The sequence below is a fragment of the Electrona antarctica genome (assembly GCF_951216825.1).
Source record: "Electrona antarctica genome assembly, chromosome: 10".
Taxonomy (NCBI): domain Eukaryota; kingdom Metazoa; phylum Chordata; class Actinopteri; order Myctophiformes; family Myctophidae; genus Electrona; species Electrona antarctica.
This window is the reverse complement of record NC_136791.1, coordinates 54,352,628-54,467,627: the sequence shown is the minus strand read 5'-3', so window position 1 is coordinate 54,467,627 and position 115,000 is coordinate 54,352,628. Positions and strand designations below refer to the sequence as shown.

The window sequence follows — 115,000 nt, the reverse complement described above, 5'->3', positions numbered from 1 at the left end:
TGTGTGGCCGCGCACAGCTCAGATTCCATTATAAGGTTTTATGGACAACACCACCATCACAGACCTAATTACAGATAATGATAAGGCAGCCTACAGAGAGGAAGTGACAGTGTGGTCAGGATAACAACCTCCATCTTAACTCATTGACTGCCAGATTTATTTAACCCATTTAGGCCTGACGTCGAAATTTAAAAAATGTCTTCAAAAATCCTGACAGTTTCCTGAAAAACCTTATGTTTCTGTATCAGTGGTGCTCAGTATTTCATGTCAAAAATGATATGTAATTGGCCTCTGCCCCCCATCTGAAAATATGTTGTTCCAGGGACCTCCCCAGAAGCAAAGATTTGAGTTAAAATGTTCACTCTGTAATAATATATATTCAAAGATTTGAGGCACATTTTCACGATTTTTCAAAAATAGCGGACCTACAAGTTGTGCCGCACTATGAGCTTGTAGATCTGCTATTTTTCAATAGCTAAAGTATAACATAATGCTTTAAAACACCAAAAGGGGTTCCCGCCAAAATGGGTTAACCAAAATAGCCCAGACTGACAGCATTGACAGAGAGAGAGAGAGAGAGAGAGAGAGAGAGAGAGAGAGAGAGGAAGAGAGAAAGAAAGAGAGAGAGAGAGAGTTTGTTCTTTACCCTGTTGACTCCTGTGTAAAGAACCAGACTTCCATTGGCCTCCAGAACCAACATGGCATCTATGTCCTGCAGAGCAGAAACATTGTTTTAATATCACACATACAAGAATCAAGAGACTAGCAAGCAGTGAAGTGTAACATTACATTTCATATTGTAAGGAATATAACAATAGGTGATATTGTACCCTCCAAATGATCCAGAATTAGAGTACAGAGTACAAAACACTGATGCTGGCCAACAAAACAAACAATGGCATGGCCCACGCATACAGTACCTTCAAAGCCTGATACAACCCTAGCTATAATAACCCATCCCACTCACTCAGATCAGCTAACACAGGGAAGCTCTCTGAACCTTGCCTAAAACATCTGGGACAGCGCTCCACACATCCCAGAGACCCAGACTCTTCTCCCTCTTGGCTTCCAAACTGTGGAACAAACTCCCCATTGCAGTTAGAACTGCATATTTACCCCTAATTTTCCGCCATAATCTGTAGCCGGTGGACCTATTCTTGACAACGACTTATTCAAAAGTTAAAATGTAATTTAGATGTTTAGATGTTATTTAGACCAGGGGTTCTCAACGTTTTTGGCCGGGGACCCCCGGAAATGCTTTGGCAATGTCTCGGGACCCCCGCCCCGCCCCCTCCCGACCCCCAATATAAATTGACTGCTACAATAACCTTAAACCATTTTGGGCGGGAACCCCTTTTGGTGTTTTAAGCATTGTTATAATTTAGCTATTGAAAAATAGCAGATCTACAAGCTCATAGCGCGCCACCGAGTGGCGCGCTACGAGCTTGTAGGTCTGCTATTTTTGAAAAATCGTGAAAATATATATATATTTTTTTTTTTGAAAATAATTTGGGGACCCTCTAAAATAATTTGGCGACCCCCCGAGGGGTCGCGACCCACGGGTTGAGAACCCCTGATTTAGACAGATGCTAGGTTCGTTGTTAACCCATTTAGACCGTACGACGTGTAGAAACGGCATAACTAATCCGACCAACAGATTGCTAGGACGTGTGTACACGCATTTTCATTGATATCAAACGAGAGAAAAATATTCAGATTTTCTTTCTTTTTTTTTGGAGTTGGCCTCTCCTTCTGCACCATACTCCTTGCTCTTCGCGCATGCACGTTGTTGTTCACTTCCCTGTATACGGCAAGGACTGTCTAAAGAGGATGAGACGCGAAGACCGTACGGGCGGCGCCATGTTGCTTATGGTGCTCCATGGAAGGAAAGAAACATGCGCAATGGGCTCATGCAGCCAACACTTCCGCGTTCAGCTTCCTTGGTCTCAACTGCGCATGTTTCTTTCCTTCCATAAGCAACATGGCGTCGCCCGTACGGTCTTCGCGTCTCGTCCTCTTTAGACAGTCCTTGGTATACGGCTCAGAAAGAATGCCTCGTATCTCCTAATCTAGGGAGCTCTCCGTGGTTTTGACCAGATGGATATACTAAGCTCTTCATTTCTGACTTCAACATGCCTCTCGTTCAAATATGAATTACTTTATCGTAATGATAGCGAGGTAAGCAAGCAAAAATAGTTCTCCCGGTTTTTGTCCGGAACGGAAGGGGGGGGGCTTACAGAGTAAAAGCGGCCATATCTGCGCGGCACCCCGAGCTGTTATTTTGAAAGAAGTCTGTGTTAACTGGTTTCTAAATTTCATGTACAGATTCTTATTTTTGATATTATATTGTTCCTGGGGTTTAGACTGGTGCTACAGTAGGTACTGAGCACTACAATGTCTGTCTGCATTTGATGTATGTGTCTGTGCTTACCCTGCTTATTGTAACTCGCTCTGGATAAAGAGCGTCTACTAAATAAGTACATTGTAATTGTAAATTACAGAATTCTACGCTGCTGGATTAAAGTGGATTATAGCACTATTTGGTACATATGTAACATGCATCCCAGTGACAACGGCACAACCCTGCTCTGGTGTCCGTGCAAGTAAATATTCTACCTTTGTGGCTTTCTTTTTTTCTCTTTTACATTTCTGTAATATACTTTGTAAACTTTTTAAATAACTGTCATATTACTCTTAATATTATAACATTCTTTTCTTCTTTCACTGTGATACAGCTGAAATAGAAATATCGTACTTTTCTAAATGTACTTTGTAATTTGTACTTTAGAACAGAGGTGGGCAACTTTGACAATGGAGGGCCACTATTTCCACACTCACTCCAGAGGGCCACATTGTATATTACTGTCGTAGCAAAAATATTTTTGCTATTTAAATTGAAATCCTGAATATTTTTTAATTGGAATCTTGAAAAGTAACCTTTTATTTAATTTCAAATGCATTTAGTTATAGATATGTTAGCCTGGAACTCACCTATGCTTTCTATGGCATAGGCAGCTCCTGGCGGCAGAAACTGAGCGCAGCTGCTGGACATGAGACTAATTAATTAGAGCGACAGAGAGAGAGAGAGGAGTGTGAGTGTGTGTGTGTACGGGTGTGCGTGTGTGTGTCAATTTAACAAAGGTGCAGGCCATCAGAAATCAGCAGAGAGTGATCGACGTTTGCGCTACTCTATGCCGAATTGAAGTGAACTCGGACCCAGACTTTTTTTTTCTCCCTGGAAATAAAAACGTCTGGGTTTCCGAGGCTATAGATATGTTGACTTTATAAAATAAATACAAATACATTGAACATAGAGTATTCTGATATTAACCGATGGTGGGGGCCCCGGGCCGCCAGTTGCCCATGTATGCTTTTAGAATACTTGAGTATTTACTTGAGTATATACTCTGTCCACCAGTGATTCTGGTGCATCAGAAGAAGCGTCATGTACCTGCAGAGGTGCTGCGTCCTTGGCAGGGATGGACGTCACATAGACGAATATGAGCTGTGATGTGTCGTTGCTCTCAATAAACTTCACACATCTGAGGAAACATCCAAAACCAGAAGTCAACATGTTATTAAAACATTCACGGCCAGTAGTAATTCATTCTTCCAAAACCGCTAGTGTTTCTCAGTGAAAGCCAAAACAACCAAGTACCAAAACAACCCAACAAACGTTTTGTAACCGCGATCATTTGTTTCCGTAGTCATGGGCCGTTGAATAAAGCTTGTTTTGACCGAAAACGCAATCTGGGAAAAGAATCCGAGATAAATGTATATATTATGTCTGATAAGGTGGAGGCGGACGGCAGGCGAAATTTTCACTTCTGGTTCATTTCTGGTTATATTACACTGTATATGTTTCTTTTCCCTTTTTACCTCCTTTATGATGAATTCCTGTTCTGTCTATAGAAGTGTCTATTTGTACGTCTCTAAATGTTTTGATGATTTGAACATGGTGGACCCTATTGGAAACAAGTGTAATGCTTAATTGGGTCGTCCACTCACAGTTAACAGCCTTTGTATTGAGTTTGTGCTTGAAATGTACTGTAATTCTGCAAACTGTTAATAAATTCTTCAATCAATCAATCAATCAATCAATATCCGTTGAATAAAAAATAAAAAGGCCACATGAAGGAGATTTCCGTCATGATCTCTCAGTGACCTGAAACCCCCTCATCTCTGTGTGTAGTGTGTGTGTGTGTGTGTGTGTGTGTGTGTGTGTGTGTGTGTGTGTGTGTGTGTGTGTGTGTGTTGACCTGAGTTGTTGGTGTGACTCCACCAGGAAGCAGAGGTAGTGGTTCTCACAGAGGTCAGAGGTCAGGAAAACCTTAGACGCCTGGCTGCTCATCTCCCTTATTAAACATACAAGGCACAGATACGTTACTGTCAAATAACTGTTGAAACGCCGTTTAAAATGTCCATACCAAAAATCACACTCGTGGGAAGTGAGGCGTGCCCACTGTGGGTGCCACTTGACTAATTACTTGACGACAAGGCAGACATGCAGACAGACCGCAGCCTTTAGAGCGAGCCACTAGGACAGTGAGCGCTCAAAGAGAGCTGACTATGACATGTCGTCGAGCGGTCATAGGCTTTGGCAAGCCGGTGCGCCCGCAGGCCAAGTGGTCCAGGCGCATGCCACATAGAGGCTTTGGCCTAACAGCGTGTTGCGTGTTCGAGTCCCGTTCATGACGACCTTTGTTCCATGTATCTCCCCTTCTCTATCTATCTTCACTTGATACTATCAATAAAGGCAGAAAAGCCAAAAAAAAAAGCCATGGTGGACAGAATTGTCCACGTGATTGTTTATCACGTGAACCAAAATTAGCTCTCCCAACAAGCCAAGCCTGAGGAAAACAATACAGACCATTGGAGGGCACCAGGCTGAGTTCAGGTTGCAGCCAGATCTCCACCAGTCCACACACACCTGATTCATCCATCTCCCTGATTCTAATCTTTTCTGCACACATTTCCCCCACTGTTGCTTATTGTAGTGCTTACATGATTTTAGGGCATGAACCTGTCCCAATGTCCCATACCAACCATACCCCTGGAACTCCCTCAAGGACCCCTGGGGGTGTATTACCCCACTATGGGAACCACTGCTCTTGTTTACCTGATTGAACCAGCAGCCGCGGTCTCGCTCCACAGCTGCTCCATGCAGAGGTCTGGCATGATGGGCTCCATCTCTGGCATCTCAGGCTCGTTGGTGGTGCTGTTGGGAGAGGGCAACAGACTGCAGTGCTGCCCCCTTGAGGACGGGCTGTGGAACGACGTGTTGAAACGAGCTGCACCAGAGAAGGATGGAGTCGCCATGCCTGGGGAGTGAGAGCGGCTAAAAGGGACGCAAGAGAAGGGGAAAAGAGTGAGAGAACTGATTACCAGGAACTATAGTTGCTAAAATGTTTTCCTAGTTTGATAGTATGAATGTATCAAACTAAAACTCACCTGAGGGCAGCCATGTTGGATATACTCGGAGAGTGCACCCGTGAGTGGTACCCCGGCGATGACGGGACAATCCTGGTCTGGTGTCCGTGCAGAGTGCTGAAGTGGAGAGGAGAACTGGTAGCCATGCCAGAAGGCAAGGAAGGTCCACTAAGGTCAGAGAACAGGGAAGGTACGTTGAAATGGAACAGACGTCATGCTGTAGTGAATCAGGCAGTAATGCTACTGCCCATGTGACCTTGAGCAAGGTACTCCAATATATCCTATTTCCACCAACATTTAGCATTTCCATGTAGGGTTTTCAAATGTGCAAAATCAGGCAAATTAGTCATTTGACATTTGACGAAGTAGATGAGTATACCGTTTTGTTCAATAACACGAATGTACCGGTGAAGTGTCTGCAAATACTGTAGCACACTCTGTCTCTCTCTCTCTCGCGCTCTCACCACACACACACACACACACACACACACACACACACACACACACACACACACACACACACACACACACACACACACACACACACACACACACACACACACACACACACACACACACACACACACACACACACACACACACACACACACACACACACACACACACACACACACACAATGTCTTTCTCTATCTTCGTCTTAGGCGATCCAGAGAAATACCCAATTACTACCAAACTATCCAAACCGATGATAGTAGTTGTTTTGGGATTGACTGGCATGGGCAGGGCCATATTAATTAAGACTTTGTAGTGCCCTGGGCTACAACCAAGCATCTGTATGCAGTCACGACATACACACATGGCACAGGATTGAAAAAGAAAAGAACAAAACTGTGTTGTTGATTTGCACTGATGGGAGGGATTGTGACCCAGGCTGAAGCCCAATGAGCCTGTAATAATCCAGCCCTGCATAGGCCCGGCATGTATGGCTGCACAATCCTATTCACCTTGCAGCGGGACCACTGTAGCCCCCGGGGGAGTCCAATCGGGAGACGTTGCGGAGGTGGGAGGTCAGGAAACCCGGGGCCATCAGACCCATTGGGGTGCCGAGTTGCTCCACTGGACGCCTCAGCACTGCCGACTGCTCCTGGTGGAGGAGAGAAAGGAGGCAAGGGGACGGTTAGACCACTGCGAGACTGCAATTGAGAAACTACTTATTTGATTTGATTTTTTGATTTGATTATCTTTATTTTGAACCTTCAGGTAAAACAGTAAAATAAAATAATAATAAAAAAGAACCACAATGCATGTATATTTCTTTTTTGAATGAAATAAGAAAATTATGACAACAATGTGATCATTGATCTTCCACCTGAAGTTCAAAAAGGAGTAGGAAGAAGTAAAGACTTATTTACTCCTACCCCCTACTTAAATATTCACCATCTCTATAAGTAATTACAATAATCATATAATCCAAGTGTTACTGCATCCATATACTTATTCATTATGTGTGCCTGTGCGTAAGTGCATGTGTATATAGAGCTTACATCAGCCGTGACTTTTCGGAGCGCCCAGACAGAGTGGGTTCCCTGTATGGTGTCGTAGGACACAACTAAGGAGGGTTGACAGCAGCTGAATATGATCTTCATGGTGCTGTCTGACACGTACTGAACACGACTGCCTTCATTAACAACTGAAACACAGAGATGTACCGCCATCAACACCTCCCAGGCAGACACATGAACAGTATTAAACACATAATGTATGTCCACACATACAGCCTAAAAGATGTACAAACAAAGCCTAGACACATAGATTATAATACATTGGGGTGTCTCACCTGCTGGCTTACACACCACTGGTTTGATTTCATCCAGAGGATGCAACATACTGAACACTGTAGGTAGAGGTTCCCTACAGACAGAAAGATAGTTTAGTTTTAGATTATTCTATTTACATTTTTTCTTCTGGTATGATTGCAAAACCATAGAAAAATTGTCATCATCATAATAATAATACTAATAATATGTTGGAAGTGAAGTATTTATTTCTGTAATGTAAAAACACTAGCATTTGTGTCTGTCTATTTGGTCACTTTTTACAGTGCTTCACTATGTGAGTTTAGCATACCATGCATGACTGTCCATATTACTGTGTAGATGTGTGTTTGAGTATATGTGTGTAAGAGAAAGAGTGTGTGTATCAACCCCGGAAGGCTAAGTGATGCAGGTGCATCAGTCGCAGTAATTTTGCGTTCGAGCAGCAGTCCATATTTGGTCGACCACAGATTGGAGACCTGAGAGACAGAGAGAGAACAGAAGATGATGTTTGTTTCATTAATTTAGTTCATCTTAATTTATTTTAACCCATTTTGACCTGAGATCAGATTCTAAAAATGTCTTCTACATCCTGACAGTTTTCTGAAAAAGCTATGTCGTTCTTCGATTTTTCAAAAATAGCAGACCTACAAGCTCGTAGCGCGCCACTCGGTGGCGCGCTATGAGCTTGTAGATCTGCTATTTTTCAATAGCTAAAGCATAACATAATGCTAACACCAAAAGGGGTTCCCGCCCAAAATTAAAGACAGGTATGCAAGATATATATAGTATGTCAAAAACAGTTTGACATATATCGATTGCCAAGATAGTATAAATATTAGATACAGACTTTGTGGCCATCTGAAAATGTGGACCAGATGTGAAGCCAGTTATGCACAGAGTTGACAGAACCCACCAAAAACAAATCACCCAAACACACGCTTTATGTCGCACTCAGGTTTGTGCGAGACTATTCATTCCACCAGTCATTTATCCTGACAACATGCCACACCTGGGGAATATCGTCAGTATGGCTGACTCACACTGCACATGTCATGTAAAATAAAAATACACATACAACACAAGGGCTGCAAGTTGCAACTATCGTTTTTTTACTTATCGATTAACGATTTTCTTTGTTTTTATTTTATACATACTGTATAATTGTGCAGAAATGTAGATTGGTTCTTTTTTGTATTTGGGGAAATTGATAATTTTATTCTAAGCTAAGGTGTCTAAGGTGCAGCAGTTATCAAGCGCAAATTGCTGAGGCTCTGATCCTGTGACCATCATCAAAATGTTCACCGATGCAGCAACGTTCCAACAGTTCACTTAAACTATGAATGACAACTATGGGATGGAATTTGAGCTTAAGGGTTGTTGAAAAATGTGGATTTTTATGGTGTAGCAGGTTATTTACTGTGTCTCACCTGGAAAGGTAGTGGTGAGGTGAAATCTTTCCCGGTGACACTGTGAACGTTGACACAGTTGGTTTGAACAATACACACCGTCTGCTCGATGTCCTCATCCACTGCAACACATCACAAATCAGTCAGAGACTGGAAACAACCAACTACACGTAAAACTCTGGAATCAATGCTTTGACAGTTTACAGATATTTGTTTTAATGTAACAAACTCTAGTACAAGAAATGTATGTATTACACATTTTTGACAATAGAAATAGTAGAACTAATCCATCTTTTACTTTTAGTAACTTTATTTTTGTTTGTCGTTTTGAGCATTGGAATTTGGAACAGTGCTTGCTTATGATGAAATCTCTCATCCACAATGTACTCATTGAACTAAGAAACCACTTACCATCTTTCTTCGACTGTGGAACTGCAAAGTTACACCAAAGAGCCTGCAGAGAGAAGTGGAGAGATAATGTTGGAGCCATTCTCTTTAACTTTATAAGATGTTTACCCATTCCTATACTATAAAATAAACATATTTCACATTTTTATTTTAGGCAGCAGGTGCGGAGATGCCAGCATGAGTTTTTTCCAAAAGGGCCATCATCGTCTCTGAGAAGTCCATCTTCCCGTCCATTTTACTGAGTCAATGGTCCATTTTACTCAGTACAACTATCACATTGCTCTAATAATAGTATTAAACTCCCCTACAGCTACAAACCACTGCACAATGCAGCAGCAACCAGCCATCCTAAATACAATCAAATCTCTCACTACTGCAGACATGACGGTATTCCATGATTGTCAATTATAAAATCGGGATACATGATGATATACAGCACTTGTTCCCAAACCTCTTAGCTCGAGAAAGAGAAATTTGTTGTCTTCCCGGCACCAAAACTAGTGAAAATTCTACAAGCTCTCAACACGTCACTCTGGTAGATCTGCTATTTTCACTAATTGTTACGTTTTTACATTCACATAATTTCTTTAATTTTTGGGGGAGATTTAATTTAATTAAAAAGAAATCAGAATCATAATTTAACCCATTTTGGGCGGGAACCCCTTTTGGTGTTAGCATTATGTTATGCTTTAGCTATTGAAAAATAGCAGATCTACAAGCTCATAGCGCGCCACCGAGTGGCGCGCTACGAGCTTGTAGGTCTGCTATTTTTGAAAAATCGAAGAACCACTGACATAGAAACATAGCTTTTTCAGAAAACTGTCAGGATGTAGAAGACATTTTTAGAATCTGATCTCAGGTCAAAATGGGTTAATTAATGTATTATTTATCTTTAGAAATGTACTCCCACTGTTTGGGAACCGTCACATACAGAATAATTGCACGGCCCCGCTGCCTACCTGTTGCACTGGGCTGTCCACAGTGAATGCCTTATAGACACTGGATGCCTACCTGTTGCACTGGGCTGTCCACAGTGAATGCCTTATAGACACTGGATGCCTACCTGTTGCAATGGGCTGTCCACAGTGAATGCCTTATAGACACTGGATGCCTACCTGTTGCACTGGGCTGTCCACAGTGAATGCCTTATAGACACTGGATGCCTACCTGTTGCAATGGGCTGTCCACAGTGAATGCCTTATAGACACTGGATGCCTACCTGTTGCACTGGGCTGTCCACAGTGAATGCCTTATAGACACTGGATGCCTGGGCGCGGCTGCCTTGGCTCCAGATCACCATGTTTCCTGCCGTGTAAAGCTCCTCCTCAAACCCAGCATTCTCCTGTCCAGATCCCACGCAGCCCTTCCTCAGCTGCCAGCTTTCCTTTAAATAGACAGAGAACGCTCCCGTATTACAGCGTTCCATGTTTGGAAATTGACACAGACGCCGAAGAGTGGCTCTTCCACTTTTTGGTTTCTGCAAAACGCCCACCCAGCGATTGGTGGGCCAGACCGCTCTGCAGAAGACCGGGATGGTTTACCATCTATGCACTGGACATAAAGATCTAATGGTGTGATAGAAAATGATGAAGCACACAGTGCTGGAATTGTGTTGAAACTAAATTTGAAAAAGGGATCAAATACCATTGATCCTGATTGCAGTAAGGTTGAATATGTTTATATGGTAGCTAATTGCCTGCTTTTGGCTTAAATCGAGTGTTTCAGGAAGAGAGAGAGAGAAATGGCTCTTTTTTGCGCATGTCTAGTGCACACACAATACCAGCCTGGTAAACCATTACAATCACAGTCTTCTGCAGACCGGTCTGGTTCCAACCACTGGTTGGGCGAGTGTGCGTTTAGCAGAAAGAAACCAACCAAAACGTGTTGGAGCCAATCACAGGGCCCTGAGCGCTGACTGGCTCTTCCACTTTTTCTTTCTGCAAAATTCCCACCAAGCGCTACAGCCAGAGCCAGTAGTAACACTACAGACAGTATACATATACACACTTTCCTCAGTGTGAACTATGAACTCACTCACCTACTATACAGCTCCAATTTTACCATCAACTTAAACTGAGTTCTAAAGGTCCCTGCACACATTTTTCGGATTTTTAGCGGCGTTTCTCCCATCGGTTTTCCGTCCAGTGTGGAACCACGCGAACCACGCGTCCAGTGTGCAACCACCTTAACTGTCTGTAGCACGGCTACAACCTGATTCTATTAACCTTGTTTCTAGGAAGTAAGAGCTTTAACAGAGTTTAAATCAGTGTTTAATCGGCCCTCTGTGAGCAGCAAACAGCTTTTTCCGACCACCTTTAACATAATACAAGATAATACTTAAGAGGTGAAATTATCTTTGCCACAGCTGCCAGCAGCAGACCCCCCCCCTACCCCCTTTTACCCTCTCTATCTCCTGCAAGGTAACTTCCTGGAGGGACCCCACTAGGCCAGCGGCTCCGTCCGAGGCCCAGAGCTCAGAGGCGGGTTGCAGCTGGCGGAGCTGCAGGTTGATGGCGTTGGGATGGTTCCTGCAGTGCTCACGTCCAAACGGGACAAACGACTGCAATTCCCCTGCGGCGATCATCGTGGCTCTCTCTTCACACAGGACGTCCGACATGAGTTCCAGATATCAGCATTATTTCTGGAGGGGAGGCAGGGAGAGAGAGAGAGAGAGTAATCAATAAATAGGCTAATAACAGTATAAAAGGATGCAAAATATGTGGGCATTAGGGACAACTGGACACCTCAATGTAAATTTTGCTATTTTGTCCAAGAAATGTAATTATGCATTTTATTTGGTAGTCTTAACCCATTCAGACCTGACGTCGAAATTTAAAAAAAAAAAGTTTTCTAAATCATGACAATTTTCGGAAAGATTTGAGGCACATTTTAACGATTTTTCAAAAATAGCAGACCTACAAGTTCATAGCGCGCCACTCGGTGGCGCGCAATGAGCTTGTAGATCTGCTATTTTTCAATAGCTAAATTATAACAATGTTTAAAACACCAAAACGGGTTCCCGCCCCAAAATGGGTTAATGGTTAATGTGGTTAAACGCTAACGTGACATGGATGCGTTCCAGGTCTCAATGGATTAAGTAATGTCAAGTTTACATGGTGTGAACATGCAAGGTACATCATTATCAGACTTAATGTTATCCTTCAACTGGTTTATGCCCCAAAATGACTGGATATACAGGTTTTGTAGCATTTTGTATTAGTAAGAGAAATCTATGAAAATCTGGGAACTAAATCGTTACCAAGAAATGTCTTCATCAATGTGTTTCTAAAGGTGTCTAATAAAATATACTAAAAGTTTGAAATTCAACTCCTGTGGGAAATTGAGTTATTAGCATAATGTGTGACCATACCCTTAACATCCTATATAAGGCAAAAAAGTCCAAATTTCATCATTCTTTAAGTAGCATGTGACATATGAAACTAGGGGTTTTTCATGATTCTGAATCCATTCCAAGCATTAGTTTTGCACAAAAAACACTCCTTGGGAGGAAAACAGCCTCACAAACGTGATGAGGTCAGCACATTTGGTCAAGTGGATATGGCCTAATTTAGCCACACAACCTTTAGAAACACATTGGTGAAGACATTTCTTGGTAACGATTTAGTTCCCAGATTGGTCAAATACCTGATAAAATGCCCTTACTATATTATACCTTTTAATTGTCAAATGTTTAAGCATGTTTTAATCACATATACTAACATTTTCTAAATAATGTGTTTTTTTACATTTTGGGAAAAATAGCCAATTTAACAGAGGTGCCTACTGCCCACTCTTCCTTGGCACCCACAAATCCTGTTACCATAAGTTAACAATTCTCTAAAAATTAGAGGTGCATCTTTAAGAGTATTAAGAGTAACCGATTTATAAAGTGAGGGATTGGGTAGAGAGCAAGAATCCTGTCCACTGTCAAAGAGGACAGCTCATTCCAAAAGCTCCCTGATATGAAATCTGACTGTCTAATATAGAAACACATGACAAAGAACACAGTGATAATAAACAACCGTTGAACATAAAAGCAAATTTCGTTGTACAATTTAGTTTGTTATATTAATTTACCGTACATGTGTGCACATTATGCGATCACTTGACTGAATGTTGCACATTATATGCAGTAGCCGTTTTTGCTCAGTAAGATACCAAGCGTCTATTTACATTTTAGGGGGTATCGGTATTGCTAGTATTACCGGTAGTTAACTAGTCCTGAAACATGACTGTCATGATCATGACAGCGTCATGTGAACCATGGCTAGTAGTTAACTTAACTAACCTGTCATGCAGTTATGTTAGCAGCACTAACAGCTCCCTTATATGGCATGCTAGCTGTCTAGTGTTAGCATATCAGCTAATGCTAGCCGAGTGTTGCATTTTATGCAGGGACTGGGAGACACCTAACCTGATCATAAGGAATAGTCAGGCTCTTGTCGCGGACTATAGTTGTCTCTTTGTGTCAATCTTGCTTGAGCGCCGCGTAGTCAACAACAACAGCATAAAAACAACTCGTATCAAGTGAAGTTCAGAATTGTGAAATGTAGTAGCATCAGGATTTCAAATGTGCGCGGACATCTTTGCTGTCCCGAGAGTCTCTTCCTCTTTGTGTCAACCAATCACGAGACAGGACGAAGGGCTAGAACGGTGGCTCTCAACCAGTGGTCCGGGGACCACCAGTGGTCCTTGAGGCGAGGGACCGAGGGTAACTTCCAGGTGGTCCCCAACTGAATGATGGAGAGTTGGTATTAATCAAACAAAATGGACACATATCTTTAACTCTTGAGGGTGTAAAATTATATTTTACGCTCTCAAGAGTTGGATTATTGTTAAACATCTGCATTACTTAATTTACAAGAAGTCTACACAGTTAGAGAATGTAGAAGAATTGTTATTTTGATCAACGTTTGGAGGAGTAATATAAAAAAAATGTTTTTCAAAAGTCGGCCTCCTGGTGGTGCCGTTCTGGAAAATCTGGGGCAGAGGTTCATCGTTGGCATCCAGGGAGTGTGTGTGCAAAATTTGGGTTAACGGTGCCGGAGATTAGCTGTACACAGACGGACGGACGGACACAAGCACACAGACACGGACGGAGTGTGAAACACTCTCTCCCCATGTCTTCGGCCTGGTGGAGACAATAATTGGCCTTAAAAGGGTTGAAAACCACTGAGCTAGAAGAAGCATATAGGCTACCAGTATAGTATAGTCTTGTTCACAGCCTTTACTCCAGCTTTACTCACATAACTCTATATGCTTCTACGTCGGTGGTTCTCAAGGGTTAAGGAGCCCCAAAATAATATGCATTTGGCTGGGGACTTGTCTTGTTACTTAAAATGTTTTCTTTTTTGCGTTTGTTTGCTTTTTCCCAAGATCTTTTGAAAACAGCAGATCTACATTCACAGCACGTTGCTCACAACACTGTTGTGTGGGCTTGTAGATTGGCTATTTTCAAATAGCTGATGTATAAAATAGGTTTAAAGTAGTTAAACTGATTTTGATGCTATATATTATCCAATTTGGCTGGGGACTCGAAGTGGAAGCCTCTCTCACCCCCTCAAGGATCCACTTTGAGAAGAGAACCACTGTACTATATGTCAGTGATTCAACAGTATCAGATCTCTTAACAGCAATTAGGACTAAATTAGATGATATTTACGTGAGGAAGTGGTGACTATTAAGCTATTTAATATTCTCAAATGAACAGCATATTCAAGGTCACATCTCCTGCCAGGAGTGAGTGTAACAAGGATCTTTCCTTTGTATTGTCGAGATAATTAGTAGGAAAGCTGAAAGGGAGCTTAAAACCATATCAGTAAAAACCATATCATATAACATTGCACAAAATATATTTTAAATATATTTTGAAAAATTTGGTTAGAAAACCGAACCTAATAGGTTAGATTTTTGTTTTGTGGCATTCACAAGGTTTCACTCTGAGTCCAAAGTTTAGAGAAGCAGACATGACCCCAGCTAATAATCTGGGAACATAAAGGTAGTGGTTAATGATGTTATGAGCTGCCTTTGAGCAAGGTTGTCTGTGCCTCAAATGCAGAATAAACTAGAAAAGGTGCCCCTCGGGGTGTATACAGGTTTAATGGAGTTGAAACAACAGATGTTCAGGAGGAGGAGAAACGCACATTGGCCCTGCCCTTCATGCCACTCTCTGCCCTCCACGTCAATCTACCTGTCCCCATTTATACCTGCCCAGTACCACCCAGAATCCTCCATGTTTTCGCCCGCATCGCTGCGTCGCACACTAGCCGCCTTCCCACAGGCTTCTCGCAACCCACCCCCACCCCATTCACCTCCACAGCAGCTTCTCTCCCCGCTCCCCCCAAAGGAGCTTTTTCGGCACTAGAACCACTACATTCACCTTGCCAAAAGTGGATCAAACGATTAAAACAAAACTCTCTCTTCTCCTTCTCAGGTTCCTGCTGGGGGATATCGTCCATGCACACCGTAAGACGAATGCCTCACGACGAACGCCACACGACTAATGCCATACGACCTCCTCCCCAAAGACTCCAGGGTCGGCGACCCCCCCCCCCCCCCGGAACCTACACATCTGCATTCATTCATCCTTCCTCCATCCCTCCATTTCCTCACTGTCAATAAATCCCTTAAACCTCCCAATGGTGTGTTTATTCCGACTAGTGAATGCCTTATATTCTGCAATCTGCATACACATACACAGACATATACAATTACGCACACTCACACACCCACACTTTCAACCGCACACACATGTAGGCCCTATTCGTTGTTTGTCATACCTTAATGTTTGATTACTTTGTTTAACTTGCTCTTTGTTTATTATTTTAGGTGAGAACCATGTATAAGCCCTTTATATGGGTTCCCTTTCGCACCTGTTACCTTTTTCTGTTTTTTATTGTAATTTGTGCGAATAAATAAAACTAAACTAAACAGGAATCTGTACTGACGGCTGGACTGCAGTTAGATGACCCATGTTTTCAAATGCATCAATAAACAGAATAATGCTAATAATGCTAAGTGTAACCATATAGACCGCACGCACGCACGCACACAGTTCATGCGTGCGTGAGAGAGTGGGTGAGTGTGATGATTGCAAAGGGATGTCACACTGGCATTTCTTCACATCTGCTATTAAACTTTATTATTAAGCAAAATATACCTAACAAAACCCTGATGAATTAAACAAGTGATCTCTTCTATTGAGGCAATTATTGGTGCAATTTCCCCCTTTTCTAAAATCTAAGTCACAACACGGATGGCCAATGAAGACGCGGCGTACCACATAGGATTGTGTGCCTGACAGCGTGTCTCGGGTTCCATTCCTGAGCCCTGACTCTCTCCCGGTTTCACGATTCTATCCACTGTGCTGAAAGGATAACACAAAAAAGTCCTGGGGACTTGTTTCCATTGTGGTCCTATGTAAGCTATTCAATTAATCTACATAGCATAAAAATGTACACAATAATACATCAATAAATACAAAACACTATATACAAAGGAGAAAAGGGAAAAGTGGCAGCAGTGAATGAACCTGGCTTACTGCAAGCCACCTAGTCCGATAGAGAGTTGGGCTGATGTCTATGATGGATGAGTTAGAGAAATATGCTGTGATTTGAGTGAGTTAGAGACGGTGTCCCCTTCCTCAATGTCTGACCCCTATACAGCAGACAATATCATGTGTGTTCTCCAGGGGGAAAGGTGTGTGTGTGTGTGTGTGTGTGTGTGTGTGTGTGTGTGTGTGCGTGCGTGCGTGCGTGCGTGCGTGCGTGCGTGCGTGCGTGCGTGCGTGCGTGCGTGCGTGCGTGCGTGCGTGCGTGCGTGCGTGCGTGCGTGCCTGAGAGAGTGGGTGAGTGAGTGTGATGAGTGCAAAGGGATGTCACACTGGCATTTCTTCACATCTGCTATTAAACTTTATTATTGTTCATATCAACACCACATTCCCCATGACTCAGACTCATTCCTCTGCTCTGCCATCTGCCAGGCCTTTCGGCATCAAATTGTGTTTGTATGATGTACCTTCAAGGTTCATAACTGGAGAAAAGCAGTACATGATTATAGTATTATTATTATTACATTGAAAAAAGTCTTATCTGACAATAAAGTCAACATTCCCTGCTGACAGGTGCCACCCCAGCCCGTAGGAGTATATGCAGTGACAACAATCGCCCTTCTGAACTACTATACACTTGGCAAGATGTATTTACGTGGAGGATTTATGTATAAATGTACTTGGCACACACTTATTGCACATAGCGCTCTCTAATCCCACTGCTTGCCAAATTGTTCATGGTGCTTATACTTAAAAGTCACTCTAGAGTTGACCCTGGGATAGGCTAAATGCCTTAATTATAATTGGAGATCATGGAAGTGATCTGAAACACAGATTTTAGAGCACATTATATATATAGGCTATATTAGGAATACACCAAAAACACTGACCAAAAACAGACGGGATTATGACATAATAAAAATTCTGGCTCAAACAAGTGCTCTGATTTTCAAATCAGAGCACAAATCCCATAAATGTCAATGGGATTTGCCAGCAGATGTCACTGTTTTCACTGTTTTGCCTGTTTTCATTGCAGCTCAAAAGGCTTCCAAACCCCAGAGAAAACTCGAGACCACAGAAAATCCACTGAATGTTCACAGTTCAGGTTTTTTGGGTGTAATTGAGGTCATAAAACTTAAAAGAAAAACAACAGACGGACGGACAGAGATGGATATCCTAGATAGATAACAGACTTGTGATGTATACTGTTAATGTCATTAGTGCTGAAATCTGTCAGCTATGACTCCTGAGAGCAGACATCACCGGAGAGGAAAAATGCCGTAGGCTAATTTGATTGGTCATGATGACAGTAGGACCCAAGTGCACCATGGGTATAGAGCATCGTTGGTTAACAAGCACTAATGATGGAATTGCGTACAGACTCTGCGTGCGTGCGTGCGTGCGTGCGTGCGTGCGTGCGTGCGTGCGTGCGTGCGTGCGTGCGTGCGTGCGTGCGTTTTATGTGCACATGTGCGTGCGCCCATGTCCACTTGTGTGCCACTAATGAAACTTATGAGATGACATTACTGTACGTAATGTCTGCTAGGAGGCTGAATACAGACCAAATGTATTTATGCGTTTAGTTAATTTAGGATGCAATGAAGAGCTCTGGTCGGTTGTCTAATTGAGGTGGGGGCCTCAGGTCTAACCATGGGTCTCCATTAGAAAAACCCTTGGGACACAGTGTGTGTGTGTGTGTGTGTGTGTGTGTGTGTGTGTGTGTGTGTGTGTGTGTGTGTGTGTGTGTGTGTGTGTGTGTGTGTGTGTGTGTGTGTGTGAGAGAGAGAGAGAGAGAGTGACCTTTTGTGAGAGACAAAGACCGAACATGACTAATCAAGTGACACGGTTGCATGTGTGTATATTGAAAAAGACAAATAGATATTTTTTTCAGTGACACTTGCCAAAAGTCTCACTTGAGAAAATATCAAGCTTTGGGTGAAAGAAAAGTGCAGTAGTGTTACAGTAGCTATATTTTGTGTCAAAAATGTGTAAGCACAAACATAGGAGGTGGAATTCTATATGTGGGACTTCCATACAGATTTTATATTTTACCCCAGCTTCTATAAAGACATTTTGGACGTGCGTAATACCTGGATTTTGTCAAGGGAAGGAGCTCTTTATATCATCCTGCCCAACACACACACACACACACACACGCACGCACGCACGCACGCACGCACGCACGCACGCACGCACGCACGCACGCACGCACGCACGCACGCACGCACGCACGCACGCACGCACGCACACACACACACACACACACACACACACACGCACACACACAAATACCATTAGTGAAAAAGAAAACCTCTCACCGATTTGAAGCGACATCAACATAGGACTGACTCATCACAGGGGCGTAGCCGCAGGTATTTGCCTCTGTCTCTGTCTCTCTCTCTCTCTCTCTCTCTCTCTCTCTCTCTCTCTCTCCCTCTCTCTCTCCCTCCCTCCCTCTCTCTCTCTCTCCCTCTCTCTCTCTCTCTCTCCCTCCCTCTCTCTCTCTCCCGCTGTCACTCTCTCTCTCTCTCTCTCTCTCCCTCTCTCTCTCTCTCTCTCTCTCCCTCTCTCTCTCTCCCTCCCTCTCTCTCTCTCCCGCTGTCACTCTCTCCTCCCTAGTCTCTTATTTTGCTCCCCTCGTGCCTCTCTCTCTCTACCCTCTCCTATGTCACCCATTTCTCTTTTGTCTATCTTTCTCTCTTACTGTCACTATATCACCAAAGTAGAACACACACACACACACACACACACACACACACACACACACACACACACACACACACACACACACACACACACACACACACACACACACACACACACACACACACACACACACACACACACACACGCACACACACATGACAGAGACCACCTGACTGTAACATAATGTCCCCAGCACAGGCTGCATGCCAGCAGTAATCTTCCATCAAAGCCTGCTGTGTGGGTCAATGATTGGATAATGTGGTCCAGAGTAGCACTTAACAAGCCGGGGGAATCCCCCTGCATCATGCCAGCCACCATCAGGTAAATGGATTGAATGCCACTTAAGTCATCTTGGCGTCCCAAATAAAGGGACAAAGGCAGTAGACAGACGACAGATACTGAGACAGGTACAAGGGGTACTCTGACAATGGACATTGCATAATCTGGTGGCGTCATGCATTCATCATTCCACTGGCCTATAGTTATAGTTTATATGTTGCTGTGTATAATGATCTTGAACCCTTCGCTTAGAGAATTGTGGCATACCTGTACATGTTTGTACAGGTTGTAATTTGGAAAGGTAAAAAACTACTAATGGCTAAAAAGAGTACTGTGTTGCATTACAGTAAACCAGACATATTACCTTTCTGTCCGATCGACTCAATCAGTTCTTTATGAAAAGAGCTATAGTTGTAACATTTTGTACACTCACTCACTGCAAGCGTTGGTGGAAAAAACTCCATCAAGTATAAGTCAGTTGTCGTATTCTTGTAATGCCTCATTTATTAAATGTATCACAAGCAAACTTCCTGATAATATCTTGCAATGTACTGTAGTCTGTATACTGAGAGTGTTTAATGTTATTGTGTGTGTGTGAGTGTGTGTGTGTGTGTGTGTGTGTGCGTGCGTGCGTGCGTGCGTGCGTGCGTGCGTGCGTGCGTGCGTGCGTGCGTGCGTGCGTGCGTGCGTGCGTGCGTGCGTGCGTGCGTGCGTGCGTGCGTGCGTGCGTGCGTGCGTCAAGTCAATTTTTATTTTTCAAGTCAATTTTATTTATATAGCACATTTAAAAACAACAGCAGTTAAGTTGACCCAAAGTGCTTTCCAGAACAGGTAGACCGTAGTCCATCACAGTGCAATAATAAACATGTAATACAATCGAAAAAACAGGCCAAAACAAACAAAATAACAACAAAAACAATGAACAACAATAAACACTAAAACTTCACACTGTATTAAAAGCCAGACTAAAAAGGTGTGTTTTCAGGTTGGATTTAAAAATCTCCAGGGTGGGGCTATAGCCTTGATGTGGAGTGGAAGATTATTCCAGAGTGTAGGTCCAGCTACAGAGAAAGCCCGATCACCTTTTGTTTTCAGATTTGAAGGGGGGACTGCAATGAGTTTGAGAGTGGAGGATATGAGTGTCCTGGTGGTAGGGGGAGCTGTTATTAGTTCAGAACTGTGCGTGTGTGCGTGCGTGCGTGCGTGCGTGCGTGCGTGCGTGCGTGCGTGCGTCAGCATGCATCAGCGAGGCAGACAGTGAATATGTGTGCATGCATGTAGTATGTGTGCATAGGTCTATATTTACTGAAGTGTGTGACTCATAATAACATGTTCTAAACTCCACACTTTTTCCATGTTTCCACCATAATTGACTCAAACTGTTTCCACCATTACAGACACGAAAGAAACTTCCAGTGAAAGAACTTCTACTTTCATCACGAAGCTGTTTGCTCTCGTCAATGTATACGTCAATAGGTTCAAAACGGAGCCATTTCTCATATAACTCACTGTTCTCTACATTCAGGTCAACATAATACTAATAGCACTGCTGTTGTTGCCTCCTGTGAGTTTTCCTTCCGGAATCTGTTTCTAATCACCAATGTCAATTAGACAAGCTTGTTTGGCCATGTTGTTGCTCCCTAATCAACTTTCTCTCTGCGTTGATTGCATTACAACTAAGACTGGGTGACTGCAGGGGCATGTTCATTGAGAGAAGTGATACCAGCAAAGAATGACATAGCCTGCATGATATATTGAAGATAACAAAATACTATTAAAATATATAGCCTACAATACCAGTAAGACGTCTGAGGGCGAGAAGCGACCCTGCCCTTCACGCATCCGCCTGGGTGACAGCAGACTGCTGGGCAAGCACTGGCGCTTTGGCATGGGGGGATCAGATCAACATATGGAATGAATTCTGTATACTGGCCATATATGGAGCGTGTCTTAAGTGTACAGGGTTTGATGAGGTCAGATCAACATATGGAATGTCAGAACAGGTCAACTCCATATATGGAGATCTAAGGGTGGCATCGGGGGCAGTGTTTTGAGTGTACACGGTTTGATGAGGGCCCAGGTAGGGCCGGGCCTTAATTTTTGGGCCATTTGAGAGCTCTAGTTTTCGCCGGCTGCCAGGCGCAGCTGCATTAATAACTTTGGGCCCATCTAGAGTTTGAATGGACAGGTATAAGTCAAAAGGGAGACATCGAAGAGGAAGGATGGATGGGGAAGGATCAACACATAGAATGTCAGAACAGGTTCATATATCCATATATGGAGATCTAAGGGTTTGAGGTTTGAGGTCAGATGTAGAGTTGCTGGCCAATATTGATGGATTTACTATGACATCACATTTACTATGACATCACATTTACTATGACATCTCCATCCATCTCCATCCCTGATGATGTCACGTGATGTCACGAGACCTGGGCACCATATATGGGGGCTTTCCCATGTATGGGGATTTTGAGTGATACACACTGACTGACTGACTGACTGACTGACTGACTGACTGACTGACTGACTGACAAAAATGTACGATTTCATAGTAAATGCAACAATACAATACAATGATAGTGCATATACACTGTACAATCTGGAGTGTTCATTTAACTCTGAGAGTGTACCAAAAGTAACTTTTTGTTCTCCAAAAACAAATGGACCCGTAAGGGTGTGTAACAATAAAATCTATATAGGCATTATATGTTTGAGGGCCCCTTTCTAACAGACCATGCACCGCCCGGGATTTGAACCTGTGTCTCCCACGTGGAAAGCCACTAAAGAAATTCCACTTTCCTGGGCATTACACACACGTGACTGTAATTTTGTTGTTTTTTATCCACCAGTGGATACTGGTTTTGTATGTTCAGTGGTCGGTTGTGTGATTTGTGTGTGGTTTGATGCTTTATGGGGGAATGACAGTGACGTCATCCATGCAGCGCCTTACTCCATCCATCCATTTGTCAACCATGTACTTAACCCATATTATGAGAAATGATATAGGCTAATTGGTCCTAACATGACTGGGGAGAGAGAGAGAGAGAGAGAGAGAGAGAGAGAGAGAGAGAGAGAGAGAGAGAGAGAGAGAGAGAGAGAGAGAGAGAGAGAGAGAGAGAGAGAGAGAAAGGAGCATAACCAGAGGAATTGACAGTGAGGTGGGGCGAGAGAGTGACATGGATTTGGATGATAAGATAAAGTCAGAGGGAATAGAGATTGCGAGAAAGAGGGAAATGGACAGAGACATTTGGGTTGAAGCTACACATGAAAGATTGAAAGAATGAAAGAATGGGACAGATCAACAAATTATGTAAATAGTCATAAAAATACATTGCAGAGAGATAGATTCCAGGGAGAAAGATATAGGGAGAGATGTATAAAAACATAGGTGTAGAAAGAGAGATTTCAAGAAGATACATTGAAAGGAAAAGTGCAGCATAAAAGGAGAAAATAAAGAAGAGAACATGGGGAATCAGTGACATGGAGACACAATATATAAGTTTGATATAGGGCCTAATAATTACAGATGGAGACCCAATATTTTAGTATATGCAATTCAGAAACCACACCCAGTATGAAGGTTGCCATATATATATATATATTTACACACAAATCTATGGCTTATAAAACACAAACCACTAATATCACCATTTTTTAACAAGGCATTGTGTGCTTTTAAAACCTTTTAGCTGTGTTTAGCTGACCACTGATCGGAATGCATAATTGTGTTTATTCTTATAACTTAGTCCTTTTAAATGTTTCTGCTTTTTATTTTTTCTTGGTGTAGCACCATATTTTGTTTCAAATGTAAAGTGCGTTACAATTGTATTATTATTACGCATGATGTTTGCTTCTGAGAATCGGAGTGTGCGTCCAACTGAGCAAGGCTAATGACGGGGGCAGTCCCAAAGGCGCAGGCTGCCTGCCTGTCCCAACGGGGTAGAATGACGTCTCACGTCTCGCACGTCTCTCGCAACGAAAATAATTCAGATGTATAAAACCACGAGCAGCGATAGAAGTTATAGGAAGAGACCTTAACCCGCTGAAGACGCGCATCCTTCAGAGTTTTCAGCGTGCTTGGAGATATCAGGACCTTGGAGAGCGCAAAGTAGAGCGAGGGAGAGCTAGAACGGATCACTTTTTGTAAGGCTTTTTCTATGGCCATGATATTATTATTTTCTCGTTTGTTTTCGATTCATTGGGTGTGTGTGTGAGTGTGTGTGTGTGTGAGAAAGAGAGCGTGTGTGTGGGGGGGGGTCCTTTGTTTTTGCTCGCAACCGATAAATCTTGAAACTTGGATGTGGGGTTAAATTACGGCAAAATTTATATGGACGTTTAATAACAGCAAACAAAAGTATTTGTAGGTAAAAAAAAAAAACATGTCGATGTTTGGCACCATACATATATATAGCCTACATCTTTTCAAGAAACGTCACGTTTGTCTTGTATATGCTGTGCGCAATTACGCATGTAATTCCGATATTGTCCTGTTTCTCTTGTTTCATTCCCACACCCTAACAAACTGTCATAAATCAATACACGTAGCCTAATTAGTTACCTCTGCAAGAACTTTTTATTTTTGCTTTTAATTGCTACTATAATTTAGTGATTTAGACATATAGTCGGATCCATTTGCGTAATTTGTGGACTTCTGAAAAATAAATTGCCCTCTATTTCATATCCATAAATGTATTCGAAAATGTCCAGAATAATAATCTTGTACATACTTTCAGATTTAAAGCGATGTTACAGAGGAACGGCACCCAACTTCTTCTTCTAATAGCCCTGTGCAGTGTTTTATATTCCCGGACCGTCGGGCTGCCATATACATCCATGAGGTAGGTAGACATCACAACATCACTCTTATGGACCTCTATGTCCTGTTAGATTCATACAGGCCACTTTATGCCAATTGCTAGGAGCCTATGTTAAGAGGAAAAGCAGCACGCATTTATATATTGATTGGCGTAAATTAGTGCATTTAAACATTTTGGCCAACCGAACCCTATATTGTGCACCAAATTGTCGATGGTCACTTTATGGTGCAGGGGTTCGATTATCCAAAATGTTTTAACGTTGTAATTGGTGTTGTAATTATGTAATTATGTTTTATCATGACTCAATTGCGGGACTCAACAAAGAAATGTTTAATATTTAAGCTGGGTTGGCCTAATTATATATACATTGTGGTATAGGTTTTGTTTTGTGCAAATCTATGTTGTTTATTGAAAAAGTGTTCTTACTCTCTGGCAGACCAACAAGACACGCAGATGGACTCTTTACTAGCGGATACAGTAAACTTCTAGGGCAGATGTCAGCGCGAAGGTATCTGGAATCCTTGATCGGAAAGCGAGTCAGGTGGGCATTATTTTACAGCGGGCTTGGAATAAATTGCAATAGATTAGGTAATGAAATTAAATTAAATGATTACTATATTTACCCAGGGTATCTGGGCTAAGCTCAAGAACTTGTTTCCAGCCAGGCCCTGCTCATAGAACACATTTCATCGTAGTGGTTCAATGCCTTGTTCAAGGGCACTTCAGCGGTGGTAATTTTAACGTGTCGGACCGCTGATTCGAACTGGCGACCTTCCGGTATCAAGACCGATCCGCTATCCGTTCGCCCACCGCTGCCTATACTTGTTCAACATTGGCAGTCCTTGAACAAATTAATGTGCTTTTCTGTGTATTCCCTGAATCTCACCTGCATGAGACCATATTATCAAACAGTCCTGAATAGAGCTTTTTTATTTATTTTCATTTTAACGTTTTAGCAATTTGTTAATGGAACGAATTATTATTATTATTATTATTATTATTATTATTATTATTAAATTGCAGTTCACATATTCTATCTTTCCTATAGGGAGCTTCACACTTAGAAAGAAAGAAAGAAAGAAAGAAAGAAATGTACCTATTGACAGGGGAAAGGCGTGTGACAAGAAATAGATTAAAATGCATGATTATTGTAAATAGAAATCAGTTCGTGGCATATTTAACATGAAACATTATTTTATCAACCCTTTTTTTCATCCTCTTGCAGTGATGACCTGAGTGGGGAGCCGGTGAAGCGCCACTCAGATGCAATCTTCACAGACAACTACAGCCGCTTTCGCAAGCAGATGGCTGTCAAGAAGTATCTCAACTCAGTGCTAACAGGAAAAAGAAGGTAGGCCTATATGAGAGAAGAGCCTTCTTCCCCTTCGGTTGGCTTGTTGCCTGTAGTTCTGTCCATCGCTATTATCTGTACAGTTTTGCCTGTATATGCTTGCTTATATACCTGCCTACTGCAGTTAGCTGCTGAACAGACGTGCATTTCTCTCCCTATCTCTGTCTTTTCCTTTCTCTCTTTCTCTCACTATCTCTCATATGCACACTTTGTCTCACTTATCAATCTTTCTTTAATCTTAATTCATGTTTGTGCATTGCTCCAATCTGTAGAGTAAAGGAGTTGTGCTTTGTTGCATGTAATTCTGTGTTGAAGTTTGGGCAGGTGTGCGATGCATGATGTGGGCCTATACGTGATTTCCCATTGGTCTGTCTGTATGTCTATGAATATATATTGTGTGCAGTAGGCCTACAGACCAACACATTGCTGTATGTGTGAATGCACGCACACTAGGCCTACTTAACTGAACCCCATCATCATACTACACCTACAAGCTCGCTCGGCTATTTGTACAGAGGAGGACCAGTAAAGTTGAAACTGCAGATTACTTGTTACTCAGTTACTTGTTGTTTGATTTGATTTGTTTTATTTTATTGCACTGTGGATGAGAGGGAAACTAAATGTCACCCCTCTATATGTCTGACATATATTGGTGACAAATAAAGAAACCTTGAACCTTGAACCAGATCAGTTTTACAAAGTATAGTGGGTTTAAGTGGTTCATTTGTTTACCCCACGTCCCACCCTGCAGCATATAGGGCTAAACAAAGGGTATTTGTGTGATCTATACACTTCAGTGCTTGTGCAATAACTCTGTTCTGCTCGACTGTTTCTTCACCCAATACTCCCATCTCTCCAACCTTTTCACCTATATATTATTTCCTCCCCACCCACTATTCCCATACCGACCCACCACACCCCTACCCACCTCAGCCTAGAAGAGCCTGGTGCCAGTGACCCAGAGGACTACAGGAGTGAGCCCATTGCCTTTCAGGAGAGTTATGATGACATCAATGTAGACCATTTCATAAACAACCTAAAACTGGTAGGCTAGCATACACGCATGTGCGCACACGTACACACGCATATACTGTATGTGTTTATGTCACTCTCTCTATACCACTTATTGTATCTGCCTTCTAACATTTTCACTCTTTCTCTCCTTGCTTCCCTTGTTCTCTGGGTCCTGTTCTTCTACAGCCTCTTTGAGGAAGGCCAGTGTGTGAATACCTCAAGTATAATCTTCATAACATTCCAGAAGAAACCATGCAGTATTACTCCAAAGGACATCCAGAAAATACAGTGCACTATATGTCCAAATGTGGTTACTATCTGTTAATCAATGATTCAAACATTCAATCATTGAGCAAAACGACCTGTTTACATTGTATATAAGATACGTAACACTAAATATTCTGGTACAGAGATTATTCAGACTACACTGTTTAAGCGCACGTCGATGTCATGTGTTGTGCTGGGATTGCTCCCAGCACTAGTACGGTCATCTTTGTGCCACTAATTCTTAACATAGCAGTTTTCCCATTGACTTTACATGGAACAATTGTACCGGTAACTTTGAATGGAACACTTTTCCCATTAACTTTTCAATTTCCTCATTTCCCCCTTAATATTTAATATAGCATATTTGTCCCATTTGCCCCATTAACGGTCAAAGGAACAAGGATGATCAGAATGCTTGGGTTGGGTTTTTGGAAACCACAACCTGATGGGACATCAATGAGGATGAAGAGGAGGATGGACACATTTTGCATTATAATCAGTTTATACTATTCACAGAATAGAGATTAAAGAGGCTAAAAATGATTCATAAACCTGTCCAGAACGTATACTGATGTATTGTACACTACTCAACAAATAAAAGATGTTGGTTTATTTTTCAAATCTGAGTTGTTAGTGTTAAGTGCAAGTGATTGATTGACTTGTACACTCTGCACACAAAAGTGTGTCTAAAAGCCCCACTAGCATCCCTGACCCCTATATAGGCCAAAGGGTCTAAGGGTGCATGGCGCTGGCTAGAGGAAGGGTCAAGGTCACTAAAATCTGCAGGGTTCCTCCTCCAGTGGGCTTCAATCCAGCGGGGACTGCCCATAACTCCGACCTCCCGTTAGTCTGACCTACGTGGCCGGTTAAAGACTGAGGTTAGGGTTGGCGACCTAAATGGCCGGTTAAGGCTTAAGCGTGGCCATTTAAGGTTAGGGTTAGCGACCTACGTGACCAGACAGCCACATGTATCTATCAACTAATAACCTATACCATTATTGCCTTGACGAGGCAGTGTGGTTTTGAAAGAGTGACTCAAATCTGCTCTCAAGACTCATATTTGTGCTATATACGTATATAGGCAACAGATCATTTCATGTATTGCTAATTTATACAATATATAGATCAACATCAACATTGAATTCATACAATGTGAAGAGCTCAGATTCTTTCGTAGTCAAATAGTCCTATTTAGGAGCTAGTAAATCTGGAGTAAACCAAATTAATGCCTTTGATTATACTGTCAGTCCATTCAAAGAGTTTCACTTCTCTGTCCCTTTACCAACAGCGTCTCTCTCTCCCTCTCTCTCTCTCTCTCTCTCTCTCTCTCTCTCTCTCTCTCTCTCTCTCTCTCTCTCTCTCTCTCTGTATCTCTCTCACGCACACACACACACACGCACGCACGCACGCACGCACGCACGCACGCACGCACGCACGCACGCACGCACGCACGCACGCACGCACGCACGCACGCACGCACGCACGCACGCACGCACGCACGCACGCACGCACGCACGCACGCACGCACGCATGCACGCACGCACACACAGTATAGCCATCTGGAAACCAGAAGGTATTAGAAACCTTCATGGTAAAAGTGTCGACTGGCCTCATTAACTAACCGTATCCCTAACCCTAAGCTCACACTAATAATGGGATGTCAGAATTATGAGTGGACTCCGAACAAGGCTCCAAATCCATTACTGCTCCTGACAAGCAGCTTGGTTGCCTCCACCATTGAGTGTGTCCGTCCATCCATCCATCCATCCATCCATCCATCCATCCATCCATCCATACATCCATACATCCATACATCCATACATCCAATCCATCTTCAACCAGCTTATCCGTGGTCGGGTCGCGGGGGCAACAGCTCCAGACTTCCCTCTCCAGAGCAACATTAGTAACTTCCTCCTGGGGGATCCCGAGGCATTCCAAGGCCAGTGAGTCGATGTGATTCCTTCAACTGCGCCTTGGTCTGCCCCGGGGTCTCCTCCCAGTGGGACGTGCCTCAAGGAGGCATCTCCTAGGGAGAAGCCCGAGAAGCATCCTAACCAGATGCCCGAACCATAAGCTGTCTCCTTTCCAAGCAAAGAAGTAACGACTCTACTTCGAGTCTCTCTCGCGTGACTGAACTTCTCACCCTAAGGGAGATGCCAGCCAGGCAGCCACCCATCAAAGAAAACTCTTGTATTCGCAACCTTATTTTTTCGGTGACCCACACTTCATGACCACAACCATGGCCAGTAAGATTGGCATCCAGTGGACCTTCACCCAACAACTAGAAGACCTTGACTTTGCGGATGATATCTGTCTTCTTTCCCACAAGCACCAACACGCACAGTCAAAGGCAAAGCTAACACTACTCTCCAAAGAGGCAGCAAAGACTGGCCTCAAGATAAATGTGAAAAAGACAGAACTCATGAAGGTAAACAACAAACAGGACCTCCCAGTCCAACTACAGGGAGACAACATCAAAGAGACTGGTCGCTTCACATATCTCGGGAGCATACTGGGCAAAGATGGTGGATCAGATGATGACATCAAAAGCAGAATAATTATCCACAGGGTAAGTGAGTGGGGAGGTAAGTAAGTGGGGAGGCCAAAACAGACCTGATGAAGATCAGTGGAGAGTGAGGCAAAGACGACCAGACTATCGTGGGCCCAGCTGAAGAAAACTGCTCAAAACAGAGTCCGATGACGGGGTGTGATTGCGGCCCTATGCTCCACCTAGGAGCCTACAGGAATAAGTCAAGTCACACTTCATGACCATAGGTGAGAGTAGGAACGAAGATTGCTGGGTAGACAGAGAGCTTCGCCTTCTGGCTCAGCTCTCCTTTCGTCACAACAGTGCGGTACAGCGACTGCAATACCGCCCCTGCTGCTCCGATTCATTGAGTGTGTTAATGGGTGAATTCAACATGCATAAAGCACTTGGTTTAGGCGCTAATGCAGAACATACACCAATTCTTTATACTTTATCATTTCTATAAATATGCTCTCTCTTGCTCATGTTTAGTTTTGAGCGGTGCAGCCGCTCCGATGCACAGCTTTGTGTATACTGTATGTCTGTCTGTCTGTCTGTCCATTTGAGCACGGATGTGTACGGACGTATATGATGACGTTCTCATCATCATATACATCATAATAGTAAACGGCACCGCTCACTTCACACAAGTGTGATTTTTTTCCCACTACCTACCACCAAATAGAGATTATGGCTATTAAGGTTAATGAGATTCAGGTGGCACTCATCTCTTCAGAACATCATCCTCTTGTCACTCACTTGACCAACACTTAACTACAACCGCCGGTGTGCACCAAAAGGCCAGATACACGTTAAATATTTAATAAATATTCAGATGCCACATGATGTGATTCATTGCATAAAATCATTTGAAATGTTTGTCACAAGATAGGCCTCTGCTGCATGTACCCTATGCAGTTGAGTAGACAAATAAGGCTTATTCGAGCTCTGGAATGACTTGCCTGAGGAGATCAGGCAAGGGAAGGCATTTATTTCTTGTGTTGTTTTTAGGGGCGCTAGCCCCTTCTATATCCAGCTTTTGTTGTGTGTGCACAAACTTTGTCCTACACAAACATTACATTCCCATTGACAATGAATGGAGAATCCCGTTGACAATGAATGGAGAATTTACGTCCTAGAGTCTGAGCGAAATTTTACGTAATGATGATGTACAATGATAAGAGCGCCCCTCACTTCACACGGGTGTGATACTGTGATTTTTATTTTCTGTTTAAAAGCTAAACTTGCCTGGCATGCTTATTGGTTTATGACTTGTTTTGCGATTCATCTGTTAAGCAATGTATGAATCTGCACTTAAAAGGTGCTATACATGGCCTGGGCCGTGGCGCAGCGTTCCAGGCACCATGGCTGGTAATCCAGTCTGGCAGTGTGCCGCGGGTTCGACTCCCGATCCCGACGGCCTTTACTGCATGTCACCTCCCCATCTCTCTCCCCATTTCCTGTCAGCCTACTGTCTGTCCCTCCATAATAATAAAAAAGGCGAAAGCGGCATTGGATCAACTTTGACCAAGAAATGCACAATGAAAAACACAGGTATGGATAAGGGTTCATGGCCATGGCCAGGGTTCATGGCCATATATAGCATGTCTTGGAGAGGTGACTAGACGCGATATCACAATGCGTGACCATATGGGGACATTCCAGTATATGGGGATTGTGAGTGACAGATTGAGTGAAAACGCATGTTTCATAGTTAACTGCGACCTTCGGTCGCAATTATTATCAGTCAAAAGGGAGACATCGAAGAGGAAGGACAGGTGGGGAGGATCAACATTTGGAATGTCAGAACCTTTTTACAGTCTATGGTCAGAACAGGTCAGTTCCATATATGGAGATCTAAGGGTTTGAGGTTTGAGGTCACATGTAGAGTTCCTTATTTAGTGTGGTTGCCCAAAGGGCAAACACTATAGTTATTGTCACACTTTCTTATTTTCCTTTTTCCGGAGTAACCTACCTAACTTCCGCGGTGATTGGCTGAGCTTTGCATAACGTTTGTAGTAGTTAATTGGCTGTTGTTGGTTACGTAACCAATCTATGTTTTACAATCGTTTATAAAGACATGAATTCCCTTGCAGGGGCAGAAGACCAAACTATTATAAGCGTTATAGAAATTTACAAATTAGGGAGGGGTGACTGCGGCAACCACACTTTTCAATTTTTCAAAATTGCGACTTTTCTAGTTATTATTATTATTACTATATTATTGTCTCTGCCAGGTCGAAGGATACCGTTTTCATATTCCATCCTGATTGGCTAAGATTGGCTTCTAAAGTTTGCAGGAGTGGCCCATTTTGAACAAAATGCCTCAAGATGCAGCCTCCAATTGTATGAAACTTTGCATGCACATTTTCGCCAAGCCAAGGAAGAAGTGCCACCCTATATTCTTCAAATCAGCCTCATGGTGACGCTACAGTAGGCCAATTCACGTTTTGGCCTATAATTCTGTACTGGCCTATAAAACTGTAGCTCATAAATTCAAAATTATTTTCCCCCTATAGAAGAAAAACAACAACAAAAGTGTTGTAACCTGCCCTTGTTTTCTTCTTTCTTTCCAGACATCCCAAAACAAACTGGTCAGGCTACTACTTGGCCTGACTCCCAGAACCCACCTCACCCCTGCTCAGAGGTACATGATAGGTTGAAATGGCTTAGGGTACAACAACTTGCAATGCTCCTGGCCCTGGTGGTCTACATTCTACAAGATTCCCTACCCCACCAATATACCCATGCACCTGTCAAAATACTTCCTAAAGTCCACGATCACAACACCAGAGGGAGTTCAACAACCCACGTTCAACCCAGATTCGGCTCAAACAAGGGGTTAAATTAATTTTGCTCCTATGCCACTAAAATGTGGCATATATAGGAGCATGCGTGGGTGTGTGTTCGGACGTTAAGTGATTTCATATTACCAGCCTTGACAATCAAGTAGAGTGTGGCTGCTGTTCCAACGACAGTGCCCTTTGACGACTGTAGTGGCCGTACCCATGGCCCAGAACACATAATTGCGATGGGGTCATCATACAAGCCGCTCTTTGCCAGTCCTGAATGGACTGTGCTGCATGCAGCAGTAAAATACATCCAGCTATTATACATAACATATAAAGAAACAACATTAATGTGTGAACAGGTTCACTTGACTTGATACAGAACAGTATCTCTAGTATATTTTCCCAGCCTGGTGATGACTACTGTAGCCTACTGTTGCCTCCACCCTCAAGGGGAACCGTTACTGCCCAGCCCATAGGGGAGATTGTGGCACCAGTGCCAGAGAAATGCACCAAAAACCAAAGAAGAAGAGCCTACTGACCAACCTTCTAGCCAACCTTCAGGAAGTGTATCCCTCCACAGCAAACCCCCAGAAAGGCTGGCCAACATTGAAGCCACGAGACGTAGTGGTCAGAGTTGGAACTGCAGGCGGGCCCCTGCATTTAGCACGAGGAAACCCCGCGCCACTGTGGTTTAACATTGAGCGCTTGTTTGCACTTCTGCATTTGGTCAAATGCGGAAATATAGCATTCTTCCGGTTGCTTGAAAAACGCCACTGAGCAACTTCCATTGAAATGAATAGCAGGGGGTAGGGCTGTTCACACTCTATCCTTTATAACTCCACAGCTGTAGTGTAGCCATGCTTTAGCCAACGCTCCACACGTCCCATACTCTTCTCCCTTCTGGCTCCAAAACTATGGAATGCACGTCCCATTACAATCAGAACTGCAGCCTCACTCCCAATCTTCCGCCGTAGTCTGAAAACCCACCTTTTCAGACTCCATCATGGCCCGTAGCACTTGCCCTAGCCTAGCCCCTTAGATAAGCACTTTATGTAGACTTAGATAGAATTTTATACAGACTTATAGCATGTTACGTAGACAGCACTAGAATTGCATTTTATGTAGTCATAGCTTTATAGTATAGTATAGTATACATAGTGTATAGTATCATTATATAGATATTCCACGGTTACGTTCTTAGCTTACACATGTTCATGATAACTACTTTTTATGTATGTGATGTATTGCCATGCTTTTTGTTCTTGCTTAATGTAAGTCGCTCTGGATTAAGCTAAATGCCTAAATTGTAAATTGTAATTGTAGGAGGGGGACGATCACCTGGAAGCAGCATCACCATTAGCTTAGCTTGTTTTCATGTTTTCTAAGCTCCTAAACCTCGTAGTTTGTGGCATTTTAAGCAGAAAAAGGACTAATACGCGTGTGCATGGCCCGCGCGTCGGATTCACAAGATTTTTCGAGTTTGGCACTTATTGTGTTAAAATAGTAAACTTTGCTCTCCACTTGATTTTGTCCTCTTTCAAGCCATCTAAGTGCAAGGAATATACCTTTGAGGAACGGCAGACCAAAAAAGCTGCTGCTCATGGATCCTTGCTATCTGTAAGATGGCTTCTTCTCCGAGGGCTAAAGGCTGGAATGTTGGAAAAACATTCTTTCATGTCTCTCTCTTACTTGAGATAATTATATTCAACATTGAAATATTTGTCACATCCGCATACTGTATGTGTAGTGACATTTAGGTAGCTGGTGAGCGGTGACGCACCAACATTCTCATGTGAGTTTTCCATAGTTTTTGTCTGCATCTACAACAGCTACCCCATCATGGTAAAAGTACAGTATGTGTGAAAGTCATACTGCCCCAAATGCTCCCCAGGACTCCAGCCCAGATCCATAGGTGGTCCTGCAAATCAATCCATTGCCTGCCCTACTCAACAAAACTCTACAAAAGCTTTGTAGCATGACTATTCATGGACTCCTTAACCTTAACCACCATACCACACCATCACTTCATTCTGGCCAGGTCAACGTTCCTATAGCATGATGGACTCCTTAACCACCCTAGCACAGTAGCACTACCCTGGCTTCTTGGCCAGACTCATTTCACACAAAGGCAATTTCCTTTGCCACCAGCAGATGTGTGAGTGACTCTGGTGTGTGAGTCAATTTGTTTACAAGTGTCAAAATGGCAGCGGATATTTGACTCATAAATGTCATGAGCAATGAGCTGCAGGGTGGAGTTCAAAAGTGGGCCATATTATTATTAGAATCCAGGGTCTCCCCTGATGGAGCCTGAGGCCTCCCAAGGTTTCCCCTCTGTGCCTTTAAACATATGTGGGCGGTTGAATTGTACCACCATGTTGGAAAATTGACAGTGATGTTCTTGACAATGTGAATCAGTTTCCGCTGAGCACTCAGCACGATCATCCGAGATCAGCTGCAAGCTGAAATGGATTTCCCCCAAAGGAAAAACAAAGGTCTCCATCATTTCTTCTATGATCTGGGGGCCCATTTCAAGGCCTTACAGTCTTACTGTATGTGGTGGTTGTGTGTGGCTTTAATACTAGAATTTAAGGAAGTACTAAAACTTTAACCACCAAATCAGTGTGTGCGTGCGTGCGTGCGTGCGTGCGTGCGTGGGTGGGTGGGTGGGTGGGTGGTTGGGTGGGTGGGTGGGTGGGTGGTTGCGTGCGTGCGTGCGTGCGTGCGTGCGTGCGTGCGTGCGTGCATTCTCCCTGGTAGTGGGTGATATGTGATTACTGCTTGGTTGATGGGAGAGGCTTCACTCATTAAGCCTCATCACCGCTAAACTTAATGGACATAACGAGTAAAAATAGACAGGGCCACATCCTTTTAACACTGACCACCCCTGTATGTGTGTACATTTGATTACCACTTACTAAAAGGAGCTGCATGTGCCTGCAGGTACAGAAGAGAAACATTGTCAGTAATTTTGTGTGCGTGTGTGTGTGTGTGTGTGTGTGTGTGTGTGTGTGTGTGTGTGTGTGTGTGTGTGTGTGTGTGTGTGTGTGTGTGTGTGTGTGTGTGTGTGTGTGTGTGTGTGTGTGTGTGAGAGAGAGAGAGAGAGAGAGAGAGAGAGAGAGAGAGAGAGAGAGAGAGAGAGTGATTACTGTAATTTAGTAAAAGTAAGGTAGAGAAATATTGGCAGGCATTGTGCGTGTTTGGGTGTGTGTGTGTGTGTGTGTGTGTGTGTGTAAGTGCGTAAGTCAGAGCTGTTTTGATGTCTTCTGGTTCAAGTGCAGTCACAAAAGGCATGTATTGGGCCTGTATTAGACCTAATGCAAACCAAGGCTGTTACTTTGTCATATAATTGGTTCTGTGTTGCTTTTCTATGTGTACTGTGTAATTTTATAGAGGTATCTAAAGAGCACAAACTAGTTTCTGAACGTGCCAAGTATCGCGAGACTGTTCACCGTTTCTTGTCTGGCAGCCAAATCTCACGATACCTCAGAGACAGAAACAATAGAGGGCATGCGCATGCTTAAAGTGAATGGCACATCGAGTGGCAAATCGAGTGGCAAAGCAACATGCAAAGTGAGTTTAACATTGTTTAACGTTGTTTAATGCAATCAGATAGGACCTTTCTGTTTGGATGCATGTGTTGTCAAGGACAGAAAGTCGTTTTTTGCCACTCAGTATAGGCATTCCTGCCTAACTTCCGGGTTTGATGATGATGTCACGCGCATACCCTCTATACCTGCCTCTGTTTAGATGCCTCAATAAAATGATGTACTTTGCACATCGAAAAGCAAGTGATTAGAAAACAAACTGTGATATGTCTTCTTTTATATTCCTGAACCGATTATATGACAAAGATCACAATCGATCATAAATAGTGATATGTATTTCATGGAACTTCCCATGTGAGGTTTGCCACCGAGAGCGTCATGGCGCAAGCCCAGTCACGTTTCCTTCTCATCTGTTCCTAGTCTATGGTCGACTTGTAAAAGCAGCCATCTTGCCATTAAAGGACCACTTCACCACTTTTCAACCTATCTTCATTACTTCATATAATAAGTCCTCACTAATAATCATGATAAAATGGCACAATTGTTTTCTACTCAGTCTGTGTCTCATAAGAGGGCTGTGGGAAGTTCTGCAACCCGTCCACCAGTGACATCATCATTAGGCAGATTGTTTTTTAAACAAGATATTTTTTACAAAAATGTTTAGATTATTATTATCGTGAGAACGATGGCTTCCATTTTTTGGAAGCCAGGACTAGAAAGCCTGCAGATTCTATTAGCTTCGATTCCCCATTGATGATGTCACTGGTGGACGAGTTTCTGAACTGCCCACAGCCCTCCTATGAGACACAGACTGAGTAGAAAAAGATTGTGCCATTTTATCATGATTATTAGTGAGGACCTATTGAAGATAGGTTGAAAAGTGGTGAAGTGGTCCTTTATGTTAATGGCAGGGTGGCAATATAGCCGCAATTTGCCATTGACAGCCCATATACATCCAAAACAGAAAAGTCCTATATCTGATTGTATACAACTCACCAACATTGCAGCTGTACGAAAAGCTTTAATTATCCTCTTTCTATCTGCAAAGTGTTTGTTTCATAAAAGTCCATGCACTGTAGACATGTTATGCTACAGTACTTTCTGTCAAATTCCTTGCAGATGATGGAGTATGGAGTATGGAAGTGCTCGTTGGATATCACTCAATGCAGGGGTTCTCAACCCGTGGGTCGCGACCCCTCGGGGGGGTCGCCAAATTATTTTAGGGGGTCCCCAAATTATTTTCAAAAAAAAAAAAAAAGAAAAGATTTTGTTTTTTAATTTTTTTTCACGATTTTTCAAAAATAGCAGACCTACAAGCTCGTAGCGCGCCACTCGGTGGCGCGCTATGAGCTTGTAGATCTGCTATTTTTAAATAGCTAAATTATAACAATGCTTAAAACACCAAAAGGGGTTCCCGCCCAAAATGGTTTAAGGTTATTGTAGCAGTCAATTTATATTGGGGGTCGGGAGGGGGCAGGGCGGGGGTCCCGAGACGTTGCCAAAGCATTTTCGGGGGTCCCCGGCCAAAAACGTTGAGAACCCCTGAGTCTCAATGGACCTGCTTAGGCTACCACTTGTTTTGAATGCAGGAGGCAGCAGGAGGACGTTGCTTTACTGAAAGCGATCTGCATAAGGTTTATTGGTGTGCAGGGAAGATTAATCTTGTTGACAGAAGTGTGTAATTCTCCACATGATGAACTTCAGTTGTCCCAAGAAAATAGTATAAATGGGAGTGGATTGCGTAGCCTACTGTCTTTTGAAATGATAGGAAGTTGAATTAAGTCACAGGTGTTACTGTTTGCACCGCAGTCTCAGTGTGAGGAGTTGATTTAATTCCTGTTTCCTGTATACCAGCGGTTGAGGGTTTGAACATACGGCGGGTAAAGGTGGGATCATGCCATCAAGAGTACACATGCACACACTCACACACACACACACACACACACACACACACACACACACACACACACACACACACACACACACACACACACACACACACACACACACACACACACACACACACACACACACACACAGCTATCGTGAGAAGCCCTAATGACATTTACAATTAGCAGCGGTTGCTGATTGTGTTTTTGAAGTGTCTGGGCATCGCCTGGGATCGATAAATCAGACAGATAAATGACCCTGGGAAACAGAAAGACCTAAAGGCCACAGCAGATTAATCGTGTACACAGCAGGGACTTGAACACTGCCAGTAGGTGACATTTCACAAAATGACTCAATCTGGCTGCTTTTTCTCCCCTATCACTTTAAGTATAGGTGCCCAGGCACAGCTTTTCATATTTCTCCTAAATGCATTATTGTCTCCACCAGGCCGAAGGCATGGGGAGAGAGTATGTTTTGCACTCCGTCCGTGTGTCTGTGTCCGTCCGTGTGTGTGTGTGTGTGTATCCGTCTGTGTACAGCTAATCTCCGGCACCGTTAACCCGGTCGATGCCAAATTTTGCACACACTCCCTGGATGCCAATGATGAACCAAATTTTCCAGAACAGCCTGTTATAGCGCCACCAGGAGGCCGACTTTTGAAAAATACATTTTTTTATATTACTCCTCCAGATTCTGTCCAAAAATCACACACTATCTCTATAGTCGTGTGTTCAAGACGGATCTGTCTGATATTTCATATTTAATTCCATCCTATTTGGCTAACATTGGCTTTCAAAGTTTGCAGGATTGGCCCATTTTGAACAAAAAGCCTCAAATCATGAACGCAGCGTGCAATTTACGTGAAATCTTTTACAGCCTTTCCTACTAGGCTGTATAGGGGAGGCCTCCTTTATTGGCAAAGCTAAGATAAACTATATCATGAACATTTGTATTTTCCTAATGTAAATCACAAATCTTGATATCACAATTTAAATCGTTTTAGTATGAAATGTGGCCAAGTTGTTCTGTGATTTAAATTGTTTTTTCAGGTGGGGTAGAGGAGCACTACTGAATGAATACAGTGCACTGTCATGGAACTTGGAAGTGTAACATTACAATCTCATTGGGTCAGAATAGAAACACTGAATGTGAAAGGGGGTGATAGTGTATACAAGCTCTACAGCCATTTCCAATTCCACAGCATATAAACATATAATGAAACATAATACGAATGAGTGACAGGGACACATGGGTGGCCCAAGTGAAGTGAAGTGATTCAACGACTGTCACAATGGTGCCATCTAGTGGAGAAGACATGACTGTAGTACACATGTGCTTGATACCAAAGTTAATGGCAAACAATCAACCTACTTGCCAAGCAGCACACTTACAAAAGTAAGTTGTCCATGTCAGTTGTATCTAGCATTACCAAAGGATATGTCAGATCATTATCTGACTGATCTACCTTAGTAAATGCAGGTAAAATGAGTTCGCCACACCGTACAGCAGAATACTGTCTATGTAGCCTATACAGTAGGGCAGTAGGCCTTTGTCATCGTTTAGCAAAACAATTCTCAGCTAGTTTAATTGGTTTTAAAGATGTCATTAGAGCAGACATGGGGTAGCAGCAAGGATGAGTGTTTGACAGGCATCATGTACTGGGCTTGCCTTGAACCCATGACAATGTAATTTGGTTGTCTTGAGGCCACACTTATTTCAGTTCCCAAACAGTAATATCTGAATTCCATACTTGAGAGTTGGGGATGTGTTGTTCATAATTATATACAAAGTAGGTTATACCAATGAATATACATGTTGAGTTTACGAATGTACTGCATTTACAGGTACAAAATGACTCGTAATAAAAACATCGAATTTGACACATTTATTGAAACATGTGAAAACGAGAACGTATAAATATTTACAACATTGACATAAAAATTAAAATTACTGTACAGAAAACATTTAAAATGCAATGAAGCACCATTCATTGAAAACTTCACTGAATAAAACTCCAATAAAAATCTACATTCCAAATATTGGCAGTGCCTGGAGTCGTGTGCATTTGATTGTTGGTCGTTGAAGGTAGACATGGATGGATATTCCTTCCACATAATAGGCAACTGGCCCATTATCCTCAGTGGTACATTCTACTATCTCCCATGACAAACGGACGCCTTTGTACACCGAGAACCACATTCGGTCCGTCACAGGCGTCTTACATTTCTCTTGCTACGAGCACTGCCTGGGAGAACAGCTGACATCTTGGAAGAGTGTCGAGCAATGCGGGGCGTCACCGTTCGGCAGGGGGTAGAGCCGTGGAACGTTTCCTGGCAGCATGTGCAGAATTCAAAGCCGCAGCTGGTACGTGTGCATGTTGCCCTCTGAACCTCCTCCAGGTGCTTAGCAGGAGAGCCACAGCGTATACAAGAACGCAGAGACTCATGCTGCTTAAGACCACCGGCTGCCTGTTAGGGTAAAATAAACGCAACTGTTAAGAGAGTGAAATGCTCAACGAATGAAACAAACATTTATTTGCCTGACCAGGCAGATGTTTTCCACTGTGCCACAAGTCTACCAAAGCAGGTTAAGGTTTGAGAGTGGTTTCTACTCAACCCAATGCCCAATTCATAATTCTTGTCATGTGTCAAGGAAAACATTCTTTACCAAAAATAGGCGAGCATGTAGATCGGCTAATTTTGCCGAATGTTCACCACATGACATGCCCAGTTTTCAAAACTATGCATACAATTGCCTTCATCAGTTAGGACCAGATTTTTTTTTTTTTTAATACAGACGATAAACAAAAACTCAAGCCAAACTCACTTGTATGAATTCACTGAAACGAGAATCTTTGGACTTCTGTGAGGAAGGGGTTCGTCTGCCAGCCCTGTAGTTCGGGGTGGTTGATGTGGAAGGGGTGGAGGATGCAAGAGACTGCAATCCGGATAACACCACCCTGGAGAGGCCAGCATCTCTGGTCAGAATGCACCAATTCTCCTGTCCTGATGATTTTCTTGACTCCTACATAAGACACATAATTAATATGGGGGATGAATGAACATCATGGAGGGATGTTGATGCGAATATCGCATGTTGGTAGTACACTAAGTACAGTAAAGCAATCCATACTTTTTCTGCCCTTGGTATCAAACAAGAAAAAACCAGAGCTAGCTATGTTGACATAAGTTGAGGAGTCAAAGCAGTTACAGATGGATTTTTATTCAGATGGGTTTGACAACGTGTTTTACAAGATGATGCATCACTTTGTGGAGATTAAAGGAAAATAAGATAGAAAACAAAAAGGCTAGAAGTCAACCTGACAGTTGTCAGTCAACTAGATTCACGCACGCACACACCTATAAACTATACAGGAATGGAAAGACTACATTCTACCTCTTTCTTAGCTCCGTTTGGAACCTCCGAGATGAGGTTCCGTGTCAGGATATCCCTGCACAGGTCGAGCCCGTCCACAAACGGTATCAAACAGTACCCACTACCCTTTTCAAAAAAGTAAAGGTATCAGAACAGAGATAGTTGATAAACTTAAGTACGGCACTTAACATTTTTAGTCCTGTGTCAAACAAGTTCAACCGCTTATAAAGCGGTTGTTTGTCAGCCAGTACCATGTTTACCCAATGCAATTTTACGGAAGCAGTACTGCACATGCGAACAGGGGTTGACTGGACTACATTTTTATTTAAAGCCTGATTTAAGCAGTTGTTTGATGCCAGACTAAAAATGTTAAGTGCCGGACCTAAGTTTATCAACTGTATCTCGGATCTGACACCTTTAGTTTTTGAAAAGAGTACCGTTTGATACCGTTTCACCACTGTTTGTGGATGGGCTCGACCCAGCTAGACCCCATTTCGACCTGTGCACTGCAGGGAATGAGATATCCTGGGACGGAAGCTCATCTCGGAGCTAAAGCGTAGCAGCGTAGATATAGAGGTTCCAAATAGAGCTACCTCTTTCCATGTGCATTTAAACGCATGTAAGAGTTGCTCATAACCAGAGAAGATGAAAAGATGGGAGTGAATTTTTGTCCTTACCTTCAGCATCGCCAGGGACTGTTGACACCGGTTGAGGGCAGCTGTATCTTCATTAATTATTTTCCTCCAGGACCTGCTCACCTTTCTACAGCTGGGAAAAGGTACAAACAAAAACATTACATTGCAGTACAAGATGTGGATAGACCAGGTGGTGGAGGGGACGTTTTATGCAGTGCCCTCCCCTCCCCTAGTCCGGTTGCAAAAGTTGTACACATCTTTCTGACCTCAATACAACTTAAACAATTAAACAAGTAATGCATTAAAATACAGATAATCTATTCCAATAATGACGAATACATATGTACTTTAGTTTATTGCCTTATTCTATTCCTGTTCCACACATGGATGATAAACTTTTTATGGATCCTGAATTTGAGCTGTCGGCTAGCCATATTTTCCACTAAATCATAGACTTACAGTTTCCCCCTTACCTGATGAGGTCCATGTCTCCCAGCAAAGACAGTATGTTGGTCAGCATCGACCTCATGTTCCTGGACATCAGAGAGGAAAATACATCCACATACTCCCTCCCCATATGCCTTCCAATCACCCTGTCCAATAAGTGGTGCTCTGCTACTTTATCCACCACACTCCAGTCATACCTGCAACATCACAAATAGAGACCAGCAGGGTGTTAGGCTCAAATGACATAAAAAGTTGTTAATTTATTTAACTGTGATGATGACATGCAAGATATATTGCATCTGCTGCTGTGACTGTACCTCTTGTTTTTCTGGAAGTCCTTTCCAAGCTCTTCACACGCTGCCTGCTGGAACATCACTATGGGCAGCAGGTTGTAGTTACTCTGGGACAAAGCAGTGGTGGCTGAGTTTTGTGACGGCTTCTTCCAGGGACACATTTTAGGCGTAGATGTCAATACATTTCCAGAACGGGCTGCCTTAGATTTGGATGGCGAACATTTAGATGGAGAACGAGTCGGTGCCCTCGACTCTTGGCGCCATTTAGTCGGGGTGGAGTGCTCTTCCTCGCTTCCATGTTCAGCATCATTTCTGCTGTTGTAGTGGGACAGGTAGCCACTGTCCTGAAACACCTCCCTATTGTGACTATTGTCATTTTCTTTGTTATTGACTGGCCCACTGTTGTTAGAAAACGATTCAGTAGTCGCATCCAGGGGTGTGAACTGGGGTTTAGCTGAAATGTGTTCTTTCAATGGGGAGGTTTTGGTCAGCATTTGCTTAGCTGCTGTAGCTGCAGCAGTCAAGTCTTTCTCCATGTTGCTGCATGGAGCCCTGACCTCCTCACAACTAGATGGGCATTTCATTGTTATAACTATTAGTTAAATTGGAGACGCACAACTCATGAAGATCACCCCTATAGGAAAAGCAAACAGAAATGGTATATTAGGCTAAGAGATGTATATAAAACACCGGTAGTATTACGGGACTTATTACATCCATGATCCAGCTGAACGACACAGTTCATGTAGGCTACGCTAAGCTAGTCTCAGAGACTGTACTCCCTAGCCCTAAAGCATGTTTTAGACACATATCTCAATACAGAGACACCCTGCTCTTCACAATGCCTGAAACATACATGTGAATTGCAAATATTAAAACAAATGACATGTCCTCTACTAGTCATTTTCTGCACGAGAAATGTGCAACATTCTACAAATAGTTTTGGCGCGGTATGCATTTGGCGCAAAGATAACGCAAATAAGCTAGATTGGTTTTAAAGTCGACTAAAACATACATCAACTTTAACTCTTAAACCAACTCTTACACCAACTATGAGACTTTATAGTTAGTTCCCAACTTTAATAACTATTGCATTACTTTAGTGACAAATTGGGGCGCACTCAGTTTACGCGCGCAACTAAAGCTAGTTAAAATAAAATACAATGACAGCGTTACATTTTGCCTTTCCTAACAGTGGCTGAACATATTTCTCAAATGACTTCAACACTTTTGAACGTAGTATAAAGTATAAAGTAAGAAGGTTAGCTGCATTAGCTTGCTAGTGACTTAGCTTAGCTGTGGACACGTCAACCAGATGTTCTACCAAATACAATATAAAGCAGCATCATGTTGTATATGCAGATAATGCAGTACGTTCTTACCTCGTGTTTAGATTGTCCTTTATATTAAAACAATAGTCTCCTAGTACTAACAACAGGCTCTCTTTGGTCCATCAGACTACACTACTACTACCACCACTTCCTATATCCATACTAGTATACTAGAATGAAAATTGCTGAGCGCGAGCGCCAGATTCCTCGTTTAAAATCGGTGCTAAAATTCGTGCATCCAATGAAAGCGCAGCACGCCCAGCTGCATGGCGATAGCTTTAAATCTATATCCAATGGCAAGCGCGCGAGACACAGAGCCACTCTGGCGACTGGCGAGATAGTCACGCCGGCGTGATGACGTCTAGTTCTTTTCTCTTCGCACAGTTCGCAGATGAGTAAGCCTGGGACCGAGGCTAGTATAATATTGTAGTTAGGAGTAAAAAAAAACATGGAGTGTTCTAGATCGATCAACATGTAGGGAAGATGTACTGTATACCGTACATACAAACATAATCCCAAGGGGAACTGAAATAGATTGTGTGGTGGGTGGGTTGGGTTCCAGCTCGGATCAGTGTTTGTGCTAACTAGCAAGAGGAGATAGGCAGATATCAAGCAATCCATGAGCAAAGAAGCGACATTTTTATAATACGTTGGTTTAAATTCCACGTGAGAGACACGATCGACGGCTTTGAACTGAAGACCACTAAAGCTTTTTTGGCTAGAAATTCGACTGTGACAATACTGCCATCTAGTGTAGAATGCATTATGCAGGATTGTGCATAGTGCTTGATACAAAAGTTAATGCCAAAGTAACCAATCTGAATCTCTACTTCCACTGGCAGAAACACATTCAAAGCTTACAGAAGGAATACTGGTCTCCAACAGTTGTCCTTTAAGCTACAATTGTAGCTACAGTTTCTCAAGGATTTAGATGTAGTCATGTTTGATAAGCCTTAGTAAGTGCAGTAAGTAAAATAGACCACAGCACAACAAGCCTGTATACCGACTTCATGTCATATTTAGTAAAACACTTGATACATTTACCTTGTATTAAATAATTCCATGAGAGCAGGAATGGGGAAGCAGCAAGGATGTGTAGGACAGCCAGGTCACATATACTGGGCTTGAACCCAGTATATGGGTCTGAGGGCTTGAACCCTCAGATGACCAATTGGGTCATTCAGTTTCTAAACAGTAACATCTGAATTCTTAAGCCATACTTTATACTAGTGGAGATGTTGTGTTGTGCATAATTTAAAAAAAAAAGTACATTATACCAATAAACAGTAAAGTTTGAATGTAATGTATTTACATAATACAATTTACATACATAACACAATACAAAATTAAAATACATTCAATACATTTATTGAAACTGGCGAAAACATATATCTATATTTACATTCATTTCCATAAAATATAACTTTCATAACTGTACAGATAAAAACATTTAAAATGCAATGAAGCACCTTTGGTTAAAAACACTTAAAAAAAATTACTTTCAATGAAACACCCCATGAAGCCTGGGGTCTGGGCACATTAGTCCAGCATCCCGCTAGTCTGACATGTGGCCGGTTAAGACTGATTTGGGTATTCCTGAGCCAATAATTTGATGACAGGCGGAGTAGGAGGGAGACGCCGGTCATCAAATTATTGGCTTAGGAAGGACAAAAATAAATCATTCAAGGCTTCTTGGGGTATGCAATTGATAGATTTTTTTTCTGGTGGACTTTTTTTTGGAATCCAAATAAATATTGGCGACAAACGGACCCTTTCCACTCAAGTGCCACATTCTGTCCGTCACAGGCGCTTTACATTTCTCTTGCTGCGAGCACTTCCTGGGAGAATAGTGGACATCTTGGAAGAGTGTCGAGCAATGCGGGGCGTCACCGTTCGGCAGGGGGTAGAGCCGTGGAACGTTTCCTGGCAGCAGGTGCAGAATTCAAAGCCGCAGCTGGCACGTGTGCATGTTGCCCTCTGAACCTCCTCCAGGTGCTTAGCAGGAGAGCCACAGCGTATACAAGAACGCAGAGACTCATGCTGCTTAAGACCGCCGGCTGCCTGTTAGGGGAAAATAAACGTAATATGTTGAGCGAAATGCTAAATTAAACGCATTTCTTTGCGTGAACAGGCAGATTTGTTTTCCACTGTGCCACAAGTCTATCAAACCAGGTTTGGGATTAATTTCTGCTCATCCCAATGCATACCTTTGTCAAAAATAGCCAAACACTTTTTGCCATGGCCAAGGCCATTTTGGCTCAATGTTCACCTTAATGACATGCCCAGTTTTGGGGGAAAATTTGGCATAATTGCCCTTATTTAAAAACAATACTGGCCCGATATGAACAGAAAACTCAAACTCACCTGTATGTATTCACCGATGCGAGAATCATTGGACTTCTGAGAGGAAGGGGTTCGTCTGCCAGCCCTGTAGTTCGGGGTGGTTGATGTGGAAGGGGTGGAGGATGCAAGAGACTGCATGCCAGATAACACCACCCTGGAGAGGCCAGCATCTCTGGTCAAAATGCACCAATTCTCCTGTCCTGAAGAGTTTCTTGACTCCTACATAAGATACAGAATTAATATGGGGTCATTGAGGGATGATGAACACAGCAATCAGGAATAAATAGGCACCAGTTCCAAATAAAACATGGAGGGATGTTGATGTTGGTAGTACAACAACTTATGTAAACATAACTGGTTCTTTCAGCTTTGCTACCAATGTTGTACTACCAACATTCACAAGTGGAGGACAGGAATCAAAGTGGCTAAAAAATTAAATGATTCATTATACAAGACCACTGTGTAAACAAAATAAAGCCAGCACAGTCTAAAGTTAACGTCTAAGTCTAAGCTACGGGTCCTACTTGCAAATGGAAATAAAGTCTATAAGTCATTAATCTGACAGTTGTCAGAGTCGACTAGATGTACGGACATACACTGTTACTCTGGCAAAGCGTTGCACACTAAAGTATAGACTTCTCAACGGGCCTGAAAATTAAGGCCCGGCCCACAAATAGCATAGTTTTTAGGCCCGAGTCGCCGACCCGGCCCTAAAACAGGTCAGGTCTGGGCAGAATTTGAGAACTCTACACAGACGTGAGTAAATGTGAAATGACAGTCAGCACCATCTTCAGAATAGATAAATACACAAACAGACGGAACAGAACTATCATTTTTCATTATAAAAAAATGCAATGTATATATATTTTTTCATGGAGCCCGAGGCACGGCCCTACTGATTACCATACATTTTAGGCCCGGCCCGAAAACCTCGGGTCGGCTTGGTCGGGTTCGGGCAGAGTTTGAGAACGGAAAGCCTATATTCTACCTCGCACTTTCCATGTGTAATTAAACATATATGCATGAGCCAGTCATGAGTCATGACCATCTATTAAGATTGTAGTGAATTTGTGTCCTTACCGTCAGCATTGCCCGAGCCCGTTTACACCGGTTGCGAGCAGTTGAATCTTCATTGATTATTTTCCTCCAAGACCTGCTCACCTTTCTACAGCTAGGAAAACATAAAAAACAAATGCATTAAATTGCAGTACAGGATGTGGGTGGGTGGACCAGGTATAAAAAATTGCACCATTAGCCAAACAGGATCATTCTCGCCAAAACATCATGAGTCAAACAAACATTGTCTTGTAGGTTTACTCTAGCAGCAATACATTAAATACCGATCTCCCACCATTGTTTGACCTAAAGTTTTGGCTGTGCTCACACTGCCTGATGCCTATGATACCTAAATTATTGAATCCATTAGTTTTTACAGGTTCAGTTATAAAACTGTTCAAAGTCAGGAGTGTGGGAAATCTATGCAAAGAATAATTCAAATGAATGGGCGATAAAGTCTGTCAGCTAGCCGTAATAATCCACTAGCAAGTAGCAACTAATCATAGATTTCCAGTTTCCCCCTTACCTGATGAGGTCCATGTCTCCCAGCAAAGACAGTATGTTGGTCAGCATCGCCCTCATGTTCCTGGACAGCAGAGAGGATAGTACATCCATATACTCCCTCCCCATATGCCTTCCAATCACCCTGTCCAATAAGTGGTGCTCTGCTACCTTATCCACCACACTCCAGTCATACCTGCAACATCACAAATAGAGACCAGCAGGGTGTTAAAGTTAAATACGGTAAATCAAACTTTTTAAATGTATTTTATGCCAGATATATTGTTGCTGCTGCTATTGACTGTACCTCTTGCTTTCCTGAAAGCTCTTTCCGAGCTCTTCACACACAGCATGCTGGAACTTCACTATGGGCAGCAGGTTGTAGTTATTCTGGGACAAAGCAGTGGTGGATGAGTTTTGTGACGGCTTCTTCCAGTGACACATTTTAGGCGTAGAAGTGAATACAGTTCCAGAACGGGCTACGGCTGCCTTAGATTTGGATGGAGAACATTTAGATGGAGAACGAGTCTGTGCTCTTGACTTTTCTTGACACCGTTTAGTCGGGGTGGAGTGCTCTTCCTCACTTCCATGTTCAGCATCATTTCTGCTGTTGTACTGGGACAGGTAGCCACTGTCCTGCAGCAGCTCATCCAGGATAAACAGCTCCCTAATGTGGGCATTTTTGTTTTCTTTGTCATTGACTGGCCCACTGTTGAGAGAAAACGATTCAGTAGTCACATCCATGGGTGTGAACTGGGGTTTAGCTGAGATGTGTTCTTTCAATGGGGAGGTTTTGGTGTTCAGCATTTGCTTAGCTGCTGTAGCTGCAGCAGTCAAGTCTTTCTCCATGTTGCTGCATGGAGCCCTGACCTCCTCACAACTAGATGGGTATTTCATTGTTATCGCCATTAGTTCAATTGGAGATGCACAAATCATGAAGATCACCCCTATAGGAAAAGCAAACAGAGATTGTATATTAGGCTAAGATAGTATACATAACATCCAACTGAACGACACAGTTCATGTAGACAAAACTAGTTACAGTACTCTTAAACATATTTTAGGCTATTTAGACTAAATATGGGAGACACTGGATGCCTGAAACCATGCATGTGTATTTCGGAATACAAGGCCATTTCCTCTAGTAGCCTATTGTTATTTTCTACACAAAGTTTTTGGCGGGGTATGCATTTGGCGCAAGGTAACGCAAACATAGGCTACTTACTAGATAGTCGACTAAACACAAACATTACGTTTTGAGACTTAAATACTGACAAGACTGTCTAGTTAGTTCCCAACTTTAATGTGAAACTATTGAATTGCTGCAGTGACAAATTATTGGGCGCACTCAATTTACGCGCGCAACTAAAGCCAATAGCCATTTTTTAATCAAATACAATGACGACATGGTGTTCTTTTACGTGCCGTTATAGGCCTCTAACTTATTTCTAAAATTACTTTAACACCTTTGAAAGTAGTATACTATAAAGTAAGAAGGTTAGCTAAATTAGCTTGCTAGTAACTTAGCTTAAGTTGTGGACACATCAACCAGCTGCATGTACTTCTCCAAAATACAATATAAAGCAAGATCATGGCGTATATGCAAGTAATAGTAAGTTCTTACCTCGTAGTCGTGTTAAAACTGTCGTCAAAAATATTAAAATAACCTCCTAGTTTTCCATGGGACAGGCTCTAGTCTCGAGAATCCGCTACTAGTACTCGTACTACTTCTACTTCCAGAATTAAAATCCGCCAGCCGTGAGCCGCCAGATTCCTTCCTCGTTTAAAAGTGGTGCTAAAATGCATGCATCCAATGAATGAGAGCGCACTCAGCACGCCCATGCCCAGCTGCCAAGTGTTAGCTTTAAATCTGTATCCAATGGCAAGAGCCCATGGGGCAAGCGCCAGACCAGATAGTCACAGGCGTGATGATGTCAGAGTAACCCGACCCGACCTGACCCCCTATGCCTGTAGTTTACACTTTACAGTACAGTACTAAAGGAGGACCCCGCTGCTTTTTGACACCAACCCTTTATTCGTGATGATAATGATTCATGTAATATGGAAACAAGGACCCCAGAATTAAATAAACCTGATTAGAAATGAAGCCAGTGGTTGACCCCCATAACTCTGAGTGTGCAGCCCTGCAAATAAGAGTCCATTTGGAACCCCTTCGATGAACCCAGAGGGTCCCTGAAGGCTGGACCCCACTTTGCCAGGCCTCTGTTGTGTAGTAAAATAGGCCCCTATGTGGTATCACATTTCAACAAAATAGCAAATTCATTTCATTGCACTTTCAGACTCAAGGGAGATCCATTCCATACAAAAACACAATATGCCTATAATATTGGCATATTGAAAATAACAGAACAAGAAATGCAATAAAAAGACATAAAAAGCATGTTCAGTTTCGAACACTGCAGACAAGTGTGTCAATGGTTCCACAGCCTAGCGGTGAACCAGAACTATGCATATATGACTTCATATCACTTTATTCACAGATTCTACCATGGTGTCTTGTGCCATGCATGTTTTATTGAAATAAAGGACAACAAAGTAAAGACCTATACTAAATTAAATTACATGTGCATGAGTGCGAGACCTAGGAGGGGGCATACCCGGGAGTTGGGGGCCAATACCATGGGACCCTGCAGGTAGTCTCTACTATCTTGACTGGAACTCTAGGCTATAGTTTCACACCCCTGCGGGTGCATGGAATGTGTCAGTGGGCTGTTTCAGTGAAACCACACAGGGTTGGGGGATGTTTCTTCCTCTTAATGTTTACTTTAGTTTCTTAAAAAGAAAGAAAAATACACAGGGAAATAATCGAATAGGTTTAACTTTAAATACAAAATAGGTCTATATTATAACAATATCAAGGTTCAGGGATTCTATTGTCACATATAGGCCTACAGCTGTGGAGACAATGGACGAAAAACGAGACTGTTGTATAACATGTATTTAACACTTTGACTTTCCTATAGGCCTACTGAAATAATTGTGGTGGTATAGGTCAACTTAAAAAAATTACATAGCCTACAGCAGTGGTTCTTAAACTGAGGGTCGTGACCCCCAGAGGGGTCCCCAAATTATTGTGGGAGGTCCCCAGATGATTATTATAATGTGCAACATTGTTTTCTCACTCAACAATGAACAAACCAAGATAATATTTGTTTACAGAGTATAGGGTACATTTCTAAAGTGTCAATCTAAGGACGTTTTGATACCTCTACAATTAAAATGGTCATTACTGTGTTAAAAGCAATCAACAAACAAAAAATTGCCAAATTGTCAAATATGACCTAGAAAGATGCAACAATTGTGAAAATAGCAAAAGCATGCGCAAAGCTAGCAAGGTGTTTTTCCCACGATATTTATCTGTGGAACAGAGTCAAACTAGGTAATGCCTCAACTCAGGGTGGGCCCAGTGGGGGTCCCCAGATAATCTTTTGGGGGTTGTGGCCTCACTGGCCTGAAAAGGTTGAGAACTTTTTGCACCAAGCCACCAACCGGCTGAATGATCCAACAGTCACAATGGGCGGCTTAAATAGTTGCTAATGTCTGTCAAAGGCATTTCAAAGTAAAAGAGATCCTGGTTCTCAAAGTGAGGACCGGTTATACAACTTTACCCTGTCCCGACTCCCGACCGCATCAGCTATTTGAAAATAGTAGATCTACAAGCTCGCAGCTTGTCCCGATGGGAATGAGTGTGAGATAGTATATTTTTTTAACACTGTATGGGCATCCCTGGGACGAATATTTTCACATGGGGCCCAAATGCATATTCATTTGGGGGTCCGCGTGAGTTGACATGAAAAAGTGTAAGAACCCCTGTATAAAGGGAGTAAGGTTCTAAGGTTATCCTGTGGAGGGCGGCAGAGATCTGTCTAGCCTGCCGTGATTTCGTGTGAGGAAGAAGACATGCGCATCTCGCTGCGCATGCATGTGCAAACTACATCCAATATGTCTGCGCCCTTGGACGCCGACGCTAAATAAGCATCTACATTGCTGTCGCACACATTTCATTCATAGAAAGTAGATTATGAATGAAAATTTACAGAAAACCGTAGCATAATGTTCTACAGACCGGTTTTTCACAGGGGGAAGAATGTCGTTTTGGGTATGTTGGTGCCTTATCTTCCAAAATCGCCAACTGTCACTTTTCAAAGATTTGGATTTCATTGGTCCTCCACTTACAACCCCACCAGAACTCTGCATACTGGTATGCCATTGATGGCTAAATTACTAACTGTCGATGAGATCTTTGCTCGAAGATCTCTGCAGGACTATTTGAGGAAGCTGGAGACTGATTATGGTGAATGTTTGAAACCTGTCAACAATATGACAGACCAGGGGGGTGAAGAGGAACTGAGGGCAAAGAGGACTCAAATGTCGCGACTGGCACCCCTCATCAAAGCGTTGGAGACGAAACAAAAGGAGATGGCAGAGACGGAGTCACTACTGAAAGGTATAGAATAGAAGCATACACATTTAAGCTGTTTATAGTTATTGTTTTTAGAAGTGATGCTAACTGGCAGTGGTTAAGCGTCAAACAAGCACAGCACACCAGACAGACAACATAACTGAACTATGGCCAAATCAGCAAAACATTGCCTGGCACAAAAAATATTGTATATTGGTTCATCAGGAGCAGACCTGTCTGCTGTCACATGTCAATTCATAATAATAATAATGCTCATGACAAGGCTGGTACTGTGGAGTGGAAATCTTTAAAAAAGAAAATGCATTTTATGCGTCTTGTCTCCTCATAGATGAAGATCCAGACTTGCGTGAGCTGGCACACCTGGAGAGAGAAGCCTGTCTCAATGACATTCATGACATCAGACAAACGGTACAAATAATCCATGCAAAAGAAGACTTAATAATATTTTAAGTTAGAAATACCAAATACCAAAATGTAAACAAAGGGTATGAGATTCATGACATCAGACAAACTGTACAAATAATCCATGAAAAATAAATAATATTTTAAGTTAGAAATACCAAATACCAAAATGTAAACAAAGGGACTTTCCACTTCTACCCCGGATTTGAACCTGGTTTCCTGTGCAAGTGCTTACAATTTTACAATGAGCTAATAGAGCCTGTCTGCTTGCTCAGGGGAAACAATGTGTTATTTAGTGTCCTGTATCTAGGTGAGATTGATTGATTGAAGAATGTATTAACAGTTTTGGAGAATTTCAATACAATTCAAGCGCAACTCAATACAAGACTGTTAACTGTGGACGACACCATAAAGTATTACACTTGTTTACAATAGGGTCCAGTCCACCATGTTCAATTCATCATAACATTTAGAGACATACAAATATACACTACTATATAGAACAAACAGGAAATCATCATAGAGGAGGTAAAATGGGGGGGAAAAAAACATATACAGTGAGGGGAAAAGGGGGTGGTGTATACAAGCTAATAAAAACTGCAGGCCTTCTAGTCCTGAAAAGTTGCAATGTGAAAATGGAAGCCATCGTTCTCACGATAATGAAAATCTAAACATTTTTGTAAAATGTAAAATGATGATGTCACTGGAGGACGGTTTCTAAACTGCCCACAGCCCTCCTATGAGACACAGACGGAGTTGATCGTGCCATTTTATCATGATTATTAGTGAGGACCTATTATATGAAGATAGGTTGAAAAGTGGTCAAGTGGTCCTTTAATGACTGTTGGTAGGGCGTTCCACATTTTGGTGGCATAGGAGCGAAATTAATTTAGTCCCTTGTTTGTGCCGAATCTGGGTTGCACATGGTTTGTTGAACTCCCTCTGGTGTTGTGGGTGTGGACTTCGTTGACATTAAGGAAGTATTTAGACAGGTACATGGGTATCTTGGTGGTGTATGTAATCTTGTGGACCAGACCCATTGCAAGATGCTGTACTCTGTCGTCAAACCTAAGCCATTCCAGCCTGTCAAAGTGGGACACGATCTAAATATCTCAAAAGAAGAGCAGGGAGACAAAATACAATAATCGTATAAGTTTAAAGTTATATTGTATTAACATACTCTACCATACAGATTGAACAAAATAACATTTTATTCATAATAGTTACATAGTGCAGCTTTAACTAGCATTACAAAACATAGGCTACTGAATAATTGTACTCAAAGAACAGAGGCTGCTGAGATACAAAAAGGTGATGATGGCCTGGGCCGTGGCTCAGTGGTCCAGGCACCTTGGCTGGTAATCCAGTCTGGCAGTGTGCCGCGGGTTCGACTCCCGATCCCGACGGCCTTTACTGCATGTCTTCCCCCCATCTCTCTCCCCATTTCCTGTCAGCCTACTGTCTGTCCCTCCATAAAATATATAAAATAAAGGCGAAAGCCACAAAAAAAAACATTAAAAAAAAAAGAAAAAAGGTGATGATGACTCCAGTCCTCGATCCTTGTGGTGATGAGGTCACGGTGATCGGAGTTAAAACTACTTTATAGAGAGGCCTCTAGCCATGCTCTGAAGAAGACACGGTGTGTCAAAACCGGTCGGCGTTTGGTGGCTTTTTTATTTGTTTTAATATGTGATAGCCCTGTCTAGTTAATAAAGGCTTTTTAATCTATCCTTGCTCAAGAGTGTGCTTGAAGCCCTTCCCGATGGGACCCATCTTCACTGTATATTATGTTCTCACTTGAACCTGTTAATGTCTCAATTGACCTGTTCCATCAATTAGATCCTGGGCCTGTTGATCCCTGAGGAGGAAATCGACCAGAGTGACCTTGTCCTTGAAGTCACAGCTGGGGTTGGTGGCCAGGAGGCAATGTTATTCACAGCTGAGGTTAGCGTTTTAGTAGTAATAACAAAAAAATAGTATGTCATTCATAGCTAATAAAATGCAATTGATGTATAGCATGCAACGAAGGAAAGTGCACACTAAAAGCAGATTTATTCCCCCCCCCCAATTCACAATGGAGCTATGTCTTGTCTATGTCATCAAGGCAAGGGCTATGTAATGCCTAATTGCCAAGTTGCTGCTTGCTTAAAATAACAGATTTTCAAGCTAACATTTAATAATGCTCTTATTTGTTCTCTGTGTGACAGTGAATATTTATTTGTTATTTTCTGACCTGCAGATTTTTGATATGTACCAGGGCTTTGCTCAGCACCACGGCTGGGCCTTTGATGTTCTTGAGCACATGACCAATGAGATAGGTAAGTGATTTTCTCTGTAACAACCAGTGGTGTCATGCTCGTAGCACACAGTGCCACGCCGTGGTACCAATATTTTTTTCACGGCACACTACGGTGCACGCTAGAACGCGTCCCCAATCACAGTGTCTGTTGGGCAGCCCACTCAACAGAGCTCTTGCCCAGCTAGGCTGCTGAAAGACAGAGGTGAGAAAAAAAATCCTCCATAACAATAGATAATTGGCTGCCTCATTCTCACCCTTTTTGCCAAGCTACAAAAGCTGCAGACGCAACTCGTACATATCAATGGTCCATGTGTGACCTGTTAAGTACCTACTGTTGGCTAGTCCGTAGGCACATAGGCTTTAGTAGATTATCAACACAGTATTATGGTGCTAGTAACAACAGTAGGCTACTCTACTACAGTTGTTACTGTTGTTTTATGGTCGTTTGAATTAATTAATTTGTTACGAGTTGACTCAACTATAGGAGTTCTGTGCACATGTAGGCGTGTGCCGTGTGCGCACGTGCACGTGACGTCGTTAAATTGCTGTGGTACCGGGAGAAAAAAATCACCATTATACCACTGGTAATAACATAAATATAATTACTGTAATTACTGCACCATAGTAGCCGTCTGTCTGTGTCGTCTCTCAGGTGCATTCAACAACTTTTTTTCACACCTTCCAACCGACTGATCTCCTGACTTCATTGCAATTCCCTTTACTCCTGTCTCTCCAAAAATCCATCCACCAGTCCAGAATGCAGCAGTCTGCCTCCTGACAGGCTCAAGAAAGTTTGATCATATCACATCTATTCTGGCCACCACTGGCTGCCTATCTCTTTTAGAATCGATTTTAAAATACTGCTTTTTACATTCAAGGGTAGGTCAGGCCTTGCTCCGTCCTACATTTCGGACCTACTTGACCCTTATGAGCCACAGAGCCAGCCCGCAAGCTGAGATCTTCGGGCAAGGCTCTACTCATAATAAAAACAGGCTGCACAAAAACTATAGGTAACCGGGCCTTTGCAATCCGAGCACTGTCACTGTGGAATGCCCTGCTCCTGGAGATCAGGTTTGCCGATTCGGTAGCTCGTTTTAAATCGCTCCTGAAGACCCACTTTTATAAAGCTGCTTTTACCGTTGTGATTTTGATGTATTTTCTGATGTATTTTTCTATTTATTTTTTATCCACTGTTTTTTGTGTGTTTCTTGTGTTGTATTTTTTGCCTATTGCCTACTGTTAAGCCCTTTGTGACCTTGTTCTTAAAAGGTGCTATACAAATAAAGCTTTATTATTATTATTATTATTATTATTATTATTATTATTATTATTAATTCGACAGCCAATCTGTAGTAATCTGTTGTAGTCTGTTTGGTGGAGACTGAGCTACCTTCACATGTATCTGTGTGCATCTTGTGTTTTCAGGGTTTCATGGGTTGCGGCATGCTTCGGCCAGCATCAGTGGCCCCCAGAGCTACAAGAGGATGAAGTTTGAAGCTGGGGTCCATCGCGTCCAGAGGGTCCCCAAGACAGAGAAACAGGGGCGCATGCATACCAGTACCATGACTGTTGTTGTACTGCCACAACCAACTGAGGTGACACTTAAAAGAGTTAAAAGACTGATTCAGCCATTTTCAACCTCATCTATTCGTATCTATTTCTACCATAGAGTAATAAAAGGACAGAGGCCGAACCGGAGCGTTAGCCCCGCCCCCCTCCCCACTATTCATTTCAATAGAAGTTGCTCAGTGGCGTTTTGAAGCACCCGGAAGACTGCCGGAAGTACAATTATAACTCAATGGCTCGAGCAAGCGGAAGTTTAGCCTAGCCTAGCCACGGACCTCAAATTTGAGGTCCGGGCTTACCCACGTGACGTCATGAACGTCCGTCCACCTCCATGAAAGTGCTGCAATTCCACATTTCACCAGTACGTAGTGGCAGCTTCAACGTTGGATAGCCTTACTGGGGGCTTGATTTCTACTTGGTTGGTGTCTCAGAGGAGGGCTGTTGACCGTTCAGAAACCCGCCTACCAGTGACATCATCGTTGGACAGGATTTCAATTACTAATTTGAGAACAATGGCTTCCATTCTAGCAATCTTATCTTTTCAGGAATAAATAGGCTGCAGTTTTAAGCAGCGACATAGTTGCAGCCAAGCTGCCTGTGGAGCAGGAGTCCCCAATTACCCCAGGTTTGATTCCAGGCATGGCCAAAAATGTTTTGAATATGATCAGTCAAACTGTCCATTTCACAGGGGAAAGCATACAGTTTCTTTCTTTTTTTTAATGATTTTGCTTTCGCCTTTGTTTATATTGCTTCTGCACATTCCAACCTGTAGAATAATCATGACACGCCCACTTAGGCTGGAAAAAATAATACCATAATTTATTAGTAAGGACCAATTGTATGAAGATAGGTTGAAAATTGTTGAAGTCGTCCTTTCATTAATTTTCGCCCTATCAATTACTCACCCTGTGAAGCCTTGAATTCATGGAGCATTTTTATTTGTGTCACATTTCTTCACGGTGTAGATCTGCTATTTTTGAAAATGTGTATTTCTTTTGAAATTTTAGAAAATGTTTCGAAAATGTTCACCTACAATGACATGCCCAAAATAGGGACAACAGATTAAAAGTTGTTAAATCACTAAGGCTGCAGCATACTCCAATCAAACAAACTTTGGCAGCGTATTCTTACACCTCCAAGATTTTAAACAGAATAGAGGTCACCTGAAGAGGTTAGGAGGTACTCGGAGTGACCATAAACACAGCCTTTCGGCAAGAAATGGCAAAACCTCTGTGACAGAACTTTGTTGGGTTTGGCAAGCCCCTCCGAAGCTGAAAAAGGTTTGCCGTAGGAATGTGCTGCAGCCTTTATTTTTAGTCATGGTCTCTGTGAGTGTTGATATTGCTATGCGTGTCTGGCTGTCTGCAGTAAACGTGGGTGTACATTGTTGCTGATCGTTTGCTTTCCCTCCTCAGATCTCTTTCACTATAAACCCTAAAGACCTGAAAATAGAGACCAAAAGGGCCAGTGGAGCTGGAGGCCAACATGTCAACACCACAGACAGCGCAGTGAGAATAGTGCATCTACCTACTGGTGATTACTGTCCAGTACTGTACTAAAAACAAGAATGACATAGTCATATTTGTCAGGTGAAACAACCGCTGTCTCCGTTATGCATCTTTTTTTTTTTGAGTGGTGCAACCACTCCTATAGACAGCTATGTGTGTCTCTGGCTGGCTGGCTGTAAAGTGTAACTGTTGCGCAGCCTAACACACACATATTAACTGTAAAATAGAGTCTATGAACCTTCCTCAGCATCCCAGTAGCACCCAGCGAAATCACCAAGATCCCGCGAGATCGCCGAAATCCCGCGATATAACACGACCTCACATGAGACTTAATACAGGAAGAGACTGACAGAAACGTTTGTGCAGTAAAGACTCGTCGTCCCTTTGACAAGTATAATGTTTTTGTTGTCTGTAATTAGCCTAGTTCCAGTCTCGAATTCAGTGGGTTCTATGTGCGCGTTACTGAACTAAAAACCACACACCTACCTTCTGTACGATCCCTGCACCCCTTTTCTGTTCAATTGGAATAAAACTGGCTAAAACTGGCTAAAACTGGCTAAAGGCCAAAGACTGTTCTTGCCGACACCCTGTGGCGACGACCACCCCACCTGAACGGCCTAACCCCTAGTTTGTCAATAACATTAACTATATATGATGATTTGGGGTGTTACAGTACAGTACAGTACAGTACAGTACAGTACAGTACAGTACAGTACAGTAGAGAGACCCCCACATGGTAACTGTCATTCCTCGACTGTTTCGGACGCATGGCGGCTCGCCGGAACCGGGCAGGCACCCTGGCCGCGTTCCTGTGAACCTCCGGGGACCCCCTGGGGACCCCCACACGGAGTTGCACCACTCACTTCACACAGGTGTGATTTCTTTTCCTAACGTTTCCTTTTTGAGTGGTGTAAACCACTCCTACAACTGGCTTTGTTAGTCTGTCTGTGCAGAAAAAATGAGCATGGTTGCTACGGTCACCCAGTTCACCCGGGTGTGATTTCATTACGTCAGACATTACGTCAGACCACAGCTGATCAGGCTATATAAGACCTTACACCACTCAGTTCACACGGGTGTGATTTTTTTGTGTATGTTTCTCTGTCCATCTCTGGCCATTGTTTTCGTTCGTTTGCGACGTTCTTTTATTTGTTAAATCACTGTGTTTTGTTATGGCTTTCCTGCTCTACGGTTAGCTCATAACATTAGCCGCTGTTGTCAGCCGCTCCGCTCCACGTTGTAGTGTGGTCTCACTGCTCTGAGTGCAGAGACTTCCGCGGTGCGCGTGTCATAGCTTAGGAGGCAGCCAATCATGACTAGGTCGCTACTACACGATTGGCTACATGAGTGGTTTAGACTCCCATTGGCTTAGGCAGTATGGGGTCAGACTCTCATTGGCGTAGGGGGCAGTCAATCATGACTAGGGTGCTAATAAAAATGGGCCTGTTGTATGTCAGGTTTCACGACAAAAAATCACACCTGTGTGAAGTGACTGGGGCGCTCTTACATATACATCATCTCATTCTGGCCAATTACAATTTGCGTCCTCACTTTTCCGTCTTCACTTTTCTGCCCTCACTTTTATCTTTAATATGTACTTTGCCTAGTCAATCAAATCATCACTATGGCGTGATCAGCCAATCACAAGCCAATGTTTGTGTTTTACACAAACCCGTAAAGCTGGGCATAGGAGGGCCCCTCAAAAACACAGCCAAATGTATCAAACATGGAAGATGCTATTCAAAATGGTGCTAATCTAATGAGCCTGGTACTAAATCATAACAACGTTGTTTGTATTGACATGAATGGGAAACTGTTAATGCCAGTTTCTCAAACTGTCTGTCTGTCTGTCTAGGTGTGGTGTCGGAGTGCCAAGAGGGGCGATCACAGATAAAGAACAAGGAAAAGGCCATGAAGGTGCTGAGAGCCAAACTCTATTCCATGAAACTGGAGGTGGAGACCAGCAAACGATGCAATGCACGCAAAGTACAGGTGGGATAACAATAACATCCAAATATACCACAAAGTACAAGTGGGCTAATATACAGGTATAATGCGAAGTACAGGTGCGATAACATACAAGTATACCAGTACTACAGGTGGGATACCATAGATAGAGAGATATAATGCAAAGTACCGCTGGGATGTATCCAGGTACATTATAATGCAAAGAAGTAGCGGCTGGTAAACTAAATGAATCACAGAGGAAGAGAGAGATATGATAAAAGTGCAAAAGACATGCACATCCTAGACCTACTACAGTAGGTAATAGGTATAGTCCGGCAGCCAACAGGCTTCTTTTGTTTAAAGTGGGACATTTGGTATATAGTGTTTTTTTTATTGGCCTAGACTAGAGTAGAATATTGTACATACATTCATGAATCCACTTGCTGACCGGCTGTCTGTATTGAGCAATTTCTTATGGGGGATATGTGACCATACCATTAACAACCTATATGGCAAGATTTTCAAATTTTCATTATGCTTTATGTGACATGTGAAACTAGGGGGTTTTCATGATTCTGAATCCATTCCAAGCATTAGTTTTGCACAAAAAAACACTCCTTGGGCTAAAATGTGCTGACCTCATCAAATTTGTGATGACGGCTATGGACGTTTTTAGCCCAAGGAGTGTTTTTTGTGCAAAACTAATGCTTGGAATGGATTCAGAATCATGAAACCCCTCTAGTTTGACACGTCACATTAAACTAAAGCATAATGAAATTTGTACATTTTTGTCACATAAACCCCTATAAAATAAATTGCTCAATACTGACAGCCGGTCAGCAAGTTTATTCATGAATGTATGTATATAGACAATATTTTAGGCCAATAAAAAAAACTATATACCAAATTTCCCACTGCACACCCCCGGCTGCCGGACTAGTAAGTATCAAAACAGCTCACCAAGCAGAAAAGAACAATAATCACACCTGTGTGAAGTGAGGGGCGCTCTTATCATCGTAGATCATCTCATTCCGGCCAATCACAAATTGGGACTAAAATAAATTATGATACGATATGAAAATGTATCTTCCTGGTGTATTGCCAACTTATTACTGAGAGCATTACTGAGAGCACATCAATGTTTGTGTTAGGGAATTTGTCATTATGACGTAAGATAGACATGATGTCTATTTGCTCAGACACGTAAAATTCTCCATTCATTGTCGATGGGAATTTAATGTTTGTGTAGGACAGACAAAGTTAGTGGACGGACACTAAAAGCTGGATATAAGAGGGGCTAGCGCCCCTCAAAAAAATCACACTTGTGTGATGTGAGGGGAGCCCAGATTTTTGGTGGCATGTTGATGTTCTCGTGTCTGTGAAAAATGAAATAAATGTATTACCAGATGTATATATATCAGAGTTGTCATTTACTGCGCTAAACAAACATTAAAGTACATAGACTTGGCTGGCACGAATTACATCATAATTTACCCTAAAAGTCAATAGACTTGGCTGGGGACGGGGTATTTATAATTAGGCTCTAACAAGCATTCAAAGTCCATAGACTTGCCTGGCCTATGACATAATTTGGAAAGCCATGCATTGTAGAGGCTAGCGCCCCTCAAAAATCCACACACCAGGTAGAGGTAGGTAGCTCTCGTTTGCATTTGCAAAGCTATTATTATTTACTTTTTGAGCACTAGGCTTCATGAGAAGCAAACGGGAGCTACCTGGTGTGCTGCAGATTTATCTTTTCTATAAATGGATGGGAGAGATAAACCTTTTATATATAAATAAGTAAATATAAATAAGTCCGAAATTCAATTCAAGGTTTATTGTATGGCATGTATTGATCTTATTCATGGTAAATTACATTACATTACAAAAAAAAAGAAAAAAACATTCTTCTAAAGAGTAAAAGAAAGGGTATTGGTGAAGGACTAGACACTTCTGTTTCAGAGGAAATCTTATGAGATCATGGCTATGTTGGACATGTAATTTAATGTAAAGGCACACACAATTATAATGTCTTTCATCAAAGATTTTATCAATTGAAAGCAGACCATTCCTATTCCTATTTGTGTGGTATACTACCAATTTAACCATACTGTAACCTTTCCCAATAGATTATAGTGTTTTCGAAATTCTGAAATGCAATACAGTAACACAATTACTGCTTATTTCTCCCTTCTCCAGATTGGTACCAAAGCCCGGTCAGAGAAGATCCGTACCTACAACTTCGCCCAGGATCGGATCACTGATCACCGTCTAGGGAAGTCTTTGCATAGCGTCGGGGACTTCCTGTTAGGGGAGGAGCTACTGGAGGAAATGAACTCCTCCCTCGAGGATTTCTCCAATCAGGAGATGCTTATGGACCTCCTTGGAGAAAAGGACTATTGACTGACTGTCAGTTTAGAAAAGATAAGATAAACCTTTGGATTATAGACAATGAATAGTCGGCCTGGGCCGTGGCTCAGCGGTCCAGGCACCTTGGCTGGTAATCCAGTCTGGCAGTGTGCCGTGGGTTCGACTCCCGATCCCGACGGCCTTTACTGCATGTCATCCCCCCATCTCTCTCCCCATTTCCTGTCAGCCTACTGTCTGTCCCTCCATAAAAAATATAAAATAAAGGCGAAAGCCACAAAAAAAAAGACTGAATAGTCAAGGAACTTTGTAGTGTATGAGGGTGCTTCATCTGTACTAGCAATTTGCTGCTTCCCACTGGTCAAATTCCATGTACAAACTGGGGAAAATCCTTGACCTCCTCTTGAAACAGCTGAGTTTTTATTTCAAGAATTAAATTGTATGTAATAACTTGATGGAAATGAACATTATATATTCTATGGCAACGGAATGGAAGCTTCCTGTGAATCATGTCAAACCTATTACACATGTTATTTAACTATTGTGTTTACACTGACCAAGGAAATAACTTATTCTGATCTGGTAGCAGTGTCATACAATAAAATAAAACAACTATTGGGGTCATTTGAAAAAGCCCTTTGAGTCTTTGAATAGGGGGCCAAGGTGGTCTCTTTAACCCCTTTTGCCCCCCTGTGGCGCCTGGTCTGTAGGTGACACTATGGGCAGGCAGTTTGACAGGTTTCAATCAACCTTAAGGCTAATATGTGTTGCAGCATAATAACTTTAGAACTATTCTATGAATTTGAGCAGTCAATTAATGTGGCTGGTTTTCAAACTCATAATGGACTGTGACATGACAAAGTAGGCCTATAAAATAGGGCATCAAACAGAAAGGGAATCCAGAGTCCAATCATCTCTCAAGTTGATCTGGACAGTAGCTTTTTAAAAATAAATAAAATAACGTCAATGAAAACTATTTCAAGGGAATATACACATTTCTATTCCATCGTAAAAGATAAATTGCAAATTAAGTACCGTAGTATATCAACACGTTAAATGCTCTGTTGGTTAAAGTTTGTAATCATTAAGATTGTATGATGACAAATTGGCAGACACGTTAATCCATGAACTGCTCAAATGTATAGAATAGTTATATTATAAAGTTAATATGGCTGCACCACGTATTAGCTGTATGTGTTAGATTGGTTTGGAGGTATACAGTTAATTGGCTCAAGATAATCTGTGTGTGCACGGCACGGCGCGCCATACTTTGCAAGTTGAAGAGTAGTAAGACATAAGAATATGCCTTACTTTAATTATTTTCATGTTATACATATTGTTTTATTCCCTATGATAATTACCCATTATCCAACCCGGTCCAGGCCATCCTTCAACTACATATCCCAAGCAAGCGCCACTACCAAGGTTTACTAATTGAATGTCGATTCATCGTGCAGCTGCCAGCTCCCCTCGCCCACTCTCCCCTCCACTCCAGTTTTCTCAAACAGTCACATCCATCCTTTCAATTCAGCCAAGGGCTAGTACCGCTAACCAGTACCACGGAGGATATATATCTATCACTAATCAAGTGGGGAATATTCACACGCAATGAGATATCGGATTGGAAGTCGCTCGGGAAGATGACATATCAGCATTTTCGTGCTAATTCCTTGGCGAGAATACTCACTTTTCATCCTTTCACTTCGAGCTTTGCGGCTAAGCTAAGCTAGCGAGTCAGTTCATCAGCTGTTCATTGTTTTTATGTGGGGTTTGTTTTTGGACAACGCCGTCGGATGCTGGACTACGAATGCGGTAGTGGACTTAATTGTCAGTATAACGGGCGTCTTTCTACGCCCGCCCCGGCCATGTTTGTGAACTGTCGAGCTGAGTGTCTGTAGTTCTTTCAAGAAACTAGTGAGAGGGGAAAGGTTCTGTATGAAAGAGGAGGGGGGTTGTGAAGACCGAACAGAAGAAGAGGAAGGGGAGCTGTGGAAGACAGACACCGAGCTAAAGAACGTAGAGGAGGGGGCTGTAGAGGTCAAACCAGAAGAAGAGGAGGGGAGCTGTGGAAGATAGCTAAACAAGAGTTTTGGGACTGTAGAAGTCACACCAGAAGAAGAGTTTGGGGACTGTAGAAGACTTGAAGTGACACCTGAAAAAGAGGAGGGGGCTGTGAAGACAACAGAAGAAGAGGCTCGTAGAGGGACAACATCCTGATGCCAGTGATGGCAAACGAGCCGATCATTCTAAATGTTTATGACATGGTAAGTTGCCTTGCTGGGAAACATGTCAAAGATAACTTATTACAAAATAAATGTAATAAAATATCCTCAGGGTTAACTCTGAAAGAAAGACATGATGAATGACCCCCCCCCCCCCCCCACACACACACACACACACACACACACACACACACACACACACACACACACACACACACACCAACCACACCCCACCCCACACACACACACACACACACACACTGTCACAATGTGTGAAATATTATTCAGTTTCATTGCCATATTAGGAGTGGAGCAAAATGACTAATTGGGAACGCTAAGCTTCTATGGCCAAAACAGTGAAGTCAGGTGAACAGAAGTCACGCTTCTGCCAAGAAAGTTGACCAGTTCCAGTTTCCCCTCAGCACTCATGCACATTGCATGCTGTACTGAAAATAGTCACAGTTGCTGGAGACAAACTTTATATAAACAAGTAGAGGTTCAATGTTTATAATAGTGATTGATATGATTATGAACCAATAATGATTAAACCTGTACCAAAATCAGAGATACATGGTGGTGACTGAGAAAGTCAAAACAAGATTAGGCCAGACACCCAGACTTGGATGTTAAGGCCAGAGGTTGGATTTGACGCATTGTGTTGTCATGTGGTAGTATTGAGTCGGTTTTTCCAGCAATAGTGATTTCTTTATGAATCATCGATTGGTAGTGATGCCATTGCAAGCCTGTTTGAGTAATATTTGTTGTAATACACTGTCAACATTTCTATGTACTGTTACTGTACTTTACTACTTGCATAATAAGGTCGACTCATTGCAGGCATCATTTTTAACATTTACCTTTTTCAACAAGTCTTACTTGACACTGCATAGGGTCAAAACCCTATGCAGTGTAACTTCAAATGAATTCACCAATTGAATAAGTCAAAATTCAAAGCTTAAAATATTAAGAAAAAACATTTTTTCCATCACGTGAAATAACAAACAGCTGTATCTTGCACCTTTATCCCAGTGTTATGTTTTATTATAGTTGTCTGTGTTATGTCTCACTGTGTTAGTCTACTTGACACCTGCAGTGTGATACTTGACACCTGCAGTGTGATGTCATTAGAGACAACCAACCGTGACTTACTTGACTGCAATGTCATCATGTTGGTGTGACCTCATTCTGTTCCTTGCTGGGTCTCCTTGTATGTATGTAATGTACAAGACAAGTATTCGTTCCTGTTCCACTCTGTGCCTATAACAGTTATAGGCACAGAGTGGAACAGGAACGAATACTTGTCTTGTACATTACATACATACAAGGAGACCCAGCAAGGCATTACAATTATAGTATGTCACATTGGATATGCTCATGACATTGACTATAGCTTATATGTTGAATGCAGCAGTTGATATGCTGTTGGATATTAGACTGTAAACTTGTAAAGTCAGGCAATAACATGTGATGAACTCTGTAAATAGCCCACTGAGACACTAGGATGATGTTTCTGGCCACTTTTCCATATTGTTTCCATTGCTACCTTTCGTCTTTCTCTGTCCATCTTCTGTCTGCCTACTGTCTCTTTCTCTCCATATGTCTCTCTCTGCTATTAGTGCAAGTCTTTTTAAATGTCAGTCCATTATGAGCCCTACCAGAGGAAGATGTGTGATGGTGCATATGAGAGAGTATAAGGAGGGAGAGGGCTGGGGTAGCGAGGAGGGGTGAACTACACATCTGGTAATTTATGTGTGTTGGAGAAACACTCCGCATTTTTTTCTATCCCTAAAACTCTTGCCCCTTTCTCTCCTTATCTGCCCTCTTTTATTTTTGAGACGCAATAGCCCCTCCTATGTCTAGCTTTTGGTGTATGTGCTAACACCAACTTTGTCCTACACTGTGCTGTTGTAACGCTTCAATTTCCCCTCAGGGATTAATAAAGTATATCTCATCTCATCTCATCTCAACTCAAATTCTGATTGGCCGGAATCGGAATGACATGATGTCAGTGATGCAAATATCCTGCATACTTAGACTCACTAAATTGAGAAAGGACGCAATCATGTCATGCTCCGGGGGTCCTAGGTTGGGATGCAATACTGTACTCAGTACTGTACTCTAACGTTGTTGAAGTCCACATGAGTGTCACTTTTCCATTCAAAAGCATATGTTGGAGCACTCAACACTTAGTTCACAAGCACATGAAAACATCATCAGAAACAGTGACGTCATGTATGTGAGGGCTAGAGGGATTGGGCCCCGTGAAGAATTTGTAACTCCTCTTTAGATCATCCATTATTACTGTTATGGTGCTGAAATGGCCCCCGTGACAATTATAAGAACTCTTCGTCTCTGATCAGAAAGATCATGAATCTCACTTCAAAAGCTAAATTTCACTATTTCAGCCAACAAACATAAAATGTACGCATTACTGGAAGGAATGCACTGTTGTGCAATTGTAAATGTCTTTCTTCACTCATCTGTGAGAATATCGTATTCTCAGTCATAGCGTTCTGAAACCGTGTGTAACTGCACCAATATGTGCATGTGATTGAGTTATTTTAAAAGACAAAAGATGCTGCATTACTTGAATACTGCACAAGCCAGTAATACAGATGCTTACTGAGAACATCAAGCAGCAGCATCTAACCTCGTTCCTAGCCTTACTCATCTGTGAAGAGAAAAGCCTGGTCACGAGTCGACCTAAGGCAAAGAGTGTATAGCCGGAAGTGTTGGGCCGGAACATCCGTCAGATGTATTTCCCCTGGATACGATATTTTTTGACCAATCACAACACTTGTTTCATTCACGGAGAATGTAAACAGATTTGTAAAGCGTCAACGTCATTTCCTTGAGCGGTACTAATGCCAAAATCCAGCATTTCCGTCGATAGTTGATACACTCTACAGCGTAGGTCTTTCCCAGAGTGAGCAGCAACTGGTCTGGTGTCTTCTTTTTTTGTGGAGCAAGCTGGTCTATATTCAGTTGCATCACTAGTAGTGACTTTACCCATAGCTCCGGTCAAATCCACCATCTTGGAACTTCATGTCCCAAAAAGCAACCGAAACGATTGCTATTGGCTCTTCATTATTGGCCTCATTTTAATGGGATCACAACTACCGGTGCTAAATAAAGACGGAAACGTGCATCATTTCAATAATCTTTTTATTTTATTATTTTATTTTATTTTACTTCACTGTAACTTCTCTTTCAATCCACTCCATGGCATTTATAGACATGTTGTCTCTCTATTAGCAGAGAACAGAGGAGGTGTGAGAATTAGAGTGCTGTTGAGAAAATGAGGAATGGAGACTTGCACACACAGACAGACTGACTGACTTTGCTGCCACTAAATTTCAGCTTGAATGCGTAATCATGGAAGATGGGGAGGAGAGAAAATGAAGAAGAGAGGGGGATGGAATGGATATGTTATGTCCTAGGCGGCCTATGGCAAAATATAACTTACAATCTTTCTGAAGATCACTGGACAAATTGTGTGCGAAATGGAGAGATATACTGTGTACAGTGTGTAGTACAGACTAGGGAGAGAAAGATAATCAGATACATGCAGACATTCTAGCCTGCAAAGACCAGTGGGTAAGGGGTGACAGAGCAAACCATTGTTCCTAATCTATCCGCAAGTTAAGTGCCTAGAGAGTGTGTGTGTGTGTGTGAGAGAGAGAGAGAGAGAGAGAGAGAGATAGAAATACTAGGATGACTTTAGTCGTATGTCCATGTCCATACTGCTTAAAAAGATATATGAAAGGATGAAGACGGAAAGAGAAAGGCTCCTCTTTGCCGCCAGCTTGCAGAGAATAATGGGAGAGAGTGAACAGAGATACAAAGAGAAGAGAGTAGCCACACAGTAGTGGCATAAGAAAGATCCATGCAGACCTGGGTCTACTTGCCCTGCAGGGCAAGTACTTCTCCAATCTGCCTTGTGTTTTGGCCTGGGTACCATTGTTTTGGCCTGGGTACCATTGTTTTGGCCTGGGTACCATTGTTTTGGCCTGGGTACCATTGTTTTGGCCTGGGTACCATTGTTTTGGCCTGGGTACCATTGTTTTGGCCTGGGTACCATTGTTTTGACCTGGGTACCATTGTTTTGACCTGGGTACCATTGTTTTGGCCTGGGTACCATTGTTTTGGCCTGGGTACCATTGTTTTGGCCTGGGTACCATTGTTTTGGCCTGGGTACCATTGTTTTGGCCTGGGTACCATTGTTTTGGCCTGGGTACCATTGTTTTGGCCTGGGTACCATTGTTTTGGCCTGGGTACCATTGTTTTGGCCTGGGTACCATTGTTTTGGCCTGGGTACCATTGTTTTGGCCTGGGTACCATTGTTTTGACCTGGGTACCATTGTTTTGACCTGGGTACCATTGTTTTGGCCTGGGTACCATTGTTTTGGCCTGGGTACCATTGTTTTGGCCTGGGTACCATTGTTTTGACCTGGGTACCATTGTTTTGACCTGGGTACCATTGTTTTGGCCTGGGTACCATTGTTTTGACCTGGGTACCATTGTTTTGGCCTGGGTACCATTGTTTTGACCTGGGTACCATTGTTTTGGCCTGGGTACCATTGACCTGGGTACCATTGTTTTGGCCTGGGTACCATTGTTTTGACCTGGGTACCATTGTTTTGGCCTGGGTACCATTGACCTGGGTACCATTGTTTTGGCCTGGGTACCATTGACCTGGGTACCATTGTTTTGGCCTGGGTACCATTGTTTTGGCCTGGGTACCATTGTTTTGGCCTGGGTACCATTGTTTTGACCTGGGTACCATTGTTTTGACCTGGGTACCATTGTTTTGGCCTGGGTACCATTGTTTTGACCTGGGTACCATTGTTTTGGCCTGGGTACCATTGTTTTGACCTGGGTACCATTGTTTTGGCCTGGGTACCATTGACCTGGGTACCATTGTTTTGGCCTGGGTACCATTGACCTGGGTACCATTGTTTTGGCCTGGGTACCATTGTTTTGGCCTGGGTACCATTGTTTTGACCTGGGTACCATTGTTTTGGCCTGGGTACCATTGACCTGGGTACCATTGTTTTGGCCTGGGTACCATTGTTTTGGCCTGGGTACCATTGTTTTGGCCTGGGTACCATTGTTTTGACCTGGGTACCATTGTTTTGGCCTGGGTACCATTGACCTGGGTACCATTGTTTTGGCCTGGGTACCATTGTTTTGGCCTGGGTACCATTGTTTTGACCTGGGTACCATTGTTTTGGCCTGGGTACCATTGACCTGGGTACCATTGTTTTGGCCTGGGTACCATTGACCTGGGTACCATTGTTTTGGCCTGGGTACCATTGTTTTGGCCTGGGTACCATTGTTTTGGCCTGGGTACCATTGTTTTGACCTGGGTACCATTGTTTTGGCCTGGGTACCATTGACCTGGGTACCATTGTTTTGGCCTGGGTACCATTGACCTGGGTACCATTGTTTTGGCCTGGGTACCATTGCCAGCAGTGCATTGCACAGTATACTTCTCAAATCTATCGTTTGTAAAAACACAAACACATCTTGAAATAACGATTTTATTATCTATCTACCGTAATCTATATTACTTTGGGGAAGCTCTGTATGATTTGATTTAAATTAATTTCTGGGGACATGTTATAAGTGCATTACACACACACACACACACACACACACACACACACACACACACACACACACACACACACACACACACACACACACACAGGGCTATTTATGTTAACATCTACTCAGGCTTTTGTGAGCACCTCAGACAGTTGATTCGGTATTTAGATTTGATTTGATATTCATTTATATCAAACTTGACCCCGTCTTATATAAACCCAATTTGTGACTGCATAGATAGACAGTAGGTTGACAGGAAACTGGGAGAGAGATGGTGGGAAGACACGCAGCAAATATCGTTGGGATCGGAACTCGAATTACCAGTCTAGGTGCCCAGACCGCTTGGCCGTCACGGGCCAGTCAGCAACTCATATGATGAATTAGAATGAAATCAAAACAACATTGCACTCAATTCGTACTTGCCCGACCAGGCAGGTCTAGACAGGTTTCATTGCCTGCAGTTCTTTTCTTTTGTTATTGTCCTGTCTGTTAATAGTGAAATAAGTGAATCCTATGCCACCCTCCCTGTGCTTTTACATGGCTTGTCTTGTTGAATCAGAGGTGTGATGTGTAACAGGGGTGCCATCAGATGCTCACAAGTGTGGGTACAAGTTATCATTATTATTATTATTCGCTGAATCGCGCGGGGGGGGGGCTTGACGTCATCACGCATCCGCCTTCGACCAACTGCCGAATGGTCATTGCAGCGACAGGCAATCATGCAGCCAATACAACGACGATTGTGCGATTGCACAACAAAATGGGAACGGTGTTGACCAGCGCCATATTGGGAAAAAGAAATGAATAATAATTAGACCAGTCATCTCCCAATACTGCGGGGACATATAGACCCTTCTGACCCCCCCCCCTCCGTCGCCTATGATGTGTAACACAACAGCATCAGCATGTAGTGTTAAGACTTATAATGGCTTTTACACATTTATTTCACAAAATACAAACACAAAATGGACTAACCTAGTAGCAGACCACAGTCACAGATGCTCCCATATTGAAGCAATGCTGTTCTCCTTTCCAGAGTTTCCGCCTTTATCAGCTATTGCTTAGAACATTTGGACAGCAGTAATTGTGTGGGCGACTGGCTTACTGGTTAAAATCATAGACATAGAAAGGTAGACGCCTCCTTTGGCTCTGGGGTGTGTGATCTCGACAGGAGGCAAGACGCATAGCGGAAGCTTGGCAACAGCGAGCATGGAAATGGTGCTGAGTTTGCGTAAGGACACGCTGTGATTGGCCAGTGCACTTGTGCAAGGACACGCTGTGATTGGCCAGTGCACTTGTGCAAGGACGCGCTGTGATTGGCCAGTAGCCACTTTGAGTAGCAGGCGGGGCAAACGCTCTCGCCAGAACATGATTTAATATTCTTTAGCGCGCTCAGTGATGTCTCACGTGGCTCAAGTTCGCTCGAGACGGCGCCCCTCCGTCGCGGTCTAAAACTGTACTTTATCCCATACTACTAGTAGGAGGGGGCCGTGACCATTGGCATTTATGCAAACCCGGCACCATTTCCATGCTCGCTTGCCAACATAGCCAAGCTTCCGCGTGCGTCACAGGGGACGTTCGGTAGACCAATTAGATGTAAACGTTTGTTTTCCCATGCCAATAAAGCTCCTTTGGAGTGAATGAATAAGTCCCGGAAAAGACGCGCTGTGATTGGCCAGTAGTCACTTGAGTGGCAGCGTCGCAGCGTGCCTACTGCCTTACGCGCTTCCACTTGACTTCCTCCGGCAGTGGCCAATGAGGCATCTATTTTTGAGTGGTGTAAACCACTCCTACAACTGGCTTTGTTAGTGCGGAAAAAATGAGCATGGTTGCTATGCTCACCCTGTTCACCCGGGTGTGATTTAAACCACTCCTACAACTGGCTTTGTTAGTCTGTGCAGAAAAAATGAGCATGGTTGCTATGCTCACCCTGTTCACCCGGGTGTGATTTCATTACGTCAGACATGATTTCATTACGTCAGACAGGCTTATATATAAGACCTTACACCACTCAGTTCACACGGGTGTGATTTTTTTTTATATCTATGGTTAAAATAGCCGTGCATATTAACCGTGGTCCTGTTTTCATAAGGTGGCATAGTCGTTTCCTGTTCATTTGAAATGTCAACACGTGAAGCTGTTGTATGTGTGAAAATCATCATATTTCTCTTCTCTGGCTCATTTTGTGTTCAAATAATCTGTGCAATACTTTATCTATTTCTGTCTCATATCCTTGCTCAGACTCAGTTTTATACTCTTCTTGCATCATTGTCTTTATTTCTTTCTAATCTCAAATGTCGTAAGCTGTGCATGCTCCTTCATACATACTGTACACACACTGGCAGGTAGACTGGCAGGTGGTGTCATTAAGCAAGGTGACTTAAACACTCAGAGCTGTCCAGGGAATCCACTTAAACTGAGCTAGGATTCAAAGAACTGTGAGAAACATTGGGAATTCTGAGCATACATACACTTTAGTTACTGCTGACACGTCAGCACTCAGCATGTCTGCCATATGCCAGAATTCCATGCTAGAAGGCTTTCTTACCTTTTATTTGTATTTGTTACGTCCCCACCAAAGAGGTCCAGGTGTTATTTTGTGCAAAGGTGCATTATTGGCTATTTCCTCTAATTGGGGGGGGGGGGGGGGGGGGGGGGGGGGGGGGGTGGTGACACCACACTGATAGTGTGGTGTCACTATATTACTGTTTATTTCATTGGCCCGTTTGACTGTCAAGGGTTCAGCCTCCAGGAAGAAACCCTAAATACAAAGTTAATACACAATTGCACATAAAAACGACTCCAGGGTGTCTAATGAAGTACTGTCACCTCATAGACACATGAAAAACTGAAAACAAATATTTATTGTTTATGTATATATGTATTTTTGTTGATAAAAACAAATCAATCGGGTATTTTCCAAGTGTGGTATATTTGTTTCCTCTCAACGCAGGCACAGAACAGTGCCATCAGCTGATTGTCAGTAGTCTGTGCCATGCGTTTGGAGCATCTCTAAACATGAGATGTCACCTGATCTGATCTGCCCCACATTGTCAGGAGATGTCAGATCTAGACAGCTTGCTCTGTCGAGGTCTTTCAGTCAGCCGGTTAATACACACCGGCACTCCCGTTATGTTCCCCGTTATTCTTGCTTCATCTTAATCGTGACAGTAAGTGGAAGTACAGGAAAGGCAGTAGAGATGCTGACACGTAAACTCTGTCGGATTTGAAGCCAGGCCAGCTTTGGGAAGGACTTGCCTTATGCAGTCTTACCAGATGAGTCTCCGGGGCTCAGCGCTGCTTTTATGCATCTTTTACCACACAGCCACACTGTGTGTGTGCAGTGGATCAATAGACTATTATACTGACAGCTGAACCTGCTGTTTGTCCTGGCCTCTGTCCCACAGTCTCTTGCTCTGTGTAATTCATTCATGCACACTCTTTTACACACACACACACACACACACACACACACACACACACACACACACACACACACACACTACCTTCCCTCCTCCATGCTGAGGAGAAGGCTGGGTTTAATGGGCTTTAAGGTCATTAGGGCCAGTTAAGATAAGACTCTTACTTCACAACCAAAGCAGAAGGAGGAGAAGGCGGGAGGGTAGAAGAGCAACACGAGCAGTTTCTTCTATTGTGAGAAGCCCAGCGAGCGCTTGTTGGCAGCAGCAGACCACCGGCCTCAGTCTGTATTGTCTTAATTGACCTATAGGGAGTGGTTCCTGTTCCAATCAATACGCTAATGACAGGATTACCCTTTTTTTTCCTTAGACGGAACAGACCTGACATTTCCTCTGACATGGAGCCACGGACACCTAGTGTGCACAGCGCCGTGACGTTTTCACATGTATTTCTACTGTGTTAACTGATACGCTAGAGCAGCACCACTGTGAGTGCAGAATGTGCGGTGGGTAACGCGTTAGAATGACTAGAAATTGATAAACGGTCTTTAATCCACATTTTGTGTAAAGAAAAATCACACCCGTGTGAACTGAGTGGTGTAATATAGCCTGTCTGACGTAATGAAATCATGTCTGACGTAATGAAATCACACCCGGGTCAACAGGGTGAGCATAGCAACCATGCTCATTTTTTCTGCACAACAAAGCCAGTTGTAGGAGTGGTTTACACCACTCAAAACAAAGCCAGTTGTAGGAGTGGTTTACACCACTCAAAACAAAGCCAGTTGTAGGAGTGGTTTACACCACTCAAAACAAAGCCAGTTGTAGGAGTGGTTTACACCACTCAAAACAAAGCCAGTTGTAGGAGTGGTTTACACCACTCAAAAATCTACGTGGCAATGTTGCCACCTAAAGCCCTGTAAGAGTATAATTTTGGATTCAGTCTGGAAAAACATTGTCTTAACTGTGTGTGTGTGTGTGTGGGGCTGTGCGTGCCGTGCACGCATGCATTAGGTTCACTCTCCATCCACTCAGCATCCACTTGCTGAGTAACCCACCTCAAATAAATCAGGGTTTAATAGAGGGTATGCTCATGCATAAAGTGAGTGGCAAAGTGAGTACGTTGTTTAATACAATCAGATAGGACTTTTTGAGTGGTGCAACCACTCCAAGGAACAGCAATGTCCGTGTTAACCTATGTGACTGTGTGTTAACCTATGTGACTGTGTGGCTATGTGTGTGGCTATGTGACTATGAGTACCAGTAGGGGCAAAAGTGGCGCTGTTGTGCCAGAAACGGAGAGAGAGAGAGATAGTGTTGCACTGCTGCCTAGTGCTAATTACAGAGAGAGAGAGAGAGAGAGAGAGGCAGGGGGAGAGGGGAGTTGCACCACTCAGTTCACACAGGTGTGATTTTTTGTTTGGATGTATGGGTTGTCAAGGCCAGAAAGTCGTTTTTTGCCACTCAGAAGGTGTTCCCGCATAACTTCCGGGTATGATGATGATGTCACACGCATACCCTCTATTGCTGTTTGACAGGGTAATTGGGAGATTGCTGTGCGTGCGTGCGTGCGTGCATGCACAGATGTATGTTGAAGGAAGCTAGTGTAATGATCAAAAGAGACATCCTGACTCAGTTAATCTAGGCTCTAACCTATTTTTGCAACACTTCAGTCAGTCTGCCAGGGTCTCATACACATCTGTTTCCTGTTACACAATTCACATTTACAAGCCACATTCAGTCAGTTTGTGACCCCATTTGACAATTAAGTTCGTTTTTACCTTGTTTAGAATTTGCATACACTGCAGTTGCAGTCAAAATTGCCGTTTCAAATTCAATCACGTTTCATCAAACTAGAAGGTGTGGATTCTCAAGTCTACAAATCCAAACTGCTTTTTGTAGAAAGTCTTTCATTATATTCAAACTCTATAATCACTAAGAATGAATGTCTCGTTTTGTGTGCAGAATTAGAGAAAGATTGTTTACACAAAGCCATGATGTTTTATGTGCCTCAAATGATCGATTATATTTTCGATTAATCGACTCGTTCACTAAGCACTTATTTTATACTTCACTGCACAATGATATCATGTAAAGAATAATGAATGAAGATGATGTACAGTTGTACACACTCACATCATAGGCTATTTTCACTCATTTTGATTAAAAAAACCTATTCCATATTTACACCTATAATGACATGCCAGTTATTATTATTATTAAATTATCAATTATTTTGTAAGTAAGTAGTAAGTAAGTGGAACAATTTCAAACAATATTATTTGTGCCTCCTTGTCAAGAGGAAGAGAGTATACAAACAATGGCTCAGAAGGTAGAGCAGGTCGTCCAATGATCCCTGGGTCGGCGGTTCGAATCCCGGCTCCTCCTGTCCACATGTCGAAGTGTCCTTGGGCAAGACACTAAACCCTACATTGGTGTGTGAATGTGGGAAGTGAGGACGCTGGCGTCGACTGTTCGCCGCTTCACCTCCCAATGTATGAATGAACCATTGTAAAGCGCTTTGAGCACTTGGAAAAGCGATATAAAATGCAATTCATTATTATTACTATATTAAAACGCCACAAAAGGAAAAGCAGCTTCCTATGAAATCCCTTTTATGATTCATTACGTCCTCCTTCAGGCATGAGCAGTCGCTAGCAGATAGGATTAGCAAAGAGGATGAGAGGTGACTGGTGTACTTAGCTGACCTTACCTCCCGCAGAACACTTATGTCGGACACATATCGCTGTACATTTTTCTTACCCAGAGCTGCCTGATCAAAATGCCAAAGTGTATTAAAGGTATATTCAGTGATTTCACTTAATTCAAATATCACTTATTTTTTCTTATTTTTTGGATAATTCTCCCTACTATAAAGTGTGCTGACCATATAAGGAGTTCCTCCCTGTCCCCAGTGAGCCCCTGGGGTCAAAAAACCCTAGTTTCGGTTTGGGCTTTGGGTGGCAAAGCCTTCATCCAATCAGGATGAGAGGGGCCTTCCTCCAATCATGATCGAGTGGGGCGGGCCTTGGTGCATGTGCTGTTGGTCTGTTGTACTTCCCCCACTGTAGGTTGTGTGCATGTGCACATCTTGTTACCGGGGCGGACCGGATTCTTTTCCAAATCACCCAAATCACTGAATGCTCCTTTAATGAAAAACACTATATACTTTATATCATTAGTGATGAATCAATAATAATACATCCCCAAATTGATCCTAAACTCTGTCACTTTTAACATACATGCCAATTGCTTGTAACATGAGTGGTCTGATCTTAGAATCTGAAGCTTGTTCTGACAGTTTTATCATTTATTATGTGCAAAACTGTGCTGCCCGCCTCCTCACCAGAACCCGATCCAGAGACCACATTACATCATCATTCTACAGATTATACCCTGGTCTATAGATAACAACAGATTGGTGGCAAATGTTTTTACAAGCATTTCAGCTTGTAAAAAGCTGTAGATTTATACGTTTGGCTGTTATACGTTTGGCTGCTTCCAGGAAATTGGGAATTTTTATAGCCTTTATCTATCTATGGTTTGCTGATCTAAGAATAGCTGAGCATGGAGTTTCAGTTTTTCTGAAACATTCAACACTCATTCTCACCTGGGAGACACACAGTACAGACATACATTGTCAGGTACTGTTGACCACTGAGAAGCTCCACTGGAGCTGCAAGCATTTGTTTTGTTTTTATTTTGAAAATGCTTTGCCGTAAATCATTACATTAGGGTTTGAGTAGTAGTCTACACATTCTCTTCCCTGCTGTTTTTGAGCGGTGCACACCGCTCCTTTAAATAGCTATGTGTGTCTCTATGTCTGTCTGTTTAGAGTATGACCTATTGCCCGCTGCAGATAATTGGGGTCGTCGGGTCACACACTGTTCATTCACACTAAGCAGTCATCTAATTGGACACACACACACACGCATGCACGCGTGCGCGCGCTCGCACGCACGCGTGCGCGCGCTCGCACACACACACACTCACTCACTCACTCACTCACCACTGTAGCACACACACACGCACAGCGCCGCTCAATTCACACGGGTGTGATTTCTCTCCAATGAATTGAGTACATGGGGTCCCCAATGTAAACAAGCCAAAAGGCTTTCTTGGATTCATCCTTTTAGCAGTAGTGTACTGTACTTCCCTGTGCTCGTCCATGCAAACTGTAAAACGTAATCAATCAATCAATCAAACAGATTAGAATAGCCCAGGGGAAATAAACCAGCCATGTTGAGGCCACAACAGCCTCTGAATCCTTACAGTTAAAACACTGTTTGAGCTGAGTGCTGCTTTTCAAATGCTGAACAGTAATTCCTGGAATGTAATTTCATTAGTTGTGATTTTCATGTGTTAAAACCTACAACCCTATTTGACTATGTAGTGCGGTATTGAGACTCTAGTTACACACAGACCATGGCTTGTGTATTCTAAAACGTTTTTTAAAGAAATGTTGTATAGTTTTATTGTATTTTGTCCATAATTGCCAAGCATTACACACCCTATCTATTTCACATCAATGAATGAATGAACTACCCAACATCAACCTGGCCAATAGCGTTGCAGCCTCCTGCATGACATGACATGCCTGATGATAAACGCGCTTCAGAGAAGATGGAACCTAATGACAGAGATCAGTGCAGCTCTGATCAATTATTGATTGTGTGTGTTGCGTCGGTCGGTGTGTGTGTGTGTGTGTGTGTGTGTGTGTGGGGGGGGGGGGGGGGGGATTCAGTGAACATGTATAGGCTTATAGTTACATATCATGTTACAGGCAGTTCGGCTCACAGGGAGACAGAGACGAGAAAACATGCTTGTTATCCACTGAGTTGTGACGAGGTAATTTTCCTGTTAAATCTACAGAGTACACGTTTGTTTTAGATGAGATTAGATTTGGGTAGATTAGACCTTATTAAAACCACGAGGGAGAATTTGTCTGCAATAGTCACGTTATCGGGTAACGACTAACAACGGCTCAAAAGTGCACAATTGGGCTATATTAGTTCTATTTGTATTATTACTATTAATATTGTTGTTGTATTGCTACTCTATACAATGTTGTAAAACCCAGGGATTTTACAACCCACAGAGCCTAGTCCCTCCACGTGCCAGAAGTGTACCTTCCAGCCCTGGCAGAGTAGTTCTGGAGTAGTTCCAACGGATTGTGTGCGCCCTGGTTTTTCCCTAGTGGGACTGATTGAGGGTAGCTACTGGGACGTAAGTCGGGACTTGATCACTCCCGGCTGGGTCGCCTGAGTGAGGGGTATGATGCTGAGAGACCCGAAACCCCGTTGACCTCAGGATACGTCCCAGGTGCATCCATGCGATGTTTTTTTTTTTAAGTTATGGATGTAATAATAAAAACCTCCAGTCTTGAGCTTGCACCCAGAAAAGGAAACGAGTGACAAATCTAAAACCCATCGAGTTATTTACAACCACAGACACAATCTGTCATCATCATCTTCTTTCTTTCTTTTTGCAGTGTTATTTTATTGAGGCGTGTGTAAGACAAGTCCTATTGGTATATAACGGTGTAAAACATGGCTACAGATGGAAGTTATTTTGCACCATACTTAATCAATTCTCAATGTCCCCTCTATCCCTTCCCTGTCGTTTCTTCCCTAAATCTACCCCCTTCCCTCTCTCTCTCTGCCTCTTTCTCTACACATCCATCTCACTCTCTCCCCCTCACAGTATTGGGTCAATGAGTTTACCGCCGCTATGGGCATCGGAGTCTTTCACTCAGGAATCGAGATCTATGGCAGAGGTAAGGTTCTGTTTCTACTCTGTAGACTTCAGGAAGCCAGGCGGTGCTCGCTGAATTCGCAAACCTCAAACCAAATGAAAATATAATAGATTATACTTACACACATATGACTGCTGGCTGAAAGTGTATATCGCTGCTGTCTAGAAGAAACCACCTAACTCCAAAATGTTCATTTTTGAGGAAATTAAAAAACGGAGGGTTTGTCGAGGCGCTTTTTAATACTTTTCATTGGTTAATGTTTTTAAACCAACACACAGGCGTAGATATATAGATAGATAGAATTAGAATACTTATATTGGCAGTTTAAAAAATTACAAAAGTGTCATCAATTTAGAAAACACCAACGTGGACTATACAGAAAAAAGCCAAAGCTTGTTTCCATTGTAGTCCAGACCACCCTGTGACCATTGGTTCAATAAATTTTTTTAACCCACACACAAATGTAAAGGGTGAATAGCATTAATTTATGAAAAAACTAAAACAAAAAAAATGATTTAGGTGGTTTCTTCTGGACAGCAACAAATACTACATAATGTATAAGCTATCCTGAACAAACTGGTTTATCATCAGGCAATGGCTTATGCATTTACAATTGATTACATTTCTCCCCCCAAAATACTTGCTATCCCTCTACTGGCATGAGTAGGACGGAGTAGTAGGAGTAGGACGCAGGCGCTACATACATCCTATGGGGGCTCCCTTTGCAGCTGAGTTGTACAACAGCAGCAACAGGAATGTGTGGAGAGGATAATATATAAAAAAAAAGATATATATAATACACACATTGTTATATACACATTGTTCAACAAATACAAATTGTTCCTTATGTCCATGTGTACGCTGTATGTGTTCAGAGTTTGCCTATGGAGGACACCCGTACCCATTCTCAGGGATCTTTGAGATCACACCAGGCGATGCCACAGAACTCGGGGACACCTTCAAATTTAAGTGAGTGTTCAAGTGGCTTTACTGCAGATCACACACGTTTAGTGCCTTCTTACTGCATGTGGGCGAATGTGGAGCGATCACACGCTGAGTGCATGTGTGCGTATGTGGACAGCTGGCAGTGAGTCAGTGAAGCCAGTGAGTCATTCCATTTGATGTCTTCTGAGCCAGAAGACATCCCTTCTTGACAAAGGTCTAATGTAAGTGTTTCATAATTTAAAACTTCCTGTTGATCACCCCAACGGGCGTCATCCAAAGGCTTTGGATGACGTATTGCCACTGGTGTATTGAGTCATCTATCAAGCGCAATACGTGGTGGTCAAGTGGATGGTGTAGGGCAGTGCGTAGGGCAGTGTGGTGGTGGGAAACTTGAAAGACACAAAGTCGAGTCGTAAAGAAAAAAAGAAGAGATCAATTCCTTGCTGAGAGTTTCATTTGATAGATTCATTACAAAAATCACCGATCCAACAGCGCTGACGGTCATGTGAAGAAGAGTATGTGGAATTTGCAGCGTGAGGCCCGTATTCAGGAGGAAGGTGATATTCATATTAGCACTCACTGTTTTCTTAACTTCGAGGGATGAGTCGCGTGAGCCCTGATACGCGACTATAAATAGCGCACGCATGATGACGTTGACGCCGCACTCTCTCTCATTTTTCATATTTCAAAACATTTTCAAAAACACATTCCCAAACAAGCACACATTTTCATGAGTTATTCGCTGAGCTGCGGCATATAGTGGTTTCTCAAAAAAAGAGGAACGACAACAACGGGGCATATTATTCCCTGTGATGTTTCCCTTTAGATCTGATCCCCGTCACTCACAGTTGCAATGTTGCATATGGGGAGAGCAGGTCATCCAAGTTTAGACCTGACGTCGAAAAAAAAAAAAAAGGTTTTCTAAATCATGACAATTTTCTGAAATATTTGAGGCACATTTTAACGATTTTTCAAAAATAGCAGATCTACAAGCTCAAAATGGGTTAAAACTGATCTAGATTATCAAGACATTATTTCAATTTGCTGTTGCTGTGTGTGTGTGTGTGTGTGTGTGTGTGTGTGTGTGTGTGTGTGTGTGTGTGTGTGTGTGTGTGTGTGTGTGTGTGTGTGTGTGTGTGTGTGTGTGTGTGTGTGTGTGTGTGTGTGTGTGTGTGTGTGTGTGTGTGTGTGTGTGTGTGTGTGTGATATGCTGCTGTGTATTATTTCTGCTCTAGTTGATCCACCCCATAGCTCAGCAGAAAACACGCACACACATCGTGCTCGTGCTCTTTCCAAGTAAGTCAGTGGAGCATGAATGTAGATGCTCCAAGACAAATAGCTGTCTTGTCCACTCTCTCTCTCTGTCAAATGGATCAGCTCCAGCAGTCCTGTGATCAGCAGTCTGACATGCTTATTGGTATGAACGTATCAACAAACATATCAGTGCACAGCAAGCGAGATATTATGACCATGAAATGGAGTGCCCACGTGAATCCAGGACCGCTCACGTGGACGTGTAAACAACTAAATGCATTGCAACATTAGGAATCTTGTGATCGTAATGTGTTTGACACTGCAGTAAATCAATTTAACTTGAAACATCCCATATCTCACATGAGATCAAAATTGCAACCGTAGGAATATGGTTAATATGATGAATCTCCATTCATCTCTTATCCCTCTAACCATGTACCTGCTTTTCTACCTCTCTCCCTCTCTCCACAGGGAAGCCATAGTGCTGGGCAGCACAGATTTCACGGAGGAGGACATAGAGAGGATCGTAGAGGAGATGGGGAAGGAATACAAAGGCAATGCCTACCACCTCATGCACAAAAACTGCAACCACTTCTCCTCAGCCCTGTCAGAGGTGGGGATGTGCATACACACTTGTGTTGCCTTGCTTAATGCAACAGGCTGTTTGGGGGTTGATAAACGCATGTTGTACCCGTTGTTAGAGTACTTAACTCCATATGCCCATATATGGCCATACCGGTCAGATCAACGTTTCCGTAGTCTGGATAACGGGATCTCCATTTATGCCCATATATGGGTATCTCGGTTGGATGGTCTGTTCTGGACAATAAGCCGATCCAAACGACTTCATACACACCCCACTCCCTCCGCTCTTAGTTGATGCACACGGCAAGTTTGAAGTAGATTGGTCAGACAGCTACACACTCACTATTAGAATTCTGTGAATTATAATATGATGTCAGTAGCTCTTCTTTTGTTTTTATTTGCTTGTGTGTGTGTGTGTGTGTGTGTGTGTGTGTGTGTGTGTGTGTGTGTGTGTGTGCGTGTGCGTGTGTGCGCATGCACCTTTAACATTATCGTGGTAAAAACCCGACCACTCTGGAAGGTCCCATCCTGCCACCCTAATTAACACCCACACACCCTGTTTAACCGGCTGCCTTTGTCCGCCTTCTCCTATAGCAAACCACACCGTTTGCCCACATCTCACCATGCACAACACCACCGGCATGCCTGTCCACATCTCACCATGCACAACACCACCGGCATGCCTGTCCACATCTCACCAGGCACAACACCACCGGCATGCCTGTCCACATCTCACCATGCACAACACCACCGGCATGCCTGTCCACATCTCACCAGGCACAACACCACCGGCATGCCTGTCCACATCTCACCAGGCACAACACCACCGGCATGCCTGTCCACATCTCACCAGGCACAACACCACCGGCATGCCTGTCCACATCTCACCATGCACAACACCACCGGCATGCCTGTCCACATCTCACCATGCACAACACCACCGGCATGCCTGTCCACATCTCACCATGCACAACACCACCGGCATGCCTGTCCACATCTCACCAGGCACAACACCACCGGCATGCCTGTCCACATCTCACCATGCACAACACCACCGGCATGCCTGTCCACATCTCACCATGCACAACACCACCGGCATGCCTGTCCACATCTCACCAGGCACAACACCACCGGCATGCCTGTCCACATCTCACCATGCATAACACCACCGGCATGCCTGTCCAGACATAACGCACTACTTTGCATCCATGCAACTGTGCATGCATGAAAAACCATGTTATTGCGCAACATTTCACAATGATGCAAAATCACATTTTAGGCCACACCACATTCCACTGTGTACACACACACACACACACACACACACACACACACACACACACACACACACACACACACACACACACACACACACAGGGCACAGCAGTATAGTATTGCACAGTATGGTACAGCACAGAATGGTATAGTATTGTACAGCACAGTACAGTATGGTACAGTACAGTCTGCTACAGTACAGTACAGCACAGTATGGTACAGTACAGAAAAGTATGGTACAGTACGGAAAAGTATGGTACAGTATTGTACAGTACCGTATGGTACAATACAGTATGTTGCAGTACAGTACAGTACAGTCTGCGACAGGACATTACGGTACAGTACGGTATGATACAGTACAGTACAGTACAGTCTGCTACAGTACATTACGGTACAGTACAGTCTGCTACAGTACATTATGGTACAGTACAGTATGGAACAATACAGTACAGTACGGAACAATGCAGTACAGTACAGTATGGAACAATACAGTACGGTACAGTACAGTATGGTACAGAACACTGGCCACCTGGATGGCTCGGCGCTAGAGTGAGACCGGCCTTTGTCCGGTCGAATTCTAGTTGTTTTAATTGACATGACCACGTTAAAGCAGTAAAAACAGCTGTCCAAAACTGCAGCATGCAGAGGAACATTTTGTTGGAATGACTGTCGAAAATATTTGTAACTTAATGGCATGGTGCTTGAGATGACACTATTTCAATGCATGAGATTGTCTGTCATCACATACAACTCCAGCGGCATTTTTTTCCTTGAGCTCAATCTGGAGAAAAGTCAAAATTTTTGCTGCTACAATGAGAAGGGGACTTTAGGGCTTTGAGTAATGAGCTTGGAGTCTTAGCTTCTGGCACAGACACCACGATTAAGATTACGTTTTTTGACCAAATGGCTCTATCGATATTGTGACGATATTATGGGGATTGTGTTCTACGGTGCTACGGGCTAAGGTGGAGTCTGAAGAGATGAGTTTTCAGACTACGGCAGAAGAGTGAGTTTGCAGTTCTAATTGCAATGGGGAGATCATTCCATTAACATCATATGCAGGTGTGTGTGTGTACACGTTACACATCCACCCTCCCATTAGCCGATTTTAACATAGGATCATATAAAGCACCACCTTTAGCCATTTTTAACCTGGCGTCACTATTTTGGGCATGTCATTATTATAGTTATACACTTGTCTGTCTATTCCATACCCGGTTGTGTTGATTCAGATTGACATGTATGCCGATTCCATCACCACTGGCATCTTCGTCGAAATAGCGACGACATGGAACGGAACGGGCACGTCCAACTTAGTGTGATTTGCTGCAGTTGCCTGGGCAACACCGGACAGTTATGGCACAAAAAGCAAGTTTGGAAGCTGTGTTGTGTGTGAGCCCAGTCAGTGCTGATAGAATGTTGCACTAGGGACTAGGCACTATTCTCTGATCTCTCTGGAAGGGGAAATGTTTTATCACCCACAATCTAAGATCGTGTCACATCACATCACCCACTCCTACTTGCACGGCTAATACATACACAACACATACTGTATAGACACAAAGTCAGGGGGAAAAAGCAAGCCTACATAAACGTACACACTAAAATAGGCCTACATAAACACATTCAGAATTAAACGGTCTCATTTGTTCTCTTTCTCTCTCACGCACGCACCCACGTACGCACGCACGGACGCACACACACTCACACACAGCACACGCATGCACAAGCAGACAGGAAACCCGTAGGTGGTTTTGCCCTCAGGGCTGGAACATCATGTTTACTCATGTAACCTCTCAGACATGCAAGCGTTTGAGCATGAGAGAGGGGTAGCTGGAGGACATGATAGTGAGTGGGATGCAGAGCGAGATAGAGGGAAAGAAGGATGGAGAATGAATAGGAAGAAAGCGTGTGCGTGTGTGCGTGTGTGTGTGTGTGTGTGTGTGTGTGTGTGTGTGTGTGTGTGTGTGTGTGTGTGTGTGTGTGTGTGTGTGTGTGTGTGTGTGTGTGTGTGTGTGTGTGTGTGTGTGTGTGTGTGTGTGTGTGTGTGTGTGTGTGTGTGTGTGTGTGTGTGTGTGTGTGTGTGTGTGTGTGTGTGATGGGAGGGGGTCTCATGTTTATTTAGCTCTGATAGATCAAGCATGGCGGTTAATTCCCCAGAGAGAGGGCTTTTGATGTGTGTGTGACGTATTTGGTGCGTGCTCTGATGATGCTCTTTATGGTCTGAAATCAGCATAGTGTGCTAGACATGCACACTACTGTACATATATTATTGATCTACGTTTTGTCGGAATTGACATTGTGTGACTTTGCTCAAATGTTACTTGAGGTTCATTCCTCTGTTCTTCTCTCCTCTACTTTATTCCACTTTCCTTTATTAGAATACATCACCCTCTTCACTTTCCATTTCTTTCCATCCCTTTCCATGCCTCTGTATGTAATGTAAACGTAGCAGACTTCAGATATGGGGTGAAAAGATTCCCTAAGAGATTAGTCTGCAGGGACGTGCAGAGAGTGTTCGAGAGGCAGGGGCTGAAATCTTGTAAGAGGGCACTTTTGAACAAGAATAGCAGACCTACAAGCTCACAACGCGTCGCGCTGCAACGCGTTGAGAGCTTGTAGATCGGCTATTTTCGGGGCGCAACCCAGCACTCTTTATCTACTGGAGATGTGGTGTGTACGACATGGATTTCGAAACAAATGTGTTCCAACGCAAAATGGTGCGTTCCAAGTTCAGGAGACTTCGGGAAAATAATATTCTCCTGAATGCTGCCTTCCGGTATGGCATGGGAAGGAGTAGCATTTGCATTTCTTCCACTATAGTAAATGCGGCGTTTGTTGTCTTGAGAGGGCAATTGTTTTATGGGTAAAAGGGCAGGGGCTGAAGCCCCCTCTGATGTCTGTGTGTGTGCACGTCCCTGTTAGTCTGACTTTGAGTGCATGGAATGCGAATAATTTGCTTATACCCTCTCCCTCCTTTTCATTTAAGTAAGCGGTTATGTAATACGTGATTAAAAAGTCTTTGTGGTTTTAAGTGAACATACTGGCGCCCGCGTATCTTCAGTCTGTGCTCCAATATCTGAAAGAGGCAGTCTGCCAGTAAGATGATTCAGTTTAACCGGTTGCGGGATCAAAGACCGGGGGTTCTTGGAAGTCCCTTGTACCGTAATGACTTAATAGCATTGTCTGGTTGTCTGGAGGTAAACACCACTGATGATTGGTTCCACTACTGGACCACTAGCCTTCCACAGAAGAAGGCATCTGCTGCAAGCATGCATGGAGAGGTTTGATTGATTGATTGATTGATTGATTGATTGATTGAAATATTTATTAACAGTTTGCAGAATTACAGTACATTTCAAGCACAAACTCAATACAAAGACTGTTAACTGTGAGTGGACGACCCAATTAAGCATTACACTTGTTTACAAGAGGGTCCACCATGTTCAATTCATCAAAACATTTAGAGACGTACAAATAGACACTTCTATATAGACAAAGAACAGAACAGGAATTCATCATAATGGAGGTAAAAATGGAAAAGAAACATATACAGTGAGGGAAAAAGGGGGGCGGTGGGGGGGGAGATTCAGATGTTACGGGGGCCAGTTTCGAATTGCAGCCATCTGTAGGTGCCCTTTGAGAGCGGTTTTGAAGGAGTCAAGGGATTCGCATGTCTTAATGACTGTTGGTAGGGCGTTCCACATTTTGGTGGCATAGGAGCGAAAATAATTTAGTCCCTTGACTTCGTTAACATTAAGGAAGTATCTAGACAGGTACAGAAAGATTGAGAAAATGACTACAGTGTCAGTATTGCTGTAAGACACAAATGAGAACAACATAGAGAAAGGCTGAACGATGGGAGATGCATAATAAGCTGTCAGATATCTGACACCAGTGAGATTAGAGTGAAGGGTCTTGAAAGGACTCACTTTCTGATGGAAGGAGTTGCTGAATGGATGAAAGGAGAGTGGGTGGGTTGAATGAATGGATGGACGGGTGGGTGATTGAAAAGTTATTAGGAAGCATAGATGGAGAGATGGATAGATTTATGAATGAATGTCTTTATTGCAGGCTCAAGGTCCATAGAAAAACACATTTACATATACATACAAAAACAGTCCAAATGTACATGTTAGACATGCATTTGTGACAGATAAGTACAGGCTTTTAAGCCAATGTCTCCTATGGCTAGAGGGAGTATCTAGTACTTCACTGGGTTACTTATACTGACAAGGATGCTGTTCACAGACTCATCCAAGTGACACATGAATCTATATGCATTCGATTCCAAAGAACAGCCTGAAAAGGTATTGCAGCCACAAACATTTCACTTGCGCTGCACCATTCTAAGGCAGCGGTTCCCAAACCTTTTTGGCCCTGTTACCTCCTGCCCTAGCTGACACACCCCCCCACATGGAAATGTAACTTGCACAAGCTATATAGAGACATAATTTCCTATTTATCCACATATAAGCACATATATGAACCTGAATATGGCATATAGATGCCATATATAGGCTATATTATGCATATAATTGCCATATATTGGCATAATATGTTAATATATTTTAAATAAAACCATAGCACCACCATTAAATGCCTTTTCATGTCGTGCACCCCCTAGAAGGCGCCCGCGCACCACAAGGGGTGCAAGCACCACAGTTTGGGAACCACTGTTCTAGGGCAAGGCCTTGAGTATTGCATAGGTCTGCAAACAGAGTTCATGAATAAAAAAAAATCATGGGTGTGACATTTACTGACATAAGCAAATGTCAATAGCAAATGGTCAATGGCATTCTTCTCTTCTCTTCTCATCTTAAAGATCCATTTCAATGAATATCATATTTTATAATATTGTGAGAAAATATCCTCCAATTGAATACCTAGTTATTTGATTTGCATATCAATTAATTAGCATCATGTCAGTGGTCAGTCAGTGAGGTCATTGTAGAAACTCAGAAAGATGCCTTCAGTATTCATTTACTCTAATGGATATTTGTTGCCCAAAGATAAAGTTACTTCCTCGAACTGAAGAAGCGATCAATGACATACTGTACTGTCAGTGAAAATGCCCCTCTGTGTAGTTTCTTTTTAACAACTTCCCGAATCTGGGCATGAAAAATTGGCACAACGTTTTATTTTAAGTTTTTATTTTATTTTAAATGCATTCTTTTCAGAATGCGGTTGTTTGTGTTAACTGCTAGACTTCAGCCAAATAAGGTTTGGGTCAGGAGGGGGCGCCAAAACCCTGAGCCTGAGGAAAAATACACTAACATAATATAAATATCATTAATAGTTCACCATCAAACTGAAATAATCAAGTGAAAATCTTTAAACTTGATATTTATAGCATCCCCTTTTCCCCTCTTGATTGATGACTCGCCCTCGACCCGGGTAACTCCACCCATCGGGGACTTTTAAAATGGTAAATGGTAAATGGTGCATTTATATAGCGCCTTTATCCAAGGCGCTTTACATAGATTGTGCATTACATTCACCCATTCATACACCGATTGCAGCGGAAGCCATGCAAGGTACCAACCAGCACATCGGGAGCAATTTGGGGTTCAGTGTCTTGCCCAAGGACACTTCGACATGTAGACAGGAGGAGCCGGGATTCGAACCGCTGACCCATGGATCATTGGACGACCTGCTCTACCTCCTGAGCCACAGCCGCCCATTAAGGCAGATCATAAATCATTTCTCTCTTCCTCTCTCACCAGATCCTGTGCGGCAGGGAGGTCCCTCGCTGGGTGAACCGGCTGGCCTACTTCAGCTCCTGTGTGCCCTTCCTGCAAAGCTGCTTGCCCAAGGAGTGGCTCACACCGGCCGCGCTACAGACCAGTGTCAGCCAGGCGGTGGTGGCCAGTGGCGGCGCCATAGGAGGAGGAGAGCTGGAGGAAGGGGAGGACCCAGCGGCCGCCATGTCGCCCTGTTCCTCTCCACCTCCTTTTCCAACCTCCTCCTCTTCCCCCAACCCTTCCTCCTCGTCGCTCCTGCCCCGCCACCAGCCTCACCAGCCTCATCGTTACCAGCCCAGACGGTAGGGGGCGCCTGCGTGGGAGCGTGGGGCTGGGGGGTGGGTTTAGGGACAGGACAATCGACATATCCCAACAGCAGCCATGTGTCTTTGAGGAGACATTGAGCCTACTTACCTTACCTGGCGCCTGGCGGGGAAGCTTCTTTGGATGAGATGCAGGCTGAATTGGGGTGGGATTTGGGTCACTGGAGAGTGACTTTGTGGATTTAAACAGTGTTTCTTTTCATATATAATATATATCCCTTGGAAAGGTGGCATGTTGGCTTTTTAGTTGGTAGGTCCTGTCAACAGAAAGCCACAGTTTTGGACCTTGGGATGCAGATTCTGTCAAAGTGTCTTAACTCTCCTTCACTGGTTCATTCATTGTGCATCTCTCTGGATAGCAGGGGCCGATTAATGCATACAATCTTTACTTCATATTTAATAAGACTGAACATGGTTGTGTTGGTCCGTAGCACGGGTGTGCAATCCTAAACGGGACAAGAAGCTTACCTTTCACACCTGAAGCTGACAAATGAGGGGACGAGGAGGGCGTGATCAACATGGACCAACAATTCTGTGGTCATAGTAAACAACCATATTTTCAGCCTATTTATTTCTTGAGATGCTTGCGGTGAGCATGGATATTTCTGGCTCTTTATACGTGGAGGGAATATTGGAAAGCCTCCCAACTCACAGAGCCTGATTCATATTTTGTCGCATGTGTTGAAAATAGACGGCCTACAAGGCTCACAACACGTTGTGAGCTTGTAGGTCTGCTATCTTTCATGCGCGACACCGTCGTGTGACGGACCATAGATTAGGCTTAAGACCCAGGGGATGCTCCCAACTGTTGCCATGACAACTCAGTGGGGATTCCTTAGTGGAACAGCTTGGTGCTAAACTGAAACAACCGCTTACCTGACACCCCAGCCCCAAAGAACAAGATTCACAGAACATTAAGGCAATGTGAATGGGAAACACCACTCTGATAAGAGCAGAAGGCTCGTCCAGTATAGCGAACCACGTCCAGTATAGTGCCCCTTATTTGCCAACTGCTAAATACGCAACAGCGTCCGGTACTGCCCCTTTTGCCACAAGCATGATTGTCCAAACTTTGTGTCCATTATTTTGTTCCCATCTGACCCAAGAAGTCTGCCTGATTGCCGTGTAAAGGCTGTTTTATTTATTTACCATTTATACAACACTATGGGCTGTTAATGCTATGAAGAAAAGTTGGGCCGTGTTCACATAGGTTGTTCACTTGAACACAGCTGGGTATTTCTTCAGTTGTTTTCAGTGGTTTGATTGCAGCAGGTGTGTGTCTCCAACGCGCTGCGGTGCATTTCGAGTGTCCTGTAAGGCAGGGGTTCTCAACGTTTTTGGCCGGGAACCCCTTTTGGTGTTTTAAGCATTGTTATAATTTAGCTATTGAAAAATAGCAGATCTACAAGCTCATAGCGCGCCACCGAGTGGCGCGCTACGAGCTTGTAGGTCTGCTATTTTTGAAAAATCGTGAAAATGAAATGTTAAAAAAAATCTTTTTTTAAAAAAAAATAATTTGGGGACCCCCTAAAATAATTTGGCGACCCCCCGAGGGGTCGCAACCCACGGGTTGAGAACCCCTGCTGTAAGTTTGTCACAGCTTTTGCATTGGCATGGCTAAAGAGGAGGGGAGACGGGCACCTCAACATTGCCCTCTGATCAAACAGCCAATCAACTTGCTTGAGACACACCTGGCATTGATTGATATCAATTATCAATGAAAAGTGACCTATGAGATCATGGCTTTAAGCAAATGGTTGTGAACGAGCATCCTTGTTCAGACTCGGAGCTGTAAGGCTTTGTTGTTGTAGACACCCTGGATATACAGTATATACGCACATACTGGGACTAAAGTGTATGGATGCTAGTGTCGCAGCTTATTATCAATCCGAACAATTGTAACAAGATTTCCCATTTACATTGGCTCATACTGTAATGTGAATATCAGGACTTATAAGCTTCCTATTGCTGCATTCTTGGGGTCGAGGTCATTTTTCCCCCTTCAGCCTCTGTACTAGAATCAGTCTCTTTCCTACGATCCTACCCAAAACAAGGAAGAAATATCAGAGATCATTTTCTGAGGTGTGTTCAGTTCCTGTTTGTACTTGCTCTCCCATAGTACCTTCCTATTTTCACAGTTTTTCATCATCGCCATAAACCAATCTTCATTAATGCCATTGCCCGTCATAGCATGGAACCATTACGTGCTCTGTCTCACTGAGGCAGGCTGTGAATAGCTCGGAAATGTACCCAAATTGACATAATTGGCAGGGATGAATCGCTCACTCTAGAGGCCCAGAATGGGGCAGATAGAATCTCTACATTCACCATGTGGAATATAACAGCATGTGAAAATTATTGTGTACCTTTTGGGCTAGCAAGTCAAGAACTCGACTGATGTCATGTCACCCTGGTCATTTTCTCAGACGTTTTCACTGATCACTCTTCTAAGAGAGACAGAACACTTAAGAAAAATGTTTCACATGCTACATTATGTTATACTACACAAGATTGGTGAAGTGAACATGTTATGTCTGTCATGTGGAGCCAATAGCTATCTTACAGGTTTCACATGCTTCTACGCACGTACACACACACACACACACACGTACACACACACACACACACACACACACACACACACAGGTCCAAACAGGAGGGCGACAAACCTGCATACACATTAAAGCAATGGCAATGTGAAGAACATGCATGCACAATCACATACAGTACTATACTTGGATGCCTTCAGACAAATGAAAGGGAACGGCAAGATAATGTGCATTCTAAACACAAAGAATCACATTCACCTTAAAACAGCGAAAGTGCCCCCTAGAGCCTCCTACCAGCTCCATCATAGTCCAGCCTGCAAAACATCAATGTTGTGTTGGGACAGCACATTTCTGTTACTTACTATGGAGCAAAGCGTATGCCATTAATGATGCATAGCATTTTTATCCAGTGTTAAATATCCATTAAAAAAGAAAACATATGTTACCAAATTGTATTTTGTTTAAATATAGAGGATTAAAGCTACAATCTGGTATTTCTGCTTGTTGTCTCTCCTTGAGCAGCAAGAAATGATTACCGGTATCTCCACCTGACTAGAATGGCAGGGGTGGAGGTATGTTTTAAGTATTAAGCTAATTTTGCGAACTACTGCACCGATAAGCATAATTTATTTTGTACATATGGCAGTAGGCCAAGAAATTCAATCCCTGAATATTTTTTCCAATCTGTCTAACGTCTAAGTGTTTCTTTTTACTTTTCTTTTTTTGTGTATGTGTGAATTCATAATCTGTCACCCACCGTCCCTCCAGGCTATGGAGTGGAACTAGCCAATCAGGCACAAGTGGTCTGTCCCAGGGAGTGTGCGTAATCCGATAACACTGTTTTACAATTCATCAGAGAGATGGAGAGACAAACACAGACCGCGTGCACCACAGACATAAAAAGACAGTCGGAGATCGTCTGGGCACCTATGACACACGCAGTACACCTACGATACTGTATGCACGACTAAAATGACTAGTCTGAAATTAAGGAAACTCTTAGCACAGCCCAAACTGAGTTTGAAAAACATTTGGAAATGCCTAAAATAAAATCATATTGTAAATGCTGCTAATAATTAGGATATTTTGTGACAATGCATCCTAGCGTAATGCGTCATGCGCACACACCGGACACTGGGCCCCCCCCTTTTCCACCAAAAGAACTTTGGTTCTAGAACTGGGTACTATTGAATTGGTTCTAGATTTTTGGAACCTTGGTGCTTTCACGGAACTGCCGGCCATTTGTTGGTTCCGGTTCCGAACCAACTGTTAGGGTTCTGAAGCAATTCATTGTCAGTGGAAACACTGAACTGGCTCAATATTAGGCGGGGGGGGGGGGGGAGAACCGAACCAGTTCAACCTCGGTGGAAAAGGGGCCTTGGAGGGAGAGAAGACGCACTTTGACGTTACTGCACCAGACAGTGTACCTCCTGGTAGTTGCTCATGCTGTGAACAAGAACATTATATAACATTGCTACATGCAATAACATTATTTCTGACATCCAGTGCTGACAAACGGTTACATTCATTCTGCCACTGCAACACACCAAACTAAGCAGCCATCGTAGGCATCAAACCACATTATCAATACATACACCTTGTCTAGTACAGATTCTATTCAATGTAATCATGGCGTCATTTTACCCACATAATGTTTACTCTTAAAGGGGCATTCCACTCATTTTCAACATTTTACTATGTCATTAATATACCTTCGAGCTGTTGTGTGGAAATAGAGGTCTGAAAAAGATTTTTTTCATAATTAGTTATTTTTTATTAACAGCTCTAAGGTATATTAATGACATAGCAAAATGTTGAAAATGAGTGATATTCCCCTTTAAGTGAATGCGTCCATCAACATACAGGTTTTGTTTGGATGCAATGCCACATGTCATCACTACCAGTGTCACATTCTTCCACAGCCCTGAGTAGGTCACCGCACCGGTGACCTACTCACTGGTGGTGATACGCATAATGCGGTGTGCCCTTTTCTCATCAGAATGATGTTACTCATCTGTAGTTGGCTTCCACCTGTCCATCAGCGTAAATGGCATCAACTGCAGCGAGAGGTGCAACATTTCGCAGTAGCAGAGCATAGTGTCTCCGACCATGGCAAGTTATTATTAACTATTATCATACGCCACCTTAAAGAAGGATAAAATATAAATGAACTACAATAAATCCCGGATCTGAGCTTTACATTTTCAAAAGTTACTACAACTGGAGGAAAGTACGGTCCTATATGGAACAAAACTCCTGAAAGTAATTTGTAAAAAAGAACGTGTGCTGTCCCAACCTCAAAAGTGTGTGTGTGTGTGTGTGTGTGTGTGTGTGTGTGTGTGTGTGTGTGAAAACGGTACACACCCTTTTAAGTTATTTTTAAGATCTTTTTTCTGGCTATGGTTATACATTTCTTTTTTTGTTCATTTTTTTTACTCGACAAAACAAAGTGTTCAAATGGTGTCTTTTTTTTATCCCTTGTCTGTTGATCTGGACTCTGGTTTCTGTTTTGTTTTGTATAGATCTCATAAACTCAGGACTCCAAAATGCGTTGTTATATGAATATCTTTTATTGTCTTTTCCACACACACTCCTTTTTCTTTTTTTCTTTGTTGCTTTCTTTCCTAATGCAGTAGTACTAGTCACTCAATAGCGCTTTTCCCCCAGAATGCACATTGGCAGTGCATTTTTGTAATCCTGTCTTTGATAAAGAAAAAAAAGAGCTTTTGTTTACAACTTGACCGTGTATGTATGTTTATATGAGAGCATGTTTCTCTTTGTTTGAGATTTCTGTATGTTTGCATGCGCGTGTGCGCATAGGCTCGTATTTTATGACAACCAATAAGCTGCCATCTGGTCCAAACCCTCTCCCTACAACACACACACACACACACACACACACACAGTAACATACATGTACTCTTAAGAAATCCCATTCTTCCATCAAGCTTACTTATTACTTATGGATATTTGCAATGCAGTTATCTTGGTTATACAGTGGTAGCCTTGAGGTTCTGATATCACGCTTGTGCCTAGAATGCCGCCAGTTTGAATCCCCTGTTGTGGTAGGGAAGGTCCAGGTGGGGAACGGGACTGAGAAACGCCTCAACTAACTGCCGCCATTTAGGACAAATGTCAGAATTACCCACTGCAAAATTCTGTAGGTTTTACACTGACTTAAAGTAAAACTTTGAACACTTCGCAGTGTCTTATTTTTTTTTGCTGTACACCCACAAGGTGTGAAATCTGAAATGACCATGAGCCATCTTCCAGATACTGAAAAACTGGATATTTATTGGATATTTATTTTCTGTTCCAAAACAAATCCAGCTGTCTGTGAAAATAGTGAGTGACTGGTGGATTTCCTCTACCACACATGTACAGTACACATACAGTATACACACACACACACACACACATGCACACACACACACACACACACACACAGTACATACTCTTACTGCTGATGTCAACCCCTCACCATGTGGTGGCTGTGCCTGATGATTTTTACTGTACCCGCCCAGCTCACTGAGCTCTGCACTGTTTTCTTCTGCCGTTTTGTCTGTCACCAAACACAGACAGACATGAGGGAGGAGGGCCAGGTTTACTAGAGTTCTCATTGCTTCTGGTTGTTCTCAACTAAAGGAGAGTCTTTACTGTACATCCCAAACAGTTGATTTAATATAATTGTTTCTTTTTAAGATGTACAGTATATAATAAGTATCGTTATATACTGTATATATAATACAAAGTAATTGCTTCTTTTTTTGCTAAAACAAAAATATTGCACAGATTTTGCTTTGTTTTACCTCTAGAAGACTCACAAGTCATACAATAAGAACATCCTAAGCTATGATAGTAGACTGGGAAACCTTGGCCTTACATCCCTTCTTAACCTTGGAAAACTGACTTCAGATGTTTTACACCTTTTGTTAGAGCCTTCAGTGGAGCTGAAAAGATTTGTATCCTGTCATTAAAGAACAATATATGGTTTACAACATTAGTTTGTGTCATGATTGTTTCATTTATCTGTGTTTTTGGACCTCGGGAAAGGAAACTGGTAGAATGAATATGCACAAGAAGAAGAAAATGTATGATTTATAGCGTTATGCTTACATAATTACACCACCAGTGTTGGGGGTCTAACAGTTGGATTACCATTTTTTTACAGGTGATTTTAGAGCCTTGTCTCAACAATCTCAGACACCGTGTCCACAGTGGGCTCTGGCCCCTCTGCTACTCTCTTCTTACAACAAGGCAATGCTTCCAGGACCGCCCTGGGTCCTTGACTCATGAATAAATAGAGGAACGGGTCCACCAGAGGGCTGAAGTAGAGCAATAAGTGAGAAACTAGTCCCAGGTAGCGTACCTCATCTTGAAAATATAATGACTCCAGTAGCACGCTCAGGATGAAGGGGAGGTAAAGAAAGGTGTAGTTGCTGCATATGACCATCAGTCCCAATGCCATACGCTTCCTCTCCACTGTCTGGGGGGTGGACTGAGGGCAGCAGTGTAGTGCCCTCCAGGAGTCCAGGGCAAAGAACAGGAGGAACGGGAACGGGGCAAGCAGAGCCACGGCGAACCAGAAGAAGTAGTGGAGCATGGCGAGGGCTAGGATGGCAAACGGGGCACCCCAGACAGCCATGGAAAGGATGGCATTTTTCTTGAGTGTGGCGAAGCAGCCCTGGCACTGCGGGTAAGCTACCAGGAGATGGCGCTCCTGCGCTATGCATGTCATGAAGGTGACGTTGGACACAATGCCGAAGAAGAAGAGCAGTTGTGTCGTCATGTCACCAGAGTCTGCGGACGGCAGGACGCTCGTGCTGGTCCCCATCTCTGGCCTCCCAAAGAAACTCAGGACATCAGCTACCAGCAGGCTAATGATGTAAATGGGTACCTTGTTCTGACCTGTTGTGAAAAATACATTTTATTAGTCATTTACATTCAAACATCCATTTTATGCAAAGTTTGGAATCTGATGATTACAAAACAAAGGATATTATTTGGATTTGCTTTGTGCAAGCACATACTGTAGCCTACATGAGAGTGTCGTCTCGGTGACGAATGGTGGACACGACACAAGGGGGTGTTAGGAATAGGGTGTTTGTGATTTGGAATGCGTCATCAGAATTCCCTTTGGTTCTTGGTTTGTTTTGACCTTTGACTCACCCTCCCCAAAGGCCCGACCAGCTATAGGGTGATCGGACTGAGCTTGGACCCTTTCCCAATTAATCATGGGAGTTGCCTTGATGAGTGGCAGACATCCCAAGTGACTATACATGGCAGCATTGGCAGGGTATCCTTTTTCCCTGAGTCAAGTCAGTCTTAACCTGACTACATACCTCCTGGCCTGCTACTCCGGGGCCCCTAGGCGTCTTTCCTCTTCATAAATAGCCACAACAAACATACATTTAATGCTAATTCAATTTGTATTATTATTTAGTATTATACTAAACTTTTTTGAAAAGCAAGAATTATGGAGTTGTTCAGATGGGTGGGCTGTGAACGTTATTGAGATTTTCAAGTTTGAACATGGTGGACCCTCTTGTAAACAAGTGTAATGCTTAATTGGGTCGTCCACTCACAGTTAACAGTCTTTGTATTGAGTTTGTGCTTGAAATGTACTGTAATTCTGCAAACTGTTAATAAATATTTAAATCAATCAATCAAAAGTGGGCCCTGATCCAGAAAAGGTTGAGAACCACTAACTTAGAGCATTCCAAACAGCTACTTATTTCTTAATTTACTTGAGAGTATGTCTGAAATACCTTCTTCTAATCGAGTAATATTTAAGTCATGTAATTGCACTTCTGCTTGGGTAGAATGTTCTTTGTCCGAGGTTATTCTTGTCATCTTTCCAGCCCTGTCGTCAAAGCTTTATAATTGTTCATTGTTAGATTCTGTTTAATTAACACTGACAGAAGCCACGCCATGCTTGTTATTGAGTTATGTGTAGGCTACTTTATTCCTGCGTCATTCATTCAGGTAATCTAACCACTAAGCAGCACACAACTACACATGCAATGCGCAATGTATGTGTGCTTACTGCCTGGGATCTAATCTTGCTTCTGAAGTGTTTGGCAGACTGGCATACAAGTACACCCTCTGGAGAGCCTAACAATAGAACACACCTTATGACCCTAACAACAAGGCTACCGTGTCCTAAACATACACAAACAAACTGATGTTAAGTGAAATTATCCTAATAATAGGTTGAAATGATACATGATTTTTTTAATTTGCTGGGTAGGTTTGATGGCCCCAATAGTTGATTAAACTTATTTGAAATGTTCATTTCAAACACACACACACACACGCACGCGCGCACACACACACACACACACCTCCCCCCCTAAAATAGTTCATGTTAATATTATTTTTAAATTGCAGTTTTCATTGTACCTTTAACTAGGTTCTTCATGACGTAAATAGCCAATCCGATGGCAGGCAGCCCGATGCTGAAGGTCAGCCAACCAATCACCTTGGCAACAACGTCCAAAGGGGGCGTGGTTGCGTTGGTCGTGTTGTTGGTGAGGAAAGTGACAGCTGATATCACAGTGTTGATGTCAATGACTGCCATACAGGTGTCCCAGTGGTTGAGGTTAGTGTTGAGATTAAGCAATTCAGGCCTGACGTCGAAATAAAAAAAAAGGTTTTCTAAATCATGACAATTTTCTGAAAGATTTGATGCACATTTTAACGATTTTTCAAAAATAGCAGACCTACAAGTTCATAGTGCGCCACTTGGTGGCGCGCTATGAGCTTGTAGATCTGCTATTTTTCAATAGCTAAATTATAACAATGTATGTAACCACCAAAAGGGGTTCCCGCTCAAAATGGGTTATGCAATTCTTCAGGGCTTAGGAAGATGTTATTAATATGAGTGTACAGTAAGAGCCATAGTACACGCAAAGGGAACACGTTTGAGATATAGATTTAATTGTAGGCTACCTTAGGTATATGGCAGGTGTTCTTATCCAGAGCAAAACAGCTCAACAACACCAACAGTCTCCATGCAGATTTGGTCACGTTGAACGTTTTTGGAAATTATCAATCTACAATGTCTTTTAGTTTGCATAAATATTTTGTGTATTTAAGGCATCATGGGTTCCAATTCCATTGCAAATTAAGAAAGAAAAATACCGGTAATTTCAAAACAGTACTTTAAATAAACAAAGTTGCTCTTCATTCAATGATTCAACTTTTCATTACTGAAAATCATTGCTGTAGACAGGACGGGGCAGCCATAACTGTCAACAGGTCACGTTTGCGTGTAAACCACCTAAACAATAGGACGTACCCCACAAAAAATGCTTCTCATTCCACCACGCATGTTTTTAGATGCCCCGCCAGGCCATGTTCCCTTTGTTGCTTTGTTGGATGTTGTCATCCAAGGGGCCACTGGCGCGATTGTGGAATCTTCATCAACAACTTCCAACATTCCTGGAATCAGTCTGACCACCTGGCTTGTTCCAATTGATGTTTTTGTGTAGTCATCTGTCAAATGCGTCCATCGCTATTCCCTTCATCCGAGGTTTACAGATGCCTCGATCTGCCATCGTGTTGCGAGATGAGTTTTGAGTGCTCTGTAAATATGCCAATACCATTATGCAAAGTGCCAACTTTAGGCTTATCTAAATGTCAATAAAGGTAATTAGTCACAGACAGTGTCAGCATAATCAACTCACATTTGCATCAGATGGGCTTCTGTGCAACTGTAGACTGAACACCTTGTAACTCCACTGTGTTTTTGTTTTCCCCTCTTTAACAGGCAGCTGTTTCATGACCCTGCTTGGTCCCATGAAACATGTTAAAAATGAGGAAATAAGCAATATTTTCTGATTTCCTGATGAATATACTTTTCAGACTGTCAGTATGTGGGTGTTTATTTTAGGGAGTTGTTTATTGCGGCTGTATTAGAACTCAGACATGTATTTCCTTATCTGCACAAAACTGGCTGATAAGCAGGTTTGACTGGGGCCTTTGTTTCTGTGGTCCGCATGGATCAAACACTGTGTTGATTATGAAACATAAAGAGAGCATTTGCATTGAAGTCCACAGTTCAGTTCATGTGGATTTACTGAATGTATAGGCTCTTCCTTGTAGTGTATAAGGCACAAATGCACCCCACCCTATACTTCAATATTTTATATATGATTTATTCTAATTTTATTTTATAATTATTTTATTTTTGTATGTTACACTGTATCCTTGTGAAAATCACTATTAAGCAATATTTTCTTTAATTTCTCCAAGGCTTTGTTACAAGAAGACTACTTCACAACTCAGTTTATATGGCTGACTCCAAGGCAGACTCACTCGTCTCTAAACACAGTCGCCTCAGGCTTTAATCTGGTGGAACGGTCTCTACCTGGTATTCCTAAATGTAACCTCAGTAAACTATGCCTAAACGGTTAAACCTAACCTTATTCCTAACCTTATTCCTAACCTTAAACTCAGTAAAACGGTCCCAAAACCCTAAACCTATTCCTAAACTTAACCTTAGTAAAACTATGCCTAAATCTAAACTTATTTCTAACCTTATCCTCAGTCAAAGAAAGACAAGAATACAAGAACGGCCCCAACGAGCGGTCGGCGGAAAACAAATGAGGGCGAGCGTGTTTTAAGGTGAGCCTTCTGGTTTACTTACAAACTGCACGCCAGGGGGACTTTTATTTGAAAATAAATAAATAAAAGGCAGACCTTTTCGTTTTGGCACCAGCTCAGTGGTTAGCATGTTCGCCGACACTCTCTGAGACTGTGAGGTTGGGGGTTAAATCCCTAGTGGAGTATCAAAGGCTATACAAATGGTACCCAGTGTCCTGTGTCTCTGCAACATACTAGCATTATGTCCTGGGGGTGTGCTTAGTTGTACATCAAGCTGCGTCACACTATGGAAACAGGAGATGACCTATAGGACACATGATGACATGGCTCCTCAAGGCTCCTTACTTTGTAGTTTTAGCAAGGCTTTTCCGCATGGAAATTTCCATAGAGTAGATCACATACTGTATGTGGAATAACTTGGAGGTACTTCCTCTTATTTGTAGCAGTTCTTTGTTTTGTTCGTTAATTATCATTTATGAGTTTCTTGATTACATGTTCCAAATAAAGTCATTCATCCATTCATCCATTCATTCATTCATTCATCCATCCATTAATTCATTCATAGTTTGTTAACGTCAATTTAGACTACCTCTAACCTCTGGAGCAGGGACTTATTTGGAGAAGGATATCAATGGTCCAGAAACCAATCTAGGTTCCTGCAGTTGAAAAGCGGTTAATAAAGGCATATATACTGTAAATGGGACAGATGAAAGTGTTATCTTGCTAATGGATTTATGTGTGTAATTCTAAGGTGTGTGTGTGGATGTGCTATCATTTAACCATTAACCTATTATTCATCCAGTACCTTGTCCTTTCCTTGGCACTGCTGTTAATAGCCTACTTAAGATAGTCATTAAGGAAGGCCATCTACAGTATTTACATTCTTCTTGTACCCATAATGAACAGCTTGCACAACATAGCTAGGGGTTGCTGCATTGTAGTGAACTTGACAATGTCTGCTGCTGTATAAGCCGCCATTCAGCGATTCAAAGGACACGGAAAAAACCTAGAAATGTAGGTTTAATACTATACCTCAGTGGTGTAGTGTTTAAACCTTGAAGCATGATTTATTTAATGATTGCCAGGGATAGAATTCTGATACCTCCTTTCCCTCACCTACTTTGGCTCCATCTCAGCTTTCATTCTGTCTGTCGCAAAGAAAAAAGAAAAAGAAATATGAAGGCAGGCGTGTCTGGCTGTCAGGTAGACTCACCTAGAAAAACAAAGGCTAGTGCCTCTTTCGTTCAACAAGTTGAGGATAATTGTAAATTGTAAGATTGAGCACCCATCCCCATTCCCCAGTAGAATTTTGTGGCCATATAAAACTTCCTATAACTTAAATGAACACACCATATTTTGCAATTAATATGTGTTTTGTTTCATAAATTTCTGCTGTCATTCACAATTCAAGTAATTAATAGGCTTTGAGGGGACCTTGAAAACACTGGAGAACTCCATGTCACTTTATTTTCTATCTTGAGAGGTGTTGAGTTCAGAGCTTGTTACTGGCTTAGTTGGCCAGCCTGTAGCAGGCACAATGACACATTATGATCACAGTCAGAGTTTCCGTGAAGTGGCTGAGGGTTTTTCACTTTGCAGTGTGGAAATTTGGTTAGAAGTCGTATATGAATATGGATGGATGTCGATGATGACACATGGACTGGATGCTCTTGTGTGTTATCAGTACCGCTGCCTCTTTCCACCAGCTCTCCCTGAGTTCATGCTCATTTTCATGTTGACGTCTTATTGTGGAGGGTTGATTTACTAACACAACTCACACTCGCTATAGACAAAACAGAGGAAGCAACACAGTAGTCATTGAATTAATAATGTCAAGTGCAGAGAATGGGCAGGAACATGAACTTGGGGTAGAGAGTCCTGTTGCAGTTGAGCAATTTTACGACAGTGACAAATTAGATCACAATTTCCAACAAGTTTCAGGACAAGAGTTCCAAGTTCAATTCCTTGGTCGATGGGAAAATGGGAAAAACATCTAAGTGGTGAACTTAAAGAAGGTCCAAGATCTGTTCAGTTCACACACGCAGGGCTTGACATTAAGGCTTGTCCGGTTGTCCAGGACAAGTAATACATCTTTCCGGACTGAAGTGCATTCAAATTTGACTTGTCCGTTGGACAAGTGACTCTTGGATTCACAATTCACAATTTCTGTGATGCTCCTAGCAGCCAACAATATTGTCTGGCATTATTGTCTGGCTTTCCTAATAATCAGCTTTCCAATATTGTTAATAGCCATAGAATGTCTGTGATCTTACATACATTTCATGTATTCCAAATAATACACAGCCATAGATCGATCCTATCCATGCACGGTTAGCAGACTGACCACGTCAGCATTTAAACTTGTAGCACTGCGTGTGTACTCAACCAGTAATTAATTCCTAAGACTTGGAGTCAGATATTGTCCTCTAAGTAGCCTTGCCGAGCCATGAGGCCCATAGGGCAGGAGCCTATCTCCTGTTTCTGTAGCGTGAGGCAGCTTGATGTACAAGTACACCCCCTGGACATGACGCTAGTATGTCGCAGGGACTTACCCCCAATCCAACCCTTGATGCTGAGTGTCAAGCAGGGAGGCACTGGGTCTTTGGTATGACCCGGCCGGGGATTGAACCCCGACCTCCCAGTCTCAGGGCGGACACTCTAACCACAAGGCCACTGAGCTGGTATTGTCCTCTAGTTTCATATACATTTGAAAGTTCTGACAGAAAACTTGTGTTAAGTAAAATATCCCCACTTTTCCAGGAGGAAATGCTGGACTGAAAATATGAAAACGTCCTTTGGGAACAGTTGATGTTTGGAAAACACAAACGTATGGGGCACACAATTGACAGGTGTGTTGTGCTTTGCGTGGGGTAAGTGATCACACAACCTATATTGTGTGTCCCAGTCATTTGTGCTTCCTAAAGGAAGTTTTGATATGTTCAGTCATATTCCGGGCCCTCAACGGAGAGAATGTCGTCCGTGTACAGCTCATGGAAAACTGGAGATATTTGACTAAATACACGTTCTGCCAGAACTTTCAAATGAATATGAAACTAGTCCCCAAAACAACTCCAAATCTTAGGAACTCTAGATCATATTGGGTGAGTGCAGACGCAGTGCTACAAGTTGCCGATGAGGTCAGTATAGTAACCGTGCGCGCCTGCGCGGATAGAACCAATTTATGGCTGTGTATTTGAAATACATGAAATGTATGTAAAATCAGATATTCTAGGGCTATTAACTTGTAAACTGAGAATATTCATCTAATATTCAAACATGTAAACCAACTTACAGTTAGGCTATAGTTGATTGTCTCCACCAGGCCGAAGGCATGGTGAGAGAGTATGTTTGTCTCCACCAGGCCGAAGGCATGGGGAGAGAGTATGTTTTGCACTCCGTCCGTGTGTGTGTCCGTCCGTCCGTCCGTCCTTCCTTCCTTCCGTCCGTCCGTTACCAGCTAATCTCCGCCACCGTTGGTCCGATCCATGCCAAACTTTGCACACACACTCCCTGGATGCCAACGACGAACCTCTGCCCCAAATATTCTTCAACGGCCTGTTATAGCGCCACCATGAGGCCGATTTAGGCAAAACACATTTCTGTAGATTACTCGTACACATTTTATCCATACATCACACAATTCGGTATACACTATCTCCATAGTCATGTGATCAACACGGATCTGCACCATTTTCCATCTTCCATCCTGATTGGCTAATATTAGCTTCCAAAACTCACATGATTGGTCCGTTTCGAACAAAATGCCACAAATCACAAACACAGTGCAATTTCCGTGAAATTATACACGCACATTTCCACTAGGCAGAGGACGACATGCCACTCATTCTTTTTCCAAATCAGCCTCATGGTGGCGCTATAACAGGCCAATTTCTGTTTTTAGCTATAACTGCATCAATCTGTATACAACTTATGTATGAGTCCATGGAAAAACATTGTCCCTGCATCCCTCCACATCTGCCGGTTATAGCGCCACCATGAGGCCGATTTCTGCTAAACACATTGCTTATGTTAGTCGCACAGATTTCATCCAAATCTCACGCAAATCGGTACACATGATCTCTGTAGTCATGTGATCAAGACGAGTCTGTTGTATTTCTCAGATTCTACACTGATTGGCTAACATTGCCTTCCAAAGTTTTCAGGAGTGGCCCGTTTCGTTCAAAATGCTGCACATGTCCTGCTCATCCAGAATTCTAGCCTCAGAGATGCTCTGAGTGATCTGGCTCTGCATTTCCTCAACAAAATGAAGAAAATTGTTGTAAAAAACAAACAAACAAAAAAACATGATTATATTACTCCTAAACATTTTGCCAAACATCTCACACAGTCCTATCCTCCTGGTGGAGACCTGTGCCCAGAAGGGCACTTTTTCTAGTTTGCACTCCGTCCGTGTGTGTGTGTGTGTGTCCGTCCGTGTGTGTGTCCGTCCGTGTGTCCTTCCGTCCGTCCGTTACCAGCTAATCTCCGGCACCGTTAACCCGGTCGATGCCAAACTTTGCACACACACTCCCTAGATGCCAACGATGAACCTCTGCCCCGCATTTTCCAGAACGGCCTGTTATAGCGCCACCATGAGGCAGCTTTTCACATTTGTTACCTAAAACTGCACCGATCTGCGTGAAATGTTGCATGCACACTCCCTAGAGGCCAAGGACAAACCTTTGACCTGCATTTTCCGCATCTGCTTTTTATAGCGCCACCAGGAGGCCGACTTTTGTAAAACACATTTTTGGATATTACTCCTCCAGATTCTGTCCAAAAATCTCACAAATCGTTACACAGTATCTCTATGGTCATGTGCTCAAGTCGGATCTGTCCGATATTTCATATTCCACCCTAATTGGCTATAATTGCCTTTCACAGTTTGCAAGATTGCCCCGTTTTGAACAAAAGCCTCAAATCATGAACACAGCATGCAATTTACGTGAAATCTTTCACACATTTTCTTACTAGGCTGAGGAATATATCCCACCCTTTTCACATTGGCCTGTTATAGCGCCACCAACAGGTTGATTTTTGCAAAACAGGTTGATTGGAACAAAATGCCTCAAATCATCCAATTGCCATACAAGGCAAACATGTTTATATTACTACTAAACATTTTGCCAAACATCTCACACAGTCCTATCCTCCTGGTGGAGACCTGTGCCCAGAAGGGCACTTTTTCTAGTTTAAAATGTATCTGTGTGTGATCGTGCTCCGGACTTTTGTGCCCGGACAAGTGAATGGGAAATGTACTTGTCCGAAGCACAAGTGCCTCAAAAAGTTAAAGCCCTTGAAGTAGAACATATTTTATCCCATCAAAAACAAAGATTAAAAACCGCTGTTGATCAATGCAGTCTAAGATATTCTGCTATTTATCTGCTAAGAAAATTATTCACTTCAAAATTGTTTGCAATTTTTACTAATTGTTTACTTTTAACCAATGTTAAATATTGTTGATTCATTACATGCTTATCTATACAGCATGTTGCAACAGATTAGTTTGTTGACCATCAGAGATATTATAATCACCTTTCACATTGACAGCATTCTAATTCTAATTAACAACCATTATAAATGCATTGCTTTTGCATGCCGACAGATAGGCAAATATAAAATATAACTAATGATAACAATCATTTGTTTATAAAGAGCTTTAGAAAGAAAACATGAAAGTCAAATAGTAATATACCACAATTAACATGAATGAATAATAGATTTTAACAAATGGAAATTTTAAACTGACAGGGCAAAGGTTGTGATATGATATTACACAAAAGGAAACATGGAAAATTAAACTACCGTATATAAAAGGAAGTGAAAACATCCCCTGCCCACACACACACACACACACACACACACACACAACCGAAATAGAGGCTGGCTTCCCCAACTGACACGCTTGATTTGCACGCTTGATTTGCACGCTTGATTTGCTATGAATTTGCTCCCCCAAAAAAACACGGTTGATTTCCTTCAGAGAATGTTTAGGCTATGGGGCCTACCATGATCCCCACACCTTTCTTAATTTGACATTGGTATTTTGATAGTATAACTGATCCTGTCAATCCCTTGATGCATCCCAATCAATTCTGTATAATTGTGTTTTTTTGTGTTTTTTAGAAAAAAGTAAGGGATGTTCCTAATCTTCACTATACACTTAAAGGTTAGTATGTCACCTACCTAACTCACCTTTATTTATACAGGTGAATCTCATTGAGACACAGGTGCAATTTTACAAGGATGGAGCCCTTTATAGGGAAGCAGCAGGTGCACTGTACAAGGTGTACACAGTGAATACTCCATTTTTGCCCCATCTCTCCCAGACATCCGGAAAGCTGGGTGGGTGGGTCAGAGTTCACAGGCTTACTGAGCTTACTGTAAATCGCTCTGGATTAAGGGCGTCTGCTAAATGCCTGAATTGTAAATTGTACAAGTCACTGTCGTCTTGAAACAAAGAGCTCCAACTCTGATCAATACCCACCCTCACCATGGAAGAATGCAGGGAGGATTAGGGGTTGATCAGTACTGTAGTGATTTTAAGGCCTTTAGAAGTCTCCATCTAAACCTGTGGGGTGGAACATATGCCAACACAGCGATGCGTTACACATACAGTACATTCTAACGTTTTTTACACACACAGAGAATGATATACAGTAGGACATGTGGATCTATGACGTCCCTAGTAGATTACGGAAACCATGACCAAGAACAGAATGAGCAGGTACACGCTTGCATCTGATATCAATATTGTACGTACAGTCAGTCCCTCTGATGCAGTAGTAGACAATCATCATGTCATGGTTATCAATATGCAGATATATGTCTAGTGAGGCAGCTGAGGCCGTACCATAACAAGTACCAACCCCCAATTGGCAGTGGTAAATGCTGCATTTATATAGTGCTTTTATCCAAAGTAGCACTTGCACATAGATTGTGCATTACATTCACCCATTCACACACGGATGGCAGAGGAAACCATGCAAGGCACCAACCTGCACATCGGGAGAAATTAGGGGTTCAGAGTCTTGTCTTGCTCAAGGACACTTCGACATTAACTCTGGGGGACCCCGGGATCGAACTGTTCCCATTCGGCCACTGTACCCCTGAGCAGAAAATGCTGTCATAGCCCACTCCTCAGCGTTTGGACTTGAATTGTATTATTTATCAAATTGGATGTACCATATTACTCTTGTGTTCTTGCTCCCTGTTTAGGTGTTTCATTTAGGTTTCCTGCTCATTTAGTTCTGTAGCTCTTTGTTCAGGTAGGTTGTATTTCTGTTAGTCTCTTCTTTCCCATGGTGTTTCTTGTGTATCTTATTTTGTTGTAACTTTCTTCTGCCTTCCTGTCTGCCCTTGCCCTTGTAGATTATTACCTGTGTTGTCTTTTCACACTCTATTTTGAGTTGTTCAGCAATATTCTGTCAGTCTCGTTCAGTCCTGTATTGATTGGACTTTTGAGTTCACCTGTGCCTACTTAGGTCCCTTCTGTTTGTTCTTGTCTGCCTGTACATTTCTGTTAGATGATGCAAGTACCTGAGGCCCCATTTAGACTGCAGTCACATCCAGTCAAATCTGATTAAAATCAGATTTATTTCCCAAATGTGATCTTTTGGCCTGACCATTCACACTGCATTTGCAAGTGACCAGATCGGATCCGTCACAGATCTGTGTTCAGAGTTCTGGCAGCGAAATCCAGCCTGAATCAGATCTGTGCCCACATCCAGATTGGAATCTGATTTGTTTAAATAAGTCTAAACACAAACAAGTCACACACAAGTCACATGGAATGTGATTTAGATCAGGTTGTTGCATTCAGACTGAGACGGATCTCCTCAAATCAGATTTAGTCCGGGAGCCGTGGGGCTGAACGTGGTTTCGTCAGATAAAGTTTCTTTCTCAACTGATTCTTGTAGCTTGGGGTCACCACTCATGAATTCAAGAGGGTGCCCAGTGATATCCCTTGGGCAAATTTAGTTATCATTATCATCCAAACTACTCTCGGTCTCATGCTGGTGTAAGATGCCCATCAACATTTTGCCACAAAGATGTTTAAAAGTGGGGGATCTATACATTCTCAATCTGTTGGTGGTAGTGCAGCTGGTTTGAAGTATATGCATGATCTTTCCCATTCTTTTCTCCCAGACTAGTAGTCTAGTTTCCTCCATAGTTTCCTTAACGGAACAGGACCTGAAGGTCCAGATGGCACTTGCTGGAATGCCTATAGCACAAGATGAGGAGTGTGGAAATCAAGTCAAGTCAAGTCAATTTTATTTATATAGCACATTTAAAAACAACAGCAGTTGACCCAAAGTGCTTTCCAGAACAGGTAGACCGTAGTCTATCACAGACTGTGCAATAATAAAACATGTAATACAATCGAAAGAAAACAAAATAACAACAAAAACAATGAACAACAATAAACACTAAAACTTCACACTGTATTAAAAGCCAGACTAAAAAGGTGTGTTTTCAGGTTAGATTAAAAAATCTCCAGGGTGGGGCTAACCTTGATGTGGGTTGGAAGATTATTCCAAAGTATGGGACCAGCTACAGAGAAAGCCCGATCACCTTTGGTTTTTAGATTTGAAGGGGGGACTGCAAGGAGTTTGAGAGTGGAGGATCTGAGTGTCCTGGTGGTAGGGGGAGCTGACCTTAAAAGGCGGCTGTTTGTAGCTAGTGATTGGAGGAGATATATCATGATAGGACATGGTATTTCTAGCTGACCCCCGTCTCCCTGGCATCTCTGCTGACTGACCTGATATTGTAATCACAGTAGACCTATATCTCGAAGATTAGGTAGACATCACTGTCAGACAGGTATGTGGTTGACATCATCTGGATGGTCCAAAGGTCTGATCCATCAATGACAGTGACATCTGCATCAGCAGCATTCCTCCCAACCTGAAGTGACGTCTTCAATGTGGACGTGGCTTTCTGAATTACTTAGACTTAGATCAATCACTTCTTTCAATGTATTTAAAGAATCGATTTTCACTCATTTTCTAATCATGCTCTAATCATGCTTCTAATCTTTTTTTTTTGAGTGGTGCAACCACTCCAACGAACAGCAATGTCCGTGTTCACCTAACTAACTAACTATGTGACCACTATGTCACTATGAGCACGAGTACCAATGAGTACCAAAAGTGGCGCTGTTGTGCCAGAAACAGAGAGAGAGAGATAGTGCTGCACTGCTGCCTGCTAATGAGAGACAGAGAGACAGAGAGAGATAGAGAGAGGAGGGGGGGGGGGGGGGGGGGGGGGGGGGGGGGTTGTACCACTCAGTTCACACGGGTGTGATTTTTTTATCTTTCTTGGACTGTCTTTCTACAACAAACAAAGTGCTGCCTCTTTTCCAATATGCATGTTCATATTTATACCTTGCTTATTCGATGATGCTGTTTATTATTACTGTTCATCTGTGTTGAGGACCCCCTCTAAAATGAGATGATGCATCTCAAGGGGCTTATCCTTTCAATAAAGGTATATACATTTGCATTCCATCCTCTGTGAACATGGCAGTTAAGACTGGTGCCAGCTCATAGGCAAGGGCGTCCTCCACATGAACACCACAGTCACTAGACAGGAGTACGATGACCATTGAATAGATATCATTTAGGTCATACACTTTGGAGTGTATCATTTGAATTGGATTTGGCTGTTGTTGCCACCATCTTCACTTTAGATGGGATGGTCTTGTAAAATACCTTTAACCAGGTCTTTTCAAAATCTTGCAAGATTGTGCCTACATTGACAACTGGTGTGATATCCACATGTATGAATACATCTGGGAGAAAGTAATGAAATCTCATAATCCTATTTTTGGGAGAAATGTTCAGTGGATGTTTGGTGCAAGATGCTCAAGATAGATTATCTGAAAGGGTTAACATGCAACCACCTGAAAAGAAATATGCTACAGTTTCACTAATACAGATGGTAGAAAGCAGATTTGATACATTTGACTTGATTATTGTGCATACAATCTCATTCTCAAAATATATATTTTATGGCATGTTGTGGTTTTCAGGCATGAAGGGGTTAATAATATGCATTAATAAATAATGCATTAATCATAAATGTTATACATTTATACAATGTGGATTGCATATCCACATTCATAAACACTGTAGAAATCAAAGTTGATGCATTTAGACAAAGTATTTTGCATGAAATACCATAAAACTCTATTTTGGGTGGATTCTTTTGAGTTTTGGGCATTAAGGGGCTAATAACAAAAAAAGGGATATCACTGGGCACCCTCTGGAATTATTAAGAGGTGACCCCAAGCAACAAGAATCAGTTGACAAAAAAACTTTATCTGACGAAACCACGTTCAGCCAAAAATCACCCTTCGGTTCCCGGACTAATTTGAAAGCACCTCTGAATAGTGTGACTCAGGTCACATTTGTAAAAATCTGATTCCATGTGACCTGCATTTAGACTTATTTAAACAAATCGTTCAATCTGTATGTGGCACAGATCTGATTCAGGCTAGATTTGGTTGCCAGTGTAAATGGGGCCTTGGGGAAGTTTGTCCTGTGTTTGGTCCTGTTCTACACCCACCCTGACAATTGTATAGCCAGGCCACTTGGGAACCTGATGTTCCCAGTTTGACCCCCCCCCGTCCGTTATTGTCAAAGTGTCCTTGAGCAAGACACCTCCCCCCTCCCCCCTGATGAGCAGGTTGGTGTCTTGCTTTGTGTCCTCTGACATTGGTGTATGAATGGGTGAATGTAATGTAAAGCGCTTAAGGTCAAACTCACTATAAATGCGCCATTTATCACCAAACCCCCATGTATGGATGAAAGCCCCTGGAAGGATGTATGAATGGTGGTTGATTAGTACCAAACCCCCCATGGAGGTTGGTCAACTCATTAGCAAACATCCCATTGGAGGAAAGGAGGGGGGGATGATCAGCAGTTCAGCACCAAACCTCCAAAGGAGGGAAGGTATTTAAAAACTACATGTATAGCTACTGAAGTAGCCATATGAGGTTACCGTATGTCCCCATAGTTTGTATTAATAATCTAAATCTGCAAAGTAACTCGTAACTCTGAGCCAGAGTTTGCTGTGATGTATTATTGTCAGGCAGCACTTAACAACATAGCTCACTCTTGACAGGAGAGATCGATGTGGATTGACAGACAGGCAGCTATTTATTGTGTGACTGGACTGAGACCATGTAATTAAATAAATGGCCATAGAACCGACTCAGGGAAAATGAATCTTATTTGATAATGGAATAGCAGCAATTTCTCAATAAAATGGATATTGTTATCTCAGTTATCTGGCTAAGACAAGTGGCCTCGTCTCGTTTCATCGGTCCTTTGGGCTACATGGTAAAAATCCCCCAGTGTTAACATTATGTGTGGCCTTGAGCCATTTTGTTCACGTTAAGGTTAAAGCATATAGCACACCGGTTCCTCTTCCTCGTGATTAGTAGCCCCAGAGGCGTCAGAGGCTTCCTGCAGCATCTCATTCATTATCCATCCTTATAGGTGGCGTATCACCTGTTCCTGTGCTCTCCTGCTCCTCCTCCCTGATCTCTCTCGGTCTCATCTCACGATTCTCATCCAGACCAGACCCTGCGTTATGGAATTCAATAGGCCACCACCATGCATTTTTCGGTGACCTAGATTAACAGCTGCACGGGCCGATGTTAATCTACGGAACATCCGGATTAAAAACAAGAATTCGCCCTTGAGCCAAGGACGGGGAGAAACCGAGCAATGGCGTGTCTAAAGTGAACGCTAAAAATACCCATCGCTGCGTCGGAAAATGCCTTTTTATTCTTAGCGTATGTCAACGGCGGCGGCGACCTGCTTGCGAATGAAAGGTCTTATGTTACACAGTCAGGCGTCACGTTCAGCATTAAGGGTATGGTATGCCTTGCACTGCCCAGGCACCCGTTTACAAATCCTGGCAATGCGCCAAGCGAGGAGAGGCTATTGAATTGATTGGTGCGCAATTCATTCATCTGGTAGTCAAGGCTACTGTGCGCCCTGGAATCAGACCATAGGATCCCTGCGGAGACGAATAACAGGGTGGTCACAACGGATTGAACCGAGGTGTGGTCTATTAATCTACTGCGGGCACAGCCGCAGTCTTTGCTTTGCCGAATCGAAGGTTATGTGACTCAGTCGACGGAATGCGACAACGTGGTGCGTAGTCAGACAGAGCATTGCCACAGACGCACACAGTCAGCTGCCGCGGAGCTGCCGGGAAGGACGTTTCATTCAAGTCTCTAGTGAAAGGAAGGTGGACAGATATAGGCTACATCATGGCTCTGAACGTCCCGGGAGTGGTGGTGATGTTGCTCTTCTACCTGCTGGTCCTTGCAACCGGCATCTGGGCATCGTTCAAGTCCAAGAGGGAAGCGAAGAAGACCAAGGGTGACGAGACGGAGATGGCTTTGCTGGGTAACCGGGGCATCAACCTGGTGGTGGGGATTTTTACCATGACCGGTAAGTGGATGGAACGAACGGAATCTCGTCTTTTAGGGACCCGTTTTGAGGTAGAAATTTGCCAGGAGACTACCCAAAAAGCCGGTTAAATCCAATTATGTTTGAGCGCGGATGACGGATCTCTGGCATATTAAGATCCTATACAGTAACATAGGCAGTAACATTCCAGGACCCCTATTATGTATTATCTCACGTTGGCGGCAATTAGTGAAGAGCGCTGCCGCTATAGCATGAATACACTGGTCGACTGTAAGAGCTTATTCATGCTATTCAACTGCATTTCCTAACAGTACATTCTCTTTCCTGTGTGTGCGTGTGTGTGTGCGTGCGTGTGTGCGCGCGTGTGTGAGAGAGAAGGGGAGGGAGCACGATGGGAGAGAGTATGTCTGTCCGTGCACGTGCGTGCGCAAAACCGTGTGTCACCCACTCCAAAAGCCCTATTAAGCAAATTGCAAATTAAAATACAGTGCCATGATCTGCCATCATATACATACACACATATGCGCGCGCGCGCACACACACACACGCGCACACTATTAACACTTAATTAAAGTGTCCTAATTTATTTGAAATATTGACCAAACACCTTTGTTAAAATGGGACAGCACACATGCAGGGCAGTGCTTCAAACACCCACAGAAAAAAAAATGTACAAAGCAAATGTGTCTATTAGAAGACTCCATGGAACATTTTTTTCATAATACCGTTTTGTAAATAGTGTTTTTGGTTTAGCACCCTTATTATGAAAATGTGAAATTCAATATGTCACAGAGCACTTAACCAGTGATTGGCCTGACCTGACGTCCTTCAAGGTTTTGCCACACACTTCCTGATTATACAGACCAATCAAAACTATTGTTTTATGTTGGCAGTGTTGCAGCAACAATTCAAAGACATTTTCAGTGGCTGCTAATATTTAAAGAGCACAGTGCCTCAATGCTAACTTTTATATCCTATTTTACCTCATGTCCTGGTTAACCTGCATCAGCCCTATGTGAATGTGCATGATCTTATTATTACTTGCTCATTTTATGTGATTGCATCACCCACTTGGTTTCAACTCTTTATAATAATTTTAAAATATTGAGATGTACAATGCATGACAAAGTCAACATTTGGAAAAAATGTTTCTTGTGTTTTGTCTTAATACATTACAATATTCACGTTTTTATTATATCTGACCAAATATGAGTGTTAGATAAGAGTGATGGCTATCTCATGTCCAAGCAGGTGCCAACCATTTTTAATCTGCCCATACGGGGTTACGTAAGTCTGCTGTCTCTATTAGTGTGTTTTGGTATGTGAATGTGACCCTGTGTGCGCGCGCGCGTGTGTGTGTGTGTGTGTGTGTTACAGCTACCTGGGTTGGAGGAGGCTTCATTGTAGGCACAACGGAGGCAGTGTACAACCCCTCTATGGGACTAGTCTGGGCAGTCATGCCACTCTCAGCAACCATGTGTTTTATTATTGGTATGTATCTAAACCTTTTTTTTGTCATTGTTGAAAGTTATTTTTTTTTAACTTAAAATACTGAAATAAAATAAGTAAAATAAAAAAGTAATCTGAAAATGATAGCCTTGTGGTCCTGTCTCTCTTAATGGGTAGAAAACATTTCTTTTTTTTATAATATTTATTTTATTTGGAAAAAGCAGTACGATAACAGCATTTCTATGTATACATAGGACACAAGTGCAGTTCCCAGGATTTCTTTTTTCACCCCTTTTTCACCCCTTCCCTCCCTCCCCCTCCAAGTGACTCCATCTCCAGTGTCTCTGTAACATCCTTGCTTTCTTCAGGACTACATATGGCATCAAGTCAACACTTAACAGGGGCAAAGGGCAATATCGCTTCAGAGTGTACATTTCAGAAGGAGAAAAGAAAATAACAACATTTCTAAGGACAGAACCTGCACAGCAAGCGACGGATTAGACTTCCTCATAAACAAAAAAATCTGACGTTTTGATC

At 42.7% G+C, this 115,000-nt stretch overlaps 7 protein-coding genes across 10 annotated transcripts in view; 4 read left to right on the top strand and 3 right to left on the bottom strand.

Annotated features, from left to right (window-relative positions):
* The window catches only part of anapc1 (anaphase promoting complex subunit 1), a 64,188-nt gene extending 50,565 nt beyond the window's left edge, over window positions 1–13,623 (bottom strand). Inside the window, exons 1-14 of one of the 2 annotated variants that reach the window (XM_079513358.1) lie at window positions 13,438–13,623; window positions 11,425–11,664; window positions 10,243–10,407; window positions 9,027–9,069; window positions 8,637–8,737; window positions 7,597–7,685; window positions 7,230–7,303; window positions 6,937–7,082; window positions 6,397–6,536; window positions 5,452–5,598; window positions 5,120–5,338; window positions 4,260–4,355; window positions 3,452–3,542; window positions 647–712 (exon numbers count right to left, since the gene is read on the bottom strand). In XM_079513358.1, coding sequence (XP_079369484.1) covers window positions 647–712; window positions 3,452–3,542; window positions 4,260–4,355; window positions 5,120–5,338; window positions 5,452–5,598; window positions 6,397–6,536; window positions 6,937–7,082; window positions 7,230–7,303; window positions 7,597–7,685; window positions 8,637–8,737; window positions 9,027–9,069; window positions 10,243–10,407; window positions 11,425–11,640 — 1,593 coding nt within the window. In that variant the 5' untranslated portion in view covers window positions 11,641–11,664; window positions 13,438–13,623. Of the gene's footprint in view, window positions 1–646; window positions 713–3,451; window positions 3,543–4,259; window positions 4,356–5,119; window positions 5,339–5,451; window positions 5,599–6,396; window positions 6,537–6,936; window positions 7,083–7,229; window positions 7,304–7,596; window positions 7,686–8,636; window positions 8,738–9,026; window positions 9,070–10,242; window positions 10,408–11,424; window positions 11,665–13,311 lie in introns of both variants that reach the window. The other variant, XM_079513359.1, reaches the window with a different exon arrangement.
* Window positions 13,624–24,303: 10,680 nt separating this feature from the next.
* Window positions 24,304–26,937, top strand: vip (vasoactive intestinal peptide; the record flags this gene model as incomplete). Its single annotated transcript, XM_079511977.1, has 5 exons — window positions 24,304–24,398; window positions 24,814–24,918; window positions 25,603–25,728; window positions 26,662–26,773; window positions 26,929–26,937. The coding sequence occupies 5 exons, from the start codon at window positions 24,304–24,306 to the stop codon at window positions 26,935–26,937; spliced, it is 447 nt and encodes a 148-aa protein (XP_079368103.1).
* A 12,696-nt stretch (window positions 26,938–39,633) lies between these two features.
* Window positions 39,634–44,054, bottom strand: fbxo5 (F-box protein 5). Its single transcript, XM_079512509.1, has 6 exons — window positions 43,896–44,054; window positions 42,538–43,147; window positions 42,247–42,417; window positions 41,816–41,906; window positions 40,590–40,787; window positions 39,634–40,231 (listed from the first exon to the last, which is right to left on the bottom strand). Exons 2-6 carry the CDS (start codon window positions 43,095–43,097, stop codon window positions 39,971–39,973), a joined length of 1,281 nt encoding a protein of 426 aa, XP_079368635.1. The 5' UTR covers window positions 43,098–43,147; window positions 43,896–44,054; the 3' UTR covers window positions 39,634–39,970.
* A 1,072-nt stretch (window positions 44,055–45,126) lies between these two features.
* Window positions 45,127–49,507, bottom strand: LOC306931249 (F-box only protein 5-like). The gene is made up of 6 exons (XM_079512543.1): window positions 49,369–49,507; window positions 48,052–48,691; window positions 47,770–47,940; window positions 47,268–47,358; window positions 46,209–46,406; window positions 45,127–45,905 (listed from the first exon to the last, which is right to left on the bottom strand). Exons 2-6 carry the CDS (start codon window positions 48,678–48,680, stop codon window positions 45,645–45,647), a joined length of 1,350 nt encoding a protein of 449 aa, XP_079368669.1. The 5' UTR covers window positions 48,681–48,691; window positions 49,369–49,507; the 3' UTR covers window positions 45,127–45,644.
* A 2,119-nt stretch (window positions 49,508–51,626) lies between these two features.
* On the top strand, window positions 51,627–62,562 carry mtrf1l (mitochondrial translational release factor 1-like). 2 transcript variants are annotated; one of them, XM_079512787.1, is made up of 8 exons: window positions 51,627–52,212; window positions 52,517–52,596; window positions 54,430–54,534; window positions 54,830–54,908; window positions 56,315–56,484; window positions 57,871–57,988; window positions 59,819–59,955; window positions 62,110–62,562. In XM_079512787.1, exons 1-8 carry the CDS (start codon window positions 51,819–51,821, stop codon window positions 62,311–62,313), a joined length of 1,287 nt encoding a protein of 428 aa, XP_079368913.1. In that variant the 5' UTR covers window positions 51,627–51,818; the 3' UTR covers window positions 62,314–62,562. The 2 variants fall into 2 exon arrangements, with proteins under 2 accessions (XP_079368913.1, XP_079368914.1); XM_079512788.1 differs by having other exon boundaries at window positions 54,830–54,910; window positions 56,323–56,484.
* Window positions 62,563–63,726: 1,164 nt separating this feature from the next.
* Window positions 63,727–95,951, top strand: LOC306931586 (deubiquitinase DESI2-like). Of its 2 annotated transcripts, XR_013791028.1 has the most exons (6): window positions 63,727–64,541; window positions 79,232–79,304; window positions 80,159–80,252; window positions 81,954–82,095; window positions 89,069–90,780; window positions 90,852–95,951. XR_013791028.1 is itself a non-coding variant. In XM_079513019.1 (5 exons), the coding sequence occupies exons 1-5, from the start codon at window positions 64,494–64,496 to the stop codon at window positions 89,390–89,392; spliced, it is 681 nt and encodes a 226-aa protein (XP_079369145.1). In that variant the 5' UTR covers window positions 63,727–64,493; the 3' UTR covers window positions 89,393–95,951. The 2 variants fall into 2 exon arrangements, 1 of the variants encoding a protein (XP_079369145.1); XM_079513019.1 differs by having other exon boundaries at window positions 89,069–95,951.
* A 16,077-nt stretch (window positions 95,952–112,028) lies between these two features.
* The window catches only part of LOC306930947 (high-affinity choline transporter 1-like), a 24,080-nt gene continuing 21,108 nt past the window's right edge, over window positions 112,029–115,000 (top strand). Inside the window, exons 1-2 of the mRNA XM_079512071.1 lie at window positions 112,029–113,035; window positions 114,392–114,505. Coding sequence (XP_079368197.1) covers window positions 112,852–113,035; window positions 114,392–114,505 — 298 coding nt within the window. The 5' untranslated portion in view covers window positions 112,029–112,851. The remainder of the gene's footprint in view (window positions 113,036–114,391; window positions 114,506–115,000) is intronic.

Excerpts from the sequence above, each read along its gene's own strand:
- fbxo5 (XM_079512509.1), bottom strand. The coding sequence starts at position 43,097 with ATGAAATGCCCATCTAGTTGTGAGGAGGTCAGGGCTCCATGCAGCAAC. Across the intron at positions 41,907-42,246 it reads GGAGACATGGACCTCATCAG|CTGTAGAAAGGTGAGCAGGT; the intron begins GTAAGGGGGAAA and ends ACCTTTTCCCAG. Across the intron at positions 40,232-40,589 it reads GTTTCAGTGAATTCATACAA|GCAGCCGGTGGTCTTAAGCA; the intron begins GTGAGTTTGGCT and ends TTACCCTAACAG.
- LOC306931249 (XM_079512543.1), bottom strand. The coding sequence starts at position 48,680 with ATGATTTGTGCATCTCCAATTGAACTAATGGCGATAACAATGAAATAC. Across the intron at positions 46,407-47,267 it reads GGGCTCGGGCAATGCTGACG|GAGTCAAGAAACTCTTCAGG; the intron begins GTAAGGACACAA and ends TATCTTATGTAG. Across the intron at positions 45,906-46,208 it reads GCATCGGTGAATACATACAG|GCAGCCGGCGGTCTTAAGCA; the intron begins GTGAGTTTGAGT and ends TTCCCCTAACAG.
- mtrf1l (XM_079512787.1), top strand. The coding sequence starts at position 51,819 with ATGTTCTACAGACCGGTTTTTCACAGGGGGAAGAATGTCGTTTTGGGT. Across the intron at positions 52,213-52,516 it reads GACGGAGTCACTACTGAAAG|ATGAAGATCCAGACTTGCGT; the intron begins GTATAGAATAGA and ends GTCTCCTCATAG. Across the intron at positions 54,909-56,314 it reads GCACATGACCAATGAGATAG|GGTTTCATGGGTTGCGGCAT; the intron begins GTAAGTGATTTT and ends TTGTGTTTTCAG.
- LOC306931586 (XM_079513019.1), top strand. The coding sequence starts at position 64,494 with ATGCCAGTGATGGCAAACGAGCCGATCATTCTAAATGTTTATGACATG. Across the intron at positions 64,542-79,231 it reads TTCTAAATGTTTATGACATG|TATTGGGTCAATGAGTTTAC; the intron begins GTAAGTTGCCTT and ends TCCCCCTCACAG. Across the intron at positions 80,253-81,953 it reads GGGGACACCTTCAAATTTAA|GGAAGCCATAGTGCTGGGCA; the intron begins GTGAGTGTTCAA and ends CTCTCTCCACAG.